The sequence below is a fragment of the Populus trichocarpa genome, chromosome 5 (genome assembly GCF_000002775.5).
Source record: "Populus trichocarpa isolate Nisqually-1 chromosome 5, P.trichocarpa_v4.1, whole genome shotgun sequence".
NCBI lineage: Eukaryota > Viridiplantae > Streptophyta > Magnoliopsida > Malpighiales > Salicaceae > Populus > Populus trichocarpa.
The window spans coordinates 8,682,722-8,824,981 of NC_037289.2; the positions used below are offsets into that span (position 1 = coordinate 8,682,722).

The following is a 142,260-nucleotide window of genomic DNA, read 5'->3' on the forward strand; positions in this document are numbered from 1 at the left end:
TGCATAATATTTTTAGTAAGAAAAATTACTAAATAATTTAATTAAGATCCATACGAGATGGGATCTAATATATTCAAAATAAAATAAATGAGATTAATTAGTTTTAAATTATTCAAGGTTATTATCTATGTAATTAAACATTATTTAATTATTATGTATAATACAAAAACGATTGAATTTAGTTAATTTCTAATATTTAAATTTAATATTTTTTAAAAATAAAATGCGTAGCTTTCCATCTTAAAAAACACCACTTCCCATATTTTTAAAGTGAAAACTAATATACTTTTAAATTATTTTAAAAAAAATCACTCTTAATTCTTACAATTTAATATCTAATTTTTAAAATCACAATGAAATATTTTAATACTTTTTTAAAAACAGAGTAATAAAAAAAAATAAGGTATCAAACCGACTCTAAGAATGCAAACCTTGATCATTGAGGGTAGATTTTGAATAAGAATATTGGTGATAATCTGATTTGTAATGTTATAAATCTATATATTTATTCTCTTATGTCCTACTAGTTTGATTCCTTACGCTATGTTGTGGAATAGAGCATTTTTTGATTCAACACAAAAAACGACAAAAGGTGTGAGCATTGTTAACATTTTTTCTACCATAAAAAATAATTTAACTACAAACTGAAAATAATATTCAATAAAAAAAATTAAAAATTATATATATTAATAAATAATAATAATAATAAATTTGTTGATTCCAATAAAATATATTCATGAGCAATTTGTTAGTACTATCTTTTTTTCAAATTATCTATATAATAGTTGAAAAAGATATTTATTAATATTTGAATGAAAACTATAATATTATTGTAGAACCACGTTAAAATTAAAGGGTGTGTGAATTATCATGTTAAATAATTTTCTAAATTGCAAAAAGATAAAAAGAAATAGGTTATACTAAGTGTCTGGCCCAAACAAAAAAAGGTCAAGTGAGTTCGGGTCTGTAAGGCCACGCCCACGTGTTTGGCCTTGTTTTTTTTTTTTTTACAAGAGACAGATGACATGTCTTCCGTATCTTCTATTTTTTAATAATAAAATAAGGGCAGACAACGCATCGTCTGCCATCCAAGATTCTGGCCATAAATGGATGGCTGAAAATCAAGTTAAGATGTTTTTGGTTTCAAGATTTCATTTTTTATCCTGTCTTAAAATAAAAGTCCTATTAAACATTGTGGAACATTTCTTACAGATAAATGATAAAAAGATAGATTAATCGGGAGCACATCATCAACAGCTTGACAGATTCACCTTAGATTGCGGGAGGATTTGTGATAATGCTGGACTCTTTAATTAGCTATCAACGACTTGGAAATTTGGATTATCCTTGTTGATATTACAGTAATGCAAAATAATTAACGATCATCTTTTGGGCTGTTTGCCGTCAGTCTGTTCCATGGCATTTGTGCATTTAGGATATCCCAGCTCGTATCATCGTATCCAGGCAAGGGAAAATAATTGACTAAAATACAACGGGTATAGATTAATTGGTCAAATTCTAGATTTGCTTTTTAGAGGTTATTGATTTGAGTTTCACAAATCTCAGGGCCACTTAAGGCTTACATGGTGTTTAATTTCAGGACCCGTGAGATTAGTCAAAGTGCATACAAGTTGATGCAGTTACCATCATTAATAACAAAAAAAAAAAAAAACCTAATTTCAGACATATTAGTTGGAGCAAATATAAATGACCACATATAACAATTATAGGTTATAATTACCATCAAATCAGGTGTGTAGATTAAATGGTCAAATTCTAGGTTATGACATGTCTTTCATACCTTCTATTTTTTAATAATAAAATAAAGACAGACAACGCATCGTCTGCCATCCAAGATTCTGGCCATAAATGGATGGCTAAAAATCAAGTTAAGATGTTTTTGGTTTCAAGATTCCATTTTTTATCCTGTCTTAACATACAAGTCCTATTAAACATTGTGGAAACATCAATAAACTATTCTCTCAACTCAAAACACCCCTTTTCAGGCAAGATAAAGGCCAAATAACCACCATCATCGGACTTTTCTTATTGAATAGAACCCTTTGACACCAAACTTGTCTATTTTAGTTACTATAATGGTGACAACAACTTTCTCTATCGTTTGCCATTTTTTATGAGTTTCTATCTCCTCTCTCTAATCTAGGGTTAAAAAATAACAAAAATAATTTTTTATACCAAAATAAAAATTATTGTGAATTTGGGGTTAGCCATAAATTTTCTTTTGTTTTTTACTTTTTAGTGTTTTATCTTTTCATTTTGTATTTTTACCATAATTCCAATCCTAATTTCATCTAATTAGGTCATAAAAAAATGTAATTGAAAAGAAAATAACAGTTTAAAAATGAAAAGAAAAAAAAGTCAATGCATAATTAGATTCCCCAATTTCTTTTAATGTTTTAGGTGATAATTTCATGCTTGTAATTCCACTAATGATAATTCAAGTCTAGGCCCAAATATATTTTTTGTGATGTCCATTCCATCTAAATTTATATGTTTAGTAATGTGATGCAGGGTATTTGGTAATGTCTTTGCTCCCACATATGCAATGTATCAAAGAATATTCTAATATTAAATTAAAGACCCATCTTATTATCCTCCACGTATGTTCATAAAAAAAATATCATTGTGGTTTGCATTGCTAATTTCTATAGTGTTTTTTTTTTTTTTTAGTTATCTAACCTTATTTCTTTTGAATTTCATCATTCTAATATATATTAGCATGGTTTTATGTGTTGATCTTTTCTTCTTTTTTTTTTTTTCACTTTCCATGCTCTCACATATGCTAAGTGTCAAAATATCTTATATTAAATTAAAAGTTGATGTTACAAAAATAAAATTTTAGGTCGTAGTTCAAAAAGTTTGGAGGAACAACGACCAAATTTAACATGAAAAAGGATTTCCTTTCATTTTTACTAATAAAAAGGGAAAACTTTGCTTTGGTCCTTGAAGTTTCAACTTATATATATATATATATATATATATAGTCCTTATTGTTTTATGTTTTCATGTTTCAATACCAAATTCCATTTTTTACATGTTTTAGTCCATGGATGTTGAAAGATAAGAGAACAATTCATTGATAAATGATGAGAAAAGAGAAAGTGTTTGACTCACAATATTTCAGCAAAAAAAAAAAATAATCTTGGTGTCAATGAGTTTGTTTAAAAAAAAAGTTCAATAAAGGTGATTTTCCATTCAAATATGCTGGAAATGTAGAATGGAACCCTAGATTTTATTTTGATATGGTTTGGTTCATGGTTTTTTTAACTACTTAAATGATGTTTTAAGCTAGGAAATGACTATATAGAGGTTTTTATGATTTTTTTTTAATATATTTTTAGGTTAAAACAAGTTGGAATTTAAATTTATAGGGTCTCAAAACTTGAACCATTTGCCTCACGAATGATGTCTCATCCATTATATTTTGAAAAATAATTAGGGAGAACAACATGTCACTTATCCATTTTTTTTGAAAAAAAAAAAGCCAAGCATGTGGTGGTGGCTTTTTAGGCCTATGCGCACTTGCTTGATTTTTAGGCCATGCAAGTGGGGTCATCCTTCTAGGTCCAGGTGCACTTGGTTTTTTTTTTGTTAAATAGCCCTAAATTTTTTTTTTCACCTATCTTTTTTTTTTAATTTTAGAATAAAATTATATTCAATAAATTTATTAAAAAAATAGTTAAATAATTATCAAATTATGTCATAACTTTCAAGAAGATTAGAGCTTTTTTTTATGACTTTCTCTTTTAGCTCTAAATACTAATAGATTGAATCATGATAAAAATAAAATTTTAGGATTATGTGTGTACGATTTACAACTACGGGATCGACAAACACACAACATTAGAAATTCAAGATCGAAAAGTCAAATTTGAAAAAGTTGCAGACAACTATTTGCTAATTAACAAATGTTGGGCTGCCAGGTGAAGAAATTAGGGAGAAAGTTAGGGTTTGATTTTGTCAGCTAATTTCTTCTAGTTTTTTTTATTTATTTCATTCAGCTGAAGAATTGATGATTCATTGAAAATGATAAAGACCTAAAAATCCCTTATTAAGAAACAGATTCTTCAACATAAAAAATCAACCAATCAAAAAACAAAATTAATCTTTCAATGCCATAGGAAACAAATTGACCTATTAAGCCTCAATTGTTCAAGATCAACCTCTGACTCAAGATAATGGTCAATGAACACTGATTTGTCCATTAAGTGTTTCCCTAACTCTTATTCCTTAATCTAAAAGAGCTTAGGGCTTGATGTATTTTTTTCATTCACCATGAGTTTGTGCTCTCTAAAAAGAAAAAATAAAGGGCATGAGAGAGAAGAGAAAAGGTTGAAAAAAATAAATGTGGTGGACATTCATCCATGTTTTTCAAGCTACAAGAGTTAAGAAAAATAAAAGAGATGAGAGTAAAAAAACGCATGAGATAACCTATAAGAAAAGGAGATTTAGAACGAAAAACACTATTAGATTCCACAAAGTGCATATACAACGTTTTCATGAACTCCTTTAGTTTTTTTCTTATACATTATATAGTTCACTTAATTATACAATTGTAGAATTAGAAGAATGTCAACTATTCTTGACATAACTAGCTAGGTAGAATGATGGTGAAATATGCACTGAGTCATGTCATATATACATCAGCAAAATCCAATTCATTGAAAATATCTATTGTAGAGAACACTAAAATGTGTGAGTTTTTTTTCCCTATAAATAGTCATTGTTCAAACACTCATAAAATACTGTGGATTTATTGTTCACACTCACAAGTTTTATTTTAGGCAATTTGATCCTAATTAAAAGCCAATTACCTTTGATTTCTTAGGCATTTTGGGTTGGAATGACTTAAAAATTGAGGTTTCTTATAGGAAAAAACGCTGCCTTAATTTTCCAGCCACCATTTAGACATGCAGACAACATGTCGTTTGCCTTGGCCGGTGACGTGTCCCCTTCTTATTTTTTTCCAAAAAAAATAAGGATGGAAAAAAAGTCGTTCACCCCCTTTAAAAATGAAAATAAAACCGAGCCCACGCCCGCAAGCCTAAGCTTGAAGGCCACCTATATACCTCAACTCTTCATTACAATGGCCTAGACGCGCAGAGCCATAGGCTTGCAAACCTGAGCTCTTTCTTGTCTTTCTTTTGTGTTTTTTTTAATATATTCAAGTTAAATATAAATTTATGAGAGAAAATTATTGAAGTCGATTGAATCTATAGCTCGGATCACAGGTTTGACGAGTTATTTTCTCAATCAATTTAATGTGCGTGTCTATTTTTATTATCGTTTAATTAAATAAAAAAATAATTTTAATAAATAAATTCGGCAAATACAACCATCTAAATGTTTGTTTTTTGCAACATTAAATATTTTAATCTATACTTGTCTTTTAATTTTTTTAGTTTTATTTTTTGTTATCATTAATGATTTTTTTATTTATTAACATATATAAGTCTTAATTTATTTGATTATATATACACAATTTAGCTTTTCCTTAATTTTTGAAATATGATATTCATTAATTTTTTTTTTATCTTGTTAAAAACCAAAAGAACTCCATAGAATTCTACCTCGCATTCTACTAGCCATCACTATTATTTCTTTTCTTTTTTTACGTAGACAAGCTGACAGAACGGCTGGGACATTTCTGTAGGTGAAGGTTCTCTCCTCTCTGCCACGCGCTTTAAGGAAGAGCTTTTGGAGTTGAAGAAAGAAGGTGGTATGGAAAAGAGAGAAAATGAAATTATGATTTGTGCGAGTCCCAATAATTGTATATCTCTGCCTCCTTCTCGAGCCCTGTGTTTGTTCCCGCTGGATGGTGGTTTGCTGCCGGCTGCTCTGCAACGCCTGCTTTCTTGAACCTTTTTTTATTTGAAAATAAATTAAAATAATATTTTTATTTTTTAAAATTAATATATTAAAATAATTTAAAAATATAAAATATTATTTTAAACTAAAAAAAATTAAAAAAGCACGTACCACAGATCTACTTCTCCTAGGATAAACTTTACACACTGGTGTTACAGACTCTGAATCAGAGGGGCGGATAGATGTGTTCCTCGGAGTCGATTACCTAAACATGTTAAAATAGCTGGAGGTTTTTTTTATTGTACTTTTATTGTGAGAAACATCTAAATATACTTTTAATTATTTTATAACTATTTATTGTCGTAGTTTAATTGGCTAGCATGCGAGTCCGTTCCACGAGGTCGTTGGTTCAAGCGACAATAACTTTATTTCTAAGCAGATAATCTATTGTTGGTGTGTTTTTTTTTTTTAAAACAAATGATATATCATTTACTTTTTATTAATAAAAATAATAATTCAAGGTCACGTGTTAGGCCAACCCTTTTTTTTTTCTTTGATACTCAAAAAATAATTACAAATTCATTTAATTTTCAGCTTGGACGTGTTTATTAAATACTCTTATAAGTTTTTGAAATGATTCTAAAAACTATTATTATAAATTTTTATTTGAATTTTAATAATTATTTTTTTAATTATTATCTATCTAATATGAAAATAATAATACTAATAATAATTTTTTTATGAAAAATCGATTCAAATTATTTTTTTATTCTTAAAATCTTTAAATAGATTTTGAAAATGAATTTATTACATTTATGATTTTTTTTAGTTTGCAATTACACTTAAAATGTGAACATACTATTTTGATATTTTTTATAATTTTTTTTAACAATCATAAAATGTTTTTGTTTTAAGATGAACAATTATTATAGTTAAAGACATTGCATTTGCTAAAATAAATAAGAGATATGTTAATAAAAAAATTTATCTCGATGGAAAAAAATTCAAAAGACTATATTTTCAGGTTTAATAATAATGACAGAGAATTTCCTAAGACTTAATTTTATTTTTTTTATGTTTAAAAACCATGGTAACATAGCTTGGACATACAAACTAGTTAAAAAAAAAACCTAAACAAGGAGGAAGGATTATTTGAGATAGATTTTTAAATTTATTTTTTAAAAAAATTCATCCTCCCTAAGTTTTTTTCCTTGTCAAATTTAATCCTCGTTCTTTTATTACTATTTTAATTCTTTTTTCTTTGATAAATTTTTTAAATTGATATTTTTTTCTGATCTTGTCTTTTAATATTAGATTAATTGGGAATTGAACTTCTTGATCGAGTTCGAGTATGTGATTTCATGGGTTTCTAGTTTTTAAAATTAACTCAGGTTTAGGAGGTTCGCTTGAATTTGCCTCTTCTATTTTTTTTCTTTCTTGAAGCTCATGTTTTTTAAGATTCAATTGGAGGCTAGACTCTGTTATTTTTATTTATTTGCTTTTTGTGGGATTTTTCACTGATTTTGATAGTAACCCGGGTTTTCTCGAGTCTTTTTATTTGTTGTTCTTTGTTGGATTTACTTTGGCTAATCAACATTAAATTGGTTGGAATTGAGCTTTTTGATTCATCCTAGGTCTAGAATTTAATGGGTTGTAAATTTGAAATCTTAGTCTAAAATTAGAAGATTCATTCGTGTTTTCTTGATTTATTTATTTTTCCTTTTTAAAGATGATATTTTTTCAATTTCATCACTCAACATTAATATCAATTACAATTAGGCTTTATTTTTTTTATCTGTCTTCTATATAATTTTTTGTGAATTTTCAAAATAATCTGGGTTGTCTTAGGTCTTTTTATTTGTCGTTTTTTTGTTGGATTTACTTTGATAAATTTTTTAATTTTTATTTTATTTTATGCTTTAATATTGTATCGATTATTGATTATTATTTTTTCAACCTTAAAGGCTAAGGTTTTTATGATATTAAACTTTGATTTTCTTGAATTTTCTTTCTGTTCATCTACGGGTTTTACGAATTAATGTAAGTTGACTTGCTTTTTTAGGATTTTTTTTTTGTTGATTGGGTCTATACGTAGAGTCCTATTTTTTAATTTTGTTTTTACTGTAGGCATATGTTTATTTTACCGATAAAAAAGATATGTGCCTATAAATCTAGTTTATTCTATTACAATTAGACAAATAGGTGGTAGTGTTACTAAAATTAAATACTAATACACGGGAAACATTCAATACTATTCATGTCCATTTAGCTACTCAGGCTAGTACTATAGTAGTAGGGTGAATTAGGGCAAGGCAAACCTTCAAGGCCAGCTGAAAGCCACAGATCCCAACGTCAACTAACTCTTTTAGGGTCACAGCTCATCTCAGCAAGAGAGCTTAAGGAATCAATTAGGAGAATAAGATATTTATAGTTTGAATCAAATTACTTTAATCTTTCAATTGATATACAAGTGTGTGATCGATTGAGACTTTGAGTTGACATATTTTTTCCTACGATTTAACTCTCGAGAGTAATTATCCACATGTGAATGGTGTCCAGAAATGTATAGTGAGTCGTGTCAAGAAGTGTTTATATATATATATATATATATATATATAACAGTTTATGCTTGCATGTTTTGGACTGTGTCCCGTATTCTCAGTGGCTGTAAATTCAAAACCAGTATCCCTCCGAGAATTAAATTTCTTTTCCACTGGTTGAAGCAACTCTTGTTAGTTTTTACTTTAGAATTAACTAAAGAGAAAAACAAAAAAAGGAAAGGAAAAAGAAAAAGAAAGGAATTTCGTGGAGGTATTCTTTCTTGTCATGAAGGCTTGAAAGTCATTGTCAAAACAATAACTGTTGTTGATGGTAACAAGCTAGCTAGGGAGCATGTGATATGTGGAGCAGTGGAAAATATGCCCAAAAGATTTGGTTTCCTCCTTCATAGCTAGCTATCGAAACGAAACCCAAAAATAACATTCCTTCCATTGATTTCCATACAGTGGAGTGGAGTGGAGTGGAATTACTGAACTGGACTGGAGGAGTTTGGTCTGTAGGGATTCTAAGATGACAAGGAAATCCACATACTCTCTGATCACATCTCTTAGGAGGCGAATCAGCTCGCATGCATTCTTGTATTGCCCCACCATTCCTCGTTTTATCTTGACAATTTTGTTCTCGTGGGACCCTTGCTGAATTAGGGTTTGGTCCCATTCTCCATTTCCTTGACGGAATTCGAGCTATTATGTTTGTCTTGACTGCGGGGGTATGCTGCTTTCATCAAAGTTTAAAAACAAAAAAAAAAATTATAATAATAAAAAGAAAAGTGAGGTCACGCCTTATATAACCAGCCCATCATATAGCTTAATTGACATATTATTGTCAATCAACTTGTAATTAACTCAACTAACATTCTTGATTCCCTTTTTTCTTTTTTGGTTTTGAATCCATGCATAGGTTGTCAGAAAATATTGTTTTTATAAATACTTTAATTTTGATGCAGATGATTTCTATAGAGCCTGATGTGATTATAAACGTAGGAAGTTAGTCTTCATGCATGAAACTAACAAGAGATAGCCTCGGGAAGAAGAAACAACCAGAAAATTTAATAGCTTTACAAGATTTTCATTATCTATGATCTACTTGGATATCTTATGAAAATTTGTGGGATTTAGCCTACAAGCATACATGTGTATTCGGAAGGCACCATTCGGTGGCCGGCCTTCCATTTTAGTTAGCTCTGCTTTTAGAACATGAGAAAAATGGTCGAATTTTCTGTTCCATAATCATCCACGAACTAGAGGACAGGGAAATAGTTTCCCAACCAAATACAGATTTCATTACTGCAATTGGATTCGAATACACTGGAGCACTGGACTATATTAATTGTATACGAGTTTAAACTAATGGCCTTTATGGTTTGAATTTGATTTAATTTACTCTCTTCGATCAAATTTGATCACTTGATTAGTTGGCTCAGAAATAATAATATGTTCACATTCCTCTTTATATATATATATATTAGCCAGGAGGCAGTACGTACTTCAAATCACCTCTTAGAATCTTAACAATGGAAAAGGTACCAGTGATTAATTAGAGCCCGTTTATTTATTTATTTTTTGTATTTTAAAAGTATTTATGATAAAATATAATTTTTATTTTATTTTTTATTTTAAATTAATTTATTTTTGATGTTTTTAGATATTTTGATGTGTTAATGTTAAAATATATTTTTAAGTGCTGTTCTAATAATATAAAATAGATTCTTAATGCAATAATAAGTGAGTTTGCTCTTTACAATTTATTTGAATTTTGAATTTTCAAGAGATTGTGAAAAGAAATTTACCTAGAATTAATGCATCGTATATGATTTAGATGGATTGTTTAAAACTTAAATAAATAAATAAAACACTTAGTTTTACACACGAAAGCTTGCCTAGAGATCATGATGCTTTAGAAAAACAATACATAATCCCCGACGACTCGACAATAAATCATAGTTAATCGCATACTGCTCCTCTCCCTCAACCTAGCGTTTACTGATTTCAATTCCCAATTTCCCATAAGTGGTTCAAAAGTATAAAAACAAAAGAGTTAACAATATTAATGAATAATTAATTAACTAATTAATTAATTTAATCAACAAATTAACCATATGCTGATGTCTCTCGTGAGCCTGTCGACAATATTTGTTAGCTTTCGAGAAGTGAGCCCCCACTGCTGTGTGTGAAGCCAGAGATGTAATTAATTAGGACATCATTTTTTCAATTTTATGCCTAATTTACTAATTAATGGCCTATGATGGCCTACTTATATATCGTCCGTGGGGGGGGGGCATTGCCTTCACTTATGTGATGCTTACTTTGATTATTAGTCAAAGGAGACTCGCGACAGACACCATGTAATGTCGCCCGTGACTTTATCCACTTCATCAGAAAGATACTCTTTTGGGATTGTTTACTATTCCATTTTTACTTTTTCGCTTAATTTGGTTCTTATTGTATTAATTTACATTATTTTGAATTGAATTCTTGGGAAATGCTTAATGATCTATAAACATAAACAATATCCAATTATATCAATATCCGTATATATATAGTTAGCGAATTTACTATCTAATTTTTTCAGCATGAGAATCAAAAACTTGTTAATTTGAAGAGTTTTATTTCATCATTATTATTTGATTTATTAGATTTTGAACTTGAATTTTGATAAAGTTTGTTTTCTTTTCAATAATTCATCGAAAAATAAATGAAGGAATTTTCTATGAATATGTCAACTACAAAACAATGAATTTATAATGGTATTCTATCATAAAACTAAAAGTAAAATATAACTTATTTTTTAAAAAAATAACCTAGTGGTTGATAGCTTTGGCTATGAAAATTGGTTTAGTTCCTTGCGAACTATCAAGGGTTCAAATCTCTCTCTCCTTTTCTCGATGAGTCTATTTAATTATGTTTTCATTGTTCTTTTAGTTCAATATCATAAAAGTGAATGACTCGATTAGGTAGGATAGTTGAGCTAAGCTAGAAAAAATCAATTAGATCTAAATCTAAATGAGTTGAAAAAAGAAGAGGTAAAATCTTAAAATATAACTTGATTATATTCAAAATCATAATTTTTTTCAACGATAAATGATATTTTTAGATCAGTTTACATGTTCATCAAAATTAAATTCCCTCACAATATGATTTCATTTCAAAGCGATTTAATAAATTCTCTTGGATGCTTAGTCTTAAGTTTTGAACTTAGAAAGTTGAGGAAGGAAGTATGCCTTTTTAACCACCAAGCCAAACCCTTAGAATTTCTCTAGAGTATTGTGAATTATAGATAATATTTTTTTTTTCAAAATCAACTAAAAGTAAAAATTTGGAACATAAATGATCATATTTTTTTTAGAATACTGAAAGCTTCAAATTCATGATTTTTGTACTCGACATATTACAATCTTTGACGCCTTAAATCAAGATTTTATTGCATTAACCTAGCTAGATGTAAAAAAGGGATTATATGGTTAGTATTTTTCTAAATATGATTAAGTTCATGTCAAACCTTCAAATATTTGAATAATATCATGAGAAGATACTATAATTTACCCTTCAAGATATAATTAGGTGGGAGAGAGTTGTCACTCCACGTATTGATAATGACGACTCTACAAGCTAAAATACTACCCACCGGCGGCGACAAAGAAATGTTTGCTGCCTTTACGGGAAGCAGTTTCATAGTCATCTTTGTGGGTTAGTCTTTGACCCCAAAGATGTGTTGGATCAGCGCCTAACTTGACTTTTCGGTTTCCGTCTCGAAGTCCAAATTTTTAGGTGGATGGCTACACACATAGCCACAGTCATGTGATCAAGAAGGCACCATAAAATCAAAGGTTCTTTCCTTGTCTTTGCTGTGAGGATCGAAGGAGATGTTGTTGAGGTAGGGCACTTGATCAGCTCATGATGAGTTACAATTCAGTTGAATATTTATATATATATATGATTTCAGATATTGGAGTTCTCTAGTAAGACTACCATGCAATATAGCCAATAGCCAATAACCAGTTCGAGCAACTTCTCTGGAAAGTTTCGATCTCTCTTTTGAACAGACCGCTTCACGTTTTGTTCCGCAGTCGCTTCAACAAGCTAGCTACCTGCCCAGATTTTTTTTTCATGGCTTCCGAGGGAATGTTTAAAAATATGATAAAAATTATATGTAAACGTAATTTTTTTATTTTTAATATCGATATATTAAATGATCTAAAATATATTAAAAAATTAAAAAAAAACAATTCAAATCTTAAAGAAAAACAAATCAAACCTCGGTATCTCGACACAGTTGTATATAATGACTGGTCTCATCATATATGGTGCTTTTTAATTCTTTTTAACTTATCCCCACTCTAGGCAGTAAATAATGAAATAGGATCATTGACTTATTCATCCTTGTGCCTAATTCACTTTCTCTGGCACTATTATGGAGTAATTATAGTGATGTGGACGTGACTGTGCTTTATATTCGATCGGCTATCGACCGATGGATCAAAAGTCATGTCCAAATCCCAAATCCTTAATCTTTTTGATTGATTGAGTCGTCAAATTAGCAAACTCATTCATGAACATTGCAATCTTAGTTGACTCGAACTCAGCTGGCAACCATGCAAGAAGTCTTCATCATATCAATATGATCATATGGGGTTAATTTCTCTTAGAAATACTTGCAATTTAATTTTATTACTTGATGATCTTCATCAATTTAAGTTGATTTATAATTCCATGTGATTTTCTTGTTTTTTATGCTCTCCCAAACTCAATTCTAGATTGGATCTAAATTAATGTTTGAGAGTTAACTCTAGTTTTTCCTGATCAATTCTTGTAATGAAAGACACGTAACAACACACACCTCGGCTGGTTCAACACTTCAACTGCTCAAGTCTTGTTAGTTTATGTTTCTCCCTTTCCCTGGGACTTGGAATCAACTCTATATTGTCTGAACTCTTGCGGAGCAGTGATATTAATAGTCAAATAGCTAGTAAGTTCATGGCTTAACGGGCAGGAGGACATGTCTGCTTTTCTTCATAAAATCTCTCTCTTTTTTTGCCCTTTATGATAAAATCTCAACGTTGAATCTTTCTTTCTTTTGTATAATAATAATAATAATAATAACTCACAAGTACACAATGTATTGACAAATTAAAAGGACTCTACCGTGTCTTTATTCTTCTTACATACTTTACTTGACAGGATTTTACAGAGCTAAAGCTAAACGTCCATGGATTGGTTATTATAGTCCTAAGTGGAATTGTACATCGTTTTCATGACAAGGGAGCAACGTGGAGATGATTGTTACAGCCTTATAGTTGCAGTCTAGAAACCGGCACGTGGCATTGCATAACTCGGGCTATTCCGAACGAGTTTTTTTATTTGAAAATATATTAAAATAATATTTTTTATTTTTAAAAAACTTATTTTTACATCGAAAGTATACAAAACATAAAGAAAAAAATTAATTTAAGATAAAAAATTAAAAAAAATTAAATTTTTTTAAAATACTTTTAAAACATATAATCAATTATTATTAAGACACTAATTGCAGTCAAGTGTGTTGCTAACTCCCAACATAATTAGAGGAGGACATATAGCTGTGATCTTGGGGAAATGGGGAGGACTTGTCACCGATGGAACTTTCAGGTCGCCTCGATTGGACGAGCAAAGCATAAAAACCATCCAATACACCCTCTTGGTGAAAGTGATGCACCGCCCAAAATAGTAATATGGCAACATCATACTTTTTTACATCCATTCTCTTTTTTCGTCGCATAATATTTTATATTGTTGTTGTTATAATTATAATAATAATAATTATTATTATTATATGCTCGTTAAGCCACTATGAAACCCTTTTCTTCTCGCAAATAGTGCTCCCAACTTTTTAAAGCGTCTAGCACCAATTGATGGTCTCATCCATCTTGCGTATAACTGTCTTGGCTGTACTTACTGGTTAAGAACCCATTGTTTGAAGGCCTTAAAGAGCTCACGGAGGATAGAATAAGCTTCTTTTAATTACGACTAAAGTGGGTTTTCAGCTAGTGGCGATCCCTAACAAAGCAAGGAAAAAGGGTAGGATTTGAGGCCGGTAAAGCAGTGTCGAAAGGCAAATAATAATAATAATAATAATCAAAAGAAAAAAGAAAAAACAGAGGAATATTTGTAGATTCAATCTTCCCATGAAACTGCCAGCCAAAGAGGGAACAATACACATCAAAGAAGCACGTTCGTGTTGTTGATGCTCTCTTGTCTGCTGCCTAGTTTTCATTTGATTGTTGAAGAGATGAAATATGAATCCTCTCTCAATCTATGCGTCGCGGGCAATCATTTGACAGACCAGTTGGCCCAGTACTACACAAATCGAGGCCCTTGTCACCATCTCCATTAAGGCCGACTTGTAACTGTACAGATTATAATGGTCGTCTTCGAGTTCTTAACAGTTCAAAGAAGGGTCCTGTGTCGTCGTCCTTGTAGGTTTTTATTAAGTATAGGGGGTGTTCTTTACCTGTAAATCCGGCTCACCTCAGTTCAGTATACCTTTACTAATGATTCCTAACGGCTCCAAGAAACCACTAGTAAGCGCTTCTTGGCTCGATGCTTTTCAGTTTGAAATAAGAGCAATTTTTGCTTTCTTAACGGGCATCGAGAGAGATGAAAATGTGTTTTCTGCACACGAAAAAAACCTCTTGCTCTCTCAAGAGCCACGGCTATTCCGGTATCTCGGACATGGACCTCAATACAGAGATCAGGACTGCAGCGCCGGTCTTTCCATGAAGAATTGACATTTGCGGGAAAAAGTAGAAGTTATATAGAGCCCAAGTCCCGGGAGGTTTTGAATTTCAACCTCTTGTGACCTCGGGAAAACAGAAAAGAAAACGCATATAAAACTCCATTTACGCCACTCAACTTCAAGGGCAGCTTCTATTGGGAAAAAAATAGGGTGACAATCCATCACCAATATGTAATTCTCCTTCCTCGTCAGATTTCACTGTAGCTTGCTGACAGCCAAGGCTTCTGACAATAACTAGTAAAGGTTTTAACGTCTGCAACAAACATGAATATTTGCTTTTGTTACAAGCTAATACAATATTTCCTAAAAACCATGTCAGGCTCCGCTCAGAGGAATCCCCCCTATGTTTACAGTACACATTTTACAGTAGGAGCAGGGGGATATTCAGGTGACGAGTATCATTCCAGAGAACTCCATCAAACCTTTGGATACTTCGCCTTGCAATTGTTTGACCAGTTGCCTGTTACGCAGATTACAAGGACTGTCCAACAACAGTGCTTTGATGCAATTTTTTTTCTTTCAAGGCCTGTGACCGTTGGTAGCCACAAGTATAAAACGCTGTTTTCATCGAGGGCTGTTATCATCGAGCAGCAGATGAGGCGCGTGGTTTCTCCTTTATGGAGTTCAAGTGTTGTGTGACAAAAATAACTCCCATTACAATTAGAAGGCAACCAACCAGTGTGCTGAAGAAGAGGGCACCTGGTGACCTAGTCTGGACAAAGCCATACACCCCATTTGATGTCACAACAATTAGGTCAGTAAGTCCATCATTTGAGAAATCCTCGCAGATCAGAGCATGGGTGGGTGGTGCAGGAAGATCAACCGACGTCTGAATACTTCCTCCAGGAGATATAACTGAAGCCTCTTGATCACCAGCTGCGAGGATCATTTGTTGGTTGTCACGTGCACGCAAAGAAAATGCCTTCAATGTGGGGACCACCATACCACCTTCCATCATCCCCGATGGAGAAGGAAGATTTGACCATGTAGCACCTGTCGATATTTGCCATTGCCAAACAGCATCGTGACCATGCAGGCCAGGGGAGTATGATGTCACCTGAAAGAAAAAGGTACATTTCTCAATCTTCTTATTGCAATAACAGGGCAAAGACGAGAATTTGTTTACTATGTATTGATACCACAGCATGGAAACTCCTCACTCCCGAAACCAAATAGTGTTCATTCAAATACTACAGTAAAGGTGATGGACAAGCACTCCTTGAACAACTTCTGATATCTAAAAAAAGAAGCTAGGTCTGGATTAAAGCATACCTCCCCTCGATTAGTTAAGAAGACAACATCACCATGACTCCCCTTGCGATGCCTATGGCCATCACCTCTTGGGATGAGAATAGGGGTTGCCACCTCTAAAGAAGATACATCAGTCCGACCAAAATTTCTGCCGAAATCTCCATGTTGGAATAAGTTGAGTGGTGAATGATGATGACATATAGAAGCATTGAAAAGTTGCTCTCGCACTGGTACACCCGAAGTTGCAACAGCCCAACATGGTTGCAACACTTCCATCGATCCACTAATGACAGTCTGCTCAGCTCCATTTCCTCCAACAGCCTGAGGGGATGGAAATGTCAACCGTTACAATGAACACACATAAATCCAGCCAACCTTTCCCAATAAATGCCTCAGTTTTTTTTTCAATGTAGTTTTTAACAGGTCTTTGTTTTATCTGTGTTTGAGTTTTCTGTTGTGTCAAGTTTTCTTGCATGCAAAAAGCCTTAAACTCACCCCCATACCTTGAATCTATAAACAAAAGAAAAGGTTAAACAAAAAGAGTTTTCAGATTGGCCATGGACCTAAAATGATGAATAGCACAAAACTAGATGGGATTTTGCAAGCTCATTTCCAATTACCAACACAGCAAACTATATTGTTGTGGTCTGGGTCAATTGAGAAATGTTTTCATGGCACAGAAACAAAGCATTCCACAAAAAGCAAAAGATTTAGGGCATATCATATAATATGTATTTCAGAGAGAGCATATTTGGAGCATATATCATAATCCAAGAGACAATAGAAAATACACTCGTATGGTTTTGATTGCCTTAGATGAAAGAAACAATTGTAAACCTGGACATGATCTAGGACTCCATCACCATTGATATCAGCATGAAGGCCACCTTCTTGAAGATGAAGCTGATGAAAGCAATGAAATTCATCAAACTTGCTAGAACTGCTGGAACAAATAATATAATAAGCAGTTGAAATCATATCAGTTAAAGAGCACATTCAACTTTCATATTTACATGAATAAGCAGTGGGCCTCGAGGGTTTTCAAGATCAAATCTCTAAATGAAAAGGAGCACATATGCCTGACATGGTAGGTTTAACAGCAAGAAGATGACTGGCACATGATCAGTGTGCCAATTACCAGCTGAATTTCATTCTTAGCTATAAGATGTTCTTCCATATAAACTACATGATGGCACAATGCCATGTTTCCAACATTTACCTTACACAGGGTGCGGCCGGATGCCAAATGAACAGCTTCTATCCCTTCTTTTTGATGAGCCACAACAACATTAGGAAGCCACCAAAGCTGAGTGTAGTTTGTTATAGTTGGAATATATTGAAATGGCTGCAGCAACAAATTATAATAGACAAACATCATTTATCAAACACTGAATAGGTACATTTGGAGGGTTCACTCATATATGAAGCCATTTCAATATATTGCTTATGCAATATACTGGTTTTCAGGTAAAGATTTTTCATCGAGTAAAAGATTCATATAAAAGCACAAAAGAAGAATGGGGTACAATCATTCCCTGGAAAAATTCCAGACCTAATCCTGAGAGGTGTGATAGAATAGACATGGCAATTCAAAATCATAATTCACAAACACCAGCAACATAATGCCATCCCCACACAGGAAAAGTTAAATCCATATCACTTCTAGTTCTTTTAATGAAACCAATATGCCCAACTAAGGGGAGTAATTATTTCAGTAGCCTCCAACCATCCTACAGAAATAGGAGCCAGATATGGTTTTTCAGAGGATTTCACACTTGAGTGGTAAAAAGTTTGTATCAAAGGCACATAGTCAAGCTTTCAAATTCCGGTAAATCATAAAAAAGAGTCAAAGTTTCAAGTGAAAGAAGTTATTTAAATGACGTACTGAACACATGCTAAAAAGTGCCGAGCATAAACTAATGACAAATTTGATCCTCTTTCAAACGCACATGTGTGTGTAATAAAGCCTGCCTAAGCTTTTGGGGTAAAGACATAACCACTAAGAAATAAAGCTGATGGTATATAATGATTGTTGCTACTGTCAAAATCCAGTTGGTAAGGTTATCAGCAGATCTTACCTTCTTTGATTTTGTTGAGCCAGCATATTTTGCAGCTTCCCCAATCAGGTTAGAAATTTTCTTTGCTGAGTCTTTTCCAGGAGGATGGTTTTCCTCAGGCTTGTGGAAAGGGTAGTTGGTTGTCTTTCCATTAGATTTTTTTGATGTTTTTCTTTTATGGCGCCTAAAGTGCGATAGCTGCAACACAGTATCTTCTCTCCTATCCTGATACAGAGATGAATGAATGTGCTGTGAATAACTCCCTCTAATATATATATAAAATAAACCAAGATGATAATCAAATGCATAACAACATTTTCTGGCATTCTTACCCAGTGATGTGGCATAACTCCAAGGATTGATTCCCTAAATTCCCTGCATTCAAACTAAGGTGTAACATGCCTCAGAAAGCTTAGCTTAAAAAAAAATGAAAATTATCTGACGCTTATCCTACTTTAAATAAATTTTTGCAGGGTTGATTTCAGCTTTTTTTTTTCCTTCTTTTTCTTTTTCATTTTTTGGTACGGCATGTTGTTATCAATAACATGAATCTATTGTTTTGTATCTGCCTTGAGTTGAAAGCTACCTCTCCTGGATGGCGACTGTTTAAAGCATGCACATCAAGCTTGTAGTTATGTTGTGGAATCAACTGTGATGCAGCGTCTGAAGACTGCGCTTCAATGTTCTAAAAGCACAATAATGAAAACCTTGGTGTTAAAAAGGGAGAATACATTCCATAGCAGAACAATAGCAATACTCATCAATTATGTTCTAATAACAACAATTCCTGCCCAGATTAATGCTCTCAAATTGCCTGTGAATTTTCAGAACCCACGTGGATGGGTGCGTTACAGTATACATTCCTAGGTAAGTTACACCACAATACCATTTGAAGTATTACTCATTTTGCTCAATTTTCACTTTACATAATATATAGAACATGACATATACTTGGAGAAATTTTTTGAAGAACAAAGGAAATTTGTGCATAAAAGATAACAGCGTCAAAGAGTAAAACAAAATGCAATTTTGTGATCACACTGCTGATGCATTCTTTAGCTCTAAAACAATGTAATATTGGAACACCCAAATATTCAGGTTTCAAAACTGGACATTCCAAGTAGTAGTTGCGGCCTACTAAGTAATGAGCAAGATTTCCCTTCCCAGATGAGTAAAAGGTAAGGGGCATGGATCAAAATGACAGTTCCATAAAACAATTGATGATAAACAAAGATTATGCAAGAAAACTAAGAGCAAGTGTTTAGAATATATGGCACCTCATTCTTTCTGCTCCATCGAAGGGCACCAGTTCGACCAGCAAAAGCATACAAGGCAAAATGGCGTAGATTCACAGTTCCAGAGTTCTCTGATGGCTACCAAGGATACAAAAAGCAATGCATAATTACCCAGATGCCAGCAAAAAAAGAAAAGGAGAACAACAAGAACTTGTTATTGCTAGTTTGCATCATGTATTAAAGAATGGAAAACTCAGTGGCTTAAAATGACAACGGAATCAAATTATCTGTAAGGAAGACAGGTTCTTTCTCAATGGTCAGAGAAGAATGATCAGGAAGTTTATATCCATTTAGAACTGGCACGCAACTTTCAACAGGTTGGCCCACTTATGGATCTAAAAATACCATCACTTTAGGATTTTTCAACAGCAAGTGCTAGTGTCCTAATAGTGGTTGCTAGGCTTATTGGAAAATAGATCAAGTTGCAAGAATGTGAATCACATTGTCAAAAGAATATGCCAGAAATGTCCATACCTCTTTCTCACTGGCGCTTCTTCTATGCTGCTCAGCATTTTTCTCTGCCATGCCAATTTCTTCAAAAGGATCTGAATAAATCTGAAACAGCACATAAAACGCATACAATCTTACAGTACCTCTATAAAATAGATGATGCTAGCAAGTTGTTGAAGGAAGTTTGGTTTCAATCTATCAAAAAACATATGACTACAGTTTCAAGAACCAACAATCTGATTAGCAAGGATTGCATCAGACAATGCATATATTAGATTGGTAAAAATAAGAAACATTTTAAAGCAATATTCACTCTAGAGTGGGCATATGAACAGGACTTCAAAGAAATTGACTTTAAGTGGGCCTGAAATACAATTCTGTCTTTCCACAATTTAAAGCCAATGCATTATCCATGCTATTGATTTGACTGGTAATCATTAAAGTCAGACCCATGATATGTTCCTATTTTTACAATTTAAATGCACAAAAAAAAGAATAACAAAAAATCTGATAACCATGTAATCAACTTTAGAACACAAATTAAGTTACTTCTTGTTTTTCTTTTTCCAATAAGACAATCAAGTGTATGGAAGAAGATAAAAACAAGAAATGCTGAGAACGCAAAATCACAACTAACATACATGTGGCTGCATTTCCATTCTCCCACCAATAATAACCAATCCAGAATCCCCATGCTTCAATGTATAGTTACTTATTGATATTGCAATCTCCCTATGATGTGCATTATGCGGAAAATCCTCCTGCACACAAAAGAAAGGACCAACTTAATTCATTTTGCAAGGACAAATAAAATGTGAAAGAGTGAGCAAACAACATTAAAAAAACAAATACTGAAGACCACTAATGATAACGACTTTCAGAACCTGCAAATTAGTTTCCCAAAGCTTCTTAAGGTTATGATCAAAGCACATAACAGACCACCCTGAGGTTACAACAACCAAAACTTGCTTTAACGGATGCCCTTCCTTATATCTCCTATCAATTACACCAGTAGCCATTGCTACCGCGCGTCTACCTGCCGCAACCCGTGTTTTATCAGGCAATAGTGATAGTTCCGTTAACAATCTTGCTTCACTAAAGCCCTCATCTACTCTCCTCAAATGCGGCTCCAGCACCTAAAACACACACATACATACCCAAAAAAAAGAAAAAATTAAAAAGATAGAGGACATGTTTTCAAAATCTAAAAGTAAACAAGTGTAGTTTTCACAATTTGCGCAAAAAATACTTAAATAGAAGCATAGAAGAATTACAAGTCACCACACGATAACGAAATCGTTTTCAAAATCATGCAGTCTAGAAAATTCGAGGAAGAAAACATTATGGCTAAAACAGAAATTTAAAAAACGACAAGTCATTAGCACCAGAATCGGGACCTGGATTTTGGCGTCGTGAGTGGCGACAAGAATTTCTTTCTTGCCGTCGCCATTAAGATCGGAAACAATCGGCGGGGGGAGACGTTCAGTCTCGTATTTGATTGGATACTCATCGGTTAAATGAAACCACGCCTCTCTGAAAGAGAAATCTCCTTCGTGCTGTATTTAAAAAGAAAAAGAAAAGGATGAAATTTGTGTTAATTAGGGGTTAGAAATAGCGATTATTTTGAAGGAAAAAGAGTGGGGGGAGGTTTAGGATTTTGAAAGAGGAGACCTGGAGAGAGAAGAAGATGGAGAAGGCGGAGAGCATGAGGATGGCCAAATCGCGTTTTCTCATTTTGGATGGAGTTGAATCCGATTCTCGGCTTCTGTATCGTGCTGGTAGATCAAGAGATTCAAGACTGCGAATGTGCGTTATTCCACCCTCACCTCACTCTCTCGCTCGCTCGCTCGCTCATGCATTGCAGACCCCTTCTGGCTTCTTGTTGGCGGGTGAGTAATGAACTGTTTCAGAAGTTCGGCTGGCTCAGAGAAAAGTTAAACGACATGTCGTTTATTAACGGACTACACGTCTTTCAGGGTCCACTCTCTTTTACAGAAGAATTATTTTTACAATCACGGGCGGCTACAAAAAGTTAAGCCGAACAATTTCCACCTCGATGTGATCATGTGGTAGTATTGAATCAAGAGTTCTCAAACCAAGTTAAAGATGAAAACTTCCAAGTAAGAAACTTCGAAAATTTATATACTCTGGAATAATTCGGGTCCAGGTTTCTGTCCATTTCAGTCGAGGTCTAAACCACCACCATATGTACAAACTTACTAGATTAAACATGATTTTGGCAGATGACAAGAATCAGTCTCGAATCACAAAAAAAATGGAGCCTAATACCATGACAGCAATGCTCAATATCATAGCTGAACCTTGACGCACCCAATCGAGGGATCAGTGATAGGAGGATCACTTCATGCGACCTTTTCACTTTGTTGCTGCATGATCTTTTGTTTCCTTTTAGTCTCCAGGTGCGAAGCAAGTTGAGCACACTTCCTCTTGGCTTGTTCCAACTCTTTCTCTAATTCCTCAACCTGATATTTGACCAATAAATACATAATTTGCTATTGTTTTTCAAACTTCAAAACTTAGTCGTTATTTACAGAATTTTTAAGTCAAGACCAAAGGTGATGCGATGCCGACTCTACCTACCGTTTGTTTCAATTCAGTCTCCTTCTTTGCGTATTCTTCACACCTGTACAAGGTAGGGTATTGGGTGTGATTTATTGACCAGAAAGTATAGGACCGCAGAAAAATCAAGAAAAGCACTAACATTATAAGTTAACTGTTAAATTTGAGTGAGATTTCAGTAGTTCACTGTATGAAAGGTCTAAATGACATTGGATATTTCATCAGAAATGGATCTCACACACGCGCGCACACTCAAACACACACGTAATTATCTACAATACCAAAATTTAGAACTAGTAACATTTTTGGCCTCTTCTTTGGCTGTCAAGCTACCTCCGAAGGAAAAAACAATCATGTCCTTAACAACAGAGGCATATTCCATTATAATTTCCCTGAGCTTAATTTGAAAACAGCATGCAGATATTAGAGCGCGGTCAATGTAAGGCATGATGCTACATTCTGAACTTCCAGATTGAGTATAAAATATGCACCTCATAAAAAGTTCGATGTTCTCTTCACATATCTGATCAATTGGCTTAGATCCAAGACCATCATCAGATATAACTCCATTGTAAGATCCCTGCAAAAAGAGGCAATGAACCATGAATGTTAACATATTAATGATGTTCAGACAGCAAGTTGTTTAAAACCAGGTAATAATTCTTCTGGACATGTTGATTGTTTGTCCCAACTCTTTTTTTTTCTGCTTTCAGGCGCTTTACTTAAAAGCAAAGGTAAAAGTACCAAGTGTAGACACCTAGAACTTAAAACAAATGATTGGGTGACAATTTAGCTACAGATTGAGAAAATACAAGTCTCTTCCAAACAGTTTTGAGTGTAAATGGCCAAGGATGTTAATGATAGAACTTCATGTAAGTCAGTCTGCATGTGCCCATGGTGAGCAGACGCGAAGGGTCAAGGAAATAAGCAGTAAGAAAAGGGTGAGTTGAATCACTTACATCTGCCAACCCAATAATGGACTCTTCCACAGGTAAATCACTCTGGCCGGTGCTTCCAAGTTGCCTATTGCTCCTAGTGATAGGTTGATCCAGATGCATTTCCTCTTCATTAGTTGGAAGATCAATGTTATGCCGGTTAGCAGGCAATGGCTTTTGTGTTTTAACTGCACCTTGCTTTTGAATATCAAGTGATTTGACACCAGGAGGCAGAATTCCAAGCAAGTGACAATGGCGTTTCCTGTCTCAAAAAAATAAAAAAACACTCAAGTTTAGATTCCTTGTCCTGTACATAAGCATTCAAACACAGTTCACATAAATAAATTAGTTAATAACCCTGTTGAATCCTTTATTCTTTCATCGATGATTGCAAATGAACGCTTACAACAAATAAATACTATTGCAATATAGTTGAAAAGTGCAGCCACTATAAGCAGTTCAAGGCTTTGAATATCTTAGCAACACAAACTATTCAATTCACAAGTTCACAACTGCCTCGTTGCCTGTGGTAATCCAATGATTTGAACTTTGCCCCTAAATTCATTAATACCATTCCAGAATTTTATTTCCTTTGTATTATACTCAAGATTCAGCAAAACCCAATCCAAAAAATGTAACAATCCCATCTAGAATTTCTGCCAAAATTGTTTCTATGTATGCACACATAATCCAAGTTAGAGCTTATGTTGAGTTCTTTTGGTGTCAGTCATGGCACAAATCCAGCAGAGCCAACAGGGTAAGGTAAATTGAAAAGGAGAACAAAAAAGAAGCCCCCGTGTCATTAAATAGGATTTTCTAAAGATGCTTCACAGGACCAACAGAAGGCAAAGCAAATTTTGCAGTTTGCAAGCCAATCTTTCAATATTGAGACACAAAATAAGTCATTTCCAACAGTGTAAAAATATCTCAGCAAAGGATTTCAAGGACACCTTCCTCTCCCCCATGAGAAAGGGAAAAAAAGGAAATAATTACTACACATGCATTCTCCCCCCAACAATTTCCAAGATTTGCAAACTGCAAGAAGTGAAAATACAGTAACAAACCAGTAATCCATAACCATCTGTTTCAGTCTAGCTTCCAATCGAATATACAACGACGACCTCTCAAAATCCTGCTTATCATGTGCAGGTTCTATAAAATTTGCTTCAAGAACTCCTATAATCAGAAAGCAGTAAGTAGCTGACAATTCAAGGAAAAACATTAGTCAACAGAAATTGAGAGAAAAGTTTGAATACCAACAACACCGTTCCCTTTTACTGCAGCATCACCAGTGACTTTCCAGAAGGGCTGCAATAATGCAAAAAAGACTAACCAATGAGTTGCAAAATAACTATGTTGCTGATTTGCTTTTATCCAATCCATAGGCATTTCTAATGCAAGGAGAACAGGTACTGAAAAGTTTCACATGTTTTTGCTACTTTCAAAACAATATAGTGGCTGAAAATCAAAATATATTACATAAGAGTTTAAAATCTTCCATGTTATGCAATTTTTTCCAAGGAATGCACCAGTAGGAAAATATACAAAGGATGCATCAAACTACATGAAAAAAATGGGAGAAAAATACAAAACATACCCTGATGAGTCGATTTTTATGGTACACATTGAATCCAGAAACAGAAAGAGCAGGAGCCTCTTTAATGAAACCAACCGTTGTCTCCACAGTGACCTAATGCAACCCCCCACCACCCAAAATAAATGAACAAATAAGAACATAAGACCTATGTCTCCAACACATTTCTTCACATATTTGTGTAAATAATTCACGTTCAACAAATCAGCAAAAGTACTCCAACAAAAATTTAGTTGGTCATATATTGGCTCATATGTACACTGTCATCATAGAAACATTTTAACACTGCAGCCAGTGTCTGCCTGAAAACCTGGTTGTCAAGAACACCAAAACAGACAATTTTGAGATCCTACATCAATGACATACATGCTTTTTTATTTTTCACTAGATGCCAAAAGATTATAAATTCTTTTATTATCTCAATAACTTTCTCAATTGCAGAAACCTACAAAAAAGCTTTACTTTTTATTTTTATTTTTTTAGGGTGATATCTACATCATCTAAACATAGTATGATACGTGTTGATTTTTCTTTTACCATACCACTATGGGCATCAATTTAGTAAGAATATCACAGAACCCAGTGGTTGAGCTATCGACAATTAGTTTCGTTTCTAGTTTACATACAAACAGGTAAACAGAAAAATCTGGTAGATGACATGGTTGAATTGACACAAACAAACCAGCATGACTTAAGCCAGTCCCTTCCCAGTGCTCTAGACAAAGGCTTTTTAACCTTTATACTTGAAAGCCCTCCCACTAATCCTTCATGCTCCTCATTCAAAGAGAAGGCAGAGAATCTGCATTGGTAAATAGCAGCTTTTGGGAAGGCAACAGAACTTATCTTCTCAGATATCCAAAATCTGCCCAGAGAATCTTTTTAGCTCATAGCATTTATAACAATCATAAGATAATCCCTACATGTACTCTTCCCTCTTCTTATTTTGTATTAAAAAACATCAATAAACTTGTTTAGAAGAACATTACGAGGAAATGCATTAGAAATGAGAACCCCCTGCCCAACCTCTCGGATTCTCATAGAACCTAGGGTGCATTGTGCAGCTTGCATCACAAACAATTGTAGCAGATACAAAAGAAGAAAAGGAATATTTATACTCCCCTATAGACCATGCATCTTACCTCTTTTATTGTTCCAACCTGAGGCTTGTATGACACTGTTTTTGAATATTTCAAGTCATCTACAATATTAAACTGCTGGACAGGCTTCCCCCTCAGCACAATGCTGAAATTTGTGAATTTTCTTAGGTACAAAATCGAAGCATAAGCCTAGCAGGAAGAAATAATAAAAGTCAACCAAGTTATACTGGAGAAAGTAAACTAATACAGAAATGACAAATTTAAAAGGTTACCCTTAATGAATAACGGATGCAATAAGAAATATGAGATCGAAGTTCAACTGTTTTTTTGTGTAGTTTTGTCTGACCATGATTAGCTTCATCTCTCAGACGTATATCCTACATCAAATATAAAAAGGCATTCATGGATGCTTTTAAAATCAATTTCTTATATATTCCCACCATAGATCATGTATCATCAAAATCAACAGCAAGAGAATCTAGTGCATTAAAGCACAAGTGCCTGTAATATGCACAATAGCTGATTCATCTAAAGTCATCCATACTTTTCCACGACAAAAAACAAATAAAGAAAGGAAGGAAGGAGGGAAGGAGGGAAGGAGGGAAGGAATGATCTTTCATGCTTGAGAGCAGCATCAAGAGGGAATCCAGTCAAAACTAATTACATTAAGCAATCTTAACTTTGCATTCAAATTTAAAAGCAAATAAAAATAACCATTGATTGTTCAATGCCAGCAAACTACAAGGACTTATCTAACATAAACATTTCAAATTAAAGTACTTAGTTTGCATGTTCGTCCAATAAATATATGTTTGACGAACATATTTGGTTGCCTAAGCTTTCCATCCTAAGATCTTAAAATTTTGGGATGACTTGAACCTCTTTGCTAGAAGAGCCAAGGCATTGAAATATTTTACAAATACAGTAAAACTTGTGCAATAAAATAAAACCATCCATATGCTGCATACAAATTTATGGTCAATATCCATTACATTTTAATGCAATAAACATAGTAGATCTTCATGTCATACCAAACAAAACAAAGAAAAATATAAATAAAATATGTTAAGAAAATTATTGCAAAATTTTTGGCATCCAACAACATAAAAACAGCATACCTCTTCGTCATCGTCAAAACTCAATTCATAAATGCCCTCGTCATTTAACCATAAGTTGTATATTATTATTTTCGTACCATGCCGGCCAATATCCTCAAACTGATGAATAAGAGACAAACAAGTGAGGGGAAGGAGCATGAAGGTTGCATCCAAAAGATATAAAAAGATTGCAATCTAATTGCCTTCAAATGTTATGTAATAACAAAAGTGGTGACAGCAGCAAGCATATTTTCCTATTTTAGGGCAGAGGAACCAGCAGTTATTTAGATGGAAGAGGTAATGGTGGCAGCAAGGGAGATTTTTTTTTATGATTCTAATTCTTTGGAATTATAATTCATAAATGCACACTCAAGATGTTCAAAAGACATAGTCTCCCTCAGTTTCACTTCATATCCTTTTAAATTATATTCAAATCAAAACAGGATAAATAGGATATTCAAAGAGGAAATAATTGTGTTGGCAACTGGTGTCCTTTCCCCTATAAGAAACCACAAGGATACAAGTCAAGGGCCCAACAGATCAGGAGAAAGCATTTCCTACATGATAATTCAGCTAAATATCCCAAACAACTTGTTCCAACCTCCCCAAAAGAAGAAGACAAGCTCCATTCCAAAGCCACTTGAAGATCATTTGTGAATATACAAGACAAACTGCTGATAGAAATTGGATTGAGCAAACAAATTCTGATAGTCATAAGAAGTTTAGCACTAAAAGGACAATGTGACATAAACCTCCTAGGCAGTACTTATAAAGATACGGACCATAAAGAATTTACATTTTACTGGATTGAATTTTCTAACTAACCTGTTGCATGAGCTCCTCCTTTGAAGCGAATGGAGACCATTCAAGGATTGTTTTCAAGTTAGAAGACCAGTCATCTTGTGAGCCATAAAGTATCGGCTCTGCCCGGTTGCCAGAAATGTCGAAATCAATCTGAAAGGTAAGCAAAGCCAAAAATTAGAACATCAAAAACATCAAACAAACTGACCAAACTTGTGCTTTAAATAGAAAATTGAACGTTAAAGTAGGAAGAACTACCATTGGAACAATAACATCATCCTGCCCAGTTTTTCGTAAAAAGGTGTAGGATAATAGACCAATGCTTTGAGTTGCTTTGCTAAAAGACAAATGTTCAGACATAGAAGATGTCAAACAATCTTGAACTTAAAAACTCAAATTCAATAAGTAGCATGTAGTTTTACCACTAACGGTGATGCGTGCCAGTTTATGCATAAAGGGGAAAGGGTGAAAGACAAATGATAAGGTTTATAAATACGAACACATTTATAAAATAAACAAAGGCATGGCAAGAGAGAAGGAAAACATGCAGAATGCATTATGGATTCTGCTTCAGATTACAATTATTTACTCAAAATAGCATCTCATGCAAATTCTTTTTCCTCAAAGATATAAAATTGAAAGGAAATCATGAAGGACAATGCTCACCAAGGTAACCCTAAAAAAGGAGGGAAAGAGTACCCTAATTTACAATAGACATGACTCAATCCTACATTTGGAAATGCAATCACGAACTTTTTGTGCACTAGTGTCACTTTACCAATCATTATCCCATTATTTTACAGATAAACTGACAAAGCAGATTCATCTCAACAGATATACAAAGTACTTGAGGTAGAACCAAAAACATTTGATTCCAAGAGAAAAGATTGATTAAGAAAGAAAATGTGATCAAACATTCCATGCAATGGACAAAATCTAAATGAACAAGTTACAGTTAAAATAACAAAGGTATGCTACATGAATCATAGAGAGAAGGGGGTGGGGGAAATACCCTGCACGAGTTGCACAACTGTAAACAAGAACATCAGCACCTAGCCGCATAGTACTTGTCTTAAATCCATTACCATCTGAAAAAATAACAAGTTAACTTCTATTGGGAAGCACCTGAAGGTCCACTAGAAAATCGAACAATTAAATCTAATAAAATGCCATAAAGAAATTGGCCTAAGTTAATGAATACATTTTATATATTTGACTCCTTTTTTTCAATTATGAGCTAATAGGATTTTTGGATTCCTTAGAACCACATGAAACTTGACCTCAACATAAAATCAATAAAATGTATGAGGACAAATCCTCAGAGCCTAAAACCGACACTTTACAAATTCAAACTTGCTTTCCTCATTCCTTTCCGCATATCACTTCAGCAGGAGTGGATCTATAAACTCACTCTAACAAACCCACTAACATGAAAATATCAAAAATATCAGTTCATTGCACATGATTATCATCACAAAGTTCCCACCCACATGCATATGGTTTACACTCTCCATATGTATTCAGGATCACCTCTTTCAAGGTTCCTTCCTCCCCAACCTCCAATAAAGCTACCTCCCTGAAAAAGATGATTCCTTATCTGGATTGAGTTTCAACCTCCCTAAAACTGCAACCGTACTCTATCTAATTAGCTTTTGTCAAGTTCAACCTAAGATCTGAGATTACTTTTAGAGTATTGAAGGGTGCCTTAGGATGATGCTGACTTCAGAATTTTAAGCATCAATTTCTTTTGAAAAATTGATAATTATATGTTTTTCCCAAGAAATCATCTAGAGCATATATAGGAGAAAATCTAGGTATGCAAGTAGTAGCATCAACTTTGATGGAATAGGAAAACCAAAAACTTGAAAATATGACCCGAGAAAAGAAAAATAATAAAATAGGAACAGAAGGAAAACAACAGGATAATCATATAAGATAATGAAATTAAGTCAAGCAATCCAGCCAAAAGATAAATAAATAGAGCGATTTGACAGTTACATTGTCCAATTGTTGTATTTGATTTCTTGGAAGAATAACCCAAACTCATGCATTTCCGGATACCATCAGGATCCATTCCACCACCATCATCTGCACAGAACATTGCACATTCCTGACGTGCTTTTATAATCAGAAGAAAACAGATGCTTGACAGCATATGCCATATCCCAAAGGCAATCCCTTATTCATATGGATACAAACCTTGGAAAAGTAGAGCAGGAGAGTTGTCTTTCATGATATCAATTTTATCAACCTTCACAAAGGTTGCACCATTATGAACCTGAAACCACAGGAAGTCGAATTTGTGGAATTAATGTAATTCATAGTCAGTATATACTATATCATCAATGCTACATTTGTTTCATTGTTGGAATAAATTGATAACTTATGTAGTTCCACAGACCCAGCCGAGGAAAAACAAAGCATGACTCATAGTCTAATACCATACCTCATCAACAGCATTATCCAAAAGCTCAGCAATTGCTGCCATCAAAAATTTACAAACACCAACATCAAAACATTATGATAAAGAAAAAAATAACAACAGAAAAAATAAAATACTGTCTAGTTTTTCACTTTATTAGCATACAATAGTGGAAACACTCTAATACACGCAAGAAATCTTCACCTTCACAATTAATGCGGCTAAAAGATCCTTTCTTTCCCCTTAAAATAATCTTGATTTAAACTTAACTAATCATATCATGCACATCATAAAATTGAGCCAAATTTTATTTGCTATCGTGGAATTTTAAAAAACAAAACAAAAAATTACCTCCAAAAGCCCATTTGTGAGAAGTTGCATTAGAATGCAAAAACTTAGGGTGCACTCTTGCATGCTCCAATTGACCTACAAACCAAACCAAACCAAAAATTGGAAAATCAAAATCACATTTCCCATAGCAAAAAAAAAAATAGAAAAATAAAAAATAAACACATGCGAAACTGTAAACCTTGAGCAGGGGCCTTGCTAGCTATGGGACCCACGTCATACGCTCCCGCTTTCCAGAAACTTCGACAATCCAGACTCTGATACGCAGGCACCGGTGCCGCTATTGCTTCCGAGCTACTATCTTGCTGTTGTTGCTTCTGCTGCTGCTGCTGTTTTTGCTGCTGCTGTTTTTGCGGCTGCTGTCTCCTCGACTTTGAAGACGACGGCGTCGTTTTGCGTGGCATACCTGGCGGAGGACCAATATCGACTTCGTCATCGCTACTTGCGATTTCTACTACATTCATCGGTTGCTGCTTCTCTACTTTAGGCGGCATTTGACTAAAGCAAAAGAGTTAGGGTTTGAATTTAAAAAGTTAGGGTACTTTGATTCGTAAAAATTTGGTGCAGCAGACTGGCGTTTTGCAGAAGTAGAGAAGATGACATGAAAACTTTGAATGACAACAAAACGGTTTCGTTTTCAAGATATGGGGTGCCTTTTTATCGGAGGATCGCAATTCGGAAATGCGTTCTTATGGCTAGCAGCTCTCGACCCCTAAAAAATCATTATTAATATTTTTTATTTTTTAAAATTTATTTTTATATCAAAATAATTTAAAAAATTAATTTAAAATAAAAAAAAATCAGAATTTTGAATTGCCGAGTTCTGTTCAAAAAATAGCATGAAATGCCCAATTCAGATTCACATTCGGACATCTTGAGGTGTTCCTTTCCATTTAAACCAAAAAAAAAACACAGAAAAATTTTAAGAGTAATTTTATTATTTGTCTACTATTCTCGAAGAATAAGTCAAGAAGAATAAATAGTTGTTTTAATAATTAAAATTAAATTAAAAGGACCCAGTTTATCTTTTAAAAAATTAAAAAGGATGTTAATTTAACATTTTCTTTATAAAAAAATATTAGAGTGACAATATTTTAGATATACTCGAGTTAAATCAAGTTAATCTACTCAATTCATAATCTAGGTTATAACCCATTCCAGGTTTAATAACTTTGTCTTTTAGAATATATTTTTCATTTAATTGAACGATTAATAATTTAAAAAATAAGAGGGGTATATTAATTAAAATTTAAATAAAAAAATAATGTAAAGTTGAATACATAAAAAATGAAGATATTAATTATTTTTTGAAGTAACAAAAACATATAAAAAAGCAAAAGAGACTTGGCACTGCAAGGCCTGACAAGCTAGCCTCGGGTGTCTGGCCTAACCTAGAAAACCTAGGCACGTTTGAGCTTTAAAACCCAAGGTCAGATTGGATGTTGTTTGCCTTAAACAAATAAATAATACATCATTTGTTGTTATAAATCAACACGTCGTTTAAGTTGTTCAGATTCTAGCTACTATAGAGATGGTGGAAAAATCAAACTAAGGTTTTTTGAACAAAAAAAAGTTCATTTTTAACGTATTTTAACCTAAAAACACGTAATAAATATATTTAGAATCTTAATAGATTAATTTCTCAACTGAAAATACCCTTAAATAATCTAAAAAAGCAAAAATTAAATAAAAGAATCTTTTTTAGCCCTAATCTAAGAAAAACTTTTCATGGCAATATTGTGGTAGCCCCAAAACACCATAATAACGTTATTCTCACTAGAGGAATAATTTGAATCTAAAATTTGACCATATTTGTCAATGAAATGTGATTAACCAAGTTCTTTCTGATATATTTTAATAACTCTCTCACCTTTTTCAAGTTTAGGGATTGGAAATGTGAATAAAATAAAATCTTGAACTAAAACGTATAATTACCAAACTAAAAAGATCAAAAAAGAAATCTTAAAAAATCTAAATGAATTTTTTTAAAAAAAAAAACTCTGACTCCTCATTTGTTTTTATAAAAAGGCTACCATTTTTTTCATGCTTTCAATTTTAGTTCCCTCATTTTCAATTTTTTTCAAAAAAACAAATTGATTTTTTTACAAAAAAAAAAAACTCAAGCATAAACCCAATATTAGAAATTTTTTTGAGACCACAATAATTCTATAAAAATTAAATCAAAATAAATTATGAAATTCAATTCTCAATCAACATAATATAGTTTTATTGAACAATATTTTGTAAAATAGTAAATAATGAATTCACTAGCTCTTTTAGTTTTTTTCTTAGTTACTTTTAATTTTAATTTAATTCAATTTTAATACTTAAGTTTCAAAAAATTGAAAATCAAGACATGGAGAGGAAGTGAAGTTTGGGATTCCACAAAAAGATTATTTCGAGATTCACGACTTATATTGAAGTGGTGTTCCTATCAGAAAACCATCCATTTTATGAGTCAGAATGGATTGTTTGTCAAAAATTCATAACTATTTTCCTAGTATATAACTAATTTTTTAAAAAAATTATGATTTTGGAGTGGTGTTCCTATCACAGCGTTTTAAAAAATCAACAAACAATTTTGAAAAAAATCATAAACAAAAACTATGTAGGGAAACACTATAGCAATTCACAGTATTTTAAAGAAAAAAATTACAAAACTAAATTTTTAACCAGCTCAATATTAAAAAATATAATCAATAAAGATAATTTAAAAAAAAACAAAAAAAAAAGAAGGAAAGCACTGTAACAATCCACAGTAACATGTGAGGAAAACTACGTGCTTTCCCCACATGTTTTAGGTATATTGTAATTGTAATGTTTTGTGAGAAAAGCCACAACTGTAATTCTCGATCAGTTTAATATTAAAAAAATAAAATCAACAAATAATTTTAAAAAAAATTATAACAAAAAAAATTATCTGGAAAAACACTATAGCAATTCGCAGTGTTTTAAAGAAAAAAATTACAAAGTTAAATTTTTAATCAGCTCAATATTAAAAAAATAAAATTAACAAAGATAATTTAAAAAACATAAAAAAAACCAGAAAAAAAAAATATTGTAGCAATCCACAATAATATGTAAGGAAAGTTATAGTAATTTTCACATATATTTTAGGTATATTATAATAACTAAAATTGTTTTAAAAATTATGATTTTGGAGGATGGTTCCTACGCATTTCTGATACAACAAAAAGTTACTAATTAAAAATAGCCTAAGCTTAATATATTTAGGTATATCAAGTGATTTTATTTATTTATTTATTTATTTATTTGGGGTCAATGTTGTGCCTCGTGAAATTAAACATGGTATAACTGTGTTCTGTCTACCAAATAACAAATAACCTTTGAAATCGACATTGATTAATGTGAATTAATTAAATTAATTAATGCGAACTAATTAAATGAGGGAGAGATAATGGCTTATAAATGGTTACAGTTACAAACTACTAATACTCTTATTTAATATGTAAACTTTTCTGAATATGGTTTCTTTTGAAGATATGTCTCTGTGACTTCGAATCCTTGCTATATCATGCGTAAGCAATTAGCTAAGATACGTTCCATGAAATTTCATTTTTTTTTATTTAAATTTAATTTATTTTTTATATATTTTCAGATTATTTTAATATATTCATATTAAAAATAATTTTTAAAAATAAAAAATTATTATTTTAATACACTTTTAGATAAAAAAAACACTTTAAAAAATTATTATTATCAGTAAACTGCTCTTCTCTTCTTTTTTTTATAGAGTTTAATGTCTATAAAGATGTAAACTATCTTCTCTTAAATTGTTTGGTTATAATAGATGACTAAGCTTCATTATTAGAAGTTAACCATCTAGGTGGTGGTTCAATAGTAAGAATTTGGGATCAAGAGGTTTGCTCCCTCTGTGGTATCAGGTTCGAGCCCCGTGGTTGCTCATATGATGGCCACTGGAGGCTTACATGGTCGTTAACTTCAGGGCCCGTGGGATTAGTCGAGGTGCGCACAAGCTTGCCCGGACACCCATGTTAAACTAAAAAAAAAAAGTGAATTATGGAGCAGGAAAGATCAAGACAATTTAATTTTTATGGAAATTTTGGTATAGAATCAAAACGTATAGCATATTTTTAGATTTTTTTTTAATATATGAAGCTTTCCCAAAGATATATTTTGACCATGTCTAGAGGAAGATGTCATGGTTTAAACATGGTTGACTAGCATTATAATCTTCTGATAACCCCATTAAATTTATCGTTTTAAAAGCCTTCAAAGTTCAAACATAATTGCATAATGTTTTTCTAGAATTAATTGCATAATTAAATGTGAGTAAATACTTCTCTCCACCCATCTAGAAAAAGAGTATATATAATTAAGTTGTTGTGAAAATAGCCTTAAAAATCTAATCTAGTGCACAAAAAGATTTATATATATATCAACCAATTTTATTAGCATTATCTTGATTAATGGGATATTAACTTAATTAATTATTCAATGACTTTTAACATAAGAATTAATCCATAGTATATGCGATGAGAATGTTTTCATAATATTGATTGAATAAATCCATTATTCTTATCAAAATATAAAATTTATCCAATGAACAAAAATCTTTTTGGCTAATTAAAAGGGATAGTAATTAATTAATTAATATTTTTTCTGCAAAGTTATAGCACTAATGTCTCCCAATTGACGACCATTGACCATATAGACTCATGTATAACCCATCCTAGCTATTAAACGAGAAGGAATCAAGAAGACATTAATGGAAAAATTATATTAATAAGAGAAGCTTAATAGTAATGACTATTATTAAGCAATGTTACGGCCAACACTAACCAGTGGCTCACAAAAAATGAATGGCCAAGATTAACCAGTACTGTCATAAATGCATCCATATACTCTCATCTCTTAGACAATATTAAGGTGAGAGTAACTCTTAAATTCTCAAACTCCAATATTCGAGCCTCGGTGTTTCTCTTTGCTTTCTCTCCATTGAGCTTGTTAAGCTGGTTAGATCAGACAACCCTTCCTTCTTTTCACACTCGATGTTTTCCCCAGATAACTACTTGAGGAAACCATACATGAAAGAATATGTATTTCCCTGTGAAACACCTTCAGCAAAGAGCTTTCTTCAGGATTTTAACCATCTTGATCAGCTCCATGCTAACAGATCATTGTTTGGTGTCCTTACTGGCTCTAATTCTGATTCTTTGGATGTTTTTCCCTATAGATTATCACCAGCTACACATTTATACGAGTGTGACTACAAGCCATACACAAATAACAACAATGGACTATATGGTCGAGACAATTTCCAAAGTGGCGGGTGCTTGAACCTCCCTCAAGAAAACCTCATTGACATGATAGGTCCTAATCAGAGTCACATGTCCTTGGATTTGCAAGAAACCAAACCTATGAATGTTGAGGTGCTAGATGGAACCCCTTGTGCGACTACAAAATATGATTACTATACGAAAGGTGGCTTGTATAAGAATGATGCCATACTACCTTTGACAAGAAGGACAGGGAAGACTCCTAAGAAGGAACCTATTAATTTAGTCAAGGGGCAATGGACAGCTGAGGAAGATAGGTACGTATAAATTAAGGAGGGTTTTTTTTTTCCTTGTAAATTAACAATACTCTCTCTAATTCTTCATGTTTGACTTAATTTGTTGCGATAACATCATTTATGCAGTCTGTTGATTCGGCTGGTTGATGAGTTTGGAATAAGAAAATGGTCTCATATTGCTCAGATATTCCCAGGAAGAATCGGCAAGCAGTGTCGGGAAAGATGGCATAACCATTTGAGGCCAGATATCAAGGTTAATATTTTCTTTCATTATCTTATCTATCCATCGTATTTTTCTCTCCTTTTTCTCTGGGCAGTAGAAAAGGGCAGGGAGAGGGGCCTATTATACCATGCCTGCTTGGGAATTGTGCTTTTCATAGTCATTGTATATTTAGAGAGGCTTCTACTAATACATAATTAAATACTTCTTCCAATAAGATTTAATGAGCGTACGTAGATAATATACTTCTTCAAATACTATTTTCAGGATACTTGAACTCATGACCTAAATGATGCCCTCCTCCATCACATAAATCCATCTTTGTGGGAAATGTTTAAAAAGAATCACACATGGACATTTATGTTTTGTCCATGGCATGATCATCCTGAGCATTTCATAAGCAACATGAGGATGGCAATGCATTTTCTCATCATTTTTTCAATGTCCATTTTTCGTTACAGAAGGATATTTGGAGCGAGGAGGAAGATAGGGTGCTAATACAGGCCCATAAAGAAATAGGGAACAAATGGGCAGAAATTGCTAAGAGTTTGCCAGGGAGAACTGAAAACTCTATCAAGAACCACTGGAATGCAACTAAAAGAAGGCAAACTTGCACTTCCAAGAGAAAAAGCCGATCCAAGTATCCAAAGGGCTCCCTTCTACAAGAGTATATCAAGAGTTTGAACCTGGACTCAATTCCTAAAGTGAAACGACGTCAGAGGAGAAGGAGAACTGCTAAATATCCTGATGCCGTATTAGGTAGTAGCACTACAATGAAAGAACCAAGTGACGAGCAGCCTCAGCAGGACTTGAACCTTTGTGAAAATAATGATGGACCCGTCTTACATTATGATTTTGATGAGATCCCAGATTTTGATTTTGATGAGACTATATTTCAAGATGTCTGCAGCATTGATTCTCTTCTTGATGAGATAGATTGTGATCCCGTTGTTAATGAGAAAGTGCTTGCTATGGAAGTGCCAAGAGCGGACGAGATTCCATTCCAGGACTTTGAAATGATGGATGAGGTGGATTTATGGAGATCAGACCTGAAAACACTTGGCATGCAGTAGTAGTTTGGTTCATGGAGGTACTATACTGGCGTAGGATTAAGATTTCCTTGAAAACAAAGTTCACCAAGGATTATACAGCAACATATATTCTTAATTTTTTTTTTATTCTGGCATGGAACAAATAATATTCTTGCTGGTTGGCTTATGTTATTCAGAATTAAAAGTGGATTAGATAAAAGAGGAGAGTCAACGAAAATAAAGCTAACAACACGTACGTTGTAAATGCTATGATATTATACAAAGTCTTCTAAGGCTTCGATTGCAAAATTGTTTTCAAAGGTTGCTAGAATTGAATAAACAAGTCCTCTTTTTTTTCTTTTTCACCCTACAATTTCTTTTTGTATTATCTCCTCTGTTTGTTTTCCAATTCATGTTATCCATATACATCTGCTGAAAATTGAAATTCTGCAGCCAGTGATAGCTGATTCATCATGAGATGGCTAGATATGCGATAAGTAGACACAAAGATGTCATAAGTTCTTGTATACTATGACAACAATGGCAGAATGTAGTGATTTTTTTCCCCAGAGGACGTCAATGGGCAAGTAGACATGCATGTATGATGAATCTATAAGAGGCCATGTATACACCATCTCTTGTTTTACCCAGTCAACAAGCAGTTGGTGGGCTGCAAAACTCTTAAAGCAGGTCAAATGCTTAGTTTCAGGATTTAATAACCTTAATTAGAGCATTAAGTTAAAATTAATTGCAGTAAATCATGGCTAGCTAGTAACATTAATAGCAATTTATTATAAGAAAGAAGTGGCATGACCCACATGAATGAACTGTACATCATTTTAAATTAACATTATTCTCATAAACAGAAATTCTCTTGCCATACAAGGCATCTAGGTCTATATATATCACTAATCCATGACATTTTTTTTCTCTTATTTAAAAAAAAATGAAAAAATTTCATTTCTAGCTTTTCTTCCTCCAATTGTAATTCAATCATCAATATAATATGTCAACATGATATATTACAGCAAGACAAAAACATTATGTTTATCCCGAACCTTGTAATCCCATGTCCTTATTAATTAGTTGAGTTTATTGAATTTGTTAGAAAACAAAAGTATAATTTATGATGCTTACCTGAAGCTGAATAAGAGATGAATTAAAAATTTAATTAAGATCTGAGAAAATGAAGGCTTGACAGATTGTTGAATTTCGATTTGTTCCCTTTATTGCTCTTTTATTTTAAGAATTTAGAAATAATAATAATAAAAAAAGATAACATGGACAAATGGCGTGTACTATGTGGCACTTCATGCAAACCTTCTAGTAAATAAGTTTGAAATAACCTTATTTAGAGAAATAAAATTGAAAAATACCTTATTTTATTTTCAACCGTCTCTCTACAATTGTAAGTCAATATATATATCAAATAAAAAACAAAAACAGAGCCAAATATTTTAACTAAGTTGTATTTGTGATTGAAACAAGATTATATGTGGTGGCATAATGGATTTTGAAGGAGATTAGAACAAGTTACATATAATTTATTATATAATTATTAACAGATTTAACAGTTTTATGAACAGAAAATTGTGTTGGTGTTTACACTAACATTTCGTCTATGATTATTTTACGAATGGATTCACGGACAGAAATCGTCTGTCGGAAAAACACTCGTCAATAAATTTCTGGTCTGTCAGTAAGTCCGTCGTTAATAAAAAAAATTATCGATGGACCATTCCCGCAAAAAAAAAAACACTTGATTCCCTCCATCAGTAATTTTGTCGGTGAGTTACAGTGGCATTTGTAGTAATTCTTTCTCAACTCTCTAGAATATACCGATAGAATAATTTTGTCGGTGATTTAACAGTTACAGTGGCATTTGCAGTAATTTTTTTCCAACTCTCTAGAATATACCTACAAAATAAGTCTGTTGGTAACCCCTTCAGTAATAGTTTATATATATATATATATATATATATATATATATATATATATATATATATATATATATATATATATATATATATATATATCTATTGAACATAAATAGAAAATAATTAAAAATAATTAAATTTGCATTAAATTCAAGTATTTACAAATCAATTATCTTAATATAAAAACCAAATATTTACTATAAATTTATGCGTTCAAATACAATGAAACTAGAACAAAGGCGACACTGGAGGAGGAGGAGGAGGTTGGTCGTTCCCGAGACTGTGGGCCAATAGGGGGTGTATATGTACCACTCATCTGTGATCTAATATCCATGACCATTCAGCGGAGTTCTTCATAATCTGCAAAGAGTCATTCATATTTTTCATTGAGATGGGTTGTACGTTCTTGCACTCCTTGATCTAACAAGGCCGTGAACTCTGGAGACTGAGTGCTCAGGATTGATTGCGAGCACCCAACAGTTGAAACATTAAAGGTCATCTGCAAGTTCTTGGCCATAGTGTTAGAGAGTCCGTACACCCAATTTCTATCGAGTCCACCGGACGATCTTGTCTCCAACCATAAATTCGGATCGAAATCCGGGTGGGTTGAATGATCGTCCCCATATCTCTTCTTCAATTGGCTGTTATACGTTTCTTGGAAATAAAAAATGAAATCATTAAATTCAAGAAAATAATAACTTAAGAAAAATGGTTGAAAACCAATGTACCACAAGTGTTGATCAGCTCGGTTGTTGACAAACTGCTGCACCTTTTTTTTGTGGTCATCACTCTGCATGTGCGTTTCCACAAAAACCTCTATTGGGCTTAGCCACATCCAAAAGTCGTAACCTGTGGGATAAAAATGTTGTTAGTTAAATATATTTATAAATAACAACAAATTAAAAAATAGATGTAATTAAAATTAATCCTACTATTCACTTTGCATGCGAAACGAACAGAATGGAGTTGTCGGTGTGCATGGTAACCGAATCGTGAATTTGCCGACTCTGGTTCCCAACACTGCACTATGACTGTCGTGTGAAATGTTTGACGTCACGTGCTGAATATATTCTGCCCATATAGTCTCTGGGATGTATGGTGGTCTGAAATCCTTCCAAACCGTCACATTATTCCGCCATATATATATAGATTTGAGTTCAATTATAGATTAATCATTCAAACTCGTAACTCGTGAAATTATAGATTTGAGTTCAATTAAGAAACTCAATTCCTAATCAATTTAATGTTTGAAGATAAAATCGTAAATAAATCTAAAATCTAAATTAAAAAAAATTGTCAAAGAAAAAAGAATTGCAACAAAAAGAATGACGATCAAATCATATCGGTAAAAAACAATTGGAGGATGAAATTGTAAAAAAACTTCAATTCTATAAATCATATAAAACAAATAAAACATTTAAAAGAATGGAGACCAAATATAACAGATAAAAAATTAAAGGATGATGAAACTAAATAAATAAATAAATATTGAATGATGAAATTGAAATAACATCAGCTTAAAAAAAGAAAAAAAACAAGTAAACCCATGTGAATCTCTTAAATTCGGGTTAATCCTCCAAAATCACAACCCGTGAAATCCGAGACCCGGGTTTAATCAACAAACTTAATCCCCAACCAATTTAATGTTGGAGAATGAGATCTTAAAAAATATAAATTAAAAAAACTTGTCAAAGTAAAAAAAAAATTGCAAAAAAACAAGGGATCAAATCACACAAGAAAAAAAACCGAAGTAAAAAGAAAAAATAGTCCATGGATAACAATTTATTCATTTTTCCTTTTTAAAGGCGTAATTGCCATTTCATTCTGCAAATAATAAGATGAAAAATAACCATGTTTGATAACTTATTTTTTTCTCTTTCAAAGAGTAATTTAGTAATTTAATTGTGCTAAAAAAATATAAAAAGACTGAATTATCCCCGAATAATTTCATAATAACTAATGGGTGTGAAAATCAAATTACCCCTAAAGGCAAGTTCTTTGATTTTTTTTTTGTAAAGTCAAAAACATAATTACGCTATAATAGTGAAATGTGTCTACCTTAGTGTTTTTGCCTTTTGTTTTAGCTTTTTTGTTATATCATGTAGCCAATCAATTTTACATGTGACATTGACTTTGTTCATGCAAAATATATTCATTATTAATAAAAAATTCTTTATCTTTAATATTTATTTATGTATAATTAATTAATCTAGAGTAAAGATAAAGTTCTTTGGACAAAAAAATCTTTACAAAAAAAATTATAAAAGTATTATAATTATGATATTTATATTGAATCAAAACATTATTCTTGAATGTTCAAGGTCAGTGATCTATTAAAACTAAAAATTAATTAGAGCCATTGAAAATTAATTAGGCTAGTCTATGAACTTCTCTGCCTACAAAGTTCCACCGAATTCCAGTAATTTAACACGAAAACCAAAATCCTTAGATCTAACATTTTCCTTCTCAAGAGGTTATATCCTCTAATCATGCATTTGGTTTTTAGTATTGTCTAGGGGCTCATGGTCACTCTCCTAGTTTTGCTCTCGTATGTCCATATTTTCTAACATATGAGCTAACTCTGTGATATGCCTTTGCATATCTTTAATGACGAGCTTCTAGATGTCCTCTTTTCGAAGGGGAGCCTTCACATCCCCTCCTTTACCACGCCCTACTCTATGACCTCTTCCTACTATAGTTGTAGTAGCACACAACAAGCAACAAATTTCCTCGGGATTGCAACATACATCAAACAAAAAACCTATGATCATTAGGTTCTGATACCAACTGATGAAGGTGAAAGTTGTAACAACAACAACATAGAAAACATGTTGATTTTAACTAGTAAAAAAGGTTGCAGATATGAATACTAAATTCGCCATTTATTTCTCTAAAAATAAAATTAATGAATTCTGCCTCCTTAGAGGTTCACAAAACCTATAAATAAGCCAAAAAAACCCTAACTCTATTAGGAAACAACTAGAAATCTGAAAGCACTAAAGAAATTAAACAAAAATCTGAATTAAATAATAAATCCAAAAAACAACTAGGAAAAATAACAAAATTGGTTCAAACAGCACCATTGGGGCCTAGATCCTAATTTCGAGAGATCCAATTGTCCGATAAGCAATGTAGTGGTTAGCTATAGAAAAATTGCCTGTAGAATTATTTAGAAAAATTTAAGTTCGATCCAACAATCGGATTTTCTAGCATCTTTGTTTTAACATGCAAACCTAGTTTGGTGGGACTAAATTTTATTTTGGGTCTATACTAGTTGTGTTATAATATTGAAGCAAAATCCAATTTCATCACATTGGGAACGAGTCCTATTAGCTTATTTTGTCAGCCAAATACAGTTGCCGGAGGCTTTCGTTTAGGTTTGGATTGAAGTTATTGGTTGCCCTTAGGATTGGATGGGAAAAGAAAACATTAGTAATTTCGACCTGACGACAAGTCAGAAGGCGGTGGGTTATCTTGCCAAGATGGATTTATCCTATTCCTTTAAAAATATATATTTTCTTGCCAAGCCTGTCTTTACGAGATGCCTCTACCTTGAAGATTCCCCCATGGGACAAATTGCAAGGGAACATCTCCATTAAACAAGGCTAGAATATGCTAATAATCATCTTAGAAGTCAAAAGGGCAGATTGCATATGCCTTCTTATAAAAAAAGATAGGGGAAAAGGTAAGAAGCAAGTAAAAGTCGATTTTTCTTTCTCGTGCTTTTGATGTGGGATAAGCAAGGAATCAGAACATTGCAAAATGCAAAGCTTATATCATCAGACAGGTGGGGATATTGATTGGCAAATGGCAATGAAATTTGACCCTTTCCCATTTGTTGTCTTTTATTACCGACCCATTGTCACCAAGCTGCATTATACTAGGTTTGAAAATTATATAGCGATGTAGTAGGTGAATCTATGAGCAACTGTGTGTATTATATTATATGCACTGAAAATCCCACATGCAATATGCGCATGCTGTCGATCGCTAACACACACAGAGGTGATAATACCCTTTGGTCAACTTTTATTTCTCTGATCTCCTTTATCTGTTGCTGATGTATTTCTGCATATTTGGAGAACAAGTTCATTGCCTCGTTCCCACCTAATAATGCCAAGTCGATCGTCTGATGATAGGAGTTCAGATGATTTGAAAACCAGAGCTTTTGCCTAGTGGAAGCTAGCGCCAGTAGAAATGTACATTTATGATTCTGTGAAGGTGAAGTTCCTGGTGGTTGGAGTGGGGTCATCTGAGTGATTTGCGACTGCGTGACGAGTAAACTAGGGTGGTGTTGACCGTTGATAAGAACAAGCATGTATTTCTTATGCAAAAAAGAGAAAAGCAATCTTATTTCATGGGTTTTTCAAAAAGAAATAGAATTGTGATAACGTTGGATGTGACACAAAGATACCCAACCAATAATAAGTTTTATATTGGACGAAATTAAAATTCAACTCAATGGAAATGGATTTATCTAAAGAAATTAAGTAATGGTTGGATCTTGTTTTAAAGTACGATTATCATTATAGCTTCTAACTCAAAAAGATTATATATAGCAAAATCTAACTGTATCAAAAATAATTATTACATTGTCTCCATAATTAATGAAACTAAATAATTAATCCTCGTGATTTCAAAACATTTAATCTTTATTTTTTTTTCCATCTTATTCCCTTCTAATTTATTTCATATTTATCTTTTTTTTAAAAATAAATTATGTATGTTTTTTTTTTCAATTTATTTCACCTTTAAAAAAAAAGAAAAATAGAATAATGAATTTTGGGATTTTCATATGAAAATCTAACCTGAAGATGCTCCAAAAATCTAGAATCCTAGTATTTTTCGTTGTGTTTGGATGATGAATAATCATAAGTTCATGTCAATCTTTTTTTCTCAATAACTGAGGATTTCAGAGGTTGGTGACAAGGTGGATTTCTTACAAAACAGTCCCTTTTGAAGATTTTAGAGATCCTCCGATTATTAAGTCAATAATTTTATTATGAAGATTTGTAGAAAATAAGCATTAAATTCTAAAAATAAAAATATTTGTTCTTTGTTTATATATTATAAATGCTGAGAATAAGTTATAAGAGAATGAATATTTTGAACTCTCTAATTGGGTTGTTCAAAGTGCATTTATAATCTTTTTTCTTTATTCTTCGAGGGGTTGTAAGTCCTTTCTTCTTCATCCAAGTGAGAGGAATACCCTTACAATTAATATTAATATTGATGATCAGTGTCTTCATATATGACATTTAATATCGAGAACATCATGTGCTTTATGAAAGATAGTTCTGTATCATTCTATATACAATATTAATGTCGATGAGATCATTCCTTATAATAAATATTAATATTGATTTGATGCAGGGATAGCCCTTATATGACTTTTTGACTTGCTAAGGAGTAGCAAGATGATGATCCTAGATTCCCACTTCGAGCTCTTGTTCTCGAAGAAAGACCTAACTTAGAGGGGGTTGGATCTGACACATTAGACGTGTGGGTCTAATGTGTATCTGAGCCCAAAGGGATTGGGTAGGCTTTTGGACCTAACGCGTAGCCAAGCCCAAAAAAATTAAATCTAACAAAATGTCAGATTCATAAATACTTCAGACACGTAGCTAAATAAAAAATACGATATCTTTATTTGACCTTTTTATCTTGTGCCTTGGCTTTTGCTAATTTTCTCTTTTGTTTTGGTCACTTCTAGTTATAAATTTTTACAAAGAAAAACCTTTTATTATGTGGTATGTTGATCTATGGTAACTATTTTTTTAACATAAAACGAATAAATTGAGAATGATCAATGTTTTTCAAAGTCCAATTATTATTTATACTTTAAAACGCAGTTAATTAATTTTAATAAACTATATTTAGTAAGTTTTAATTAATCAAAAAAGTTATAGTAAGAACTTCTAAAAAAAAAAAATACTCATAGATAACTAGAAGATATGGCAATACGGTGGTGGGGAACACAAATCATTCTATACCCGTCATTATAAACCGTCGCTGGTTCTCTTTGTTCCTTTATCTAACACCCCTTCACACCAACAAATAACTCTCTCTCAAAAGTTACCTTTGCAACCATGACGAGCTCCTCTACAACGACCCGCAAGGTTCATACTTTTAATCGATGATATGGGGTTTTGTTAAATTGTTTGATCAATCATTAGTCGTAAGGTGAATTTGTGGGTTTTGTTTTGTTTTAGGCACTGAGTAAGATTGCTTGCAATCGGCTTCAGAAAGAACTTGTTGAGTGGCAAGTCAATCCTCCAACTGGTTTTAAACATAAAGTCACTGATAATCTCCAAAGGTTTGGTCCTTTTCTGTTTGATTACTGTTATGGGTTGTTTTGTCTTATGTTAAAATCTTGCTGAGAAAATCAAAGAAAGATGAAGGGAAAATAAGAAATCAAACTAAAGTTTGGATTTTTTTTGGGACCGTTTGTAAAACGACTTTTAAAGAACGTGACTAATTAGTTTCTATATTTGATTTGTTCGTTGATTATTTATCTGTAATGTAATCTTGGGATTTTGAATTGAAGGTGGGTTATTGAAGTAATTGGAGCTCCGGGCACCCTTTATGCAAATGAGACCTATCAGCTTCAAGTTGATTTCCCTGAGCATTACCCGATGGAAGCTCCTCAGGTTTGCAATTGCATCAGTCTATTGTTAACTGTCTAGACTTTTATTGGGTTTTTTCCATGTAAAATAGTGTTGATTGAGGTTCTAAACAGGTTATATTTCTTCATCCGGCTCCGCTTCATCCGCATATTTATAGCAATGGCCATATTTGTTTAGGTAATTATTTATGTTCTATATTGGATTTAAGATACCATGAAATTAATTTTGGGTCAATTGGATTATTTGCTCTACTGTATTCTGTTCCCAGTTGAAATATCTCGGCCTACTTCGCTCGTTGGTAGTTTTCCTACTGTTACAATACAAACTGATTTATTTCTCTGCTTTTCATTTCATAATATTCACTTGTTTGTTGAATTTGATGGTCTTGTCCATAAATGCTGACTTTTTTTTGGTTGTTGGTTTAGATATTTCCATTCTCTCTTTAACAAGATTTTCATACAAGACATGGTCAATAGTACATGTATGCAGATCTCTTAGTTTTCTAGTTTCTCATATCGCCACTAAGTAGATAGCAAAACCTTGATTATTGCTAGAAAACATGGTAAGATAAATCTCATAACATTAACTTTCAATGAGACCTGCAGAGGCCAAATTCTAGTATAGCTCACACTTTTGTGATTTGTAATATTGGACATGGATATTATGATGGATTGTGATAACCTTGTGCACAATATAGTAACACAAACTGACTTGTAAATAATTATTGCAATATAAATTATGTCCATCATGCAATCTGTTTATCTAGAATTTTTTCCCCTTAGTGATGTCACTAGATAAGAATGTGGTTGTAGTTTTGTTCTCATCCCTTTTGTTCATTTGCAATACAACATATGGACTCATGCATGTATTGATGCTCATGCCATGCTGTTTCTTTTCTGGATAAGCAGGATTTAAGTCATTTGTTATGATTCAAGCTTGATTTAACTTTGTATATGGCTTTTATGTCAGTTATACTCTTTCCACCTCATATTAACTGTGAAACTTTGGTTTTCCTACTATTTAAAGAGTGATCGTTAAATGGTCTAGTCAGTGGGATAAATTTTTTAAAGTTTGTCTTGTTGAAAGTGGTTAGTTTCTAATTGAAGGTAGTTATGTTGCTCCATAAACCTGTGAAGTAATTCACTAATACATATGCTATTTTGAGAGTGGATAAATAAATTGGAACATCTCAAAAAGGAATGGTGAGCACTTCAATGGGATGAGGGGTGTAATCCATTGTGTATCTCACATTGCATGATTGCCTCAATCTAAACCTGCAGTTAATAATGCTTGCAGCATGACAGACATTTGATTATTTCCTTTTGCAGATATACTGTATGATTCTTGGTCACCTGCCATGACTGTTAGTTCTGTCTGCATCAGTATTCTCTCTATGCTTTCAAGCTCCACTGTGAAGGTTTGATTTTATGGTCAATTTTCTAGAGCCATTCTTTCCAGTTAATATGGATTTTGTGTTCATTGTGCTCCTATTGACTGCTGGCAGGTGAAGTGTATATTTGCCAATACCCATGATAAATGATAAGCATACCTTTTAGGTTTAATCATCTTATGATTCATTAGATGGCACAACCACTTTATAACTTATTTTTTGTATATAAGATTGTAAGATTAATGAGGTTGACCCTTGCCTGCAGCAACGTCCCGAGGATAATGACCGATATGTAAAGAACTGTAGAAATGGAAGATCTCCGAAGGAGACCAGGTGGTGGTTCCATGATGATAAAGTGTAACAACTGAAGCATTTCCATGCTTGCTAGTTCAAATAATCATGGTAGATGGTCGCTTTTTTCCAAAGAAAAATGTAAACTTGGGGGAAGCATTTTGAAAACCAAATCTTTCTGAATGCTAATTAACTCCTGTAAATGCCAGGTGTGTAAAGGAAGAGAAACAATGTGTTCTAGTAATTTGAGAAACAAACTTGGCTCGTTGTTACCCAGCCGTAGATCTTTGTTGTGGTGCCATAACTGGCACATGATTGAAACCCTTCAATCCATCTTCAACCATTTCTCCAACATCTGATGTTCTGATTTTAGTTTGCCCACATAATGGTGACCATTATAATGTCGTCTAGACTGAAGGCTCACTGTTGGATTTTGTTCATAGAATCACTGATTATGGGTTGGTGGATGGTGACACCATTTTATTGAGAGATTCTGAGATGCTACAGAGTACTGATTGGTTTTTGTATCCATGTATATACGAGAGAGTAATTAGTGGTATTTTATTGGTTATTTTATAAGTTTATTTTAAATAAAAACATATATGAAAAGGAAAGAAAAAATAAAATTCATTACTCGTAAATAATAATAAAAATATTTTTACCTATCATAAATTTCTCATTTTTACTTGTATTAACTAGTATGAGGTTACTAGTTTTATTTGAAAGAGCCATTACCTCCTCTTTTATGTATGTATGTATGTATGTATTAATGAATGTATGTATGTATGTATGTATGTATATGTATATGGGCACACTCATGATTTGGAAAAAAAATGTCTAGTTCCCCTCCTATGTAAGATATTAAAATAAATGAGTGTATGATTAAATTCTTTGAAGGAACCGACTTAATTAGAAAAACCACACACACACACACACACACACACACACACACACACATATATATATATATATATATAATAACATATTGCTCTTTAATGATCCCTTTCACGTGAAACAAAAGCTTGACAATGGGCACGCTCATGCATGCACAAAAGATTAACCCTGAAAAAATTAAATTAAGCACAAATAAAATTTTTGCTTTAATTTTTAAATTTTTTTATAGATTTATGAAATGATTTTGTCATGTTTATTATGTTTTTTTTCTTCAATCACGGACAAAATATTAATATTATTTTAATATTTTTTTAAAACTTGCTTTTGATTCATGATAGGTTTTTATTTAAAAACAATGCTTATAATAAAACAAACATACTTTCATGAATAATAGCGAGATGCTTTAAGGGAGTGTTTGGGTCGCGTTCTTAAAAATTTTGATTTTTTTTTTGTTTAAAATTTATTTTTAATGTTTTTAGATCGTTTTGATTTGCTAATGTCAAAAATAATTTATTAAAAATAAAAAAAATTTATTTTGATGCATTTCTAAACAAAAAACACTTTGAACCGCCACTGTTGTCACATTCTAAACAGGCCCTAACAAGAAAACAAAGTTAAGATTGAAGAAATACATTTCTTTTTGATATTTTTGTTTTTTGTCTTTCTTGCAAAAGTCTCTTTTTATAATTATATAATTAAATAAAAATTAAATTTTAAGAAGTAAGGTTATTAAACCAAGTAACGGCCATGATCTAAATCACATGTTGGATTGATTAACCCCGTTTGACTTGGATCTATTCAAAACGTCATCATTCAACTATTTTTTATAAAGAAAACATTAAAACGATAAATATAGAAGACGACATGAAACTTGGTTAATTTTTTGATAAGTTTGAGTAGTTTGATAAAAAAATCAAAAGTATAAGCAAAACTTTACACATACAATAATAATTGATGTAATAAAAGTTTTTCCCCCTTAAAAACCTAAATACAAGCAAAGCAATCCTATTTATAATAGATAAAAATATCCTAAACAATGCAGGAAAATAATAAAAGAGTTTTAAATAAAATAGAAAAAAGAATCTTAGATCAACTAAGAAATTAATACAATTCTCGCACAGTAACTTCTAGACCTTATCGCAAAGCTTTTCCAATGTTTGATTGCCTTAAAAATTTATCCCAATATAAAATAAGATTTCTATGAACTTTTGGTAAAATCTCATAATGATCTAACGGTCAGATCAAAAATTATTCTTGTTAAAATAAATTTGTGCACTAGAAAAAATATGCCTCTAACTGTTAAAATTAATTAGCCCACCATTGCAAAATAATTAGGCTCATGTTGTAGATGGATCAGACCCCTCTTATATATAAATTAGATTAACTAATTTTTGATCATCACTTGACTTAAATACTTTGCATGAGCCTATTAAATGCATCTTTAAGCTTTTTTGTTCTTGATCTTGTAATTGACCAATCTAAAACTCTTAATAGATCATTTGATGTAGTTTGGATTGCATTAATAAAAGAAACTATTAGGTTTTAATTCATTTTAAAATTATTAACAAAATTATTATTGACAATTTGACATATTATCAATACCAATGGAATTTTTTTATTTTTTTATTTTATCGTTGTTCTCATAAAAAAATTACTAATAAAAAATTTCTGTCATAATTTTCATAAGCAATTACAGATGAAATATTTTTCCGTTCATCTTTCCGTTTTTTTTTTTTTTTTTTTTTCAAATTTTCTATTAGTGCGTGAAGGCTAAAGTGGTCAGAACATTCACCGTTAGATGAGCCCCTCTGAGTTTGTCTTCTCTCTTATTTTAACTATGGTATAACACACAAAGTCATTCAGTTCATATCATCTTCTGAAAAATTTGAAGTCCTGCTTTTTGGGTTTGTTCATGTTATCGATGCAAAGAAGCGTGGTGGAAAAGAAACTCTGATGCCCTTTTTTTTTTTGTAACTATACCCTGTGGTCTCTCATATATTCTCATTCTGGAAAGTTTAAATGCACCTTGCAATGTCAATATGTTTTTTGAATTATAGCTGGCATAAAATTTATACGTGAAAGAACCTCAAGAAAGACGACCATAAAGCATTTTAGCACCAATTAGCCACAAAGCATTTTAGCACCAATTATTTAAAGCATAGATCTAACTAGGTACCGCAATTCAAGAATTAATCTTCCTGCAACTCTTTCTAATCTCTCCCCTGGAACCTGTCAATGGAGAGATGTTTCCCATCTTAACCATGGACTTGGAAAATTGCTCAAAGAAAAGCTCATTGCTCTCAGCATATTTCTTGACCAATTCCATTGATGCTTCATTCTTTGTCAGGAGAACTTGGTCAGAGTTCAACAGTCCTTTTGAAGCCAATATGTTCTTGAAGTAACTGTTGTCGAACTTTTTTGGACTTGCGAAGTCCAAGAAAAACAGGTTCTGGTCACCTCCTGATCTGGGGCACCGGTTGCGCAATTGGGCAGCAAGCGATTGTTGAAGAGAGTAGTCAGGCTTCCCATTTCCTGACTGGTTGTACAGCCTCTGCCTGAAGCTGGTGCACCGAGCATTTCCAATTGTGTGGCTCCCTGAACAAAATTTTTCAAAACTAAGGACCATATTCATAGTTCGCGGAAACTCAGAGAAGGGGATAGTCGAGTAAACTTACCAGATAGCGCAACAAGATCAACAACATTAAGGCCTTGTAACTTGAACTTGGTAAGAATTGTTTGAAATGTGTTGTTTGGAGCAGGAATATTGTTATTCGAACCACTCAAGCTTGCACTTCTAGAGTCCCTTCTTCCCAATGGAACTTCCCAGCTAGGACCGCCAGTCTGTATACATAAACAAAAGGATCAGCTCTGGAATTTTGGCTAGAAAAGTTGGTTCAATTTCATTACAGGACAAACATGTAACACTTACAAGAACGGTAGAGTCTCTTGCAGACAAAGCCATGATATCAGCACAGGAAACTGTTTTAGGACACTCCTTCTCTAGTGCAGATTTAATCTCGTCAATTACTTCAAATCCTCGAGCGGAGTTTCTATTCGGATTTGACCCCTTCTCACTTATTATGCTTCCGGTGCTGTCTAGCAATATTGATGCGTCACAGCCCTGGGATTTTAACAAAATAATGTAAATCATTTTATTCATGATAGTAGAAGAGCAAGTGATGAGAGTTATATATAGTAATCAGTTATAGACCTTGACAAAGCAGTCATGAAAATGGAGCCTAAGTAATGAGGCTGCCATACGAGCTTCTTTAGCAACTGCCTTGGCTACAATGGAGTTGACTATTTCTCGAGCTTTTGGGCATGACCTATCGTAAAACTGTGGATAGAGGTAGCCACCAGCTGTCTTGCCACAAAAACAAATCGGAGAAAAGGCAAGGAAAGCAAGACCAAGAACCAAGACAACGCTAATGAGCTGAGGCATTACTGCTTCAAATTTTTTGTTTTGTTTTAGAATCACTTTCAAGACCAAGACTTCTACACAGGAATGCTAAGAAGTATGAAGGGGGAGTTCAAAAGCTGCTATGAACTTTGGATGTTCTTAGGTTATTTATAGAAGGAACGTTATGCATAGCCTTGAGAGATAGTGGAGGCAGGGCGGAGCCGGAATATTAGGTTTGAAAGGGTCAAACTAGAAAAAGTATTCTAAGAGGACCTAAACATTAAAATTTATTAATCTTAAGGTCAAAATTTAAAATTATCCAAGGAGGGAGGTTGGGAAAAAAGAAATTGCAGGGGCAGGGGCCACCCCCCGCCTCCGCCCCCAAGTGGAGGGAACGGAACAAAAAGGTGGAGTTGGTAACTAACTAGCTTTCCATCGACGGGAAAAGAGAGATAAGAGTGGTTAGCAATTTATTGTTATGTAGGCTGATCAGTCTCATTGATACAAAGTTTTAAGAAAGCTACTGAGCAGTTCCTAAACTGATCTAATTGAAGCAAGCTCTTAGGACACAACAACTTAATGTCTGTAACATGGCAGTACATTAGTTCTATATCATTATTATTTAAAATCTATCATGGGTTTTCTGTATATCATGAAGAACATGGCTGTACTATTCCAGTTTGCTGATTTAGACATCCTATCTAAATCAGTCCTTGATAACCTTAACTTCGATCTTTAGTGTGGAAAAAATGCATAGTGAGAGGATGACGCAGACCTCATTCTGCTGAATTGAATGAATGTGCAGAACACGATGCACAGAAAACAGATTTTGAAGAATCTTATCTTTTTCACAAATGATAGGACTAATCGTCATCTTCCTTCATAATTTTGTTTTGATTACCAGTGGGTCCTTATGACCTCCATTATTATTATTATCACTAAGTTTGGAGCTTTAAGCGTGGTCAAATGATACAGTTGTTCATATTTCTAGTCCCAAATGTGAAGACAAACACCGGTGAAAAAAGCAGCGGAAAGAGAAGTAGATTCACCTGCTCTATTGACCAAATGGATGGTCTCATAATTTATTTTGACTTCAATTCCTACCATTGATAGAATCAATGATGTGTGCACACTAGAAGGCAATACAACAGCTAGCTGTAAACATTGCATGAGGTTGGAAATTCCTAATATTTCTATCAAGCTTCGTTTACTAGAGTATTACCCATGACAAACATATTTAATGGTTAATCATGGGCCATTCATTAATTCCGTCTCTTATTGTTACTTTTCTTTTAAATAGCATGTCTTGTACCATAAATTTTATGGGCTATAAATAGGAAAATATATAATTATATGATAATTAAATAATTAAAAAAAACTTAAAATACAAGAGTATATAAAAGAAAAATCGTGTATATAAGCAAAACGTAAACAATTGTAACAAACCATGTAAATTAAAAAAAAAACTGTAACTCTTGTGATTATAAGATCTTGGAAAGAATTCTAAAAGACGAAAGTTATTAGTAGTTGACATATAAGAAATGGAAGGTTACCGACAATTAATATCACTCGACTATATAAAACAGATAACAAGGAAGATGAAGAAACACATACAACTCAACAAAAACTCAAATCACATCATTGTATTTTTATCAAGTTCTTATGACCTTTCAAACCTTAAACCAATAGGTGAGAGCTTGTATAAGGTAATTTTGTAGGCGATAACTTTATAGGTGATATAATAGTAGGCGATAGTTAAGTAGGTTTGAAATTTAACAAAAAATACCAAAAAGATGTTCTATTATCCAAGAGTTTAAATTTATGGATGTAATCATAGTTCTATGAATGGAAGTATTTCTTTCCTAAGTTATTGAGTTTACTTTACATTCAAGTTGTTTTAATTATTTGATTATTTTTTCAATTGAACTACTATTTGTGTGAAGTGTATTTAATTATATCAATACTCGTGTAACTCTACAATACAAATTTAAAATTGTGTGAGTAGATTTAAGACTAAATCCAGACTTAAAACCAATTAACTTAGAACTCCCGAGTTCAAACCAATTAACTTAAAACTTCAATCTTAAGTTTTAAAGTCCTCTTAGTTAAGGCAGACATAAAAATACCTACATCAAACAATATGTTAACACAAGAATATATGGGACACATAAAGACGTACCATGACAAGCATATTCTCTTACTATTGTTTTTCTTTCAAATAGAATGTTAACATGAGAATATATGGAATAAATCAAAACCTATTGAATAATATTATTTTGGAATTTTAAAAGGCTTACTGAAGAAAGTTCGTTTGCATCAAGTGAAGAACAATAAAGCTTTAAGGATACACAAATAATTATCAAACCATCCGTTAAACTTAAGATCCTACAATCGGTTTCGCACTAGTTTCCTGCAGTCATTTTATTAGTATCAATACATCCATATGAACACCCTTTTTCATAAGGCATTCATTGTCTAAGTATATTACTACTTATTTTCGTAATACCATTTTATATCCACTACTTTGCTTAATTACTATGATATAAATATAATGCAACTACATGTAGTTCTGCACAAACCAAACATGTAGTTCTGCACAAACCAAAAAGGGATCATAAAATTCAAGATAGTTAAAAACATAAAACAAGCACTATTCACACAACAATAAAAGTTATTATTCATTCAATATCAAAACTTCATGCATTTTAACATTTAATACTTTCACCAATCCTTACTTAGCTTGATTTTTAATATCCACAAATTTCGTTAACTAATACTCAATGTCTAAGTGTCTATATTTTTCGTCGATAAATTTCAATATCCAAAGATATACTTTTCATCACTATTTTTTCAATGTTCAAAGACATAACTTTTCATCACTAATTTTTCAATGTTCAAAAGTCCTATCATTATATTAAACACATGGTAAACATTTGAAACAAACCCTTGAATACTTGAAATATGAACATACTCATCCTTACCAATCTATATCAATAATAACTCAAACACACAACAACTCTTTTACAACCATCACAATCAACTTAATCAATCAATCAATAACATCACAACCAAAATTTTCATATTAAAAAAAATCCAAGGTTTAGAATTTCCTTTAAGTTCCAACTTGCATTTAGCATACCATTTCACATTCTTTACTATCCGAAACCATCCAACATATATTTTTTTTATTTTCTCATTATACTAACTTGTCAACCCAACACTCAATATACATAACCATTAAATTATAAGCTTCTTAATCACTTTCCAAGCATGCAACATCAATTAAAAACACTAATGTTTACACAATGTCATCACTTTCTATACTTTCCTTTCATATACAATCAACAAACATAATTCAATGCTCAACCATCAAAATCACAACCATGGATTTATTTTTTTGAGGAGAACTCAATGGTGATGGTTTTTGTCTTCAATGTTATATAAAATAGTAAATTAGGGCTCAACAAAGTTTTTTATTTGATTTCGAGTTCTTATTCCAAGTTAAATGTGTTTTGTAGTTATAAATAGAGTTTTATAGATCCATATGATTTTTTTCTCATATTTTTGGGTTTAAAAAAGGTTGAAATTAGATTTTTAATGTCTAAAAACTTGGATTTTGAATTTTTAGTTTCCAGAGTCAAATTTTTTTTTTTGTTCCATTTAAAAAATAGGTCATTCACTTTTTTTTAAAAAGAAATGTAAGTCTATCATTCCAGGCCCAAACACACTTGAAATTTTTTTATTTTAGGCTAGAGATGCGAGTCCATTATTTTATCTTAGGCATATATAATCTCTTTTTTAAAAATGATCCTTAATTTTTTTTAATAATATTTTCTTTAAATAAATTTATTATAAATATATTTAAATAATTATCCTATTATTCCATGATTTTTAAATAATATTAGGGATTTTTATGATAATATTAACAATTAGTTTTTAAATAATTATATATGAATTAATGTGTAGACTGTTTTAAGAATTTTGCTCATTTTGTTATTTTAAAGGTCTTATATATATATATTTTAATTTTTTTTTAAATTTTTAATTTTTTAATACACTTACTTCAAAATTATTGATTCATGATTTTTTTTATTTTATTAAATGTTTTTAAGAGTATTATAATTTTATTTAAAAAATACTCTAAAGATCAACTTCGACTTCAATATTTAATTAGCATTAATCATATTTTATTTATTTATATTTTTAATTTATTTTATTAAAGACATTTAATGATACTAGAAACCATAATCGTAAGCCTTCTTCTCTTGTATAACTTAAGATCATATTGAAAACGTAGCACGGGTGCATTGACAATAAATTCCTCAAAGTCATCCCTTGAATCTAACGACATGTTGTACCTATAAATCAATTTCATTATTATATATTCCTAAAGTATATTTTTAATCTTCCAAATTAAATTCAATTCTATATTTAGAATCCTCTTAAATAATAAAAATAAAATTTCAAATAAAATTTAATATATAAAAATAAATCATGGTACGATACTACAAAGAAGAAATTTAATATTAAAATTATTTTTTTAAAATACTTATTTAGTTTTTTTTAAAATATTTTTGAAGAAATAAAATAAAAATAATATAAAAAATAAAATTAATTAAATAAAATTTATAAATCAATTAGATATTGTAATTAAATTTAATTATAGTAAAGAAATGATTATAAATAACTGATAGTGAAATAGTCAGTGACTTCCTTTGAAAATTCCAGGTGTCTAAACGAGGCGTCAACCACTTTCACTGGTCCAAATGTGCAAAAAATGAACCAAACTTCAATAAAATCAATACACTCGAAACCCTAACAAGGCCACTGGTAAAATAACAATAATAATGCCAATTAAAGCCGAAGGCACAGGCAGCAGTCTCAAAGTCTTGAGGAAATGGCTAAACTACAGCAGCAGCACAGTAATACAGCTGGGTGGGCTCCTCCTTCAGTGCAAAAACGATGGCTCTTAACACTCTTAATCATGCTTTCCGTCTCAACTCTTATTGCTTTCTTCATAAAATCTGCTTTCGATTCCTGCGATCCCCCCCACCCCCACAACTTCGATGTTGCTGCTTCAAACAAACCGGCCAAAGTTTTTTCGAATTCGATTAAAACGGCGCCGAGTCCGCTTAGTTTCATGAAGTCTAAGCTCGTTCTCTTGGTCTCTCACGAGCTCTCTCTTTCTGGTACTGTCTTTCGTTATATATATATATATATATATATATATATATATATATATATGTGATTAATAGTTTTGTTTTGATTAAAGAAAGACAATCATTGTTGTTATTTGCATTAAGTATTAATTAGATTGTCTAGTCAATTTTGCATGCAAGATGCTTGTATTATCATGTATGATGTCCTTAATGATTGTAGAATTTGGAAAGGCAGGTGATTATTATGCTGCTTAAAGCTAAAATATGTGCTCTTTATTACTATCAGGGAATGATTTTACTATTTTGTTAAAGTCGGGTGCATATTGTGAATTCGTGTTTGTGCATCCCTTTTGTCATCTTTCTTGAAGGAACGCAAGTCATCAATTGTAGTTTACTTGATGTGAATTTTATCCTAAGATGGCTAAATTGCTGAGCATTCTAAAGGTGTTTTGAGAGGAACGTTGAAATGCTGGTTTGGTGATTCATGGATGATGTGCATAATGATATACTCTAGAATATCTTGTGGCAGCATTTTTTTTTTATTCATTTAGTTACACCATTTAAGCGCGCATGCTTTAAGAGAATGTTTTTAAAATTTTGTTATCATGGCATTGTCATTTCAGAAATATTGTTTTTGGTTGTCATTGTCTTTTCATATAAAAGTGTATTGAATGAATGATCTGACACGTGCTAATGTCTGAAACAACATTTGTGTCGACAAAGAAGGAATAGTTACATACCGAAACTGTTAAGCTACCTGTAACTGGCTTCCATTATTTTATGTACTTGTATGGTTGTTCTTATGGTTTGGAGAAGTATGTAGTAGGAGGCTTCCCTATATTATGTCAATTCATGAAATTTTCTCGCTGTTCATAATAGGAAGTTATTGTTTAAGATATTCAACTATAAATGGAGGGGTAGCTTGGCTGAAAATTTGTTCCAGTAGGAATTAGGTTGTCATTCATTTGGTTTTTTCTGTTATTCTTGTGCAAATGTATAGCATGTATTCCTGGCAAGTGTTAACAACCAGATAACCAGATAACATTCATTTTTCCAACCGAGGAGCTGCTTTCACTTGCTTTACTTCCATGAACCTGTGTATTCTATATAGCAGATTAAAATTTAGAAAGCATGCACTGTGATTTCTTAAATGTTCAATGCATAAAATCTCATCTATCCCATCAATTTTCTCTATGATTTTCATGTTGATTCATAAGTATCATATCCTCTGTTTTTTGTCCTTTCCATGATTTTGAGCTAACTTGCTCGTGTGTTTTATTTTTCCAGGTGGACCATTGTTACTGATGGAACTAGCATTTCTATTAAGAAGTGTTGGCACTGAAGTTTTTTGGATTACTATCCAGAAACCATCAGAAACTGATGAGGTTGTATACAGTTTGGAGCAAAAGATGTTGGTCCGAGGAGTGCAGGTAATTACTGTTCTAGCTCCTGAAGTTGTCTAGCAGATGATTTTGTTCCAATTTTTAAGTGATTTTAAGTTAAATATTAAGTCGGGCATGTGTCAACCTTTTATCTTAATTGGAATACAGAATTGAATCTGGCCTTGTTTCACTACTGCACTGCCATCATATATATATCATTATGTCGCCCCTTCGTAATAAAAAGTTGGAGTTGGCTTTTGACTGTTCATGAAGCTAGTCCTCTGCTATTATATGCATACAGGTTCTCTCTGCAAAGGGTCAAGAAGCTATAGATACAGCTTTTAAGGCTGATCTGGTTGTCTTGAACACTGCGGTTGCTGGTAAATGGCTGGATGCTGTTCTCAAGGAGAATGTTCCTCGTGTTCTCCCAAAGGTGTTGTGGTGGATCCATGAAATGAGGGGGCATTATTTCAAATTGGATTATGTCAAGCACCTTCCCTTGGTTGGTGGTGCTATGATTGATTCACATGTAACAGCAGAATACTGGAAGAATAGAACTCAAGAGCGTTTGAGGTACTTATAATCTGTTTGTTGATACTGACTTAGTAACTGAAGTACTTACTTTCTATATGATTATATGTCCTTTCTTGTCTGCCCTGGTATTTAATTTTCTGATAAATGATCTATCATAATGTTGACTATTGAATGCACAAGTATAGGAATGAATATATCAATTCCTGTAAATAATTAATTATTGTGTCCATTCTCAATTAAACCAAGGCATCATAAATACCTTAAATAGCTGAATCTAGCTTTGCTTCTTCTTGTGGTGGTTGAGGTGTTGATCGATTGTCTTTGGCTTGTTTTAACTGGCATCATCATGTTTTATTTTCTTTGCGTAGTTTTCATCTCCAGTTTCGGTTTTGGTTGGGACCTAAATCTGAAACTAAATAACATTTTTCTCTATTGTTTTTGTGTTTCCATAATCTTTTCTTTTTCATATTTTTTGTTTTCCGTTTCAGTAGTTCTTTTTCTTCTTTTTTTTCCTCTTCTGCAGGATTAAAATGCCTGAGACCTATGTGGTTCACCTTGGAAATAGTAAGGAACTTATGGAGGTTGCCGAAGATAGTGTGGCAAAAAGGGTTTTGCGTGAGCATATTCGGGAGTCTCTTGGAGTGCGGGATGAAGATATACTCTTTGCCATTATTAACAGTATGTTTTTCATGCTAATTAGATCATATATTCTCATTTTGACCCTGCACTTTCTTTTCTATTGATGAATTCAGTTCCTTACTTAAAATGAATGACTCGGTTGTGTGTCACCCAGTTGGAAGAAGACATAAAGAATTTTGTTTATTACCTTTTAAACTATAACCTTGGGATCTGAATTTATCTTCTTCCCTTAGCTGGTTTTGGATATTGTAGTATGTTTCTACTTCATTGTGCCTTTGAAGTCCACTTCCAATCAGAGCGAGGGAGAGAAAAAATGTTATATCTGGTTGGATATTAATAACTGGTAAAATATATTGCAGGTGTTTCACGTGGAAAGGGCCAGGATCTATTTCTGCGTTCCTTTTATGAGAGCTTACAAATAATCCAAGTGAAGAAACTAAAGGTGCCATCAATGCATGCAGTAATTGTGGGTAGTGACATGAGTGCTCAGACTAAGTTTGAGACAGAATTACGGAACTATGTGATGCAGAAAAATATTCAAGATCGTGTTCACTTTATAAATAAAACTTTGACCGTAGCTCCTTATCTAGCTGCAATTGATGTTCTTGTTCAGAATTCACAGGTAGTTTCATGATGCCTGAGCATTTTTTTTTCCATGCACTGTAGTTTATTTTAAATATCCAGTTTGGTAGAGTAATTGTTGTTTATTATCTTGTTATCATCATCTTAATTGATTCATGTTTTTTGACATGGTTATCTTCATTGAGACATGGCCTGTGTTCATTTTGCTGATGCTGTGTTCAGTAGGAAATGGCTTTGTGGCATAACATTCAATTAAATAAACTGAAAAGACAGGGAAGGAAAAAAGGGGATAGGTTAGGCATAAAAGACGCAACTCTTAGCTGCAAACTCACAATTAATAAACTAGGGCCTCCATCCAGAGTTACATAAAAGACGCCGTTCAATTAATAAACACATGATTAAACAGTAAAATAAAGCAGTTTATTTTCATGAGGTCAAATATAATGGTGCCATAATCTGTCTAGGAAAGTTGTTATTTCATTAGGCAAGTGGTGCATCTTATAAAATGAAGCAAAGAATCCAGTCTTTTAATGTGAAACAATTCTTTGCTGTCATTGAGATGAATCATGGATGCTTATAGAGGCTTCTACTCCTCTGTTGATTTCATTTTCCTAATCCAATTCAAAGTCTATCTTATTGCATTGTTATGTATGTTCATCACAATTCCATTTCCTCTTCCAAGCAAACTGGAAGTACAAGAGCTCTTGTGAACTTTTTCTTTCTGCGTATCTGTTTAGGCACGGGGTGAATGCTTTGGGAGGATAACTATTGAAGCAATGGCATTTCAGCTGCCTGTACTGGTGAGGCTTTTTATAGGATCCTGATATTTCTTATAATAAATATGCATGATACTTGAGTTCTCATCACACATGCCATATATTATGGCTGGTTTTGAGCACAATTGTTGCTTGTTATCTTGTTCATGTCAGGGAACGGCAGCAGGAGGCACCACAGAGATTGTCGTGAATGGAACTACTGGATTATTGCATTCAGTTGGAAAAGAAGGGGTCACTCCCCTTGCCAAGAATATCGTAAAACTTGCCACTCATGTCGAGAGGAGGCTTACAATGGGAAAGAGAGGATATGAAAGGGTCAGGGAGATGTTTTTAGAACATCACATGGCACACAGAATTGCTTCGGTGCTGAAAGAAGTTTTACGGAAGTCAAAGAGCCACCCTCATTCTTAACACTTCGAAGATCAGTCCTCCCCGCAGTTTGCTGGAGCATGATACGAGCTGCATTTCTAGGCTGTTCCATCAAAATCTTTACAAAGAGACGGACTTCACTGATGATAGGAAATTGTTAGTTTATAGCCCATATCCATATCCATAGCCAATACCTTTTCTCTGGTTGGTGTTTTCCTTGCTACCTTTCAAAAGAGCTGTATATTATGTACATAATCGGGTGAATCAAGTCAGTGGCCCGTTTATGCCAGCTGACTTCGTCATTTGTCAACGCATATGACTTTATCATGTCAACGTTTAAGGTTTTTTCTCTGGCTTCAGTGTTATTGATGAGGATCAGCATTGCGATGTGCCGAAATCCACGATGAGATCAGCAAAAGAAATCTCATTCCAGCCAAACTTTCTCGGTCACCTGCCTGAGCTGTATCAACACGAGGCGAAGTAAACCTTTAATTTCTTTGAATACAAGTCAACTAGTTACTTGGCAGTGCTTCTCCATGGGCTGGATTATTTTTTTATGGAAAAAAAAATCCTAACCGTAGTAAACGCGATTTTTATTAGTAAGAAGAATTTTGATTATGAATTCAAAACTATAAATACATGGGTTTTTATGTTTCAAGCTATATTTTTTAATTAAATATCAAGTCAGTAATTAAAAAAAAGTTATAGATCGAATGTTCTTGTTATGCAAAGAGCTATGATTTTTTTTTATTAATATTGATCAAATCAAATTAACTTATCTAATTCTCGATTGAAGTCATAGTCTTTACTAAATTTAATAATTGTCATTTGAAATCTATTTTTTTATTTAATTAATGATTAACAATCTAAAATAAAAAAAGATGGTTTTAATTAAAATTTAAATAAAAAAATCTACACAAACTAAAAAAAATACATAAAAGAGGTTTTGAACAAAAATAAAAAGGAAAGAAATGAAAAAAGAAGAAGTAAAGCATGTTTAAGCTTGGCTTGTGAAGCTTATGCCAATAAAAAGCCAATACCAAACACACGTGGTTAAGTTTTTTTTTTTTTTTTATATAAACAACAAATAATATTTCATTTACAAAACCTAATTTCCAATTATTATAATAGTCACCCCTAAAATTCTTTTTCTAACTAATTTTCCACCTAGAAACACCAAAAAGCTACTCTAGAAGCATTAAAAAAAAAAATCATTTGTGGTATTAACTTGGAATAAATCAATCTAAAAACACAAAATCATCTCAATTTAAAAAAACTTCATGAGATATAATCTATTTTTCAAGTAAGATTAAAGCTAAAAAAATCTCAATAAAATTTTTCTATAATCCAATTTGATGAAATAAGGCTCTTCCTCTTACTCTTCTTCTTCTTCTTTTTTTTTTTTCTCAATTATGTTTTTTCTTTTTATATTTCAATTTCATTTTTTTTCTTTCACTCTCATCCCCTGGACCTTTTTAAAAGTCATCAAAGTTATCTTTAAACAAGTCAAACCGACTAGATCACGTTGAGACAACTCTCACGCGATTTAATTTTAAACCCAAACTAGACATGGAGTTGAGTCGAAAGAATTTTACTTTCAGTTTCATCATTTAATTTTCTTTCTAAATTTCATCTTTAAAATAAGATCCAAGATTTAATGGTCAACAACAATTATATAAAACCAAAAAATATATGAGATGTGCATTTTGGCTTCTCACTAAACAACAATTATTCTGAATAACAGTTATGTACTGAACCAATATTAAAAAACATAGTTGTATTTGAATTATAATATTTCTCTATAAAAAATATATACATTGTAAACATAGTTGTTATAATATATGCATTATAAACATAGTTGTAATAATATTTTTCAAGTAAGATTAAAGCTAAAAAAATCTCAATAAAATTTTTCTTGTAAATAAAAACATTTTAACACCAAGAATGATTTTTTTTTATAGCTGGAATCTTGACCAACTGCTAAATCAAGAATCAAAATAAAAACAAATAAAGTCTTGGAACAAAAATTTAATCCTCAAACTAAAAAAACTAAAAATGAACTTTGACAAAACCCTAGGTAATATTTAGCTCCTAGGTAATATTTAGCTAAAAAGCAGATGGACCAACTTTTGTTATCATAGGGCTGCTTTTTTTTTCTCCTTATTCAATTTTGACCCCTTAACTTTCAATCTTATAAAGACAATAAAATTAAGAACTAATTCAATGTTAAGATATTTTGTCAATACTATAATAGTATAATAGTCCCATAAAAAGTAAAGAGGAATAAATTAAAAAGATCAATTCTAAATAAATACAATGTTAAAGAACTAGATGGAGAAAAGAAATTAAGGTGTTTTGTTAATGTTAATTTGCAAGTGTCAAGGGAGACACTTTCAGCCTGCGTATAAATGTTTGTTCCATCCAACCAAACCAAAGAAGTTGTCAGATAAACTCACTTTATGCCAATCAAACTGGAAAAATCAGTTGATGATTAAGAAAAGATAAAACAACACAATAATCTTTAGCAGTAGTAGGAAATCTTTTATAATAGAAACTGGATTTCCATGGATAATAAAGGATGTGAACAACTATAACAGAATCTGCTCAATCAGCCATTCTTGGTATGTACACAAAGGATTTGCAAGGAAGACAATGAGCATCAGCTAGCCACTAATCCTACATCATCTCACAGTTCATCAATGGTCATAACAAACTGCCAAGAAAGATTAGCATGATTTAAGCAAGTCCCTTGATTCCATTACGACACTCATGCAGTCTCAAGGCTTGGGTAGTGAAGGCTGTTTATTGACCGGCTTTGCTTGCAGCTTGAAGTTGGGTTTAGTGAACCAAGTAGTGTAAAGAAACTGCTTATGAGGCCCTACATGATTGCAAATGAGCTTAAGCTTCTGCCTCTCTCTCATCCATCTCAACACTATTTTCATATGCCTTTTGCTTGTCAGTCTTCTCAACCCAACTTCCTACCCAGACAATTCATCAAACACCATACCATTAAAACAAAGCAACCCATAAAAGCAATCAAAGCAAAGAAGAATCAGGATAACCCACTTATGGTAAGGATTGAAGGAATTACCTGGACCTTTTCCCAGGTTTCTGCGATAGTGAGAGGACCATGTTCTTTTACGATGTCGAAAATCGCTCTTGTTATCGTCTGGGTTTGCTCTGGTGGTGTTTTGAGCTCTATTGGTTTCATTTTTGGCTTAGGTTTCGTTGAAAAGTACCTAATTGCAGCCCTAAACATGATTTCTTTTTCAAAATTCACGACTCTCAGATGGGCTGCTCACTGGCCGTCATCGTTGCGCGATATGGCGTTTATTTATTCTTTACCCTTCACGAAATAGCTCTGTTTTCTGATGCGCCAATGGGCCGACTTGTCGTTGTCATTTTTTAGTCACGTTTTCCCCCTAAAAAAAATAAAGGAGTTTTTTTTTTTTTTTTTGAAAGTTGTAAAATACGAATAAAAGGTGGGGAAAATAATACAGGTAGAAAGATGGAAGACTAACTTGTAAGCTTGTTGTAAGTTGTAACTATCTCAGAACTACAAATTAATCTCCATGAAACCGAACTCCCTCCAAAAAAAAAAAGTGTAATGGTCACCCTCTCGCGCAAATTCTCCACGGCCACATCCGATTCCCTAGCCTGCATTTCCCTCAAGCAATTCCCTCAAAACCCACAAAAACCAACTCCTTTCTATCAAATTCAACAACAACAACCTAAGCAACTAGAATCCCAAATTGTTACCACACTTGATGGCTGCAAAAACCTCACTCAAATCAAACAAGTTCATGCCCGCATCCTCCTTAATGGCCTTGACCAATCCTGCTATGTCCTTGCAAAACTTATCCGCACGCTCACAAAACTTAACATCCCTGTGGACCCATATCCGCTGTCCATTTTTAACCGGGTCAACTACCCAAATCCATTCCTTTACAATGCTCTAATCAGAGGTTATTTGATTGAGGAAAGGTTAAAAGAATCAACTGAGTTTTATAGTTTGATGAGAAAAGAAGGTGTTGTGCCTGTTTCTTTCACATTTACTGCTCTTTTTAAGGCTTGTGGTGCTAAAATGGATGTGGGTTTGGGGCGGCAAATTCATGGGCAAACGATTTTGGTTGGGGGATTTGGTGAGGATTTGCATGTTGGGAATTCTATGATTGATATGTATATAAAATGTGGGCTTTTGGAGTGTGGGCGAAAAGTGTTTGATGAAATGCCCAATAGGGATGTGATTTCTTGGACGGAGTTGATTTCTGCTTATGCGAAGAGTGGGAACATGGAGAGTGCAGGAGAGTTGTTTGATGGATTGCCAGTGAAGGATATGGTGGCTTGGACAGTGATGGTTTCGGGTTTTGCACAAAATGCTAAACCAAGAGAGGCAATAATGTTTTTCGAGAAAATGCAGGAATTTGGTGTTGAAACTGATGAGATTACTTTGATTGGTGTTATTTCAGCTTGTGCTCAATTGGGCGCTGCTAAGTATGCTGATTGGATTCGTGATGTTGCAGAGAAATCTGAGTTTGGTGGTAAGCATAGTGTTGTTGTGGGGTCAGCTTTGATTGATATGTATTCAAAGTGTGGGAGTGTTGGAGATGCGTATAGAGTTTTTCAGGGCATGAAGGAGAGGAATGTGTATTCTTATAGTTCAATGATTTTGGGGTTTGCAATGCATGGTCGTGTACATGATGCAATGAAATTGTTTGATGAGATGGTGAAAACAGAGATAAAACCAAACAGGGTTACTTTTATTGGGGTGCTTACAGCCTGCAGTCATGCAGGAATGGTAGAACAAGGTTGGCAGATATTTGAGTTGATGGAAAAATGTTATGGCATTAAACCATCTGCTGATCATTACACTTGTATGGTGGATCTGCTTGGACGAGCTGGGCGCTTGCAAGAAGCACATGAGCTTGTTAAAACAATGCCAATAGAGCCTCATGGAGGAGTGTGGGGAGCATTGCTTGGAGCTTGTCGTATCCATAAAAGCCCTGACATTGCTGCAATTGCTGCTAACCATCTGTTTGAGCTTGAACCCTATTGCATTGGAAACTACATTTTGCTTGCTAACATATATGCATCGTGTGGAAGATGGAATGATGTCTCTACTGTTAGGAAATTGATGAGAACAAGAGGTCTAAGAAAGAACCCTGCATTTAGCTGGATAGAATCAGAGAAAGGAATGGTTCATGAGTTCTTTTCAGGGGATATGACTCATCCAAGGTCTGGTGAGATTAAACAAGCACTGGAGGATCTTCTTGATAGGTTGGAGGCTAAAGGATACCAACCACACTTGAGTTCTGTGTCTTATGATGTGAATGATGAAGATAAGAGACGTATACTAATGACTCACAGTGAGAAGCTTGCTCTGGCATTTGGGTTGATCAGTACAATTCCTGGTTCCAAAATAAGGATAGTGAAAAACCTTAGGATATGTGAGGATTGCCACTCAGTTATATGTGGTGCATCGCAGATCACGGGGAGGGAGATCATTGTGAGGGATATCATGAGATTTCACCATTTTCATGATGGGATATGCTCATGTGGTAATTTCTGGTGATTGAATGGAAGATTTGAGTGTTGTCTGGGATGGTGCATCGGAAGTTGGAAGCCGAGAACTCCTCTCTTCACATGGAGGGTTGGTTGTGGACTGATCTTGTGCAATTGCTACACAGACACTCGAGCTAATGAAATCTTCTATCCATGAAAAAGCCAGGATTCTATTTCCATTAGTTCTGAACCTGCTCCTTTGAATCATCTGTTGTTGTAGACAACCGCTGCAGTAAATAGAATGGAAAGGTTTTCAAATCATGCCTGCAGGTAAAAACTATTGAACACAACAGCTATCAATAGAACTCGTTCACATGAATAGCAAAGATGCATATGCATACTAAATAATTTACTCACATGCCAAGATAATTCTTTGATGCTGAGGCAATTAGCAGTCGACTTCATAATCGCCATTACCCATTATAGGTCTATAGGAGAATACAGACATGGATGTGGAAAGAGTTGTTTCCGAGGAGAAAATGTCCTGGTATCTAAAAGGAAAAATTACTGTAATTGGTATCCTTTAGTCGAAATTGTATAGTTTAGTCGAAAATTACTCTAGCATCGTATAGTTTAGTCGAAATTGTAATTATTTATCGAGTTTTAAAAAATTACAGTTTAGTCGAAATTGTAATTGTAATTTCGACCTAAAATCTCAAATTGAATAAAATGATCTAAGCACCGTTATATATATTATAACCATCGTTTTTCATCTCTTTTCTCTTTGACAATAACAAGCAATCCATACTTCATGCCTCCTCCTCCTCCTCCTCCGCCTCCTCATTATTATTATGACATACTACGATCTATGCAACTCCATCTCTTTATCTCTTTTTCTAATTTTCTTTACTTTTTTATTTTCTTATTCTTGTTTTCTCATAAATCGAACGATCAGAGAAAAATGAGCTCTCTGTGTCCAGATCTAGATCAACTTCTTTACCCCAAAGTTAATTCACAAAATGGGGGGTTTTGGGGATTGATGGTGGGTTATTTTAAAATTGATGGTTGATTTCGGATCTATTTTTTTTTTTTATTAACGTGGATATCCGGGCTAGCTTGTGTATATTTTGATTAATTTCACGGGCCCTGAAGTTAACAACCATGTAAGCCTCAAGTGGCTCTAAGATTTGTGAGACTCGAACTGATGACCTCTAGAGAGCAAACTCAAGGTCTGACTAGTTGAGCTACACTCATAGTTTTGAAACCCGGCGGGTCGACCTGGGACCCAGCCGACTCGGGGCTAGAACCGGGCCGGGTTGAAGAAAAAATAGGGGAAGGAAAAACCTGGTGTGACCCGGTAAGACCCGGTTGCAACTTATTGGTTTTTTTTTTAACTAGAACGACATCGTTTTGATTTTAAAAAAAATTGACCCGGACGACCCGGTCGAAATCCGGAACCCGGGCCTTAGATCGGCCGAGTCTAAAAAATATTGCCGCACTCCTTTCATTTCTGATCTACACTTGATATTATTGTTGGTGTTGTTTCTGACTTTAGTAATGAAAATTAAAATTGTTCCTTTTCATTTATGAATACATGGAGAATGTCACCGTGTAAAGAATCCTTAATACCCCCTTCATTTGGGATTTTCTTCTTTTGATTTATGAATATATGGAGAATGGAAAGTTGGGTTTTTGTTGAATCTGTATTCTCTAGTCTTTGAATTCTTGTTGGAGGCTAGGTTTAATTTACTTTGTTAAAAACATAAAAAAGAAGTAAAAAAAAAAGCTATTTTTTTCTGGGTTGGATTTATTTTCAGCCAAATCAAGTTTTGGGTTTTAGGGTAGATAAAGAAACAAAGAAACCCTTTTTAAGGGAACTTGAAAACTTTGATTTTAGTGAAATGGGTACTAAGTGGGTCTTAAGAATTGGAAAAGTCTAGTGCTTTGGTGGATTTGGATTAGTGGGTTTTGAAGAGAAAAAATAGCAATTAGTTAGTCGGTTCAAATCACTTGAATGAGATAATACCCAAGGTGTGTTTTTATTCTCTCTTTTTTTTTGCAAAAATGAAGAAACATTTTGGTAAACTAGTTTTGTAACACAGAAACATTGGTGCACGATGGTTTTGGATTGGAGATTTTGGGTTTGCTAAAGAGGCTTCAGGGGGTAGCTAGCTGCTAGTTTATATAATGTGGTGGGAAGAGAGAATTGGTTTGTATATGGTGCTCAATTTCTTATATCATTTTGGTAAACTAGTTGCCTATCTTTTCTTTTTTCCCTTGGAAAATCTCAGGAATCAGGGTTGATTTTGCTTTTTAATACCAAGTTGTCGTTTTCTTCTTTCAAAACTTGGAACAGGAAGCTTAACTCAAAATTGTTGCCGCCACCTGCAAATTCGATGAACAATTCATCGGGAGATGATAACGAGAGCGATTCGTCATATTATTATGATAAGGTGATTCACTACATTTTTTTGCAATTGTGGAAGAGAAAGAGGTTGCTATAGTAGAGGGGAAAGGGGTTCAAGGTTGTTTATTTAAAATTTGATGATAATTTTGTAATTTTAACACTACAAGAGTTTTTAGTTATTAATTAAAATATACTAGCAATCTTGTAAATAATCAATAATTTTTATTGATATTTTTAGATTTATCGTTCAAATTTAAGATATAAACTGTAAATTTTTAAATTTGATAAATAAATATAATTTTGACCATATTATATAATTTTGTGTTCCCTATCTAAAATAGAGACGACAATCAAGTAGGAAAATAAACATGCTATTAAGCCTTTTTATGTGGGTTATGTGGTTTTACTGGATATGGGTACATCGCGGGCTGAGTCATTTTTTTTTATATATATAAATGATGCTCTGGTGCTATAATTGTGTTTTTAAAATGAAAAAAAACTCATAATTTAGATTATAAACAAAAAAAAACTCATAATTTAGATTATAAATTCGATTGAGTTAGATAAAATAGTTTTGTGTTTTAAAAAGAAAAAAAAATGCATAATTTAGATTATAGACTCGATTGAGTCAGATAAAATAGTTTTGTATTTTAAGAAGGAAAAAAACTTATAATTTAAATTATAGATAAAAAAAAACTCATAATTTATATTATAGACTCGTTTGAGTCAGATAAAATGATTTTTATTTTAATTAAATAATAAAATTAGACATTGATAACAAATACATCAAATAATAATAATAATAATAATAATAAAGAAATTACGATAACCTGAAAAAAAATCTTTTTTTTTTAAAAAAACAATACAGTTAAATTCTCAGATAATTAAATATAAAGGGATGAGATTATATAAAAAAATATAAAAAAAACCCAGTTGAGTGCATTTAAGTTAGGATGACAATGAGACATCTGGTCTTAATTTACTACCTTGAAAAAGTGAAACTACTACAAGTACCTTGACTTTTTATTGCTGAGATCGTTGTAGAATCTCTTACCTTTCTGCTGTTCTTAGATTTGATGAAGTACAGCCATACGAGGTATTAGGTGCTTCACGCAATGCATAACAAAAGTAAAACTAGGATTCTCAAGAATTATGATAGAGATCTGAAATTTAAAGAAAATTTTTGGTATTTTATAAAAATTTAAATTATAGTTTTAATCTCTTAAAAATAAAATAAATATCCCTTATTTATAATAGTTCTAATCTTTTATAGAAAAAGATTCATAATTAAAATTTATTTAATTCATAAATTTCATCGAACATTAAAATTTTTAAATTGTAAAATATTAATTAAATAAATTTTTTTTTGAAAACAAATAATTAAAATCTTAAATGGTGTTATGCCAACAACACTATGTTTGAAACTGTTGGAAGTAAATTTTATTTAAGTCAATAAAATATCCCATTGTCTTAACAAATATTATGAATTAAATTACCAAAAATTCTATTTAAAGATTTTGTTAGCCAATCATGTTCATTTTTACTTGAATCCTGTTTATTTTTGTGTTTCAAAAATACTTTTAAAAAAAATTAAATTTTTTTATTTTAAATTAAATTTTTTTAATATTTTTAAATTATTTTAATATCAAAAATAATTTACCTAGAGAGATTCAGAAATAAGTAGCATCGGAAAAGCATTGACAACTTCATAGAGGTGTTCCTTAATTGGCAGGTGTTATTATACGCCTGCTGCATGTGTGAGCAAGTGGGCTGTCTTTGGCAAAGGACAAAAATATTCCTTTGATTCTCTTTTCTCTCTCAAAAAGTCTACACTTCAAATTAGTTTTTTTTTGGTTCTTTCTTCTTTTTTTTTCTTTTTCGTCAAGGCCATGGGCTTTAGGCTAAAGCTTCAATATGCTGGATGGCCTGCATCATGCTAGGTCTTCCACTCAAATCTTTTCTATCATATTAGAATCCAGCCTGAAAAATCTTAAACATGTCCAACTTAGTGGTGATTCACTGTACGTCTATACCTTGATTTTGTATTTTGTTTCATGATTGATGACTATAGTCTCAAAGAATAACATTTTGTGGGGTTGTTTTTATTTGAGAATTTTGTTGATGCAACCAACAATTCCATCTTGAGCAGTATCATCATTTCGAAACACAGGCATAATGTGATATGGCTTGAGACATCATAATTTTTTCCCTGGTTTTTTTCTTACCAGTCCCGCAACTTACTTTTGTCAGGCTTCAGTTGCATACAAATAAGGCAGTCACACTGATTCTGTACCTGGTCTTGCTTGGAAGAAGCATTTCAGGTTTGGGGTTCCTTTACCATTCAGTTCTGTTCTATCTGATTGAGCTCCCGCTCCCTGAAAGCTAATAAATTTTGAAATAGATACAGGAACATCCTTGCCAGTGCTAGTGCTGACAAACAAGTCAAAATTTGGGATGTGCATACTGGAAAATGTGATATTACCATGGAGCACAATACAGAAAAGGTAAGAATAGAGTACTCTTACATTATTCTTTTCATATAATTTGAACGGTGTATCGTTCCAGATTAATTTGTTATTTAGGTACTCATTCATTAAGATATTATTAGTGAAATTGTATACACCTATACGCCACAAGAAATGCTGTTGAACCATGCAAAGGTCAACGTTCAAGTGATTTTATTAGCGAAAAATAATGGAAAAAAGTGAACAATTCTGGAATTGTTTCCTTCATATTCATGGAGAAAGGGGACATAATTCACATGGATGTTGTAATTCTCACTTGGGCTAATTTCGTTGGTAGCCTTTGCATTTTCCCTTTCACCCGTAGCATGGGGAAGAAGTGGATTTAGGAATACTACTTGGTCATAAAGCCAAATGCTTGCTAAGGAAATTCAAACAATGAAAAGGAAAACAAGTTCCTCCTTTTTATCCGACTTTCATATAATATGTCAGTGCATGTCTTTATGAAACAATTTAGCCTTCCAAGATTTGTTTGCAATGAAATTATAAGAGCAGTGGAATATGTTCAGCACGAATTCACAGCAGATTTTTGTGCCAGCCGACGTAATGATGCACACTTTACTAGATTGTAGTTCTAGTAAAATTCACTGGATGGACAAATTGTGATACTTCTATTATTAGGTCGATGTTATGGGTTACAATTTTCTTTTTTCATACCAATGCTGGCAGCAGGTCCAAGCAGTTGCATGGAATCATCATGAGCCACAAGTTCTTAGTGGATATTTTGACCGTTCAGTAGTCATGGTAATGAAAAGCTTGCTTTGTTTGCTGTCAATAGATTTGGATTGTCACTATACCTCAGCGCAAGGCTTTTCTTTTCTAGACCACTACCATATGATAGTTTCTTTCCGTTGCTTTGGAGAAACAGTCTTGATGTTATTACCCTTATTCTTTGCTGAAGGATGGAAGGGCCCCTTCAGATCCTGGTTTCAAGTGGTCGGTCACAGCTGATGTTGAAAGCTTGGCATGGGATCCGCACGATAAGCATTTATTTGTGGTGTGTGCTTCGTCCTTCTTTTTATGACTGTCCTTACGATTTTGAGTTCCTTTCATTTCTTCTTCATAAATAAAACAGGGGGAACATTGTTTCCATTGCTTACATAGATTATAGGTATATTTAATGTTTGGTTTTGTGAGGCACTGAAATGTGCTCTAAAATGCTGAGATATCCTTGCAGGTGAGTCTTGAAGATGGTACAGTTCAAGGTTTTGACATCCGGGCTGCCAAGTCTGAATCAGGTTCTGATCTGAAGCCAAGTTTTACTCCGTGCACACGACAAAACTGTTTGCAAGATCTCTTATAATCTTTCAGCACCTAATGTTCTATCTTCGTCTTCATGTTTCTAATACTCGGTTCTAGTTAGATGTTTAGATTATCAACTTGACTTTGTCCTTGTCATGTTTGACAGCTTCTTGCTACTGGATCAACAGATAAAATGGTGAAGTCATTTGTTCCTTTTTTGGTCCTTCCTGTAAAGCAGAGGTTAACAATGGTTCTTATAGTTCCATTCTCTGTCGAAAATTTCTGCATGTAAAACTCTGGGATTTGTCCAACAACCAACCCGCTTGTGTAACATCCAAGGATCCTAAAGCAGCATGTGATCATAATTTTCCAGACCTTATGCAATTAAAAAGAAAAATCAAACATGTTTTTAGATATTAATGACTTGGATCATTACAATCTTCTGAATGTTTTCAGGGAGCTGTCTTTTCCATTTCCTTCTCAGAGGATGACCCTTTTCTTCTCACTATGGGAGGCTCCATGGGCAAATTGCAAGTGAGTTTAAAAACCATATCTTATATTTTATTTGAGTGCATATCTGGTATTAGGAAGTATGGTAGAATTTATCCTGATTAATGTCTCTGAAAATTATCAGCTTTGAGATACGTGTTGTCTGAGGCCAAAGGTTGCTAGAAGATTTGGAACCACGACCCTGAAATCACCATTAGACTCCTTTGATTAAGAAGGCAAAAGATGCAATGCTCGTTATAAAATTTGCGAGGTACAGTGTTTTTTTTTTTAAAACTACAAAACTAAATTCTCAACAGACTCTATATTAAAAAAATAAAATCAACAAAAACAATTCTAAAAACAAAACACAAAAAAATAAAAACAAAAAAAAAAGATAATTTTGGGGAAAAAAAAGCAAAAAAATAGAAAAAAAATAGAAAAAAAAAACATGTAAGGAAAATTAAAGCTAAATTTTCAACCAGCTCAATATTAAAAAAAAATTCGACAAAGATAATTTTGAAAAAAAAAACATGTGAGAAACACTGTAGCAAAACAAAAATTATGTGGTGAAACATTGAAACAATCCACAGTGTTTTAAAGAAAAAAAATACGAAGCAAAATTCTCAATCAGCTCAATATAAAAAAAAAATCAGACAAAGACTATTTTGGAAAAAAAAACCATGTAGAAAAACGTTATAGTAATCCATAATGTTTTAAGGAAAAAAAATAACAGAACTAAATTTTCAACCAGTTTAATATTAAAAAAAATAAAAAAAGATAATTTAAAAAAAATACAAAAACAAAAAAGAATAAAAAAACAGAAAAGGAAGAAGAAGATATTCTTGAAAAAATAAAACATGTAAAACTTAAAAAGAAAAAGAAAAAAGATGCGGGGAAAGAGAAACAAGACAAAACACAAAAAAACAAAAAAAAAAAAACAAAACAAAAAATAAAAAAATTATGTGGAGAAAGCTACACTTTCCCCCACACGTTTTAAAATATTAGTTACATGAAATAGGACAGTTTTAACCTGTTGTGATTATTTATTCATATTTTTGAATCATGATTTTGTTATACTTTTGTGGGCTTTGTTATTTTACAAAATAAAATAAAATTTAAATGCGAATAGCGTAAAATAGCCGAAAGGGGGGGCGGATGCCGTGTTCCATTACAAAAGAAGCCCGAGTGGAAGCGGTTTAGTGGTGGTAGAAGGTATATTCCTGCACTTTATGATCAGAAATATGGTTTAAACTCCAAGATTACAGCTAATCAGAACCTCATGAAAAGGGAGATATGGTAATTTCCATTCAATTCCCTCAAGCTTATCTTAAAAGGAAGGGAAGGTTCTTGCCCATTTCCTCTTCTTCTCATTGTTCAAGGGTGAATGAGGTCACCATAAGATGTCAACACTGCTTTTGCATCTTCAGTAAATTACCCTTTTTCCATGAGCGTTTTCTGTTTTGTTCCTTTCCTAGCACATTCTATGAGGTTTCTCCAAACAAAGCACAGCAGTGCTCTCTCCCCTAGCTGTAGTGCTGTACACGAGGTATTTTAGTCAACAAACACGTCTGACTCTGATTATCATGAAAAAGAAGCACCCATCTTATCACGCGTTTACAAACCAAAGAAATTGGAGCTAATTTTCGTGGACAATTCCAAAATCCAAACAATAATTACATGCCCTCTTTGGTCTATGAATAACCTCGCTCATTTTCCATATAAGTGACGAGGCTTCACCTACTCTCAGCACTTACTCTCCTCCATCGTTCTTTGCTTGCTTTTCGAAATCCGAAATGGCGTCTCTCTTGAAGGAATTGCCCTCCATGAGCACAATCCTCTCTCTTTACGCATCCATATCTGGTTTATCCATGCTAATCCGCACCATATTGAATGAAATGATTCCAAGGGGTATGCGTGACTTGATAGCTAAAAACTTTTCAGATTTCTTTGCTACCTACTTCTCCTCAGACTTCACCTTCATCATTGAAGACCGATGGCAAGCTGTGGAGAATGAAACCTTTCGAGCTGTTGAGGTCTATCTTCCAACCAAAGTTGGCCCTTCCACTAAAAGCCTTCTCATAGGCACCAATGATACCAACAACATCTTTGCCCCACCTAAACCAGGGATTCCTGTTGATGTTAAAGTTGTTGATTTTTTCCAAGGTATGCATTTTGAATGGACTCTCTGTGAGAAAGAAGCAAAGAAGTATTACCATCGCCAAAAAAAATTCTTCGAATTGAAATGCAAAAGTAATTATAGAGAACAGGTCATGCAAAGCTACTTGCCATACATTAGCAAGACTGCAGCTGCAATCTTGAACAACAGAGAGACCCTCAATATCTCTACTTATGATAATGAGGATTCTACGTGGGAATCTACTGTGTTCAAGCATCCAGCTACCTTTGACACTCTGGCAATGGACCCTGACCTGAAGAAGTTCATAATTGAAGATCTCGACTTGTTTGTGCAAAGAAAGGACTACTTTCAGAGTGTTGGTAGAGCTTGGAAAAGAGGGTACCTGCTCTACGGTCCACCAGGGACTGGAAAATCCACCCTCGTCGCTGCCATTGCAAACTATCTTAGATTCAACATCTATGATCTTCAGCTTCAAGGTGTAAGAAATGATGCTCAACTGAGGAGGATACTTACCTCCACCACCAATCGTTCCATTCTTCTCATTGAGGACATTGATTGCAATACAAAATCTTCACGTTCTCGCGATCGAAATAAGAATCCAAAAGAAGATCATGATGATGATGATGATGAGGGGAGTGATCAACTTGATAATAAGCTTTCTTTTGATCCTGGGGTAAGTGAGTCCTGAAAGAATTAATGTCCTCTGTTTATTTTATTCGGAACTTAACTGCAATCCTTACTGATTAGACTTCATAAATAACATCATGTTATGCTTATGTAAAGTCACCAAAAATGAATTTCTTTTTAAAAAAAGAAAACTAGAATAGATTTGGAAGGAAAACTAGAATAGATTTGGAAGGAAAACATTCATTAATCAAGGCGATGCCTTATTGTCTCCTAGTTTTCCAATTCCATATTTCATATTTCTCTTTAAATCTTCTCACAGGTAACCTTATCTGGTTTGTTGAACTTCATTGATGGGCTCTGGTCAAGCTGCGGGGATGAAAGAATAATCATTTTCACGACAAATTACAAAGAGAAGTTGGACCCAGCATTGTTGCGCCCGGGACGAATGGATGTTCATATTTACATGGGCCATTGTACTCCTGCAGCATTCAGGAAGCTTGCCTTTAAATATCTTGGAATTAAAGAGCATGTCCTTTTCAAATGCATAGAAGATCTCATTCAGAGTCCTGTTATTACCCCAGCAGAAGTCGCACAACATCTTATGAAACGTGGCGAGCCTCAAGTTGCTCTGCAAAGTCTCATCGAGTTTATCAGTATGAAGGAAGCTGAAATGGTAGAGAAAAATGAGGCTAAAAAGGATGAGCAAGAGGTTATAAAAGAAGAAGTTGGGAAACAGGACGAGAAGCAATCCAAGATTCTAACAACATCTGCTTACCTGACTTAGGTGGATTGCTGGCTTCCATAGGTCATGATCTCTCACTACCTAGTACTTACATAGCTTTTGTCGTGATTGGAGAGACGTGTAAAAGGGTTTTTCATGTTAAATTTAGTAAAAATAATCTATTCAATTAATCTACTAAATGGTAATAAATTGATTTCTCTCGATTTCTCTCGTTTGTATACATTGCCCGGGTTTCAAATTTCAATTCTTCCTCTTGCTTATATTTAACTCCATTAAAATTATTTGTTTTTATTGATAAACTTGTGTTTTTTAAAATGTTTTTTTATCTATAAAATTATTAAATTGATTTTTTTATATATTTTTCATTAGTTTTAATTGCCCATATAAAAAAATAAAAAAATTATTTCAATAAATTACAATTTAACAAATATTTTTAAAAAGAAGATTACACTACATTACCAAACATACATTAACAAAATTAATGACATGACCTTTTTTATTTTATAATTGATTTTTTCAAAAAAGCATTAATCAAGTTCCCATTCCTCAAGCATATTATTTTCCAATTAGGATTATTCGTTTCCCCCCTCCTTCCATTAAACCAACCAAAACTGATGAAATGGTTATTTGACCCCTTGAAATTTAAAAGAAGTGTTAATCAGGCATTCATTCCTCAAACATATATTAGCTATCCTTTATTTATTTAGGAATGTCCTTCCATTTTTAACATTAGATTTCTCAAAATTAATGAACTTTCAATATTTGAAAAATATTGGTAATAATATATAAACTCAAGTTATAAAGTTATCCCTGGACTAACCTGTTCAACATTGAATCAGTTGGAAATGAAACTTCATAATTTTTATTTATTTTGTTTTTATGAAGTTATTTCTATCTCATGATCCAGTTGGATAGTTTAACAGGTTAGTCCGGGTTGACTTGGGTTATTTTGTTTTTTTTCTTTAATATTAGTTTAGTTGGAAATTGAGTTTTATAATTTTTTTATTTACTTTTTATAAGATTATCCAAATCTCATGATTCAGGTTACAAGTTTGGCAGGTTGATCTAGGTAGTTTTCTTTATCTTTTTTTTTTAATTTAATACTATTTTCAAATTTTTCCGTCAAGATTGGGTTGATTAGGAATTGATCTTCATGTTTTATTTTGATTTGTTTTTTATGGGGTTATCATAATTTCATGATCTAATTATAAATTTGATAAGTTAACCCGAGTCGATTCAATATGCTGTCGTATCAATATTAAAAAAATATCATCCAATATGTATCATATATTGAGTTTAATATTAATTGTTTTTTTATTACAAAACATGTTAACAATGCTTGAACATTTGTTTTATGTCAAAAATAATTTGATCTAGTAAAATTATTAAACTATATTTATTGCCAAATGATAAGTGAAAATCTTTTCAAATTAAAGTTTTTGTAATTTTATAAAAAATCATATTAACTAGTTCATTTATCCTCGCTCCGCTGCGGGTCAAATCATTTTAAAAAAAACATATAAAAGAAAAAACAATAAGAGCGTGAGAATTTTTTTGCATATTATTAAACTTGTGCAAGAAGATAAATCTTTACATCCCTTAAGTTGTTTGTCTATCGCGAGCTTCTAATTAAACTATATAAGAGCTAACTCGATGTAAATTGGTTTATTTAATAGGTTTAAAGTAAACTTGAATGAATGTTTTTTGTTTTACAAAACTAATATTGAATAATAAAATCGGGGAATAAACAATAGGGAAAAAAGATAAGATGTCGAGCCAAGTAAACTTTTCAAAATCGTAATCTTCGTTATTAGATCAGAAATATCATACATGAAAAAGCAGTGAGATTCAATTCCCAGCAAATCTAATATTGAATGATGAATCATCACTATTATATCACTATTATTATTATTATTATTATTATAAATATCACTATTATTATTATTATCATCGTTATTATTATTGTTATATTTATTATTAGTACTGCTACCACTAATATTATCACTATTATTTTTCTTATTATTTTTATTGTTGTTGTTGTTGTTGTTATAACCACTACTAATATTATTATTATAACAAACTATTATTACAATTATTATTACCATTATTATTACTATTAATAGTATTATTATTAGTATCGTTATCATTGTTACAATTATTATCACCACCACCACTACCACTATTATTATATTATTATTACCTTTATCACTAATATCATTATTATTTTAATTATTATTAATATTATTATCACAATTATTACTATTATTACTATCATCACCATAATTATTGATATCATAAACACTACAATCATCATAATAAAATATTATTATTATTATTATTATTATTGAAATAACAAAAACCATAAACTTGATTTGAATAATAAAATTAAAAGACATAAATTTGATTTGAATGATAAAATTAAAAATCATAAAAACTTTGACAAAATAGAAAAGAAAACAAATAAGAAATCAAAAGAAGAAGGACCAAATTGAAAAAAATATTATTACTATTGAAAAAAATCATAAATCTAATTTGAATGATAAAATTAAAAACTATAAAAACTTTGACAAAAGAGCCAAGGAAAAAAAAAGAAATCAAAAGTAGAAGAACCAAATCAAAAGACATCATATATATTAATTGGAATTGAATGACTAAATTAAAAACAAATAAAACATTAACAAAAGAGAAAATAACTGAAATAAAAAATCAAAACTAAGAGGATGGATTCTAAAACACCAACAGGGACAAATTTAGTTTTTTGGAGGTAGAAGAGAGAAATAAAGGGGGAAAAAGAGAAAGGGCCACCGACGATAAACTGGCAATTTTTAGATGACACGCACCACTTATAAAGGAAGAGAACATGACGGAGAACAAAATGACATGGTGAAAACATATTTTTTACCGCTAGGAGATGCCATATGCACCACCCAAAATGCGTGGTGTCTTACATGCGCTAACAGCTTTTTCAACCAAGAAAAATAATAAAATGGTAAATTATGTTATCACCCTTGACAAACCCAGCAATTACCAAAAAAACCAATATGAAAATACAAATATACCCCTATGACAATGACTTAAAATTTTTAACTCCAAGGTTAAATGTATAATTTTACTATATATTAAAATGTGAAATGCCCGAAAAGGCTCTTGACCAGAGTTAAATGATTTTTTGCTGATTTTTTGCTTTTAAAGGTAACAAAGTCATTTAAATGTGTATAAACATGATAAAAAAAATAATAAAACCACTGAACAACTATCAAATGACAAATTGACCAAAGAAAAATACCATTTTACACCTAAAAGGCAACATTCTAAGAGTTTTGGAAGGGTAAAATAATCATTTCACTATTACAATCCATAGTAAACAAAGACATATATGCAATAAAAACACCATGCGTTTTAGCTTTTCTTTTAATAGTTATTGCTACTGCAATAAATTTTTAAAAACAAATAAATCTATTTAGGGCTCTGCAAACATCATCACCAGCTCCTTCAATGGCTTCTTCACACATTCCTCCCTCTAGTGAACAATAATAATTATGTTAAGGGGAAAATAGGTCTCTAAGGGATGGTTGAGAGCTTCCATAACCATCACAAAGTCACTATCACAACCATGAGAGGCATTCCCCAAGCATAACATCCGAAGAGAAAGTCACCCAATAGTCCATAGAAGGGATTACCCTTGCTTTAACACCTTTTTGGCTAGCCTCGAATCCAAAAGAACCCGGATCTAAAGAGGTAGAGCCAAGAAGTTTAGTTAGGGGTCAAAATAATAATAAAAAAAAGGAGATCAAAATTTAAATTTTACTATTTTTAGGGCTAAAACTATAAACTGTTTATGGAAAGGCTAGAAAATAAATTACAAGGGTTGGGGCTCCTACTAGCCCTCTTTCTCCGCCACTACCCGGATATGTGATCTTGAAGCCAACCAAACTGGACTACTATGATCTTCATAAGGACAAAAAATCAAAATGGTTAGCTCTTTTAATCCTTTGGTGGGCTATATATATATTAGATGCTTTCTTTTTGGGTTTTGATTCAAGGTGGTGATGATTTCGAGAACTACATGCTGATGATGAAGAAGAAGAAGAAGAAGTGGGATTTCATTATTTATTTGTTGGGGAAGTCATTTTAGTTTTTCTTTTAAAAAAAAACATTATACATATTAGAGTTGTGATTGTATGAACTATTCATAATTAATCAAAGCAATAGATGTAACCAACAAAGTTGCTACATACAGGTATCGATGCTATAGTAATGGCATCACAATGTCAAAGGAGATTTTTTGCAATTCCATGTATGAGCAGCCAATTACATACAAGAGCAAGAAATGAAGACAAAAACAAAGAAGGAAAGAAGAAATAAGCTAGTAGATGAGAAAGCGAGAGTGTTAGGGGATGTTTGGGAGTGTAGTAGCGGTTGCTTTTCAAAAAAAATTTTTGCTCGAAAATGTATCAAAATAATATTTTTTTTATTTTTTAAAAAAATTCATTTTTTACTTTAACATATCAAAACGATCAAAAAACATAAAAAAAAAAAAGAATTTTAAGCAAAAAGAATTCAATTTTTATAGAAACGCTATTTGGAACGCAATTCTAAATACCCCCTTGCTTGTGCTTATTAGCAGCCTTCTTTCCTTTGCCTTTCTTTTTTTTTTTGAAAAAAAAAAGTGTAGTAATGTCTTTCATACACTTCAATTGTATATATATGGAATAGAAAAGCATGTTTGAAAAGAACTCATCTAAAGTAAACTAATATTTTGTACATGAAAGTATGCCAAAATATATATAATGGAGGCATATTGGAGGATGCTTGATGGCATCATCTTTTTGTATATTATATAGCAGCACTCTACTTAGAAGATGGTTGATTTGAAAAGGACTTGTGCATCTTCTGAGGGTTGCTTGCAAGCCTAACTTGTCCCGCTTGAGTTTCTTACCTTCCCCTTCATACAAAATGTAGTTTGTGGCATCATTCTTTTGTCAAAACCTACTTTGTTAATTATAGTGAACTACCCTAGCAAGTGATGCTAGGTACGTGTAATTAACTATTGAGCTAATTAATTAAATGGGCATAAACTCCCATAAAAGATAACTATGCGGAGGGAGAAGACACTAACAATAAAATAAAAAATACATGTAACTAGAGCAGATCAAACAAACACCAGCACCAGGTTTTGGATTACCTGGAATTTCTGGTTATTGACATAAGCAAAAACTCAAAAAATCAATACTTTGTACTCTTAAATCCAACAATAAATATTATATAATCACAAGCAAGACTAATTCATTTGAAACAAAAACACTTTTGCAAAGGACAGAAAAAAGAAACCAATCAAAATAATTTATTACTTTGAAATTTTAAAATGGAGATACATGGCCTTCAAATATAAATAGTTCAGCCCCCTTGTTGTTGTTTAAGACCTGCTCCAACTTGAATCCATCTTTTTTGACTTTGTTATGTAGAAGCACAATATTTAACTTTGCATGAGAATGAAGAGGACAAGGGAAAGAGAGACTAGAAAAACAGGTCACAGGAGAGAAGGGGAGGGAGGAGGGAGAGGAGCGGCTGAAACAAAATCTTTAGGATTAAAATGTTTTAAGTTTCTATTTATACATGTTTTGTATTAGTTGGTTTAAGTTCGGTTGAATCGGTTTTAGTTTTCTAAAATCAAAATTGAATTGAACCAAATGATGTTTTTGGTTTTTAAATCGGTTTTTTTAAATTTTTTTCTCGATTTAGTTTTTTTAGTTAATTTTTTTTAGTTTCTTTGATTTTAGTGTTTTAGAACACTCCTAATTTATAGTACTCTACTCTTAACTCTTATTAAAATTTAAGCATGTCAAATGTCATTTCTTCAAGCATGCCCTATCAGCCAATAAACAATCCTTAATTTGAAGACAAAGTATAATATAAATCATATCTTAAAACTTCACTTAAAAGTTTAAATTTTTAGGTTGAATTGATTTTTTAACATGGTATCAGAACTTTGATTACCAAGTAATCACGAGTTTGAATCTCACTATTCTCATTTATTTAATAAAAATTAAGCACAAGATAGTGTAAGTTTATACAAGTTTCAATTTTAAAGTACTTTCACTCGAGGAATATATTAAAAAATAATATAAATTATATCTTGAAATTCTTTTTTTTTTTTTTTTTGACAAAACATTCAACAAGGGGCAGATACTCTTTGCTAATACTGGATGTACGTACGCCTAATTGTTTGTGATTAACTATTCTACCGTGCACTTAATACAAAATTGATAGAATAATAGAACAAGAATCCAAGATAATGGTGTCCACTCGACCTGTTTAAGTAATAACTAAGAGAGTTAATGAATTACCAAATCTCCAAGGTCATAAAATCTTAAATACTCAACGATCACAGGTTGATAATGTCACCCACCGGCTATATTATATATATCCCATTACCTCCTGTCTATAAAATTGATGATGTCACAGCTTGTCCGAGGAACTTCAAATAATTGAAACGTGTTTGATGGAAGCTAATAAAAGTTAATAATCAGGTTGAATTTTCCCTTTTTTTTTTATAGAAATAAAAATTAGCATTGCCCATATTCAAGGATCAATTGGCAAAAAAAATAAAAGAGGAACAATCGTATGAAATTGACTGAAAATGAAGTCGATAATACCATTTGACTTTTCAATGCAAACGCACGCATAGAGAGAAAAAGGGGTTATCTCTCTCTAGTCTCTTCTAAAGTGGCAAGTTATCATTAATCAAAGCCATTTTATAGTTACGTCCCAGAATTAGCGTAGATTGTGTATTTTAAAGAGGTTTTTTTTTTAAAAAATATATATTAAAATAATATTATTATTTTTTAAAATATTTTTTTTATTAATATTATCAGATCAAAACAATATATAAACACTAAAAAATATAAATTTTTAGACTAGAACCAAGCTACATTTGTTCGATTTATGATTCATCAAAAGTCTGTTTAGAAATGTGGTTGTGGTTGTTTTTTAAAGTGTTTTTCACTCAGAAATATATCAAAATAATATTTTTTATTTTTTAAAAATTATTTTTGATATTAACGCATCAAAATGATCTAAAAACACCAAAAAATATTAATTTAAAAAAAATAAAAAAAATTTAATTTTTTAAAAAACACATTATACAAAGTTACCTTTAGAGGTCAGCAAACCATTAAGAGGTTATCTCTCCGATCATTACATTAATCAATTCACCATGACCAGTTACAATCTTTTCAAAATTAGATCCTGCTACAACCTTTACATCTTCTATTCATCATGGCCAGCACAAACACAACATCAAAAGAAAAGAAAAGGGATAAAAACATAAACAGCATCAAGTACAGCCACATTCCCACATAAAAAATTTCAGTACATAACCATGTCCATGATGGGCTGATTCACATGGGAATTAGCATTATTCCATGGATTCATGAAAAAACCATCACCAATCTGATGACTAGTCGCAGAAACAGAGGCAACAGCATCCTCGGGTTCAAAAAGACCATCGCTAAAGTTGGCATATTCAATAATTTCATTGAGAGAGTCCAATCTGTGGGTAAGCTCAGCCATTTGGGCTCTGAGGATAGAGTTCTCGGCTTCAATATTCATGTAAAGCTGAGAGATAACATTCATCCTTGTCAGGATCTCATTATTTTCTCTCGCGAGCTGACGAAGTTGTCCCGTGAGGTCATCCAGGTGTTTCTGTTTCCTCATTCTGGATCTTCTTGCAGATTCTCTATTGGATAGCATCCTTTTACGCTTCCTTGGGTCCATAATCTGCTGCGGACCCTCTTCAGAACTTGAGTTCCTCAACATGGCTGTTGACCCTGAAGATGCCCCACTAGAAGAGGCCATTATATTTTTCCCTTAACAAATAAAAATAGTTGTAACAATAACAAAATAACAAGAAGAACAACAAAAATGTAATTAACCCCGGACTATGCTTGATAAAAGAGAAAGCTAGCACGGGACCAAGAAGATGACTATTTTCAAGTTGATTAAGATGCTAATGGAAGATGGTTTATAGGGATTCAGAAGGGGTGATGGAGTTCATGAGAAAACGTAGAACCAGTAGAGGAAAACAACAGAGAAAGATTGAACAAGGTGAGTGATCCTGCGTCTACGAGTAGAGTGTATCATAAAACCAGAGAGGAGGATTTCACAGAGGACAGGAGTCATGAATACTTTGTATTCTCAAACATCAAGAAACAGATGTGTTTAGCATCAAAATAAAACAGTACATAAAACAAGAGAAAAATCAAAGAAATGTTGGAGACAAGCACAGATTAATTTTGTGTAGTTTGTGAAGAAGCCGGTTTTTCTTCTTCTTTTTAGCGTGCGCGTGTGTGTGAGAGCGCAAAGCAAAGGCTTTATAACCTTATCACGATCATCTAGAAGGGATGATGTATGATTACGGAGAGAAAAGAAGGCTTCGGATTTTAAAACAAGGGAGATGAGGATAAGAAGGAAAAGAGGTTTCCTGGGGGTACTTGTAATGGAATTTATACACTGAATTGTACTTGGAAGAAATTATCTCAATTATTCAGGGCATGTCCGTGAGTGTTCGGTGGTTTACTTTAAAAAAAAAAAAATTAAATATATTTAAATAATATTTTTTAATTTTAAAAAAACTAATTTTAACATTATCATATTAAAATAATTTAAAAATATAAAAAAAAAATTATATTAAAACTTCAGTGTAAACACAGCTCTCTGGAACGAAAGAAAGAAAATTGAGTAGTAGTAGTGGCCCAGTGGGGTCTTGGTCTTGCATTGCATCGCATGTTCATGCGCACGCGCGAAATTAAAGATAATTACAGGGTAACAATTTTGATCAGTTGAAGTCAATCATTAAAGATTATTTAAAAGCTTATAATTTATTTAAGGATGATAAACATAATTTATTTTAAAGATCCGTGAACATTGAATTTCAAAGATTATGATTTGTTGGATAGTTGTGTGAGTGTTTATCGATGATTCTCCTCAATTTTTTGTATAAATCTTGTGTAAAATTTACTAATTGTTTAGCAACATAGCTGGTTGTGTATTTGTTACAAATTTTATTTTATTTTTTTGTTTAAAATTAGTGTTTTTTTTTTTGTTTTTATATTGTTTTTTAAATTTTAATTTAAAAAATATATATTATTTTAATTTATTTTTAAATAAAAAATATTTTTAAAAATAATCGATTACCTTAATAAAAATGGTTAGTTTTACTTTTGAATTAAATTAATCGTACTTATTTATTTATTTTTAATTAATATTTTGATTAATATCTTTTATTTCTAAATATAACTAAATAACTTTTTTTATTATTATTATTAATATAAATATCTGAGTCAATTTATATATATTTTAATTAATTTTATAAGTATTGAAGTTGATGATTATATAAATATAAAGTGAATCTAGATTTATGAAATTTTAATCGCTAGAAAGTAACATGTTTACCACATGTTTAAATGAATTCATTTTATTGGAGGAAGAGGCAGCTGTGGGTACAGTAATGTATCGTGTGCAACCTCTTAGCCGTACAGCGGCACATGCATGGTGTCAGACCTCTCAGTACTAGTGGTGTCCTTCACTTTTTGGAAGAAAAAAAGATAGGCAACTTGCAGCGGCTGCCTGCGGGATATATTATGGCTGTTTTTTTTTTTATTTTATAGCGCGGTAGTAGTAGTTATTTTTTATATTTTTTTATTTAAAGATATATTAAAATAATATTTTTAAAAGTATATTTTTATATCAGTATATAAAAAATTTTAAAAAATTAATTTAAAATAAAAAATATAAATTTTTAGAATACATGAATTTCAATATGTTTCCAAATAGCATCCTCTGCTCGTGGACACCATATTCTCAACTTGCGCGGGCTGCTGCATTTGAGATGCATGTATGATGATTTGGCGGGTGATAGTATTTGTTTTTAAATTTTTTTTTAAAATTATATTAAAATAATATTTTTTAAAAGAATTTAAAAAAAATAAAAAATAAAATAAATTAGTTATAGTTACTGGAACTGAAACCAACTGGCTGGTTCAATTCGGAAACAGCTGAATCACATATTGATTAAACAAGTTTAGTTTTTATAAAAGTAAGGAAATCAAAGGATCTGGCAAAAACTATTTGAACAGGCTGGGTTTTTTAAATACCAGTTGAACCACCCGCAACCGGCTCTAATAAATATTTCACTTTTTCTTAAAAATAATTCTATTCATTTATTTTTTACAAATATAAATAATTATCGCTACAAATGATTTTTTACTCCGTTTAATATGATGTAAATTTAATATTAATATGTCATGAAATTTATAAATAATCAAAGAGAACAAATTATTTTCAAATTGCCATAATCTTTTATAATATATTTTCGTAGTTATGTTATTCTATATAGATTAAAGATTTAAAAAAAAAATAAGATTAAATTCACCAATGTTCCTTGGGTCTTGTGACTTGGTGTTTGATTCCAAACCTTAGTGATGATATTTTAAAATCTAGAAAGTATAGGAATATATTTTTTGATGGTTGGATAATGAGTTTAATCAAATATTCATATGATTAGATCTATTCTCTATAGTAAAGAAACGGGATAGCTAAGAGTAGAAATCCTAACACCCACAAAACAATTATTTTTAGGTGGATTAATTGGGGATCCTCGAATGGTTAATTTGATATTTTTAGAGAGGAAAAGTATAATAAATATGTAAACGAGTATTAAATTTTAAAAACAAAGTTGTTTATTCTTGTTTTGTTATGAAATGAATGTCGTGTAAAAAAATGGTGTGTATGTTGAGAATGGAAAAGGTGTGAATTATTTACCTAGATGATTTATAAGTATTTATATCCCATGAACCTTATCTTTTTGTTTGAAAGAGAGGGGTAAAGAGTCATCTTATCATTGTAATATTAATAAGAGATAAATATATCTCACACAAACATTAATAAGAAACAAATTTCATTGATATAAACATTAATGTGGGATAAATATCTCTTATATATGTATGTGGTAGGATATAAGAGACTCTTGTACACTTATGGATGCATATTGAGTAGGATCCAGTAAAAAGGTATGGGGTTTGATAAAAATAAATAAATTCAAGGGAATAAGTATTGGGGCTAGGCCACAAAACCAATCTCAAAAGGAGTTAGGACCTGCAATGGATCTGAGAACATTGGGAAACATGCATTGGTTTAAGCGCGAGCCCTGAGCCCATGAAGGGTTGGGTGGACACCCACCTCCTATGCTCTAGCGCAACACTCAAGTACATGAGGGCACTGAGCATGCACCGAACTCTTGGGCTCGAGTGTGTTGCCCAAATAATCAATAAATATGTTAATAAGAAGATTGAAATTAGATTAGAGAAATATATTTTACTTTTTTATTTCAAACATCGCTCCCTTTTATCATAAAATCATGCTCCTCATAAAAAAAATCAATGTAATTTTATATATTTTTTTAATTTTATGCACATATCAAACTTTTAGTTTGTAGTTAATTATTTTCTTGATGGTAAAAATAAATGTTAACAACACTTGCACCTTTGTTTGCTTTGAAGAAAAAACCGCTACATCTCTTAGCTTAGCGCAATGAATCAAACAAGTTATATAATACACTAAAAGTTTTGGGAAATTAACAGTAATCCACAATTATTTTTTTTGCTTCTCAAACTATTTTTTATTGCATCCCCCTGTTTTTTTTTTATCAAATTACTAATTGATTTTTTTATGATTTGTTAAAAAAAATACAATTAAAAGATATAGGATCAAAGTGTAAAATATCAATCTTAAATTAGCATGGAAAAGTTCTTTTTGATCCCCTCTAGTTTTTGAAAATTTTATTTCAGTTTAAAACCTCATTTTCAATTATTTTTTAGAGAGGAGAGAGAAAGTCATCAGATTAAAGTGATATAGAGAGAAAGTTGTTGATTCGTTATAATTTTAGTGAAAAAAATAGTCAATCTTGTGTCAACCAGTTCTAAGCAACAAAAGGAGTTGGATGATGGTGGTTTTTTCCCTATAAACATGTCTAAAAATATAGACCAGGTTGCATTAAGATTTGTTTTTATTCAATTGATTTTTTTGAGTGATTTTATAGTATTTTGGGGTTTATATGTAGTTTATGAATTTTTTTTTATGGTTGTTATTAGTTTTTTTGAGTTAAAATGAGTTAAAAATTGGATTTTTAGTCCTAATATCTCTTTTGCTTGATTTTTTGCCACCGTTGTGGTGGCTGAATTCTAGGTTTATAGACAATATATCATCTATTACAACGAATAATACATCATTGAATTTTTCAAAAGAGAAAAGGGTGGAAAACATCTACCCTATGCACTGGGAAAAAAAAAAAAAAAAGATTAACCTAGGCACTTTCAAGCGTGAGTTTCTTGCTAAGTGCGTGGACATGAGAAGTTATGCCTAAAGCACCAAACCTCTTTTTTTTTTCATTTTTTTCTTTCAAATTTTTATTCAAACCTTACTTTTTTTTATGTATTTTTTCTCTTTATTTTTTTATTTAAATTTGGATTAAAACACTCCTTTATACAATTAAATAAAAAATAAATTGCAATTATTAAACTTGATAAAGGCTTTGATTTAGATCACGGATTAGACAAATCAACCTGATTTGATCCTAATCAGTCTAAAATATCATTATTCCAATATTTTTTTACAAAGAAAATGTTGGATCGAGTTTGCTGTAATTTTCTTTTTGAGAAAGCAAACGATTTTTGTTTTGATTAATCGAGTCAATATTAACATCATCATTTTAATATTTATAAAAAAAATAAAATGACGGTGTATATAATTGGTTTTTACTCAAATCTAGTTTCGACCAATTCGGCCAATTCATAGTTAAACCTAATAAATTGAATGGGTCGTATTATTTCAACTCACACACGATTTAAATGACAATTTAAATTGATTAAGAAATTGGCATTATGATATTATTGAAATTTATTGAGGCACATAAGCCTTATTTTAAGTATTTATTTAAAATATGCGCTGATAGTTGTTAAACATTTTTTTATGTAATTGTTTTAAAATTTTAAGATGCAGGGTAGGTAACCGGTTAAGAAAATAAACTACTTTGCTTTGGTGTTTTTCTTTCTTATTTACTATGAACTCCCTTTTTTTTTTGGTATTTTGTTTTGTTTTCATCACTGTAGTTTTGTTTTTCAATTCAGTCCTTTCACACTCTTCTTGATTGATAATTGACTTTATAGTTTGATTCAAATAGTTTATTATCAGGTTTCTGCAGTGTCAAATAAACATGGTTGGGGCTGGATTTGAAAGAAATAGTTTTGATTTTTCATTTGATAAATGATTGGAAATAAAAGGACTGGAATTGAGCTTGAGAAAAAGAAAACCCCTTCTTTGTAACAAAAAGAAAACCAGGCACGAAAATCCAAAAAGGAGAGAGTTTAGCTTTGTCCGTCAAAAGATGATGCCTAATATTTACAAAAAATAAGCTCACGGGAACGCTGCTGACACCTCGAAATCCATACCCGCGGCGAAGAGCGTGCAACACACATAGCAGTTAGTTACTACTGCAGTATCTAGTTGGAGATTATGATTTATTTCAATAATAGGAATGGATAAATTAATCATATAAGTGAGATTTTCCAATTACATTAATTAATTAATTAATTAATGGGTGCTCTTTGGAAATATGTTGTGGAAAGTGGACCTTATAAATCTCAATTTTCTTAATCCAATCACATTAAAAGACTTTCCAATTGCATAATTAAATGAAGAGTTCCGAATTAAAATATAGTTATTCAGCATAACCCTATTTATTTTTACATTTCAAAAATGTTTTTAAAAATATTTAATTTTTATTTTATTTTTTTTTGTTTCAAAGTAATATTTTTTTTATGTTTTCAGATCATTTTGATGTGCTGATGTCAAAAATAATTTTAAAAAAATAAAAAACATTATTTTTTATATATTTTCGAGTGAAAAATATTTTGAAAAGCAACCATAACCATATTATTTTAACTATCATGACTACTTCAAAGTTAGGCTTTTTTCTTATATATAACTTCTTATTAAAGCAGCCCTCCAGTATTATAATAACTTTTTTATTTTTAAAAAATTATTTTTAATATCAGCACATTAAAATGATATAAAAATACTTAAAAAATATTAACTTAAAATAAAAAAATAAAAAAATTTAAATATTTTTAAAAATACTTTTGAAATACAAAAATAAACCATCCGGAAATCTTTCTCATTTCACTAGAATGTTAGATGGAAAAAACACTCCCACAACAACAAGTTCTTGTTCTTAGAGTATTAAACAAGAATATATTTTTTTCCCGTCATAATTGTTTCAAAATCCCCTGACTCTTGCCCGTCAACTTGCAAGCAAATTTCCTGAATTGACATAGATGGTTTTTCTAGTTTGGCGGCTCCCATCCAGCCATCCACCTGAGCTCTACTTGCGTGACGTGAGCTAATCAAATTGCCCTTTTGTTTTTTCTTCGCAGTAGCTTTTATTCTCAAGAATGCTTTTATTTTGAAAAAAATATTAAATTAATATTTTTTATATATAATTTTAACATATTAATATTAAAAATAAAAAAATATTTTAACGTTGGATGGGGGTTAGGCTTTACTTTTTGATGGTGTCCTTGACTCTTTGTAGTAGCGAAGGTAGGAATTGAACTTTTAGTGCTTTATAGAGTAGGGACTCTCTAGTGAAAAGACGGGATAAATTAGAGAGGATGGCGAGGGAATGCTGGTGGGCTAAAATCATTCCAAGATGTTAATGGATAAAGTCAAATTCTCATTAAATATTTGGGCAATAATATATACCAAAATATTAAAAACGTATCAGCTTTAGGAATTAGATTGAGAAAAGTTTTAGTTTAGGGACCCAATTGAGAATTGGAGGATAGGAGGGGGGCTAATTTGAGATTTCCCTTGTCCTCCTGCTTAACCACAGAAGGTGAAACTGATAGCACAAAATTAGTTTTTTTTAGGAGTTATTAATTCTAGCACTTTATCTTTTAGGTTTAGTGGGCGAGTTCATGACTTTTGAACCATAGAGTATGGGATAATGTTTTCCCATTAAATAATTATAATAAAAAAAAATTATATTTGTTAGGACTTGAATATTGCTTTATTAAAGTAAGTTGTATAATACACAATTAATAAGTTCATTAATATATTTTTTTAGTAAAATTGATTATTAGGATTGCACCCCAGTTTGATTTGAGTTCAATTCCATGGGGAGCTGGAACGAATGACCAATCCTCCACGATGTATGAGCTGAACATGGATTATGACTTGACCTGGAAGATTTGATGGGAGAAGTGATTTAGTTTGAATGCATGCATGAACAGCATAAAAAACTCGATTATGCTTGCAAACCTTGATCGAGTTTTTATCCAAAAAGACTCCAGGTTTATGCTTCATCGACGGCTAGTTGCCAAAGGAACACTTGTATAATACTGTTTCCAGACTGAGGCCTAGAATTTCTTGGTTGCCAAAGGGTAGCTTTATGGAGGCCTATCTTGGCCAGGCCAGGCTTAAGGGACACAAGTTAAATTGCCCAAGAGTCTCTCCATGTGTAGACACCCGCAGATCAGTTCAAACTGCCCACTCACAAGTCCATTTCAGTTTGTTGGCATTTCAGCTTTTCAAAATTTGTGATGCAAAGCTAGTTTTTGAGAAGAAAGGTGAGCCGATCGAATTCGTTATGTTTGACGTTTTCCTGAGTACTCGAACAAGAAATAGCACCTTTCCAAATGTTACAAGATCAGAATTTGTGTTTAGAAGCGTGCCTTAACAGAGCCTCACACTTTAGCGTTTTAAACAATTCCATCATTTCATAAGAATGTGCAGGACCAAGTGATGGTTGTCCATTAAAATGGGTTGCTTCTAGTGCTGCAAGAGGTTGGCTTTCATTTTCACGTGCAGCATACCGAATTACGAACTGAAAGAAAATTGTTTTGGGAGCAGGGAAGAAGATGAAGATGAGTGGTAAAAATAAAGGATATTACAAGTCAGAAGATGAAAACTATGAAACCTCATGGTCCTCGTCACCAGTTCTATACAGACATAAAAATATTGATGCATCAACATTATCGTGTTATTCCAAATCAAGATGTCTACATTGCTAGATATATTTTATAGATCACAATAAATGATGGCATGCCAATTTACAATTTACAGGATGCCATAGTCCGGCTCAGAAACTCAAAACTAATAAACAAAATGTCCAAACAAAATCTTGGTAAATATCACGTACATTCTCTCAACGCCATGCTTCCAAGTGGAAATATTTAACTGATCTCACAGACACACTAGAAAAAGGATTTTGAAACATAATCTATCTACGAGCTAACACAGCTTCAGGGTGGTAATGAAGCATCTCATCCCATATCATCTCCCTAATCATATGTTCCCCAAGATTCTCATCTATGTCAAGATTGATAGGAACCTGTGCTGGTGGGTCGCGTCTTGGATCGTACAGCCCTGATATGTAAGGGTGTAGAAGTGCTTCTGTCACTGTAATTCTCTTGCTAGGATCAAACACCAGCATCCTTTGCAACAAGTCTAAGGCCAGAGGATCAGCATGAGGGTACAGGTGTGAGAGATGGGTTCCCCTTGTATAAGGAAGTGTTTTGATGTACCTCCTGGCTTTTGGGTTGTCAATGAACTCTAGATCAGTATCATTTTGGCTCCCGAGGACACTGATAATTAGCTTCAGCTGGTTCAGACATTCTGTTCCAGGGAAGATAGGTTTGCGGCCAAGAATCTCAGCAAAGATACATCCGACAGACCAGACATCAATGGAGGTTCCATAATTGTCACAGCAGAGTAGCAGCTCAGGTGCACGATACCATCGGGTAACAACATACTCAGTCATGAACTGTTCATTGCCTCTGCTTGTTCGTGCCAGCCCAAAATCACATATCTTCAGGTCGCAGTTAGCATTGACAAGGAGATTTCCAGGCTTCAGGTCCCGATGAAGAATGTTTGCAGAGTGGAGATAATTCAGCCCACGTAGCAACTAAAATATTTTATGAAGATTAGATGATAGCAGAACAATACTGAGAAGAAAAAAAAAATGATTGAAAATTAACTAGTGGCATGCATGGCATCACATTTAATCATTATTCCAGATTATTATCGCTGGTTATGCTATGTCACAAAGCACAGCTATCAAGTTCATTCAAAAAGGAACATGAGCCATTGTCAATGTTTGCCAAATTCATCAACATCTTCGCCCTCAGTCTTGTGTTGTTCATTAACTAATAAGTAACTCAGTTGAGTTTGCAACCAGAGAAGCCAACAGGGAATGCTGAATGCAAGGCATTTCTTGCTCGCAAAGAGAGCAAAACATGGGAATCACAGAAGGCCCTTGTTTTACTGTAAAATGAAGAGAATACCCTCACATCCTGCCTTGGCACCCTGAGTGTGAGCATACATGAATCACAAAATTCTGCAGCATCGAAGATTTAAATCAATTTTGCTTGAACCATAGCTTCTCTCTCAAACTTTCATAAGATGATGAATCCAGTCATAACTATTATCACCGCCTCTATATATTCTAACTATTCACTATTTTTCTTGTGGATTCAAGTTTTTAACGGGCATGACACAGAGTAAACCAGAAAATCAAAGGACTGAAACTACAGATACTAAATATTATAGATGAGTGGTCATTTATAGGTTTAAGTAAATTTGGTGGGTTGCATACCCCACAAAATGGAGAATCAAAATCCATGATTAATGTCGACACCTTGGAACGCTGAGCATGACACATCTAACAAGGCCAGTGAATTGTGACGACACCTTAAAAAGCTGGGTCTGATAATGCCCCATGGTGTTAACCAAGATTAACACGTGGTAACAAAGAATGTATGAACATGCATTTTCTTCCAAAGTCTGACATCTATTGACTGGGGTGGAATTTTACAATTTAAAGACATGTAGATACAGCTCATAGACCAAAACTACCAAACATAACTACTATAGAATGGTCAGCTTCAGCTTAATCATTTTTCTCTGTGAACCATTAAATCATAATTGTTCACAATTGGTATGATTCTTTCTTAAATAAATTTCACTTTGTAACCATCTAATACTGTTTTCACTAAAATATTAATCACCATCTCCTGGCACAACATGAAATTACAACATATGATTACAGAGATAAAATGTAGCCATAATTCCCAGTGCGAACACTTTCCGTCAGATAGACTGTGCATATTAGCATGAAATTGACATCACAAGACGGGCTGAAAGAATGCGAAACTTTTATACTACTACCACTTGAGAGAGAGTATTTACCTGAAATATAAAATACTTGCAATGATCACTGGAAAGTGGTTGTGAGGACTTGATAATCTGATGCAAATCTGTATCCATGAGCTCATAAACCAAATACACATCCTTGAAACTTGTCCTATGAATAGGCATCAAAACATCCTTCAGAGCAATTACATTCTCATGCCGGATATGTCTAAGAAGCTTCAACTCTCTCAGAGTCCTCAAAGCATCAATCTTGTTCTCAAACACATTATTGATTTTCTTGATGGCAACTTTCTCATTTGTTTCCCGATTAATCGAAGAGCAAACAACACCATAAGCCCCTTTACCTATAGGCTTAATTGGAACATACTTTGAATCAAGCTCAAATACAGTGTGCCACATTGAGTAATATTGCTTCCCGCTTGGCCTAATTCCATTCGGAGGCTCCACTAAAGTTGCCATTTCCCTGCAAATTGTCATTAAAAACTCTTAAAACTCTACAAAATCTCATCAACATTCACATAAAAGGAAAACCGATTCACTCACTTACCAATTAAAGCAAGACATCTAATCAAATAAACAACTCGAAAAAAATTAAAGGCACAAGAGCCCGAAAATGATCTAAAACGATCCATAGCAAATATACAAACAAAGGCTTAAGAAAGGATGTGGAGTTGATATATACTTGCCGCAATCTTTGATCTTTTGAGATCACCTGGTTGCTTGTAATGTTATTCTCTGTGTCAAAACTTCTTTACTTGCTAAAAATTTAATCAGAAAAAGAATAGAACTCCCACTTTTAACTGATTCCTCCAAGAAAAAAAATAAGGAAAGCAAATTCCAAAAGCAGCAAAGTCTTAAAACTTCCACCTCCAATTCTTGCTTAATCCCTCAAATAAACAAAACCCACCAAATCCTCCTCCAAAATCAAGCCAAGAATCACATGATCACAATCTAACCAAAACCCCAAAAATCCTTTCTTTTTTCCCTCTACACACAACCAAATCTCAAAACTCTCAAAACCCAGAAACCAATCTGCCTTCAAATAAGAAGCCTTTAAAGAAAAGCAAAATATTTTCCATAATTCACCAGGATTGGAGCTGGAGATCTTATCTATATAGTGAAAGTGATAAAAACTGATCTGATCTAACAGGGTTTTGTTGGATACTCTATCTTGTCAGGATTAGACCAAGGGGGGAGGGCAGTGGTGAAAGACGTGAGGTGACACAAAAAAAGACAGCGACAACGTAATTTGCTTTGTGTTTTAGGAAACTTCACCTCTCACTTCATGCACTAACAAATATGCAGATATATTTGCGATCAGTTGACGGCTTAAGTTTGGCTATGGCTCCGGCTATGGCTCCGGCTATGGCTCCTTCGTGTCTTTTCTATTTTATATTGGAAAAGAAAGACTAGGTCTAAAGGGTAACGTCTAAATTTATTTTCATTTGACAACAAGTTTCCCAAATTTGTTTTACCAAGAGTTGAGAGATTTTATAATACTTGTAATGTGAGTATCATCTAAATAATTTTCATATAATGATAGTTTTATATTAATTCATTTCCTTCTTTCTGTTTAAATACGTCATAAAAATTTAAGGTGTATTTATTTTTATTTTTATTTTTGTGTTTATTATGGGATAGAATCCTTAAAAGTGAAAACAGTAAATCTATATTTTTAATATTCCCATTATTAAAAGCAAAAACAACATCAAAAATAAAAATATACCTAATAAGATTTTGTTTCTTATGTACTTTGAATTGTAGTAACTAATTTATTTCTTAACCATAAAATTGACATTGTAAGATCAAGATTTTGACTTTAAATTAGATAATTCTTTCATAAAAAAATTTAACTAGGAGTTCATTTATATATTATAATTTCATCGAAATATAAAAAAATATCCCTATTATCAAATTAAATAGAATTAACTTTTTAATGAGATTTATTCCAGTTATTTTTATTTTAATCAACATCAAGAATATAAATCTTAGATTTTAATTATCGGAATATTATTTTGAATTTTGTACAAGAAAGTAAATTCTAAAATACCTTAAAATCCAATATGTTTCTCGTTTAGAAAATGATAAAAATATTAGAGAAACATCACAAATACATTTTTCTTTCACTAGGAGCAACATCTTATTTCAATTGGTCAAAAGGGAAATTTGAGGAAAATGACAAAGAAATATTAAGCTGAAGTAAGCTGATGAGTGAGCCAAGCTTAAGAGCCCAAAATATATACAATATAGCTCATGGCCGAAAGGGCTCTCATAGGGACAGGCATGGTTTTGAACGTGGAAGATAAGCCTTTGTTAATGTGTTTGATAATATTTGCCTTTGCTTTTCGTTTATTCAATTAAATTATTAAAATTTAAAAATTGTGAATTTTTACAGATTAAATAACTCTTTTTTTTCTTTTTCTTTTTTATCCTATTACGACTCTCCTCTGCTGTAGTGTGTGCATAAGTAAACGTCTCTAGCCACCACGTGGAAAGCAGGCAGTGTAGCCGGCTGGCTTTCCTTAATTTGCCAATATGACCCAACCCCAGCATTTTATTCCTTTTTCCAATCTAATAATGCCTTGGATGGGTTGGATTGGATTCATTAGGCAATTAGTATCTAAAATGCAAATAAAAAGTGAAATGACAAAAAAGTAAGAAGTTTTGGAAAAATAGTATACTTTTAGATGTAGTGATGGGGTACATTGAAAGAAATTTAATTGATTTCATGATTTATATAAATTTATGACTAATCGGTCGATCATTTCGTTAAATCGATCAACTACTTCATAAGAAAAATCATATAATTATCAAAACCAGGGCTTCAAGACGAGATTTTTAAAATTTAAAGATTTGACGATCGGATTAGCGATAAGAGAAATGGCCTTTAGAAACTCTTGTAAACATTTGAATGCGATCCAACGGTTGGATAAAAAGTTGTGGTCCTTTTCAGCCATCATTCTGGTTTGACGTGATCAGACCTCTTTCTAAGCTTAAACCTGTCTCATTAATCCATAGATGCATCTGTGAGGCCATTCACGTAATCTGTCAGGAGTAAATCCTCATATAGTTATGACAGACCCACACCTAACTGTTCAGAATCACCCGTGAAAACTACTGTGTGAACAATAATTTTTTAAAGTTTGTTTTTTAGCCTACAAGTTGGACAAAATGTATATTATTACTTATAAAAAATATTTGAAAGAAAAAGTTCATAAAATTATGATTTTTATGTCAAACGATCGACAAGTTATACAATTGTATCCAATCGGCCTACCAGTTGATAGTTGTCGCATTTCAAAAGCACGACATGTTTAAATGTCGCTATTTTGAAGTGCGACAAGGCTTAAGAATATCAATAATTAGTAAATATCGTGTTTTAGAAGCGCGACATGGTGAAAATATGCTATTTCACTAAATCATTTTCACAATCTGCCAAAACTTTTAATTTACCGTGCTAATTTTAAAAATGATTTGGATTCATTGGGTTCAAAGTTACCATTACAAACAATTTGTGTCGTCTTCCATGGGCATATAAGTATGTTTGATATTATGATGTAAATGCAGTTTTTATAAGTGTATTTCACTTGAAATTGAATATACTAAAATGATTTTTTCAGATATTTTTTAATTCTCTACATTAGCATGTTAAAACAATTAAAAAACTATGAATTCTCAATTTTAATAATTATTATCAGTTTATCACATTTGCGCATTTGTTTTATAAATTTGTAGGCTACTAAATTTCATTTTTTGTCACATTATTATTATTATTATTATTATTGTTGTTATTTGATTCAACATCTTTTCGACACACTTTCTACTATTAGTTAAGCATAATTAATTTGATTAATTAATATGATATTAATATTGATGCAATTTGTTATACATGGAATATATGGTAGCATCCGTTTTCTTCCATGCCCTCTGTTTGTTTGTTGTTTTAAATCCATTCCTATCTTGTCTGACTGGGCGATATATAGTCTCCGGTGCAGTTCTCGTCGAGGCTGCTGCTCTCAAGAAAAGAGAAACGAAAAGAAGAACACGACAATGTTTAGGTCTGAAAAATCAGAAGTCGATTTTAGGTTTGGTAATGGCGGAGTTCGGTAGGGTGGGTGACGTGGATTGTCCATGTACAATGTTTAGGAATAAAACATTAAATTTAAAACTAGCAAACTACCCGTGCTACAAGAAGGTGGGATCAAAACACTTTTAATGTAAAACAAGAATGTCCAGCCTCTGATTAATTTCTTGGTGTTATTATTAAACATGTTCTCGTGAGTTCAACTTTAAAATACTTGAACCACCTTCTTGTTTAATCTGAATACTAAATTAATTTATTGTATGAGAGTTATTTTAATATAATTTAATTAACTTGATAAATTATAAAGCACTTTATAATTGGTAAAAACATGTTTTGATTTTTAATTTTTTTTTAATTTTTTAGATGTTTTTATAGTAAAACCCCATCATTATTAAACTTCTCTTATCAAATGAAATCATTTCACACACCAAGAACACTGAGTTTTGTAATTAAAAAATGACCAAACTAATTATTTTTTCTGTTATTTCTATTTTTTCAGGTGATTTTCTCTCATATCTCAAAGCTGAAAAATAATAAAAAAAAATTTGAATCAAAATAAAAATTATTTAGAATTTAATATTGGACAAATATTTTCTTTATACTTTATATTTTGGTTATTTTTCTTTTAATTTAATAGTTTTGCTATTGTTTTAAAACTAATTTCATGTAATTACGCTATAGAAAGATTAAATTGAAAGGAAAAAGGTTCATGAGCTCCACTAGAAAATCCCAAATGTTTTATTATCGAAGATAATTGAGTTGTGGGAATAAAAGTATGTATAGTGAGAAATCAGGAGTAAAATGTTTTGTATTGTAAAATACAATTGCTATCTATTCTTTTGTACAAGTATATCTTTCTTTTTTCTGAAAAAATATTAATTTCAAATAATATTATTTCAAATTTATTTTTTAAATATCATAAAACAAAAATATTTTGGATTAGTATAGATTAATTCCAAGACTCGAGAAAGATTGGGTTTTATATCTATGATTACAACAGGAAGCAGTGTAACGACAATATAATTAAGGCCCCGTTTATTTACAAGAAAGTAATTTTCTTTTGGAAAGTGGTTTCCTTGGAAAGTAAATTCCGAAAAAGTAAATTATTTTTCGATGTTTGGTAGTGTCATGGAAACTAAGTTGAAAAACAATTTTCAGTGTTTGGTTATGTTATGGAAAATAAGTTGGAAAATAACTTATTAATGTTTTATTTTTAAAAAATATTTATTAAAATAATAAGGAACAAATCTTACAAATTTAAAAGTTGAATAGGAATGGAATTGAAAAAAATCTAATTTCATAAATTATCTCAAATAAAATAAATAATAATCAAAATAATAAAGATCAAATCTAACAGATAAAAAAATTGAAAGATGATGAAATTAAAATAATAATAATTACAATTTCATAAATTATTTTAAATAAAATAAGTAACAATCAAAAGAATGAGAACCAAATTTGATAGATAAAAAATTTCAATTTAAAAAATGATAAGAGAAAAATAAATAACAATCATAAAAATAAGAACTAAAGTTAATATAAAAATTAAATTAAATTAAATTTTAAGGGATGAATTTGAAGGAAAAAAAAAGATTCAAACAAAATATATAGCAATCAAAATTTGAGGATCAAATTTGACATAATTAGCAAATAATATGATATTTTTAAATTTTTCACAACTTTGTTTTCCATCCAAAATAAAAGAAAAATACTTTTCTGAAAATCAAGTCAAATTTTCATTTGACAGGAAAATATTTTTAATTGACCAACTTTTCTAATGGCAAACAAAGAAAGTTTGGAAAGTGGTTTCCCGGAAATCACTTTCCGCACCCTAAACAGTATTCAGAAACAACACATTGAATGGGCCACACAATGTGGGTTGGCCCGAGCCCACAAAGAGGTTAAAATAAAAAAATATTTTGTGGCTGCTGGGATTCGAGCCCAGGTCTCCACGGCCACAACGTGGAATTCTCACCACTAAACTACAGCCACTTTATGCTGTTTGTATTCGCTACATCATATATATATACAATATTAACAGTGCAAGATTCATTTTGTTGCTGAACCTTAGCTATTAATTACATTACACCACCGTGTCAAATTGTGAAACAGCTACGTATGCTGCTGGGGTAGATCTGTGGGAGTAAAACCATATAATGTGATATTTAAGTGAGAAGCTTCTGTAACACCGAGGGGGCTACGGGCAATCTCTGAACGAGAACCACCAATTACTGTAGTATATGCAAGGTGAGGTGAGGGTATGCTTTTCTGTAAAAGACTGGTGAAGTCTACTGGAAAGTAATGAACAAACATAAACAATGATATTTGGAATGAGAAACAAAGAGATTATGGTCCACAATAATACAGGATTTCCCTTCCCTAAGCTAACAAAAAAAAAAACAACGGGAGCATATATTCTTTGGCTTCAATGTTGCCTTGTCTTCTTTCAAACATCTTTACCTTTTCAGACCGCCTTTTCAAGGCTTTGCTGCAAGAGTACAGTATGTTACTTCCTAATTTAACTTTATTTTTTTGTGTTGCAACAAGGTTAAAGCAATTTCTACTTCTTTCGCATATTTTACAATAAAAAGTAGTACTTAATTCCCAAATAATCTGCCTCTCCACTTGCGTGGAGTTCAACGTCACATGCATTGTTGTCTTGATCTTAGTTACATCTATAGAAACTTGAATTATATCTTACATTGAGCTGAAAATCGTTATGGACAATATTTATTTATTCATACACACACCAAAATCTATACATAACCAACTGTTCGTCTAGGTGAGGAGGATTGTCAAACACACACACACACACACATATATATTCATTATTTTCGTTGTGGTTTTGCAATGTGACTATATCGATATAAGCAAGGAGTTTTTATTTTTACTATATTAAAATAGAATTATATGGTATATTATTTTTAGAGAGAGAGAGAGAGAGAGAGAGAGAGAGAGAGAGAGAGAGAGTTAATTCTTCCTTTTTGAAGGCAGAATGGTGCTAATGAAACAAATTCTTGGGAATTGTAGTCAGCAATTACTGGAAAAGGGTCACGGCCAGTAGATCATGGCAGCAACTTTTTGATATTCCCCCATTTTCTTTTTGTTACATAGAATTGGCATGTTAATATGTGTATATATGTGTTTTATAATGTTAGAACTGTTTTTAGTAATGTCGAAGCATAATGCATCCAACGTGGATTCCGATTGGGTGCCTAAGTGTACGCAAGTGGATTAGACAGACTAGCTTCTCTCAATTAGATTTTAAAATTCCAGCTGACCTAGCTAGAGCATCCATACTGTTGGCTTCTTGGAATCCCAATGGGCTTGCAATACTTGGAAAGGAATTTGCATAATGTGATTTATATGCTGTTTCTTTATTTATACATAAAGAATCCAGTGTTGATTCAAATGATCATTTCCGCTAGTGTTTAAGGATTTCTTTTCTTTGGGTCAAGTCGAAAAGTAATGGAACTTAAAGTTCGTCCATGTTATTTCAAAGAAGAAAAGAAAAGAGGGTGAAGCTTCGTACTTGAACATGGGGAATAGATAAAAAAAGACTAGAATAAAAATGAATAAAAAGACTGGAGAGGAGCAGGCTGGAAAAGTGTAGGAAATGAAGGGAAGGCAGCGACAAACTTGCCCATAATGTAATGTAAATCTCACATATTCCCGATCACCTTTTCCCGGCCCTAGGCTCACTTTTCTCTGGTGCTCTTGGATTACCTCCAGACCTCTTATTATTTGTTAATCAAGAAACATTATTATATTTAGCAGCACCAGAGACTTTAATTATTTCTGATCCCTCTACATGACAAATATATAAATTAATGAACATTAGGGTTTCATACTCATCAACGCTTCTGCTTCCTTCCATGGTTTAACACAATGGTTAATTATCAAATGGTAGCATTTTACAGGATTATAATAATCCCAGTTCTTTTCTAGCACTTTTTTAAAGGAAATGATGGAAAAGAAATGAGTCTTGTAAAAATAAAATTTTAAAAATAATAAAAGATATTATTTTAATATATTTTTAAACAAAAAACATTTAAAAAACAATCTCTAGAACAAGATTACACATTTCCTCTAATTCTACTATTACTATTTAATATTTATATCGCCTGCAAGAAAAGAAAGCACGTTAAGATTAACTAAAGAATGAAAGCAAGCAAACCCTAGCTAGCTAATCATAGGTTTAATAAGCCCAGAAAGTATTAGCAAGGGGTTTTTCTTCAATGACTATGACTTACCATGATTTCTGTAACTAAAATTACACATATAAAAGCCCTCTACTTACATTTTCAGCAACAAAAATATATAACGAAGTCACTAATGCCTCAAGAGTCATGGTCAGAATCTCAATTTAAGCCACTTCATTCCTTCGTCTCTCTGCTCAAGCTAGCTAGCCTCGAGCAGATTTCAACAGGCCCAAAGCCCCCCCACTTACCAATATACGTACCCCATCATTCATTCTATTTGTGTTACGAAACCTGTTATATTTAGGTAAAAAAATAAAAGTTAACTTCGTAAAACTCGATGGATTAATTAATGATTTAACTCACAATTCAATTGACCTGTTTCACACTGAGTTTGATTTTTTAATATTTTTTTAAAAGTTAATATTATTTTAATAACATTATTTTAATTTAATTTAAGTTAATTTGTATAGTTTATAACTTACTTTTTAACCTCACTGAGTTTAATACCTTCTAGGAAATGCAAATGTCGACGAGGACCCCTTCAGTACCGCACGTCATTACCACCCTATAAAATTGCCAGAGCTGCATCTCTGTATTGAATCCCTTTCCCTCTTCTCAGTGGGATTAAAGGTTTACTCTTCATGTTTGTGGCAGACCCTCTTTTTCATTAGATATATGATTAATGAATAATCAAAAATAAAATTAATGACTATATATGCACTAAACAAAAGCTGCTATAGAATCTTAGTTTTTCTTGACTAAGTTTTGCTATTACACAAGTGGGGAGAATAAATATTGCGAGTTTCAGGTTTGCCATTATTTCCCCCTACCTTTAGGACCTTTGCTTGCCTTTCGCCAAAACTAGGGCAGATTATGGTCAAGCAATAGAGTTCTTCAGTTATAAAGTACCCTTTCTCATGATCGCTATGTATCCAGAGAGTGCAGAAACCTTCATCTAAATACGATTTTAGAGCAAAGTCAAGCTGCAAAATGTTTCTTCTTTAAAGTGACGAACAAGCTAGGGAAAACTCCAAGAGAGAAGAAAGACATGGTTTCTGATTTCTTTGATATGCATGCTACTTTGAAGTTGAGACCAGGAAGTGAAGAGAGAATATAACTGAGGAAAATAGAAAAGTAAAGGTAAGCAAAGAGGTTTTCGTGGGTGATTCTTTCAGTAGAAAGTGAGAGGTTATGAAATCATCCCAGTTAATTTATTAGGCTTTTCTATGGATTTTCAAGTTTAAGAAGTTACATAATGGAGCCTGGAAATCTCCACCTCCATCATCAGTTTCAAGAACATTTTACAGGATATTATTCTTCTTTTTCATCACAACCTGCTGAGTACAGTAAGGTTTCAAGCATCGGTGACTTGAACCCTGAAGCTGCAGGCATCATTTTGTAAGTATATTTCTCCTCTCGCGGTAGAATTCTACTTGTTTATTCTGTTTCGATACTCTACGAAACACAGATATATAAGCTTCTATATATATTTTATGGATTTTAATGAAATATATACATAGTAGTACTCAATCTTTGATAGAATCATTTTTTAAATGATGGCTAGCTACTTCCTCTACAAACTTGAGGCTTTCTCCTAGGTTTCATGCTGCAGCTTTTGATTTCTGGAATAGGGACTTGAAAAGGAAGAAATTAGGTAGTTCACTGAAAGTTAGGCAAGCTTCAACTTTATTTGCCAACTGGTTCACCTTATTAATCTTCGAAAGGCGCTTTCTCTGATATTGCAGTTAATTTTCTAGGGTTTGTGAGCATGCAGGTAATCAGAACCTAGGATGATGTTACTCAAAAAAGTCTTTATCATAATCATTTGTTTCTCTAACATGATCATGCAGAAATATTAGCAGTAATACCCACAACAACTATCTAACTGACTGCATCCCGAATTCAAGTGTGTCTTTGCCACCTGTTTCCATGACTCAAGGATTGAGTTTCTGCCACGCATCTAGTTTCAACCAACAATCTGCAGCCGGTGAATTGCTTCTGGGAAAGACCAAAGAAGAGTTCCCAGACTCTTTTTGCAAGCTGAGTGACATGATGCACACTAGCTCTAATGTAGAGGAAACAGATTTTATGTCATCAAAATACAAACACCAATATTCTCATGATCTAGTTGAAAATCAATGGTCTCCCAACAGCTTTTCTTCTCTTCAACATATTTTTTATTCTAATGCTCAAAATGCAGAACATCTGCAGAATCTATCTGCTTGTAGAAGATATAATTCTAGCCATATCTTGCCAACTATCAAAATCTCAGAGTCAGATTTGTGTTCTTCATCAGTATCAAGTTCTTTGGACTTGAACTTACAAACCATGGATCTCTTATCAACAAGTACTTATGATGGTGACACCAGTTCTAGCCAGTCTTCAGAAAATACCCTCGATCATTTCATGCGAGAACTTAAACATAGCCCTTCAAATAGCTACAACAAAGTGGGTGTCTTCTCTACTTCATGATCTTATTAATTTCAGTATAGTTACGCCAATTGTGCTTTTACTAGTAATACCCCTTGCATCGTTACATTACTAATGATACACCTCATTTCCAAAACTATTCAACTGAAAAGGGTCTTCTTTATTGTGAAGACATCAACATTTGAAGATGGATATGGGAGAAAAAAGAGACCTAGCAGTGTTTCTCAGTTAAATAACTTCCTTGCTGAAGCTAAGAAGAATCGGCCCGCGCCACCATCCTGCCCAACTTTGAAGGTGATGATTTAAAGCAGTAGTAATTTAACCTCTTGATCAATTCAGTTTCCATTATAAAATCTAGTTTAAATGTGGAATTGGGTTTTTAACTAGGTCAGGAAGGAGAAACTAGGGGACAGGATTGCAGCTCTTCAGAGGCTGGTGGCACCTTATGGCAAGGTAATAATCAAATATGAACCTAGCTTATTCTCCTGCTAAGGAATGTCTTTAAAGAAATACATTACAATATCAATATGACCATGCTTTTTTCTTTGGCCACTTTGTAACTTGCAGACAGACACTGCCTCTGTATTGACAGAAGCAATTGGGTACATACAATTTCTGCATGACCAAGTGCAGGTGATTTATCCCTCTCCAAGTTTCAGTTCATAGTATAAACTTTCAAGCTGATAACATACTTCCTCTCTTAACTCAGCTTGATAAACTGGTGGAGTTTGTTCTTATTAATAACTTTATTTAGTCCTTGATGCCAACAGACAATGAGCGTACCGTATATGAAGCCATCAAACATCAAGCCAGCTAGAACAGCGCAAGCGGTAAGACACACTTCTCCTCTTAACTATACGTACCTTATTAGATCATAAATGGCATCTACTCTCCGTTGTACCAAAAATATCTAATCTTTTTTCAAAGGAAAGGGCTGTGAACCATTATAATTATTTGATTCTGTTAATTTTTTATGTGATCATCAATCTATTTTTATCAGTGTTCAAGTGAGGAAGATGGGAAGGGACAAAAAAAGAGAGATCTTACAAGTAGAGGCTTATGCCTAGTGCCCCTATCTTGCGTATCGTTCTTTAACACTTGCGATGGCGACATCTAAAGATCCCCAAGGAAATAATTGAAGATGGAATATGAGAAGGAAGTTTGATGACTTCATGATGGGCTCAAGGCGGCAATAAAGAAAGGTTCTCCATGTGAAATGTTTAGTTTTAGTAATGCAAAATCTGTGATTCATAAATGGAATGAACAAGTATTTCTTTTATCAGTTTGTTCCTCGTAAATCTGCTTCCCTTTCAACTAATTGGAAGCCTACCTTAGTTTGATATTATGTGTGAGTCAAGGACAAATGAATCTCTGAATAACTAAGTAATTCTTCAAGGGATTGATACCAAGCCTATTTGGTCTCAGAGGTCATGCTTGCCTAGCTTTTGTGTCAGACTGTTCTTCATAACAGAGCAAATGCTTAAAAGGAAATTGAAGTCTTACATAGTATAAACTGAGAAGGGATATTCTTTTCCCTTTGGTCACTCACAGTAGACTGCTAATAGATGTTCAGATGTTTTTCCTTGATATTTTGTTTAGAGCAATAAAACACCAGGATTTATTGAAGATACATGCGTGTTAGAATGGAAAATTGGATCTTCACAAAACCTCTGATGGCTTTTTTATACATGTACGTATTTATACATGACTTTGAACCAGAGAGCACGCAATGAAGTATCCTTCAAAACAGAAAATCAACTCAATACCGGTTATTTAAGCACCTCTCAGTATCCTGCCTTTCTTCTTCACCAGAACAGCTGCATCACAGGCAAATAATATTGAAAATTATATAGCCATTAAAATTCCAACGCTAAAAAAGAAGAACTTTTTAGCAATGTATCAGTAATGTACCATCTTCTTCTTCTTCTTCTTTTTGTCAAGATAAGCGACGAGCTCTGCTTGTTGAGCAAATGATTCCTCGAGAGCCTGAATAAACAAGAGTAATAGATACAAATGAGAATTCTAATTTACAGTTTCAATTTTTACTAGTTTTGCTTTCGTCACCATGCAATATTCATTTCCATGTGAAACTACCTTCTTAGTTGCCATAAGCTCCTGCTCCAGGCCATCAACACGGCTTAAAGCAGCACTCAGCATTTCCTCCTTTTCAGGTGGCATGGAAACGGGCTTAGCACTCAGAACACTAACTTTATCTTCCAATTCAGCCATGCGTTTCAAAACCGTCATGTAATCTGCACTAGAGATGGCAGGTGACTGGTGTTCCAGGCTCTTAACCGCTGTGTCATCACAATAGACAGGACTTGAGTAGATGGTGGCATCAGTCATCTTCCTGGGAACATTGCGTGTCACTCTAATCATGGTGACAATGCCCGTAACCAAAGCCATGACACCAGTAAAAAGTGGCGAGCTGATTGCTTGGGGAGCCTTGCAAGCATCATACTGAGTATAGCAATCTGCTTTTGCTGTTTTGCAAATCATAGAAACTTGGAAAATGTCATTTGGATTTATAAGGGAAAGACAGATAGAGCTTGTAAGGCAAATTGTTCGACATTTAGCATACAGCTCGATGCCTTGATTCTCAGTTTACACGAGCCAAATTTCTCATATCGTACGTCGCCACTTTAATGATAAAAGTTCGGAAAAACCTCCATATCATGATTTCTTACGAGGGGCATAAAATCTTTGTTTTTGGTTGAAGAATACCCTTTCATTTCCTTCATTATTTTAAAAAATAATGGTCACCTCGACATCATCTTTTCCTCTCAAAATAACCTAAGTTTACTTTTGTAGCGAAGTAAAATATTTCTCATAACTCCCCCAATTATTAGTATGTCATATTCAGTAAGCACAGAGTACACATACTGTAGAGGATCCATGGTTTGATGAGTAATCAAACTTGATTAAGAGACATGATGGTCAGCCAACCACAGAATTATTCTTTAATTTCTTGAAAATTCGAGAAACAGATAAAAATCTAAATGTAGTCAGTAACAGTTCCAGATTTCTCTATTTTTCCAGTGGGCTTGCGGATTAATTCGACAGTAAGTTCTCAGAAAGAAATAGGAAAACTACAAGTCATGAGAATCGTTCTTCTAATTTCGTGCTCTCCTTAGGCTCAATTAGAATTCAGTCAGAAATCACCAGATTATATTTACGTAATTATTTTAGTAAGTGAATATACCTTTTGAAAGAGCAAACATTCCATTGTCCACCTTTTTCCAACTTATATCCATAGATTTATCAACTACAAGGTCATAGTCCTCAAACTTGTACGCCTGCAAGTTGAATTTTCCGATAAAAGAAAACGTGGAAAGGAAAAGGCATCAGACCTGTCACTCACTTGGCAAAGAGAAATAAAGAACAACTGGCAGATCAGAAAACAAAAATCTCTTTACTAAACAAAAAGGTGTTTTGTGGAGCCTATATAGGGTAGCATAAATTCAGACCCTTTTTAGGCTAAAAGATTTACATGAATTTTGTTAGACTGACCTTTTCAGGAACAGGAGAGGATTGTGGATGCTCTGGAGCTGACTCCACCTTAGAAGAGTCAAGTCTCTGTCAATCAAATGGCAAGTAAGTGTAGGGTTTTGATATGAACTCTGAAAACTCAAGCCATTAAGAAAGGAAACAGCTCAGAGAAAAGAAACAATTTGGCTCCCTATACATGCCAAAAGAGGCATAACCAAAAGGGGAATGGAATGGGAAATGTATATTCAATATTAGACCTTTGAGCAGCTTAGGTCATCCTCACAGATTGTTTTTTCATCAGGATATTGAGTTCCGAATTTCTTTGCACATTTGTGATCGCCATTTTGAACCATCTGCAAGTCACTGAGTCAATTAAGAATACTAACTCAACAATAAACTAAATGAGATGATCGTTTCAACTGTAGTAAAGAGAAAACGTCACAAAAAGAATTGAATATCACCTTCAGAATCTCTGGGTCATTCCAAGGGCCTTTATCAGAACGCACACAGCCTCCTTTGTCAGCACATGTGCAAGTACCTCCAAGAAACTCTGGCAACTCACTGATACAAAAGCCATTCATTGTGATCGAAGGGGAGAAAAGGAAAATTAAAAAAAAAGGCTAGGAAAAAGAGTAAATACATTTGTGAAGACTAGAAGCCGAGATGAGAAAGATGGTTGCATAAGCAACCGATTATAAACTTACCTGGCATCAATTATCTCAAGCAACTTGCTCTGATACTTGTTCCCAAGAACCTGGTGAATTATATCTTTCATTAATCAAATACTTTCCCGCATCAAACTGCAATTCAGAATAGAAATGTTGTGCACTTACATGAATCTTTGCTGTTGTCTTAGGGTCAAGGAAAGATTTAACGGTATTCCACAACATCCTGAATCCAGAACCGGCATTGATGATGAACATGCGGTTCAAGGTCTGTCGAGAAGCCGACAATTTACAACCACATCACAGTTATTATGTCATTTGCACAGAAAAGTTTTTGCTTGTTTTAAGACAAACACACTGGTTAGTACCTCGGGATAATTGTCGCCATCAATCTTCTGAAGGCGAGTAATGAGATCCCTAGCAGCTTTGGTGAAACTTTTGAGGCCCTGTGGGTATTAGTTCTGGGCGTGAGTAAATATTTCCTAGGTAATCATACATTGGTCTATAAAATACGGGAAGGGAAAGGAACACGTATTTGAAGATCACCCTAACACTTGTCTAGAACCCAACGACACCTTCCACAAAATGTGCTGAACTTCATACGAAAGATTCATGAAAAATACTTAATCATATTACTACACAGATGATAGAAAGTATTTGGTATACCCATATCAGTCATTATTGTTCAAACATACCACTCCTTGCACATCCAAGATGGTTGTACTCTGATCAATGTGCCTCTTTGCTGCTAGTGAACAAGCTGGAAACTTGACATCAAAAGTTCGCTCAAACTCCCGTACATGGTATTTGACATAGCGGTCCATGTTTGTGACTTGCATTAGCTTGGCAGGATCTGCTTTGCCTAATGACTCAATGTACACAGGTCTTCCTTCTTTATCTACTCCATGATGCCCTTGGGGATAATATTCCAAGACTTCATTGAGTTCCTGGAATTCAAACTCCTGAAAATAGGAAAATACAGAGAAAAACACGATGAGACTCGGCCAATGCTCTGTGTGGTGGATAACGGGATAAATGAAGATAATAAATGATCTTTTAAAGAACCATTTCTATGATCAATACCTCCAGGACTGTGTCAGCACCAAATTCCTTCCTCCACTGAAGCATATCAGACCACATTTGCTTTGTTTTCTCGATATCAAATTTCCTGGCCTTCAAGAATCTACATTATTGGAGGATAAGTCTATAGATTAATCAAGTATTTATGTACTGATCCTAATAAAAAAAAATTGTGTATTTAATGGTTGAGAATAAAATCTGAAATTAAAGATTCAATCAGATCATTGAACATGGAACCAGAAAAAGAATAACCTGAGCATCATATGATAATCATCATGCTTTGATGGAAGCAATTCCTCCAATATCAGCACTTGACGGAAAGCATCAACAGCCTTTAGTTCCTCAGCATCGTGCACATCCTCAATTTCAACAGACATGACTTTGCTACTTCGGCGACTCTTTCTTGTCAAAGAATGCCTGAATTTGTTGGAGGCACTGATTGCTTTCTTTTTTAGTGACTCAATTCTATTCTTCCTCTCATCCCCAGAATGTTCCATATCTGGTACTGCAAATACATAGTAACCACAACTAACAAGACGCATCAGAATATCAAAGCATGAAATTGTCCTCCTCTCGTAGCAAGGAAAATATCCACTTTAGCTGTATACCACAGAAAATGATATTTAAAGTCATAACATAAAGAAATTTGTTAAATCAGTTAATACATGACAACAATGCACAAGGAACAGCACTCGTTAAATTAAAAAAAGAAGAAATCCTGATCCATAGATCGATGATAGCCATTTCTTCTTCACCAGAGTTTCAGTAGCATTAATATTGCCAATATTCACACAAGAATTGATACACACACACACACACACATGTATATGTACATGTATATATGCATGCATGCATGAATATTTATGTATGAATAAGTAATGCTAATTTTACAGAAAGTTCTTCTCGGAATCACTTTATGAAAAATCCCATGCATTGAATGAGTGGATATCGTAAGTGAAAGGCTGAAATTTGTTGGAAAGTAATTTCATTATGAATAGTAGACAAAAACACATTGAAATGTAAGATTGAATGAGGTGGCTAACCTGGGTTGGGAGTCAAAGGTGCACAAACTGCTGCTGCCATTGGTGTGAGGAATGTGCTTTTACATAAAAAAATCGATGCCGCAACCAAACGAAAGCCTTAGCCTAATTAATGCCTGCATTTCACCATCATAACCAACTTATAACATAAAACAAGAAAGAACAAAAAACAAGATCACAAACACAAAACAAACAATATCCTTCCTTTCAACAAAATGAAAAATGAAGATTGGAAGAGAGGGGGTACCTCCGCAAAGGGTGAGTGAAATTGCGAGAAAGGGCTACAAATAGAAAGAAAGAAAAAATAATTCGGGGAGATTTTGGCGGGGAGAGAGACAGCGAGGAGCACACGACGCGGGGAGAGTAGACAAATACTATATTGGCATTTGTTGTTTAAGGTCAATTTTTTTAATGATAAATGCTGATCTTCTTGTTGTTGTTGCTGCTGCTGTTAATATGTTGTTCTTGACCATTTCTTATAAGCCATAGATAGCGAGTGGGTCTGTTTTTTTTTTTAGCTAGCTGTTCTTTGCCAAGACAGGAAGAGATTTTTGGGGAGAGAGTGGAATTCCACCACTTTGTTTCCATAACAGAAAATTGAATATTACGCCCAAACAGCACTCTTAACCGTCACATTTCCTTAAAAAATCCAAAAAATATCAGTACTTCCTCTGGACAGACAGCTTCAGGAAGCGACACTTGTTTCTTGCTACGTTGCAATAAGCAAACTACACTCAAGCTGGCTTTTTATTACAACTGGGGTAACTTCAAGGCATCATTTCCCCTTCAAAATCTATTGCCATCACAACATTTGATGACATTACCAGAGAAGTCAAAACAGAGTTAAAGAAGCACTCACGCAAAAATCTTTCAGACAGATTGATTTGAGCTAACCCATCTTACAATTAGTGCTAAGAATCCTTTTGACACCCGTCGTCGTCTTCATCCATGCTTTTACATTTCAGTGATGATTTGAGAACCCTCGGAATTCAGCACTGCTGCTTCACTGGGCTATTAACAGTGATACCATCCGTACCCAGAGAGGAGCAGTTGTTATGCTCATCAATTGGTTAGCCACTTGTCAGCTGAGCTGTCATACACGTTAGTAACAATATGCTCATCAATTGGTTAGCCACTTGTCAGCTGAGCTGTCATACACGTTAGTAACAATATGCTCATCAATTGGTTAGCCACTTGTCAGCTGAGCTGTCATACACGTTAGTAACAATATGCCCACAACCTTGTTGATCGATTGGATAATCTTATTCGTGTAATAATAATAAATTGATTTCATTGTGATCGATAATCTATTGGTCAATCCATGGAATTTTTTTATTAATATATTACTTGTTATTCGTTACTTCTTTCTAATAAAAATAAACTATAATTAGAAATATATTAAGTGTAAAATCCATAACTTGATTAAAAGAAATTAAAAGAGAAAGGGTAATACCAAAAAAATCTACAAGCTATGTAAAAACAAAAAGGAAAAACAAAAAGAGAAAAATAAAGGCATAAAAAAAGTTGTAAAAAGAAAACTATAAATTGTGATAAACAAGCCATAAATTATAAAAAACTACTAATCATTATTTCCAACTATTAGATAAACTATTTATGATATTATAAAGAATGATAAACTTTTATAGCCAATCTATTGATGAAATTTATTTTTTTATTAATATATTACTTGTTATGTACTACTTCTTTCCAATAAGAATAAATTATAATTATGAATTTAATCCTAAATAGAGATAAGTAATAGCTTCATAAATAAATTAAAATATGAAGTTATTAACTTGGTTTAAAAAGGTAAAAGCGCAATACTAAAAAGAAATCTAAAAACAAGGTAAAATTAAACTATAAATTACAATAAACAAAAGCTATAAATTATAGAAAACTTGTAAAGAAATTTTATATATATATATATATATGTTATACTAACCATCCATAGTTCCCAACTACTAAATAAATTATTTATAATATTATAGGGAATGAGTTTCACGTAATTATAATTCATAATTCTATACAAATTATCTATAATAGATTAAAAAAAAATTATAATCTAAACCCCAATACAATTCATACTTCTTATTTGTGCATATTGTACTAGCAGTTGTATGTGCCATAATTCTAATTATACTGCAAGATTCGTTAGCATAAATTACTAAAAACTTATGTTTTAATTACGCCTGATTATCCTTCAATAATTTAAATCCTCATCTTATTAACGATTGGTTTTAGATATTTTCATTATCAACTTATTATCATTTTCAACTTTCAATATTAATTTACTAAGCGAATAACTATCGTTATTAATTAAACAACACATGAATATTGTTAATTTATTGTTTACATAAACAAACCTATAACACTAGTTTAAGTTTGATGCTGCAAGAAAGTATAATTATCTCACTTAACTTTATGATGAAACCTCTGACCAAAATATAAATGTCTTCAATTAGTTGAACAAGTCAGGTTTTAAAAAACATGTTTGTATCATTTGCTACTGGATAAGGCAGGTCTATATATCTGAAACACAAAGCTGTTGCAACAAATTGCTATTAAGTAAAATTATATATATTTTTTAAATATTGATACGATGATATATTGTAGAATATTCTTTTTTAAATACTGAAATAATAACATATTAGATCGATTTAGGTTAACCTATCAAATCTATGATTTGAGTCATAAGGTCATGATAACTTTATAAAAAGTAAATCAAAATAAATTATAAAGGTCAATTCCTAGTAAACTCAATTGTGGGATATAATTGAAAAAAAAAAAAAAAACAAAAAAAACTATCAAAGTCACAACGAGTTAACTTGTCAAACTTGCAAGTCGGGTCATGAGATCAGGATAACTTTATAGAAAGCAAATTTAAAAAGTTACAAAGTCTAATTGCTAACAAACTCAATATTGAAGGATAAAATAAAAAAAATCAATTAAAAAAAACTTAAAAAAAGTCAACTCATGCTAACTTGTTAAACCCGCGACCCAAGTCATGAGATTGAGATAACTTCATAAAAAGAAAATAAATTTTTTTTTATGAAACTCCATTTTCAACAGATCTAATGTTAAATGTTGAAATTAATAAAAATAAATAAATAAATCCATGATACCGGGATAACTCCATAGAAAACAAATTAAAGAAAATTACGAAGCTCAATTCTCAAACAATCTAATATTGAAAGATAAAATAAAAAAATAAAACTAAATAAAAAAAGATTTAGTTATTAAAGGGTGAAATTGAAAAAAAAATGTTCAATTATAAAAAGGATAAAAATATAAAAATAAACTGAGTCAACCTATTAAACCCACAACCAGGTTATGAGATTAAGATAAATCCATGGAAAGCATATTGAAAAAAACACGAAGCCTAATTAAAAAAAATTCAAGTTAAAAAAATGATAAAAAAAAACGAATATAATCAATCTGGGTAACCTGACAAACCTGTGACCTGAGTCATGAGATTGAGATAATCCTATAGAAAAAAATTACAAAAAAATACAAAACCTAGTTTTCAAGAAACTCAATGTTAAAAGATAAAATAAAAAAAAATTATTTAGAAAAAGCAGAAAAAAATAAATTCATAGAAAAAAAAATTAAAAACAAATTATGAAGCCCCACTTCAAATGAATATAATATTAATGGTTGAAATTGAAAAAAACAATATGAGACTAGTATATAACCCAAGATAAAAAAAAATTAAAAAAACAATTACAAAGTACAATTATTAAAATAAATTGATGCTAAATGATAAAATTTAATAAATAAATAATTAAATTATTTAAGAGTTAAATTATATATAAAAAAGACAAATACTATTTCAATTAATAGTGTGGCTTTTGCCATATCTTTTAGTACTTCGTTAATCATGCAATGTTATAAGTTTACTGCAAACTTGCGATCATAACAAATACATATAAGACAATTATTAAATCATACTTAAAAAATTAAAATTAACTCATAGTATGCATATTAAAGTATATGTAACACCTGGATATGAAATGAGACTCTTAAGATAAAATAAAAATTAAATTTGCTATCTAGTAATTAAAAAAAGTTAGGGATCCTAAAAATCAACATTAGTTTTAGAAATTTGGTTAGGGGGTTAGTCATGGTTAAAAGAATAACGATGTTACTCTCACCGCATTCTATTTTATGAAATGTTATTTTATTATGTGTTTTTTTTATAAATTTATCTTTTTAATTGTCATTAATTACTCTAATTATTTTTAGTTTATTTTCAATTTATTTTTTTATTCATTTTTGATTATTTGTAAAAAAGATTCAACATCGATTTTTTAAAATAGAAGATTCATCGATTTAACCATGTTCGAAAAATTCAATGTTAATTTCTTTAAAAGTAGATTAGTCAATTAGATCATTCATATAAGAAAATAAAATTGATCCCTCAAGAAATAAGACTTTTTTTATTTTGGAAATTTGACATTGATGCCTTTAAACAAATAAGACTAGTAAATTAGAGTATTTTTAAAATAGATGTTTAGCCATTGAGACGGTAAGAATTTAAGCTTTTACCCATTTACTTATGTTAGTTTCCAAAACTAGCTTGAAGACTACCACTCTAACTCAATAAACTTTAATGGATCATGTTTACACACCCAAATTATTATATCTAATTAGTGAAAAAAACATTACACCACATAAAAATGTTTGAAGACCATTAAAAAAAATGTTTGAAGATAAAAAAAAATGAAATAGGAAAAGGCTGAAGGCATGAAAAGATAGAGTGGCAGAAAAGTACTAGGCCTCTGTCAGCGACCTAAGAGAAGGGTATCGGCCGACAACTAACATAAGCAGTAAATGGACCTTCAAGTTACATTAACAGAGATTAATTCATGTGGCAAAACCTATAGCACTATAATATGAAATTTCATATAAAAATTTAAATTATTGGATTGTGATAGTTCTTTGACATGATATCAGAGCCTTAATAACCAAACAGTTACGAGTTCAAATCTTCTCATCCCTATTTATTTGATAAAAAAATCAAGCACAAGGTAATTATATCTTGAAACCTCACCCAAAAACTTAAGCTATTGGATTACGATAGTTATTTGACAGGGAAAAACACTATTCGTTAAAATAATATGCTGATTAAATTTGTATTATCAGGAAAACTCACTTGCTTTGTTTATGGAGTAAAATGATATTTTTATATGATCTATTTGTCGTTAGAAAGATGATCATGGATAATTCAGTCATTTTACTTTTTATTGCTTAGTAAAATGATATTATTGCCCTTACAAGAAAACCGATCAACTAGTATCCAAGGAGATTTCAGATTTTTACTTTTTTTATAGCACATTGAAACAACAGAACTAACCTCAAAAATAAATTTTTTTAAACTAAAGATTACGAGGTATTTTGTAATTTTATCTTGGTTTTTTATATTTTTGTTATTAGTAGGTAGGAAGCCGGGAAATTTGGTATTTTAATACATACAGAGAGGACGGAATGAAATGGTAATTTTTAAGGCAGATACATCAAACACAACCAGGAAATCAATGTGCTGACAGACCTGGACAGCAAGAAAGGTTCTATCCACGAGGAAACAAATGGAAACACACAATGGCTAGTGCGGCTATATTTTACTAGATAAAGAATTACAAGGAAAAATCAAGAATAATCAATCTCACATGGATAAAACATATAGTGATACATGGTGTACTGTTACAACTTGCATTGGTTTTACAATATTACCTCCGGTTTTCACCCTTTGCCCAAACCCCCCCTCTAAACCCAACATCTTCAATGGGGAAAGACACCAAATTTGGACACCAGCTTGCATTTACGATTTTCAGAGATGGCATCACTTGTTGCACCATTTTCCACTCCATTTCTAAATCTGAGAGAGATTCCAACATCAATCCCTCAATTTTCCATGCACTATTATTCTCTCCAAAAAAGGCTTCATCCATCATAGCAAGATTTCCAGAGGATATCCAGAGATATCTTAACATATGAAGTGAAATGGGATTGAGCCAGGCAGGACTTAGCTTCCCCGGATAAAATTGGAGACAGAGCTCATGGAGCTCCGGTGGAGGGTAGAGTTTATCAAGTTTATCTACAAGACCACTACCATGGCTATCAAAGCAACTTATTGTTAGGAATTGAAGTTGTTGAAGGTTTACCAAAGCACTGACCTCACTATCTCCAATCTCATCAACCCAAACTAGGTGTAGACCAAGTTTCCTAAGTCGACTCAATTTTCTCAACTCTGCAATCCGACATCCGTCTAACTGGCTTGCTCTCGCAGGTCTAAATCCCAAAAGAACTTCAAGATTTGAAAGCCTTCCTAAGCCTTTAGGTAAGTATTCAAGTGAGCCACAGTGACTAACATCTAAGACCCTGAGTTTCTTAAATTTTGTGAGATAAGGAGGCAATACTTTCAGATTTTGACTATAACTCACGTTCAATATCTCAAGGTTTTTGAGGTTCTCAAGTGAAGGTGGGAGTTGAATCAAAGGATGGGTGTTGCTTAAGCTAAGGTATGTCAAGTGCTGAAGGAAACCAATATGAGACAATAGACTTGTGAGAGACATTTCGAAAATTGATTTGCAAAGATCTAAGACTCGCAAGTATTTGCACTCACTGAACTTGTTTGCAATGCTTGATGATATCTTGTTCACTTCACCGGTCTTGGTCGTGGACAACAATGCTCGTAACTTGTGATTGGCAGCAAGTTGCTTTGGATCCATTTTGGTGTCAATTCCAAAATGGCGGCAGCCTCTACCAGTAACTTTAAAGAATGCTTCATTTTCAGCCATTTTGATAACCAATTCACGAACCATATCATGAATCTTGCAGGTGAGGATAGTTCCATTGTAAGTCTTTTCAACAACTTCTACCAAACATCGATTTGTTAACCCTGAGAAACAATCTTCCCCAGCTTCAGTTGATGGTCTTCCACTTCTTAGCGGTACAAATCCCTCTCCAATCCACCAATGGACCAATTGCTCTTTTGTCACAACACAATCCTCTGGATACAGAGAGAAACTCAAGAAGCAAGACTTCAGGTATGGGGGGAGCTCATCATAACTCAATTGAAGTGAGGGCATTACCGTGTCATCATTTTCTCCTAATTCATCTCGAAAGTTGTCTGCAATTCGTTTCCACTCATGATAATGTGATTTATAGAGCAACATTCCTCCAATTGCTTTGATTGCTAAGGGAAGACCATTACATTTTTGCACAATCTCCTTGCCAATCTTTTCTAACTCAGGTTTTGTGCAGTCACCTCCACTTGCTGCAAATGCTATCTTTCTAAATAGCAACCAGCTATTATTGCTGTTGAGGATATCGGGCTTATGCATCCTGGCTTTACTCACTTCCATCTTTGTTAAGACTTCCACGAGTCTTGTAGTGATGATAACACTACTTCCATTACCCTTGGGCAACCCTTCAGAGATTCTGCTCCACCAATTGCCATCTAAACTCCATACATCATCCATCACAATCAAGTACCTCTTACCTAAAAGGTACTGGTTTATTTTCCTCAACAATTCACCTCGATCATCTCCTACACTTGCATCTCCCAAGGTTCTCAGCATACTTCTCATGATTTGTTCTTCATCAAATGATTGAGAAACAGATATCCACATTCTTCTCTCAAACCTGTCCTCTATTTCTCTATCATTGAAGACCATTTGAGCAATTGTGGTCTTACCTAATCCACCCATACCAACAATGCCAATTTTTAGTATGCCCACATCTGCATTATAAAGCCAATCTTTAATCTTTTTCGTGTCATCCTCCAGCCCAACCACTTGGGTGTGGTCATAGACAGGAGAGCTCCATCTAGGCATTTGGTCATTGCATGCATCTATTCTCCCCATATCATTAGTAATTGAAGGACCAAGATAAGACATGATGCTTTGCTTAATGTCTGTGATTTTTTCATTGATTTTCCTCAGCCGCTTTCCAGTTTGATTTTGAAAATGAAGATTTGGAGGATAGATACGTGCTAAGCAACCATTTGAAAATTGATTATCCTCCCTTGATTGAAGTTGGCAGTCTGCTAGTATATCTTCAGATTCATAAATAAGCTCGCGCAATTTGGCCATGATCCCATGCAGAGTTTGATTCTTCCTCTTCTGTTTATCTGCATCTTTGAGGAAGCATTGCATTAATTGCAGCTCATCCTGCAATTTCTCAAACTGGTCCCGGAATTCATTTACTACACGTCCTTCTTCTACAAGAGTGTTCAGTAGCCTTTCCAAAAACACAGTGACCACAGCATCCACCATGTCTTCTCCTTTTAAACAGACGAGAGAAAATCTTTAATCAAAATCAATTTTAGGCCAAAAGAAGAGAAAACCTTTAATCTCTATCAATTCCAGGGATAAAACAGGACTTCTACTTGAACTATATAGTAATTGATGCAGTCACTAAGAACATAGGAAATGATAACTGTTTCGTAAACAATCAAGTACTGCCTTCAATTTTAGAGCTTCTGCATAAACCATAATGATTCTTAACAGAAAAGAGCGCTCACAAGTATAGAGATAGGAGGAGTTGACTTTTCAAGAACAATATGAGCTCAAATGCAATTTAGTTATGTTGAATTGAGCCATTCATATCAAGTGCAGATAATTTTTAGGACAGTTAATTTACGAAACAATCAGCCATAAGCTGGTACTAATCAGCATCACATTATAATAGCAACCCTACATCAACACATAGAAACAGAAGTAACAATGCTAACATTTTGGCTACAAACCCACCTTTTCCATCCTAGGAACTCACATATTCAAACTAGAAACAAGAAAGAAAAGTGCACTGCAACCATCTACAGCAAGCAAGAAAGCAGACACAGGCCAAGCTGGGAACAAGTTAACTTCTCAATGAAAGAAAAATAACAATAAAGGACAAATCTTTTGAATCAGGAAATCTGACACTAACAGTCGACATTTTTCACTGTTAAAAATCTTTCCTACAAAAATAATTACAGATGATGTTGCTGAAACAGATTACTTGCCCAGCTGAAAAAAAAATAGAATCAAATTGACAGAGAAAGAGTCCATTATTTGAACAAGTTGAAAGAGACAAGATTTAAAATTCCAAGAGATAGGACTTACAATAGGAAGCAGTAACAACTGTCTTGTAGAAATCTGAAAATCCAGAGCTAAACGAGTAGAGAAGGCAAAGAGGCACAAAAACAACAGCCCTAAAGCATCCTCTTATAAAGTGATTCTTAAGACAAGGGTACTGAAGTAATATATGAAGTCAACGCCAATGTTAAAGGCCTTCTGGGTCAACTTAACAAGTATAAGCAAAGTTTTGTTCCTTGCAATTGCCTCGAACTCTCTTGCTACTCCATCAACAATTTCCATGACCACCAAATTCTAGCCACTTGGTGGGTCCTATTTCCACGCGGTTAAGCAAGAACACTTGAGTTTCCATTTCCTTCCAAGTCAGTTTCAAGCTTTCAAGCATTGTTGCTACTGGAGAAATCCCTCTACTTCTACAGGTAGAGAGCATTGCATCTTGTGACAAGTAAAAACAGAAAGAATCGGGCATCAGAAAGATAAGCAAGGCCTCCTCATTATATACAAATCATGCTAGGCTTTGTCATTGATTCCACTTGGAGTGAAATTATGGAGAATGAAGACCCAAACCATGGATTCAATTTCAACTGCTATGGATTCAATCCACTTGGAGTGACACAGCCGATTCCTAAACTGTTTAGGAGAATGACATGGTGTTTATGGTTGAATGTGGATTGTGATATGCATGAATTTTAATCCTCAAGGTATTTATACTATGTTATGATTTTAGCGATGTTATGGGATTAATAATTTATGATGATATATATTTTAAACATGTATTAATTATTAATTATTACATGTTTAAAATATTGCTTGTGATACAGTAACATAATATTAATTATTATCTTTATCTCTGTTTCTTTTGTGTGAGTAACAACCACTTTAGCTATTTTTTCTATAAACAGCAATCTTTCACTTCATGTAAAATAACACCTAAGCCCATATTTTTACAGCATTATGCTTACAAATTCTCCTTTCATTATTTCTCATATTCTTTTTAAAGCTTTAAACTTTATTTGCATTAAATCACTATTCATAAAATTAACTTTCCGCGTTAGCAGTTTTTTTTTACCGTTAATATATTTCTAAATTCATTTTATATATATCATCTTTTCATTCTTTAGTTAACAAATTTCATGATATTAAAAAAACACATTCATAAGATTAATACATCCTTCATTTATATTTAAGATTAACTTGGAATCCTACTTACAACATAGGATACTTTGGCTAGTTTATTATTATAATGCATTGGACTTTAATTTGCATTCGATAATGTGTTTGGTGTAGTTTGTAAAAGAATAAAGAATGGAAAAGATGTATATCTCACATTGGAAAGAAACACTCTCTCCTAAGTGTTTATAAATATGAATTTCTATTGTGTAGTAAATTAAATGAAGGTCATGGTCGATGAGCTCTCCTAGTGGACTTTCTAATGTTATTATATGGTTATTTGTAATATTAAAAGATGACACATAGGTACTTGGAATTTAATTTGTTAGTGAAATTAATTTGTTTTTTGAATTAATTTCTTTGATTTTCATAATTAATTTTGACATTTGTGACTGTTGGTATAAAACTAAATAACAGCTATTTAGTTTAACTTAAAATATAATTGTTTCATTCGGTCATAATATTAACAGACATAATGTTTCAAGTCTAAATATATATATATTCTTTCCTCTGTCTTCTCTTTTTATTTTTTTAGATATTTAAAGGACTTAGTTGTATCATGAAAGTGTTGTCTATGTGTGGAACAAATAAATACTTTAAAGACATTGTTTTAATGTCTCTAAGCCAACTCTTTATTTATTTCCGTTTTAAATAGTTTATTTACATAATGTGCCAACAATTCTACCATGGTCCCTCTAGACCAAGATGATCCAATTGATGAAGTCTCTATACGAGTCCTTAATTCTTGGCAATTTCATGGAAGGGCATGGAATATTTATTTCATTTATAATGCATTCTAATTTGATACTTTGTTATTTTTTTATATTTTCTTATTTTTCATTGGCATCTTGTTCTACTTTATTTTCTTAAGAAAGATCTAAAAAATACCAAATATGTTTCAGTTATGTCCTTTCATCTAGGGGATGGAAATGGTATCCAAATCCGATGAATAACTATTTGATCCGAACAAAATGAGTAGGTCTTTAAGGTGAAAAAGCTATTTTGGTTAGTATTTGAATAATATTAAAAAAAACTATTCACAATTATCATTAGATTATGATTTTTGTAGTATTCAAACCATAAATAATTCAAAACACACCATTATATTTATATAAAGTAATGGTAAAATTATAATTACTTATAAGCCCAGATTTTTCCTAGTGTTGCAAAAATTTATTTGCTTGTATTATGAATGTATGTCTTGAAAATATTTATTTTCATTATTTTTTAACTTATTTAGTTATTGTTAATGATATGTTTATATGTTAATAATGTTTTTGTACATATCTGTTATTAAAATTATTTATTCTAGCATATGTTAATAATGTTTTTGTTCACATATGCTCATATGCCTAGATAAAATCTTATATGAAGAATCCATGTAGGTTCCCTGATAGGGTTCACCTATCCTAGAAGACAAAAGCATTTTATGAATAATTGTTTCTAAAATAATGCTAAAAAAATTCTTTTTTATGAATAAAATGTAATTTTTTATAAGGATTGGGCCGTATGCAAAAATATTTTCTTTTAAGGTCATGTTTGGCAAAAACCAATTTTTTCCTAAAACCAAAACTATTACAATAGGCTCAGGGAGTGTTTGTCAAACGCACCCTTAAGCCAAAGAAAACCTTTAGTAAAAAATTGTCAGTCAAACAGGGTCTTAACTTTTGACCCGACCAGGTTGACCTGAAAGTTTTAGTTCTACCATAAACCGAACCAAAGTCCACTAGTTTGACCCGCAAAACAAACCAAAACCTAAACTAGAATCCAAAATAAAATCAAACTTAAAACACACACAAAAACTCAAAATTTTTTTTGTCAAAATAGATTAAGACCCAAAAAAATAAAGAACATTCAATATGAACCCAACAACGTAGATTTCAAATCAAACTAGATATGGACAAACCAAGGATAGAAACATGTTGGAAATCATACAAGGATCAATAATTTAGCATTCATGCACTTCGATTATCACTCAAAAACCATGATTTTGTCAAAATAGGTTTTGGTTCAAAACCAAAACTCTATAATTAAAACCTACTGAAAACATGTTATTGATGTAAATAAAACCTAGATTATTGACTAATAAAGTCGTTTGAAGGATTCTGTACAAAGAATTGGACCAAAACAGGTCTAAATCATGGGGCTAAGGTAATGTTCTTTCCAAGAACACAAAGAACACTGCCTTAGAACCTAAAAAATGCCTAGATATAGAACCAACCATTGTCAAATCCCAAAACTGGCATTTTAGGCCTCTAAAATATGCTTTTTTAGTTTCAACAAACCACATTATCATAACCAAGTATATTTGAATCAAAAGAACCAACAAACCACATCAAATCATTCAGATTATACAAGATGTTCCAAATCTAAAAATTATCAACTTGAAATAGCCTACATGTTCATACAATATGGATTCAAAATTATTTTTTATAGGCTCATTTTGGTCATGAATAGACCTAACAAATCTAGGATAAATATCATTTTTTCAACATGTATTGCTTAAGTTAAATTAAAACAACATTGTTTTATATATATACAACTTAAATAGAAGACTTTTATCACATCTAAAACGTAAAAAAAAAAACTTCAAAAAACATAATCAAATTATCATAATAACAAAAGGAGCAACCACAACACTACTTACCAAGCATTCTAAATCTCATCTCCATGCTTGTAAACATAAATACAGACAAAATGATAATAAAAAAACACACTCAAGCTGGCCACATGGACTCCACTTTTAGGCTAGAAAGTATACTTTTACGCCCCTATAGTAGCTACTACCTTTTTTTCTTTCCTTGTAAAGTATTAATTCCACAAGCTTGCTGCCCCTTTAAAGCTAAAGAAATCATTGTGCTTGGCTCTTAAACCTTCACACTTAAAGTTCTTTTATCAACCTTTTCTCCCTTTTCTTCCCCTCTCTCATCTGATTTTCTAGGGGTTATTTATAGGGTTTTACTAGGGTTTATGATGAGTTCAAACATAGATTGATGAAAACTTAGCTCTTTGATCAAAATGAGAGGGTTCTGGGTACGTTTTTCAGCTTTGAGCTTTGTACATATGCTTGTTTTTCAATAGTGGTTTTGCAACAAATTTAGTTTTTGGAGATTTTGGTGGTTTTTCCAAACATAAAGACCAAGGAGCTTGTTTCTAACTTTTTGATCTTGAGATAAATATGGTCAACCCTTGATAAGAACCCAATAAGAAGGCTTAAAGTGTAAACACACGAAAAAGATTAGTGGTTTTGTAAAATGAGTATCACAACCATCGATGATTGAGTTAACTACTTTTGAGACTTCGTCAGAGCAACTCCGAGGTCATCATTGTTGAAGACCATCTGATCTTGGTAGAGGGAGTGCACATCTTTCGTTTGGATCCAACCTTGCTTAAGGTTTGTAGTTCCATGTTCATTAATCTGAAACTGCCAACCGATCATCCTAGAATCTGAAAATGCAGTGATGGTTGATCGGAGACAAGATGTTGTTGAGTTCGTTGAAAAAAATACGATATAAATGTTTGATGGTAATAGTTGATCTTTGCAAATGGGGTGTTTTTCAGTTGAATGGTGGTGGTTACAGCTCTAGAGGTGGTCAGAAACATCACTTTCATAGGCATGAAAGTGCTACTTAATTTAGCACCTGATTTGATCAATTTCAACCCTTACAATCATGTGTTTTTTTTAGTTCGTTCCTTGGTTTTGGATTTCTTCAATCAAGTCCCTAATTGTCCATCAGACTTCAATATTTAAGCAATTAAGCCCCTGATTGATCAAATTAACTCTTTAAAATTGCAAATCGACCTTTAGACTTTAATTTCTTCCAATTAAAGCCTAAATTGACTTTAAATATCAATTTTTCTTGCAATTAAGTTCTCAATAAAATTAATTAAGCCTTCCAAAATTCTCATTGAGTCCTTCCCTATGCAAATTTGTATTTCTTTATCCCAAATAAAAATATTTTCACTAAATAGACCATTTGTCAATCAAAATTTGATTGCTAATTTTGTCAATTTTATACATTTTGGTTCTTCAACTTTTTCACTTGTCATTTTGGTCTTTCACCATTAACTTGGACAATCTTCTACACTTTCTTCATGTATATCCTCTTGTTTTTTTTTATATTTCTTTTTTATTTTTTCTTTTCTTGATTTTTTATGGGATCAAAAATAGATAACAACAATATAAATCTCAGTATAAGAATGTATTTTAATCAAGGCTTACAAACTTAAAGTTAGAGGAGGAAGAACAATTAATGAAAACAAAGAAAGAGGAGAGAGCAAATGGTTTCTCTATTTTGTTTAAAAATAAAAGCCCCCACTCTCTATATACAGGGAGGCTAAAGATTGAGACAAGGAATTAATACAAATTAATCATAATTACAATTAACTTTTTTCAAATTTTTTAAAAAGTTAAAAGGTAATTATACAAAACCCAAGCATGTTTTAACATAAAGCTTCAATTGTCTAGTTCCTCTTTATTCTAGGAACTTTGGTGTCCTATGGCCATAATTTTTACCTTTCAAAGCATCATTAAATAAATTAATAAAACAAGCTTATAATCTTTCAATTTTGGTATCTAATTTTTAGTTTAGGTTTGGGAATTTCATCTAACAATGATTTTTTTCAAGATTAATTTTTTATTCATCAATTACATGTTATAGAATTTATGTTGAAGAATATTTTTCAACAAAATATGACCTAAGTACATCATAACATATTTAATCTGATCTTAAATATACCTCATGTCATTGCCAATTTTTTTCAACACATCAAACCTCGAGCAATTGGTCATGGCTGCAATTAAGCTTGATTTCCCGACCACCACCCATCTTTCTCGAGTACATCTGCTGCAACTCCCTTTGTCCTTGTAAATAAGCATCATGTTTCTCCTGAATCTGTCCTAAATACTTTTTCATGATTATTTCCGAGTATTCCTCTTCAAACTTTAATTCATAATAACTGTTGCCATAGCTGATAGTTTCACCGTCTCGATGAACAAATTTCCGTGTAACCTCCGCTACTAAACCTTTTGTCTCAGTCTCCTTCATCCTAATCAAACTTGACATCACTGGCAAGTTCACTATCACCATATATAGCTATCCCATGACTAATCATCAATGATTAAAGTAACATAGGATGGATCATGTTTTTTAACCAAGAAAAAACTAGTAACTATTGACACCACGTATGCTTGCAACCACTCTCGCACAACTTAATTGATATATAATAATTTTTTTATTAATATAAATGTCCGAGTTAGTTTGCGCGCATCTTGACTAATCCCACGGCTTTTGAAATTAACAACCATGTAAGCCTCAAAGACTCGTGAAGGAGCGCTGTCTTGAATTGGGCTCGTTGCTTTGTTTAGCCGCACATACAAAAGCCCGATGCTTTGCACACGGGCTGGGCTTAAAGTTTTGCTTGCTGCACAGTTTACTGTTTAATGAGCATATTTTATTATGACAAAAAGGCACTCACCGTAACAGGGCCAGTTGCCATCCACATGTAAGTCCTTGTCTGTTGGTGGTGCGTTTTGTTTCCCTAGTACGAGACAACACTTAGAGAGAGGAAGAGATCGGTTGCTTTCAGTAAAATTACCTGATTTACTATTTATATAAATAGTGAAGCATTTTAATAGATACGAGATGACATGTCCGCGCGCTGCCGCGGGCTTATAAAAAAATACACTTAATAGTGTTATAATTGTGAACCAGCGCTAGATAAATAATAGAAATTAAAGGTATGATGGAACAAATATTTCATGATGAAAAAAAAAAGTTGTGTTGGTGAACAAAAACTTAGAGACTGAACAAAATGATTTGTAGCAATCTACAGTGTTTTGTGAGGAAAGATACAGTGCTTTCGCCACATGATTTAGCTTTTCAGTTAATAAAAAAAAATTACAAAACTAAATTATCTACCAACTTAATATAAAAAAAAAAACCAACAAAGATAATTTTGGAAGGAAAAAAACCTATGAGAAAAAACGTTGCAGCAATTGACAATGTTTTGTAAGGAAAACTATAGCGCTTTTCCCAATAAAATAAAATAAAAAACCATTTAGAGAAATATTGTAGCAATCCACAGTGTTTTGTGAGAAAAACTACAACGCTTTCCTCATATGATTTAGCTTTATTATAATTATAATTCTTAACCAACTCAATATTTAAAAAAAAATCGACAAAGATAATCTTGGAAAAAATCATAAAAAAATCACATGGGAAAACACTGCAACAATTCATAGTGTTTTAAAGAAAAAAAATTACAAAGCTAAATTCTTAATCAGCTCAATATTAAAAAAAATAAATCGACAGTGACAATTTTAGAAAAAAAAAACAAAACAAACACCAAAAAAAGAAAAAAAATCATGTTGGAAACACTGTAACAATTCACAGTGTTTTGTGATGAAAACTACAGTGCTTCCCCACATGATTTAGCCTTAGTTGTAATGACTTGTAATTGTAATTCACAAATAACTCAATATTAAAAAAATAAAATTGAAAAAGATAATTTGAAAAAAATTATAACAATAGCAATCAACAATGTTTTATGAGTAAAGCTATAATGTTTTCCCCACATAATTAAGCTTTATTACAAAGTTAAATTCTAACCAACTCAATATTAAAAAAAATAAAATCGACGAAGTTAATTTTGAAAAAAAATATTACAAAAAAGAAAACACAAAAGAAACTAGAAAAAAATCATGTGAGGAAAAATTGTATCAATCCATAGTGTTTTGTGAGGAAAAACTTGTATTTACTTATAATTGCAATTCTTAACCAGCTTAATATTTAAAAAATAAAATTGACAAAGATAATTTTAGGAAAAAACATAACAAAAACAGAAAAAAAACCATATGGGAAAAAACACTGTAGCAATCAACAGTAATTTTCGAGGAAAGTTACAGTGATTTCCTTACATATTGTAACTGTAATTTTTAATCAGCTCAATATTAAAAAATAAAATAACAAAAGATAATTTCAGAGAAAACCATTAAAAAAAACCACGCGGAGAAACACTGTAGCAATTAACAATGTTTTAAAGAAAAAAATTACAAAACTAAATTTTCAATCAGCTCCATATTAAAAAAAAAATCGACAAATATAATTTTAAAAAATAAAGAAATAAAATAGAAAAACTATGTGGAAAAACATCGCAACAATCCACAGTATTTTAAAGAAAAAAATTACAAAGCAAAAATTTTAACCAGGTCAATATTTAAAAAGTAAAATCAACAAAAATATTTCTGAAAAAAACAAAAAAAAATAAATGAAAAAAAATAGGAAAGTTGAAAAAAAAAAGTAATTTAAAAAAAAAAAACTTTGAAAAAAAAATTAGAAAAAAAAAGAAAGGAAAAAAGCATTATGAATTACTGTTGTAATCTACAATGCTTTTAAGTGTGGGAAAATAGTAATTCCCAACATCATTTAGAGTATGTTATAATATAATATTTACTCGGCTTATAATAATTCCATGTTGTGATTCATTTAGCATAGACACGCGCGGCATTGCGCGTTCGAGAGCGTATGACAACATTTCATTTTTAATTTTTTATAGATGACTTGTCGTCTTTAACTTTTTTTTTTCTCAAACAAATTAAATCAGGGCTAGGCACGCGAGCTCTTGGCGTTTGGTGTCAAGTGCTACTCTGGCCCTTCTCCCTTTTTTTAAGTTTTTTCCTTGTTTTTTTACCATCCAAATTTTTTTTACTATATTCATTTAATCTTTATTTTTTACGTAATGTTTAAATATTATTATCAATTTTTAATATAAAAATAATAATAGTAAATTGTTCATGACAATTTGGTTTAAATCAATTTTTTATTATTAAAAAAATTTAAATGTATTTTAAACATAAGTTTATAAATATGATTTTTTTATATTTCAATTACACAAAATATGGACATACTATTTTGATATTTTTTAAAAAACTTATTTTAACAATTATAAAATATATTTTTTCAACATAAACAATGATTTCAGTTAAAAATAATTCATTAGTTAAGATAAATAAGGGATATATTAATAAAAACATTTATCATACTTGCAATAATTCAAAAGCTTCTACATTAACAAACAATCACTAAGTTAAAAACAGCCCCTTTAGTTATTGCAATCAAACTTTGAAACAGGATTACCATTTGTACTAATAATTTTTTAGGCTACAAAGCAATAAAAGTTTCCGTTACAGTTTCGGAGTGGGAATTTCCTGCTGCCTGAAACATTCATCAACCTAGCCGATAGCATCTTCTCTTGCAATAACAGATTAGGAACATCTTCTCTTGTTGGTCTTCTTTCCGCTGTTAATTCTAACTGATACTCTACGCTTGTTCTCAACTTTCTGCCTTTTTGCTTCTTGAATCCCAACCTTTTTAGCACCTTCATCGAAAAGTTCATCGCCTTCCAGTTTCTTCCTCTTCAGTAGTTTCACAACCCCTTCAAGTGCAATATTTGAATCTTCACTCTTCATTAGCTCCTCTGCCACTTGTGCAGGGGTGACCTCTGTAGTTTTAATCAGGTCCTCGATTTCTCCAAAGAGTGTATGATAACCATTAATGCCCAGGTAATTGGAGGCCAGCACTCTAAACCCATGAGTTGTGCAGTAGGACATGTGAATGTGCATGTCCATGCGTCCCGGACGCAACAGAGCAGGGTCTAGCCTATCTCTATGGTTGGTGGTAAATATGATGATTCTTTCATCCCCGCAACTAGACCATAATCCATCTATGAAGTTAAGTAAGCCGGACAGTGTCAACTGTATAAAACACAGATAATTAGATTAGGATTGAACCACTAACGTTATCAACAAAGAGATGGTTTACGTACAACACCAATATTAATTGATGATTATCCAAGTTAATTTGATCGATTGCTCATGTCAATGTAGTATAGGGATCTAAAATGTAGCATCGATAGTGCTAGTCTCTCAATCTTTCTGTTTTAGTTTAGAACAAGGTCTGCTTCAGAGTAATGAAATGGGTGGTATGCTGGACTTGGAAAGCTTTCTCACTTTGTCATTACTTAGTAATCTTTGAAAGCTCTAGTTGCTACTTTTAAATCTCTCTCGCTTGGAAAGAAATGGAGTTCATGGATAATACTGTCGAACAAAATAATATTGTCTTTTAAATAAAATAATCATGGTGCTAAGAGAAACGCATGCATATACAAGACTGATCAAGACTTGTGCCAGCATCCTAGTGACATATGAGAGAGGAGAGAATCTTATGCCCGTTTGTTTGCTGGAAAGTAGTTTTTTTTTGGAAAGTGAATTCTGGGAAAGTATTTTCCGATATTTGGTAGTGTAATAAAAAATAAGTTGGAAAACACTTTCCAGTGTTTGGTTATGTCATGGAAAATGAGCTGGAAAATAACTTATTAATGTTTTATTTTTCTCAAATTTATTAAAATAATGAGGAACAAATCTTACAAATTAAAAAGTTGAATGAGAATGAAATTGAAAAAAAAATTAATTTCATAAATTATCTCAAATAAAATAAATAATAATCAAAATAATAGAGATCAAATCTAAAAAATTAAAAAAAAATGAAAGGTGAATAAATTAAAATAATAATAATTAACATTTCATAAATTATTTCAAATAAAATAAGTAACAATCAAAAGAATGAGGACCAAATTTGATAGATAAAAAAATTCAATAAAAAAATAATAAGGAAAAAGCAAATAGCAATTATAAAAATAAGGACCAAAATTAATATAAAAATTAATTTTTAAGAGATGGAATTGAAAAATAAATATACAAAACAAATTATATATAGCAATCAAAAGTTTGAGGATCAAATTTGATATAATCAGCAAATAATGACATTTCTAAATTTTTCACAACTTCCGGAAAGTGTTTTCCGTTGACCGGAAAGTGTTTTCCGTTGACCAACTTTTCTAATGGCAAACAAACACAGGAAAATTTGGAAAGTGGTTTCCCGGAAATCACTTTCCGGAAAACAAACACAGCCAAAAGGGAAAACACTTTCCTGGAAACTAAACAAAATTTTTCTTTGATTGGAAAGTGTTTTTCATTGACCGGAAAATATTTTTTATTGACCAACTTTTTAATGACAAACAAATATAAAAAAAAACAAACATCGCCTTAAACCAATTGCAGACTCGTTTGCGTACTTGGCTTAACAATTATAATATGCCAATCCATCTTTTCCTACATGTTTTGTCATGATGCCCATCTAAAATGCTTTTCAGTGGGTGCATGTTCTGGACGTATAATGCAATAATAATGCAGAGACTTGACCAGAAAAGGTAAAATATATGTAGGGCGAGTTCTTGGCACAAAGGCCTTTCTATGTCAGCCATAAGTCATCAAAATGACTTTACCCATCCACTGATAATAAAAAGAGAGTTTCCCGCATGAGAAAAAAGTGGATCTACCAGGATTTTTGATAGCGATGGTTCTAGTAAAAGAGATGAGGGCCTGAGGGTGACCAATATGTGGATACATTTCATTTAGCACATAATATAATTTGTCCCTATCATCATTTGGACACGCCAAGTTTTTCCACCGTAAGCAAAATACTAATCGAATCTTCGGAAGTAAGAATTCTAACATCTTTTTTGTAGTGTGGGAGTTGATGGTGGAAGGATGATCAACTGATCTTTGGGGAGGTGGTAGGAGTGCCTGTAATGTTTGGGCAGTGGTGGGCTTGGGGAAAAATGAGCAAAACAATTAACTTACTGGTCGGTAAAAAGAAGAAGAAACAAACAATGAATAATATGCCTAGCTACCTAACAATCGTCGAAAATCAAGTAAAAAAACAAATAAAATCTAACAGCAGCATTTGTTACCTGCACATCGTGCTGTTTTCGACCATCTCCATCTTTAGAAACCTGTCTTCGATCAGGCAAATCCAGACTACAATCAATATCTTCAATCACAAGTATCGATCTATTCCCAGTTGCCAGGAACAATCTTCTCAGGTCAGAATCCCGCATTATATTTGCAAGCTGCAAATCATACACATCAAACTTTAAGTGATTAGCCATGGCAGCAACCAAGCTTGATTTGCCAGTCCCTGGTGGCCCATATAGCAAGTACCCACGTTTCCAAGCCCTCCCTACTCTCTTATAAAAATCCTTCCTCTTGACAAATCTATTCAAATCCTCTATAACAATATTTTTCAGGTCTGGCTCCATAGCCAAAGTCTCAAACGTTGCTGGATGTTCAAGATTTATGGACTCCCATTTGATTCCTCCATAGCCTTGTGAATTGTTAAGAGTGTGCATCTTCAAGACTCTTACTTCTTCTTTTATGGATTTTGCCCTTTCAAGAATATAAGGGATGTAAGACCCCAGTATTGTCTCCTTATGATCCCTGTGGAAGCTTAGCTCGAACCATCGTTTCTCAACATTCCTTGGTTGAAAGGGATTGTGGGAGTCATTCTTTTCAGCTTCTGCAAATACTAATCTCCACTGAAGCTCAACCCCTTCATAATTATCAACGATTTTCTCACCCTTTTCAAGCTTGATCGTCAAATTCTTCTCTGTTGGGGTTTTGCTAATTTTGAGCCTTTTTGTATTGGGACTAACCTTAGTGCACAAGTAAGTCTCGGATGCATCATACACTTGGTTTCGAGCAATTCCTGTGGATTCGTCAATGACTAAGGTAAGAATAGGAGATTGAGGCTTAAAGAAGTAACGAAGAGTTGATGAAAGGTAGCTTCTGACATGGTGGGGTATGAGATGGCTTAGTTGATTGGCGATGGATTGAGCCATCATTATGGAACCAGCCATGGAGGCATAGGCAGCCAAGAATGATGATGAAGAAGGAAACTCTTTGCCAGAAAACATGATCGCAAACTTGGATTTGGGAACGAAGATAGACCACTTGAAGCTAAAGGAGAGATATATCCTCGGAAAAGACACCCTGCTCAAGATGGGATAAAAGCGAGTGGAAATTACCTTGTACAATATTTAAAAAACTTGAAAAGCATCCTGTAGCTTCACTATTTATTATTATTATTATTTTTCCAATTCAACCCCTTCTCTCATTTTTTTTTTCTTTTTTTTTTATTTTTTTTTATCATAGGAATTTTTTTTTAACAATCATTCAAATTCAAGATGGCTTTGATCGATTAAATCAACTAAATTATGAAACTTCATTATTCATATACAGTAAAGCTCCTTTTTTTTTAATACAATCTTTTTTTTTATCAAATTTCATTCTCATATATATTTTTTCAACAATCATCCAGCTTACTTTTACATAGATCAAGTCGACTGGATCATGTCAGGGTAAATCTTATGTGATTTAATGTTAAATTCGAGTTAGATAAGGAGTTGTGTTAAAAGATTTATTTTTTATGTCAATTTCATTGTTTTTTTTTATCAATTTTGTCCCAAGACTTTTTATCAATTAAAAAATGGATAAAAAAATGATCCGAGTCAACTTAAGGTAACCGATCAAACCAGCAACTCGGGTCATGAAACTGTGATAACCCAATAGAAAACAATTGAAACAAATCATGAAGTCAAATTCTCAATCAATCCAATGTTGAAAGATAAAATAAAAAAAAATCGATTAAGAAAATGACACAAAAAACGACTTAAGTGAACTCGAGTTAACCTGTCAAACTTGTGATCCAAGTTATGAGATAATGATAACTTCATAGAAAGTAAACTAAAATAAATCATAAAACCTAACTCCCAATAAATCCAGTGTTGAAGAATAAAACTGAGAAAAAAAGAGTCAATTAGAAAAATGAGAAAAAAAACTCAAGTCAACTGAGTTAACTTGTCAAACCCGCAGTTCGTGTCATGAGATTGAGATAATCTTATAAAAAAAATTAAAAAATTATGAAGTTCAATCCTTAAAAAACTTAATGTTGAAGGATGTAATTAAAATTGAAAAATCTATTAAAAAATGATAAAAATAATTGTAGTCACCTCGAGTTAACTGACCAAACTCGTCAAACCCGCGGTCCGAGTCATGAAACTAGAATAACCTCATAAAAATCAAATTAAAAAAACTAAGTTTAATTCCTAATAAATCTAATATTGAAAGATAAAATTAAAATTGAAAAACAAAACTATTACAATAAATAATATTTCGAAAGAAGAATTACAATAAAATCCTATATTTTTTTAGTTTTTTTTTTTGTTAGGTATTAGTTAATTTCCAAGGAAAAAAAAACCCTAGAAATGATAAGAGATTTGCTTTGAATAGCCTACTGATGAACAAAAAAAGTGGGGCAGGTCATATTGGTTTAGTGATCACTCTTGTCATCACCTAGGGTCCATCACATAAAATATGAACCCTATCATGATGCATGATCATTCTACTCATCTAGTAAGACTGTTCCCTCGCTCGCTCCCAAAATTATTTGTCGCTATAAAAACCCATATGAATTCTATTTTGTTTTTGTCATTAATTTTCCGAAAAGACCACTTATTTTCAGAGTGAGGTAGGGACTAGGTAGTCTTTGTTCCTAAACTTCATAAACAAGTAAATTAAAGCTTCCAAATTTCTAGCTAATATTATGTCTACGGAGCCTCGCCCACGTGCTAGTACAGCATAAAATGGAGGTCTCTGCTATCTTTTGTTTTTTTTTTTTTTTTCCTATGCTTATTGAATACAACGGTAGAAATTAGTCTATGCCAAGAATAATTTTCGTAAGAAGTTTACCTCAATATTGCATGATTATTGCTGCACCTTTTCCCCAAAAGAGAGTTGCGTTTCAAGTTTTGCGTTTGGACTTTTTACCGGGGGTAGGTAAAAAAGGAAGTTCAAAGATTCAATGCTGCGCTCTATTATTAGCTAGTACGTGTTCAGTACTCAATTTAGATGCTGAATGGAAAGTTAAAAATAATAATAATAAAATTTATTTTGTCAGTCTACTTTAAAAGGAGTACGGAATAAAATGTTATTTAACCATTACCATTTTTATTACGAAAACCATATTCTTACCTATCTTATAAAAATATTAAAACAATATTTAATAGTTTTTTTCATTAGCTTTTTTTTTTCTTTAATTTTTTTAAATATATATTTCTTAGTTTATTTTTTATAAGATTATCTTGATCTTATTATTTGTATCACGAGTTTTGCGAATTCACCCAAATTGACTCAAGTTATTTTTTTAATTGATTTTTTTTAATTTTATCATTTAATATTAAATTAATTAAGAATTTTTTAAGTTATTTTTAGACTCATTAAATCATTCGGGTAATATTAAATTGTTAAAATAATTATACATTAAATATATTAAAATATAATTTAATACTTTTTACCATTAAATTACACGCACTATAAAAGTTATGTTACCAATTCAACAGAATCTCCTATTGGAGATACTCTTACACAGCTCAGAAGGAAACTTCAATTATTTTGTTGAGATCCCTTCACATTTCTTTCAAGATTGGCATTGTCGATCTGCAGTGGCAGTGAAGATCAATCATATACATGACGAGACAAATATGCTAAGTAGACAGTGCTAATATCAATACATAGTTTTTAGCTCAAGACAACTATATGATTCATTGTAAAAAATATCCTATCAACAACTAAACTTTATTTTGAATACCAACAGATTAAAAGAAACTACAACAAATAAGGTTTTTACTGTAGCACAAAATATTGTTTATCCTATCACAAATCACACTGAGTTAGAATAGTGATTTTTTTAAGTTTTTATTTTAATTCTTAAACTTTTATTTTTCACAATTGAGTCCTTCTAAACTGAAATTAGCATCCAATTGCATGTTTTTTTTTTAGATGGAGTGTTGAAAATCACGAGTAATATAGGCGGTGAACTTGCAAGTTATTCGGAAAGTACATTTTAATCTTTTTTTTGCTTTTAGTTATTTAGAAACATAATTGTTTTTTTTTTTTGTTATCAAGTTAAAAACAATATTTTCAATACAACAGTTTAAGCAATTTATAAAATCATGACTAGTGAAGAGCTCCCTTTTTAAGATCTTTTATTACCATTGCCTCAGCTCAGCTAAAGTCTTTCATTATCATGAGACCACAAAGAAAAGGGACCGTGGTTCGCGCTACCTTTCGGCTGAGAAAGGAATCATCCTCGTCACCCTCGGCGAAGGGTCATTCATGGTCAAGCTCGTACATATTATATTAATCGTTGTGAAATTGGGATTTGATTATAAATGTGGACACTAAAAGGTTTCTTTTTGGTTTATCCTCTCTGGAGACAAAGTCCTCGTTCTACTCCTTGTAATATCAACCAAAAGTCTTTTTCTTTGTTTACTTGGGAGAGAGGATGAGCATCCGCATTCCTGCTCGATAAATTCAGAGGAGGTGCCAAGCATGGTGAAATTTATTAACTTCAATAAATATATATATATAAACTAAAAAGTGGCATGCGCCAGTAAATTGGCGCCACCCACACCTTTCGGGTGGGGGGTGTGATGTTAAAACAACTTTGAATGCCATCTTCCTAGATAACATTTGATGCGTCTCACAGCTCCTATCATAGTGGGGAGGTGCACGCTGTCAAAAAACCAGTTAAATTTTAACCACATATTTTTTCTTCTCTCTTTCCTATTTTCTCTTATAGAAAAGCATGTTTGTCATTGCAAAAACTAAAATAAAAAATAAAAAGTCTTGTTATTTGTTTGTTGAGTCTAATTAGGAGTTTAATTTTTATGGCAATGTATATGGTCTTAAATCATTTATTGAGTTAGTTTTGTTTTAATTTTATCCATTGATATTTGGTTTTTATATTAGATTTGATCCTTATTTTTTTTAATTGCAACGTATTATCTTTTGAATACTTTATTGAATTATTATTATTTTCAATTACATTATTTGACATTTTATTTTTATATCAAATTTGATCTTTATTATTTTGATTGTTATTTTAAGTTTTTTCTTATCTTTTTATTAATTGAAATTGTTTTTCAATTCCATCCCTTATGATTTGATTTGATTTGATTTTCTTTTTGTGTCAAGTTTGGTTCTCGTTTATTTTTAAATCTACATTTTTTTTCCTTTTTTATTTTTTTTTTCAAGTTTATTCCTAATTATTTTAACTTGTATGGAATTTTACACTATTATTTATTAAGGTTTGTCTTTTATGCTGTGATTCGTCCTCATGATCTATGTCATAAGTTCTGAAGGTTGAGTTGGGTTGGCTTCAATCAGTTTTTCTTAAATTTCATCCATTATCATTAGGTTCATTGGAACTTGATATTCTTTGTTTTTTTTACTTTTTTTTTCTATAGTGTCTCGGGTCATGGATTCATCAAGTTTACCAGGTTTGACTCGGGCCTTTATTTTCATTACTTTTTAAAAAAAATTTAGTCCTTCAATATTAGGTTGGTTTGAAAATTGAGCTTTGCGATTTTTTTCAGTCTACTTTCCATGAGTTATTTCAGTCCCACAACTAGTTTATAGATTTGGTTTGATTTTTTCTCAGCCAAATGATAAAAAATTATCATGTTCGGTTCTTTCGGAGGAAATATTTTTAAGAATTCACCTATGTGATGGCTTAGATAAACTCGGGTGAATTTCTTTTTGTTACTTTTAATTAAGGCAATATGTAGTTAGTATCAAAGCATTGTATTCCTTGTATAAGATAACTTAATGATCTCAAATTTAAGGATCACTTACACAATTATTATGTGAGCCTTTCCATAGACACAAATGATCTCTCCATATAAATTTTTCATATCGGTCAGTTCGGTGTACATGCCTTCTTAGAAGCACCTACATATTAGTTATAAGTATTACTCAAACCTCAACTTATGACAATAGATGTTGTTTTTCATATATATATATATATATATATATATATATATATATATATATATAGCATCAAATCATTGTTCATGATCGATACTCTTTTAAGATTGTGTATTAATTAGAGTTGTGAATATTAAAGATAAAAAAACTTTTATTAAATATAAATATGTTTTACATGAATAAAACTAGTATCAAATGTAACAAATTGATTAAATATAAGATATATACGCTAACAATCATTTTTTTTTTGCCTTTTTTTTAAAAAAAAATTACAACACAACTAGGTGGCACGTAGCCTAATCCTGTCTATCTTTTACTTAGAGGGTGTTTGACAGTATAATAGCAGTTGTTTTTTAAAGTATTTTTTGCTCGGAAATGCATCAAAAAAATATTTTAGTGTGGTTGATCTACATGAAAATTTTGCATCTAATATATTGAAATGGAACTTTATAATTCTTAACCACAAGAAATTACCAAAATTTATATTTTAAGCTGGAAGATGTTGTCAAATTTTATACTTTATAATTCTTGGAAATTTGAGATTTGATTTTTTTAAGAAGCAAAAAAGAAAAAGAAAAAGAAAAAGATGTATGTGACATGCATATATGGATCTCGCACTCGAATAGTGAGTGCATGCCGTTTCGAAATCCATTGGTGTCGTCCGCATATTGAAGTGGATCGATGAGACTCTCTAAAATAGTTTTTTGTTATTATATAAGTAGTGCAGACCTAACTTTTTGTCTGGAAAACCCTCCACCAAAGGTCGAAGTGAAGCCCATTGTTTATTGTAAATTTGTTTTTTATTGTAAATATTTTCAATTTTATGTACTTTTTGAGAGCAAAAGGGCCATACCCACTCTTTATTTAATGTAAAAAAAATGCTAAAAAATTGATTAAGCTAATTAGAATATTTAAAAAATATTTGGTTAAGTTTGGTTTTAGTTTTATAAGTTTGAAATCAAAAATTTTTAACCAAACCGAACCAGTTAGTTAAATAATATAAAATAACCGAACTAAAAAAAACTAAACGGCACCGAAACCAAACCCATCATAAAATTTATTAGAAAGTCCAAAAAATCACAAAAAAAATGTAGTTTTTTATTTTTAATATAAAATAATCGGTTGAAACTAATTTTAATTTTATTTTTTATAAAATTTTAATTTAACTATTTTTATAAATAAAAATGAAATCGAAAAATAAGAGTTGCAGATGTTAGAAGTTAGAACAGGATTAGCACATTCCAAATGACTCAAACGCGTGTCTTTGGAGCCACCATTTTGAGTTTGGAAATCAGAAGAAGCAAGACGAGAAAGATCGATTACCCAGCTTATCAACCAACTAGGCCTATCAACCAACTAGGCCTAACCCAGCTTGGGTGGCAACAGCCCTAATCAGGCCTGCTTACCAGCCAAGCCCAGCCAAGCTTAGTTGGTGGCTAGGCTCGGGTCATGGAGCCGAAATACCTGCACGTCTGCTTGAGTTTTCAAGTTACAGAACCAACGCCTTTTAGGCGCCATGTGTAAGTTAGGGGTGAGTAAAAAAATTGAAAGATCGATTAAACCGAAAAAACCAAAAAAAAATAATTGAAAAAATCGAACTGAAAAAAAACCGATTAAAATTTTAAAAAAACTGGCAGGTTCGGTTCGGTTCAGTTTTATAAGCAAAAAACTGAAAAAACCGAACCGAACCAAAACTGGAAAAAACCGAAAAAAACCGAGCCAAACCGGAAAAACCGAGCCAAACCGGAAAAAACCGAGCCCAAACCAGAAAAAACCGAGCCAAACCAGTTGGAACCGGTTTTTGCACTAAAAAAACAGAACCGAACCGAACCGAACCGAAACTGGTCGGTTTGACCCGGTTTCGGTTTGGTTTTGGTTTTTTTTTTTTTTAAATTCAATTTAATTATTTTTTTAATAAAAACTAAACCGAACTAAAAATAATCACCTCTATTACCAGCCACCCTACTTTTGTTGTAATTATCGTATTATTAATTGATGTGAGTGCCCTAATTTGCAGTAATTAGCATGGGCATCTATCTCCATACATCACATGTTACTTTTACGGTGATTGACAATAAAGGAAACAAACTAACATTGTAAACGATACACAACATTATCCTAGGTGGGTTTGCTACCCTACCCTAACAACAACAGGTTTGCAGCCATGTTCTCGTAGATTTACACCCTAATTAATCTTTACTATATTTTGTTATAAAATAATTATAATATTAAAAATAAACATGATTTAATAAGCTAATACACTTTATGTTATAATATTTAAATCAGAATGTTCTTGATAAAGGGATAATAATTACATTGAGAAACTATTTACTGAAAGGTTATGTCAAAACTCATGGCTTTTTATATATAGAAGATTATGACATGTTGCTAGACAATGCAATTGATTTTTAAATATAAATCAATTAATTGTTAAATTGATAATAAATTAAAATATTTAATTTATAATTATGATTTATATTTGGACC

The 142,260-nt window shown here is 32.2% G+C and overlaps 15 protein-coding genes, 1 non-coding gene and 1 pseudogene across 25 annotated transcripts; 7 read left to right on the forward strand and 10 right to left on the reverse strand.

Annotated features, from left to right (window-relative positions):
* Positions 1-15,261: 15,261 nt before the first annotated feature.
* LOC7468882 (uncharacterized) lies at positions 15,262-22,098 on the reverse strand. Its single transcript, XM_024600548.2, has 13 exons — positions 21,884-22,098; positions 21,610-21,768; positions 21,097-21,348; positions 20,854-20,973; positions 20,237-20,317; positions 19,745-19,840; positions 19,054-19,152; positions 18,800-18,853; positions 18,489-18,692; positions 17,630-17,755; positions 17,248-17,313; positions 16,432-16,731; positions 15,262-16,216 (listed from the first exon to the last, which is right to left on the reverse strand). The coding sequence occupies exons 1-13, from the start codon at positions 21,944-21,946 to the stop codon at positions 15,740-15,742; spliced, it is 2,097 nt and encodes a 698-aa protein (XP_024456316.1). The 5' UTR covers positions 21,947-22,098; the 3' UTR covers positions 15,262-15,739.
* Positions 22,099-22,333: 235 nt separating this feature from the next.
* LOC18099235 (protein MICRORCHIDIA 2) lies at positions 22,334-31,802 on the reverse strand. Of its 2 annotated transcripts, XM_052452857.1 has the most exons (19): positions 31,422-31,802; positions 31,268-31,388; positions 31,090-31,164; positions 30,763-30,797; positions 30,516-30,594; positions 30,315-30,404; positions 29,329-29,404; positions 28,575-28,653; positions 28,341-28,469; positions 27,537-27,635; positions 26,691-26,795; positions 26,461-26,607; positions 25,325-25,417; positions 24,984-25,035; positions 24,792-24,903; positions 23,752-23,989; positions 23,284-23,372; positions 22,814-22,856; positions 22,334-22,695 (listed from the first exon to the last, which is right to left on the reverse strand). In XM_052452857.1, exons 1-19 carry the CDS (start codon positions 31,578-31,580, stop codon positions 22,576-22,578), a joined length of 1,941 nt encoding a protein of 646 aa, XP_052308817.1. In that variant the 5' UTR covers positions 31,581-31,802; the 3' UTR covers positions 22,334-22,575. The 2 variants fall into 2 exon arrangements, with proteins under 2 accessions (XP_052308817.1, XP_006383149.2); XM_006383087.3 differs by having other exon boundaries at positions 31,268-31,802.
* A 4,317-nt stretch (positions 31,803-36,119) lies between these two features.
* LOC18099236 (transcription factor MYB98) lies at positions 36,120-37,936 on the forward strand. The gene is made up of 3 exons (XM_006383088.1): positions 36,120-36,664; positions 36,770-36,896; positions 37,325-37,936. Exons 1-3 carry the CDS (start codon positions 36,120-36,122, stop codon positions 37,934-37,936), a joined length of 1,284 nt encoding a protein of 427 aa, XP_006383150.1.
* A 7,846-nt stretch (positions 37,937-45,782) lies between these two features.
* LOC18099237 (probable ubiquitin-conjugating enzyme E2 16) lies at positions 45,783-48,490 on the forward strand. Its single transcript, XM_006383089.3, has 6 exons — positions 45,783-45,950; positions 46,044-46,147; positions 46,379-46,481; positions 46,571-46,634; positions 47,786-47,874; positions 48,113-48,490. Exons 1-6 carry the CDS (start codon positions 45,921-45,923, stop codon positions 48,206-48,208), a joined length of 486 nt encoding a protein of 161 aa, XP_006383151.1. The 5' UTR covers positions 45,783-45,920; the 3' UTR covers positions 48,209-48,490.
* A 2,562-nt stretch (positions 48,491-51,052) lies between these two features.
* Positions 51,053-52,974, reverse strand: LOC18099238 (peroxidase 72). Its single transcript, XM_006383090.3, has 4 exons — positions 52,244-52,974; positions 51,962-52,153; positions 51,708-51,873; positions 51,053-51,627 (listed from the first exon to the last, which is right to left on the reverse strand). Exons 1-4 carry the CDS (start codon positions 52,472-52,474, stop codon positions 51,215-51,217), a joined length of 1,002 nt encoding a protein of 333 aa, XP_006383152.1. The 5' UTR covers positions 52,475-52,974; the 3' UTR covers positions 51,053-51,214.
* A 4,241-nt stretch (positions 52,975-57,215) lies between these two features.
* Positions 57,216-62,224, forward strand: LOC18099239 (uncharacterized). Its single transcript, XM_006383092.3, has 7 exons — positions 57,216-57,621; positions 58,879-59,021; positions 59,275-59,546; positions 60,031-60,185; positions 60,506-60,768; positions 61,466-61,528; positions 61,658-62,224. The coding sequence occupies exons 1-7, from the start codon at positions 57,330-57,332 to the stop codon at positions 61,913-61,915; spliced, it is 1,446 nt and encodes a 481-aa protein (XP_006383154.1). The 5' UTR covers positions 57,216-57,329; the 3' UTR covers positions 61,916-62,224.
* A 2,169-nt stretch (positions 62,225-64,393) lies between these two features.
* Positions 64,394-65,267, reverse strand: LOC18099240 (uncharacterized). The gene is made up of 2 exons (XM_006383093.3): positions 64,965-65,267; positions 64,394-64,851 (listed from the first exon to the last, which is right to left on the reverse strand). The coding sequence occupies exons 1-2, from the start codon at positions 65,130-65,132 to the stop codon at positions 64,651-64,653; spliced, it is 369 nt and encodes a 122-aa protein (XP_006383155.1). The 5' UTR covers positions 65,133-65,267; the 3' UTR covers positions 64,394-64,650.
* Positions 65,268-65,363: 96 nt separating this feature from the next.
* On the forward strand, positions 65,364-68,147 carry LOC18099241 (pentatricopeptide repeat-containing protein At5g44230). The gene has a single exon (XM_006383094.3). It carries the CDS (start codon positions 65,481-65,483, stop codon positions 67,443-67,445), a length of 1,965 nt encoding a protein of 654 aa, XP_006383156.2. The 5' UTR covers positions 65,364-65,480; the 3' UTR covers positions 67,446-68,147.
* On the forward strand, positions 67,882-74,319 carry LOC18099242 (uncharacterized; annotated as a pseudogene).
* A 1,288-nt stretch (positions 74,320-75,607) lies between these two features.
* LOC18099243 (AAA-ATPase At1g43910) lies at positions 75,608-77,744 on the forward strand. The gene is made up of 2 exons (XM_006383096.3): positions 75,608-76,845; positions 77,119-77,744. Exons 1-2 carry the CDS (start codon positions 75,829-75,831, stop codon positions 77,581-77,583), a joined length of 1,482 nt encoding a protein of 493 aa, XP_006383158.3. The 5' UTR covers positions 75,608-75,828; the 3' UTR covers positions 77,584-77,744.
* Positions 77,745-84,710: 6,966 nt separating this feature from the next.
* On the reverse strand, positions 84,711-86,024 carry LOC18099244 (bZIP transcription factor 11). The gene has a single exon (XM_024601069.2). It carries the CDS (start codon positions 85,396-85,398, stop codon positions 84,910-84,912), a length of 489 nt encoding a protein of 162 aa, XP_024456837.2. The 5' UTR covers positions 85,399-86,024; the 3' UTR covers positions 84,711-84,909.
* Positions 86,025-93,615: 7,591 nt separating this feature from the next.
* Positions 93,616-97,171, reverse strand: LOC18099245 (mitogen-activated protein kinase 7). Of its 4 annotated transcripts, none has more exons than XM_024602060.2 (3): positions 97,084-97,171; positions 95,845-96,271; positions 93,616-94,561 (listed from the first exon to the last, which is right to left on the reverse strand). In XM_024602060.2, the coding sequence occupies exons 2-3, from the start codon at positions 96,265-96,267 to the stop codon at positions 93,878-93,880; spliced, it is 1,107 nt and encodes a 368-aa protein (XP_024457828.1). In that variant the 5' UTR covers positions 96,268-96,271; positions 97,084-97,171; the 3' UTR covers positions 93,616-93,877. The 4 variants fall into 4 exon arrangements, with proteins under 4 accessions (XP_024457828.1, XP_006383160.1, XP_024457827.1 ...); XM_006383098.3 differs by lacking the exon at positions 97,084-97,171 and adding an exon at positions 96,495-97,077; XM_024602059.2 differs by lacking the exon at positions 97,084-97,171 and adding an exon at positions 96,491-97,077.
* Positions 97,172-101,812: 4,641 nt separating this feature from the next.
* On the reverse strand, positions 101,813-101,884 carry TRNAH-GUG (transfer RNA histidin (anticodon GUG)). The gene has a single exon. It is a non-coding gene; the product is annotated as a tRNA-His (tRNA).
* A 2,924-nt stretch (positions 101,885-104,808) lies between these two features.
* On the forward strand, positions 104,809-107,948 carry LOC18099246 (transcription factor bHLH110). 2 transcript variants are annotated; one of them, XM_024600697.2, is made up of 7 exons: positions 104,816-105,492; positions 105,945-106,542; positions 106,696-106,818; positions 106,912-106,977; positions 107,092-107,157; positions 107,295-107,354; positions 107,525-107,948. In XM_024600697.2, the coding sequence occupies exons 1-7, from the start codon at positions 105,350-105,352 to the stop codon at positions 107,639-107,641; spliced, it is 1,173 nt and encodes a 390-aa protein (XP_024456465.2). In that variant the 5' UTR covers positions 104,816-105,349; the 3' UTR covers positions 107,642-107,948. The 2 variants fall into 2 exon arrangements, with proteins under 2 accessions (XP_024456466.2, XP_024456465.2); XM_024600698.2 differs by lacking the exons at positions 107,295-107,354; positions 107,525-107,948 and having other exon boundaries at positions 104,809-105,492; positions 106,917-106,977.
* Positions 107,949-107,982: 34 nt separating this feature from the next.
* LOC18099247 (phosphatidylinositol/phosphatidylcholine transfer protein SFH12) lies at positions 107,983-113,842 on the reverse strand. Of its 5 annotated transcripts, none has more exons than XM_024600694.2 (15): positions 113,658-113,842; positions 112,802-112,914; positions 112,011-112,263; positions 111,762-111,861; positions 111,374-111,640; positions 111,047-111,124; positions 110,847-110,948; positions 110,718-110,767; positions 110,475-110,574; positions 110,271-110,366; positions 110,035-110,100; positions 109,727-109,820; positions 108,619-109,028; positions 108,436-108,510; positions 107,983-108,341 (listed from the first exon to the last, which is right to left on the reverse strand). In XM_024600694.2, exons 2-15 carry the CDS (start codon positions 112,839-112,841, stop codon positions 108,330-108,332), a joined length of 1,743 nt encoding a protein of 580 aa, XP_024456462.2. In that variant the 5' UTR covers positions 112,842-112,914; positions 113,658-113,842; the 3' UTR covers positions 107,983-108,329. The 5 variants fall into 5 exon arrangements, with proteins under 5 accessions (XP_024456462.2, XP_024456461.2, XP_052308818.1 ...); XM_024600693.2 differs by having other exon boundaries at positions 113,046-113,842; XM_052452858.1 differs by having other exon boundaries at positions 108,619-109,007; positions 113,658-113,839.
* Positions 113,843-118,382: 4,540 nt separating this feature from the next.
* LOC18099248 (disease resistance RPP13-like protein 4) lies at positions 118,383-122,528 on the reverse strand. Its single transcript, XM_006383101.3, has 2 exons — positions 121,906-122,528; positions 118,383-121,082 (listed from the first exon to the last, which is right to left on the reverse strand). Exon 2 carries the CDS (start codon positions 121,072-121,074, stop codon positions 118,525-118,527), a length of 2,550 nt encoding a protein of 849 aa, XP_006383163.1. The 5' UTR covers positions 121,075-121,082; positions 121,906-122,528; the 3' UTR covers positions 118,383-118,524.
* An 8,604-nt stretch (positions 122,529-131,132) lies between these two features.
* On the reverse strand, positions 131,133-134,980 carry LOC18099250 (AAA-ATPase At5g17760). The gene is made up of 2 exons (XM_024600403.2): positions 133,861-134,980; positions 131,133-131,803 (listed from the first exon to the last, which is right to left on the reverse strand). Exons 1-2 carry the CDS (start codon positions 134,860-134,862, stop codon positions 131,315-131,317), a joined length of 1,491 nt encoding a protein of 496 aa, XP_024456171.1. The 5' UTR covers positions 134,863-134,980; the 3' UTR covers positions 131,133-131,314.
* Between the last annotated feature and the right edge of the window lie 7,280 nt (positions 134,981-142,260).

Bases quoted from the DNA above. Each gene is read 5' to 3' on its own strand.
- LOC7468882 (XM_024600548.2), bottom strand. From the start codon at position 21,946: ATGAGAAAACGCGATTTGGCCATCCTCATGCTCTCCGCCTTCTCCATC. The intron at 19,841-20,236 runs GTATGGACATTT...TATCCTTGGTAG, and splicing joins GAAGCGCCAGTGAGAAAGAG to CCATCAGAGAACTCTGGAAC. The intron at 19,153-19,744 runs GTGCCATATATT...TTGTGCTTTTAG, and splicing joins GATGGAGCAGAAAGAATGAG to AACATTGAAGCGCAGTCTTC.
- LOC18099235 (XM_006383087.3), bottom strand. From the start codon at position 31,580: ATGCCGCCTAAAGTAGAGAAGCAGCAACCGATGAATGTAGTAGAAATC. The intron at 31,165-31,267 runs GTTTACAGTTTC...TTTGGTTTGTAG, and splicing joins TAGCAAGGCCCCTGCTCAAG to GTCAATTGGAGCATGCAAGA. The intron at 28,470-28,574 runs GTAGTTCTTCCT...CTTACCTTTCAG, and splicing joins ATGATGTTATTGTTCCAATG to ATTGATTTCGACATTTCTGG.
- LOC18099236 (XM_006383088.1), top strand. From the start codon at position 36,120: ATGTTTTCCCCAGATAACTACTTGAGGAAACCATACATGAAAGAATAT. The intron at 36,665-36,769 runs GTACGTATAAAT...TCATTTATGCAG, and splicing joins TGGACAGCTGAGGAAGATAG to TCTGTTGATTCGGCTGGTTG. The intron at 36,897-37,324 runs GTTAATATTTTC...TTTTCGTTACAG, and splicing joins ATTTGAGGCCAGATATCAAG to AAGGATATTTGGAGCGAGGA.
- LOC18099237 (XM_006383089.3), top strand. From the start codon at position 45,921: ATGACGAGCTCCTCTACAACGACCCGCAAG. The intron at 46,148-46,378 runs GTTTGGTCCTTT...TTTGAATTGAAG, and splicing joins GTCACTGATAATCTCCAAAG to GTGGGTTATTGAAGTAATTG. The intron at 47,875-48,112 runs GTTTGATTTTAT...CCTTGCCTGCAG, and splicing joins TTTCAAGCTCCACTGTGAAG to CAACGTCCCGAGGATAATGA.
- LOC18099238 (XM_006383090.3), bottom strand. From the start codon at position 52,474: ATGCCTCAGCTCATTAGCGTTGTCTTGGTTCTTGGTCTTGCTTTCCTT. The intron at 52,154-52,243 runs GTCTATAACTGA...TTAAAATCCCAG, and splicing joins TTCATGACTGCTTTGTCAAG to GGCTGTGACGCATCAATATT. The intron at 51,874-51,961 runs GTAAGTGTTACA...TTATGTATACAG, and splicing joins CAAGAGACTCTACCGTTCTT to ACTGGCGGTCCTAGCTGGGA.
- LOC18099239 (XM_006383092.3), top strand. From the start codon at position 57,330: ATGGCTAAACTACAGCAGCAGCACAGTAATACAGCTGGGTGGGCTCCT. The intron at 59,022-59,274 runs GTAATTACTGTT...ATATGCATACAG, and splicing joins TGTTGGTCCGAGGAGTGCAG to GTTCTCTCTGCAAAGGGTCA. The intron at 60,186-60,505 runs GTATGTTTTTCA...AATATATTGCAG, and splicing joins ACTCTTTGCCATTATTAACA to GTGTTTCACGTGGAAAGGGC.
- LOC18099240 (XM_006383093.3), bottom strand. From the start codon at position 65,132: ATGTTTAGGGCTGCAATTAGGTACTTTTCAACGAAACCTAAGCCAAAA. The intron at 64,852-64,964 runs GTAATTCCTTCA...TTGTCTGGGTAG, and splicing joins AAACCTGGGAAAAGGTCCAG to GAAGTTGGGTTGAGAAGACT.
- LOC18099241 (XM_006383094.3), top strand. From the start codon at position 65,481: ATGGTCACCCTCTCGCGCAAATTCTCCACGGCCACATCCGATTCCCTA.
- LOC18099243 (XM_006383096.3), top strand. From the start codon at position 75,829: ATGGCGTCTCTCTTGAAGGAATTGCCCTCCATGAGCACAATCCTCTCT. The intron at 76,846-77,118 runs GTAAGTGAGTCC...ATCTTCTCACAG, and splicing joins AGCTTTCTTTTGATCCTGGG to GTAACCTTATCTGGTTTGTT.
- LOC18099244 (XM_024601069.2), bottom strand. From the start codon at position 85,398: ATGGCCTCTTCTAGTGGGGCATCTTCAGGGTCAACAGCCATGTTGAGG.
- LOC18099245 (XM_024602058.2), bottom strand. The intron at 94,562-95,844 runs GTAAATACTCTC...AAAATATTTTAG, and splicing joins GCAAGTATTTTATATTTCAG to TTGCTACGTGGGCTGAATTA.
- LOC18099246 (XM_024600697.2), top strand. From the start codon at position 105,350: ATGGAGCCTGGAAATCTCCACCTCCATCATCAGTTTCAAGAACATTTT. The intron at 105,493-105,944 runs GTAAGTATATTT...ATGATCATGCAG, and splicing joins GAAGCTGCAGGCATCATTTT to AAATATTAGCAGTAATACCC. The intron at 107,355-107,524 runs GTAAGACACACT...TATTTTTATCAG, and splicing joins CAGCTAGAACAGCGCAAGCG to TGTTCAAGTGAGGAAGATGG.
- LOC18099247 (XM_024600694.2), bottom strand. From the start codon at position 112,841: ATGGCAGCAGCAGTTTGTGCACCTTTGACTCCCAACCCAG. The intron at 111,862-112,010 runs GTTATTCTTTTT...CCAATAATGTAG, and splicing joins GATTATCATATGATGCTCAG to ATTCTTGAAGGCCAGGAAAT. The intron at 108,511-108,618 runs GTAGTTTCACAT...TTGTTTATTCAG, and splicing joins AGCTTATGGCAACTAAGAAG to GCTCTCGAGGAATCATTTGC.
- LOC18099248 (XM_006383101.3), bottom strand. From the start codon at position 121,074: ATGGTGGATGCTGTGGTCACTGTGTTTTTGGAAAGGCTACTGAACACT.
- LOC18099250 (XM_024600403.2), bottom strand. From the start codon at position 134,862: ATGTTTTCTGGCAAAGAGTTTCCTTCTTCATCATCATTCTTGGCTGCC. The intron at 131,804-133,860 runs GTAACAAATGCT...TGTTTTATACAG, and splicing joins GAAAACAGCACGATGTGCAG to TTGACACTGTCCGGCTTACT.